Genomic DNA, 141278 nt, shown 5'->3' on the forward strand with positions numbered 1-141278 from the left:
ATCACTGTATTTATTTTTCGACCTTCCTCTGTTGTTTGCAGTGCTGGTATTCAGAGCCCAGGTGAATGCAGCTCTGTGACAAGAAAGACAAGTAGCTACTGGAGAGGGTCCAGCAGAGGCCATAGATATGATGAGGGGTCTGGGGCATCTCTCCTATGAGGAGAGACTGTGGGAGCTGGTCCTGTCTGGGGGAGAATGAGAGAGGATCTCATCTATGCATATAAATATTGCAAAGGCAGGTGCCAAGAGGATGGTGCCAGGCTGTTTTCAGTGGTGCCCAGTGACAGGACAAGGAGCAAGGGCCATGAACTAAACCACAAGAAGTTCCACTTCAACATGAGGAAGAACTTCTGTGCACTGAGGGTGGTAGAGCACTGGAATAGGCTGCCCAGGCAGGCTGTAGAGTGCCCCTCTCTGGAAATATTCAAAACCCACCTGGATGCCTTCCTGTGTCACCTGCTCTAGGTGAACCTGCCTTGGCATTAGATCATCTGCCTAGGCAGACTAGATGATCTCCAGAGGGTCCCTAACAATTCTGTGATTCTGTGACGTCTGTATCTTCTTCCCCCGTCCAAGGGGGCACAGAGACAACTGCCCTCCAAGGCTGCAGGTCCATGGTCCTACCATGGGGACAGTGAGATGCAGGACAAGGGTGACAGCTGGCTTTTGTGATCAGAGGAATGCAAAAATTAGAGCTTAAAAAACATTAGCTATTTCCTTCCTGGATTGTGGCAATAGCAAAGTGAATAAAACCTGAACCTGAGAGCAAGGAAGGCATAGTCCAAGCACTGACCTCTGGACTTTGGGGTACTCCCTGTGCAGAGGGGCCAGGTCCCTTCATGCCTGCCAAGGCATGATTCAGGTCTTGGTAAGAGGCTACTGTGGAGGTTTAAGGCACAAATGTGGTTTGGTTGCTGGTACAATGGCAGGACAACTGCTTTCAGAGGTAGAATTGTGCTCTGAGCTCCATGTGAGAGCCTGATGCCTTGTGGGGCCAAGTCCAGTGACCACAAAAGGCTCAGAAAGGCTGGGCAGATCCTCCAGCACTGGGCCAGTGGAGGAAGGCAGGCATTGCTCAGGGCAAGGGGAATGTGAGGAAGCAGGGACACGGCCAGCAGCAGATGAGGGAGGCTCAGGACAAGCCAAAGTGCTGCAAGCTGGGCACACAGAGCCAGATCCGGCTTCTCCAGTGGAAGGAGGCAGTAGAGAAGATGCTGGGCTGGGTAGCAGATCTGGCTGGACTGTGCTTCTGATCCCTGCTCAGGGGACGCGGGGCTGGTGGTAGTAGGGGGCTGGAGGGGTGCGATGGCTCCTGAGGTGATCTTCACAGTCCCTTGTTAAAATAGACGTATGGCACTTTGTCCCCGTGCTTGGCCACGATGCTGTCACGCAGCTCCTGCTCAAGGTCAGCCAGCGCAAGGGAGCTGTGGGGAGAGGGGGTAGACACTGAGACCTGTGATCCTCCTCCCCAGCCACCAGTCAAGCCACCCTCCCTCCCCATTGCCATTTGAGGCCCTCTGCATTCCCTGAGATCTTGCAGGCTAATGTCAAGATCCACTGCCCATCCCTGGCATCCACCACTCTGAGTGCTGGAGGGCAGAGAGCTGCCCTTGGAGCTGCGTGTCCCGTTGCTTCCAGCACAGAGCTCACAGAGGAGAGCAGGCACATGCTCTCCTGCTGCCCCAGGCACCAGCATGTACAGGAAAGTGATGCCTTGAGGTGTCCATCATGCTTCTCCTGGTATGGGCAGAGGAGACCTAGGGGAGGGGGAAGTCTCACGAAGTTTCATGCAGGAGGGGAAAGCAGTGGGACAGGTACCATCTCTGTGGGAAGAGGGCACAGGCTGCTGGCACCATGAACAGGAGGCTGTAGGACAGAAGAGCCAAGCATTAGTGTTGGGGATTGCAGCCCATTTGCCCCCCAGCCACAGAGATCTCAGCCCAAGAGGTGCTGCTTACACCTCTTGACACCCAAAAACTGGGGAAAGCCCAGGCTGAAAGGCAAGCCTTTGCATTCCCCTGCTGGAAAAGAGGTATTTTTTTCCAGCATCCCTTGGAGCCGTGCTCCAGGCACCCTCAGGTGTTTGAGCAGTGAGATACTTACAAGCCCCCGCAGAGCAGCACCTGCAGAGGCCCGTGGAGAACCCGGATTCGCTGCAAGGGAAGAGCTGGGATTGAGTCCCTGGTCCTCACCACAAGTCCTGCTCAAAGTGTGGGCAGACTTCTGCCCTCAAAGGTGCTGAAGGCCCAACACCTCCAGCGTGCCATCAAACACTGCCCCCCTTTCACAGCCTCTCCATGTCACTCGAGAGACCTTTGGTGTATCGGTGACTTGAGCAGGGGGCAAAGCAAGCCAGGCTCTGGAAACCCCCATTTCATCCTCTCCATCTTGCCAGCTGGGAAGCAGGGCTAGGGCACTGCAAAACCCACTGGAAAACTGTGGCAGGGGATATGTGAGCTCACCTGCATGAAGGTGAATTTCTCCAGCCGCTCCATGATGATGGGCAAAATAACTAGGAACAGAGAAAAAAGGTAAGGCTCCCCCTGCAAGCCAGCCTGCAGGGCTCTCCCAGCAGGACTGTCCACCTGGAGGCCATGGCAGCAGCTAGTTGTGCTGAGGGCCACTGGATGTTTGCTCACAGCAAGGACCTTAACCCACACACATCCATCACCCAGGCTGCATGGTCCATGCTCCTCATGCTCCCAGTCCCTCCTGCTAAGCTTGCAGCATGTCAAGGGTCTCATGAGGTGAGGGGATGCTGGGCTGCAGAACGAGGGACTAGGGCCAGAGAGCATGAGATGTGTCCTTGCAGGGCCAAACTGCCATGAGAGCACCCCATGTCCCCCACAGGCTATGGGTTGGGATGAGGAAGCCTGGGGGTTTGGGGGACTCTGACTGGAATGGCAGGATAAGGAGATCAGCTTCATTTGTGGGATGAGACCAAATGACACCTGGGATGCAGCGCCACCCTCCCTCTTCTTCATGAGGGAAACTGAAGCAGGGGAGGGAAAAGTAGTGGGCCCCAGGGAAGTCTGTAGTCCAGTCCCGCACCCTCCTGCTTTACACTCACTCATGCCTGGTGCTGCCATGGTGATCCTGGAGACCACAACCTGCGCGATGCCCTTCACTGCTGCCCTCTGCAAGCAAAAGCAGCAGGTGAGCCCCTGCAGTGCCATGCCCCAGCCCGGACCTCCCTCTCCAGACTCACCCTGGAGCGACCGAGCTCATTGTTGTCCCCATCTGTCACTGTAATCCCATTGATGATCTCCCTGAAGGGGACAGGCAGCCATGAGTGGAGGCCAGGACGGTCGGGAAAGCGTAAGAACACAGCAGTGGGGTGAGGGAGTGCCAAGGAGGTCCTCTGTGCTGTGCTGGCACAGCAGCACCGGCTGCCCCCGGGGCACGGGGCTCCATCACCCCGGGGTGCTGTGGTCCCAGCCCAGCCGATGCTGCCATCTTCAGGGCACAGCTGTGAGCAGGATCCAGCCGTGCCAGGGAGAGACACTGCCTGGGACTCACAGCCAAGCCACGGGACAGTTCCTCACACAGCCCCCCACCTCCCTTGCTGCAACTCGTGGGGGATGTTAAGCAGCAAACACAGGTCTCCACATGGGCCCCACCTGGAGTGTACCAGCACCAGGATATCATGGACTGGGGCTCTCCCTTCACCACTTGCAGGAGACCTTTGGGTCTGAGGGATCTTCTGGCCCAGATCCCAGAACAGCTATCCTCAGCCCAAAATCCCCCTCCTGCTCCAGGCAGAGGCTGAGCCATCCCACCTGGCACCCTCCACCAGAGACATAGCACTGCAAAAACACAGACTCCAGTTCACCTCCCTCCTATCCTCCCACCCTCTTCAACCCCTGGGGTGGGAATCTAAGGCAGAGTGACCAGGCAGCCCAGCAGCCCAGCTGGCACCAGGTTGCCTTGGGAAGGAGCTGGGTTTCTGGAGTGTCCCATCCACGCGTGACACTTACTGTTGCCGCATCATGGGGATATTGACACAGTTGGCAGCAGCCACAGCTGCGAAGGGCACCCAGCGGGCCAGCAAGGGGGGTGCTCGCTGTGGGAGACAGACTGGCATCAGTGCAGGAGGGCAGGATGTGCCCAGCTACCCCACCTGGCCCCAGCCTGGCATACCTTGGTGTAGAGGTTGAGTCCCACCGCAGTGGCCAGGGCTGCACCGGTGGCCATGACATATGCCACGCCGATTTGCCTGGACAGCGATTTCCAAAGAAAGGAGAGAATAGAAACACCAACTCTGACTCAACTCTGTTCCTTCAGTACCCAAGACAGAGCATAGGTGGTCTTTACAGGGTATCCAAGGGGGTGTCAACATAGAGGGTCCCCATCCTGTGTGTGGAATCACTCACCTCAGCGAGATGGGGGAGGCAGCGTTACGGTTGGTGTAGTTGACGAAGGCATTGAAGGACTGGTTCACCCACTGCCAAAAAACCACAGCAGGCACCGTCCTGCAGAGGGAAAGGACCAGGAGAGCACACAGAGGCTGTCATGGATGCCTGGCCTGTGCCTGTGGCCAGGCTTGGCAGTGAGCCAGCCAAGATGCCCTGAATATATTTGTCATGGTGTCTCCAAAGGGAAACTGAGGAACGCTGGCAAAACCACAAGCCAGTGGCAGATTTGGGAAATAACCCAGGAATCCTGGCTGCCCTAGGGCTTTGGGGATCACAGGAGGGGGTCCAACCCTGCAGGGCACTCAGGCAGGGGTGGGAGATGCAGCTCTTGGCAGGGCGGCAGCCATCCTGCTGGGCTGAGATAAGCATTTGTCAAAGGGAGCAGCAAGGAGGGAACACATGGGGACAGAAGTGGCCCTGGGAGACCAGAGTGCCTGGGCTTCTACTGGTGTCTCAGGAACATGGAAGTGGGGCAGAAAGGGACACAGGGAGACGTGGGTCTGAGCAGGCTTTGGGATGCAGGAAGGTGGAGATGGGCTGAGAAGAGGGTGACCCATTGCCACTGGGAGATCCCCCATCCCAACTGGACCTCATCAGCAACTGTCAAACCAGTCTAGCAAAGAGGGGTGGGATTGGATGGGGATCCAATAGGAAAGGAAGTGTATGATCCACATAGTCTGGAGACAGGATTGCTCACCACCCCCTAGCAGCCATTTCATCAGGTAAATGCAGGGAGCTGTCAGCAGGGGCTGAGGATGCTGAAGCAACCTGGCCTGGGGGCAGATTTGGTTCTCAGTTCTGAGGACTGCTATGGTCCACAGACAAAGCAAGAGCAGCAGCCAAGTAGGACTAGGTTGCATTAATCATTACAGGGGCTCTGGGAAGAGCTGAGCTGAACTGAGTGTTAAGTGAGACCATCCTCAGCAATGCCAGAGGCTGAGGGGATCTGTGATGCTTCCACCACAGGCTGGGTGCTGGGGACAGGGCACAGGGACACGCATGGGGCTTGGCCATGGGACACAGGCAAGCACAGCAGCCATGGGCATGCCTTGGGCAGTACCCAGCCCCAGAGTAGGCAGACTGGATGTGTCCCCAGCCTGGCAAACCCATGAGCTCACCGATAGAACTGAAGCATGCAGCCGGTGATGGCCATGCCCCCTGGCACCTGGAAGGACATCCTCCCGATGAGGTTCATCTTCTCACCGCTGTCAGGGTGGAAGGCTGAGTCGTACAGCTTCTTGGCATAGAGCAGCTGCTCCTGGCTGCTTCCTGGTGGCACCAGCCCGGCCCTGCAAGCCCAAAGCCTATCAGGGAAAGCTGCACAGACCTGCCAGCACCTGGCACTGCCGGAGCGCAGAGCCCCGGGCATCACACATGAAAGGCAGAGGAAACATCTCCCACGAGAGATACATGTTACAGCTTAAGGCTCCTGGGAAAAGCCTGGGAAACTCCCAAAACTGCCTCCAGGGGATGTTACCTCACAGGGTACCTGCTTGAAAATGACTGCCTCCATCCCCCTGCAACACTGCAGAGTGGTCAGGTATGGCCACGGGCACAGGGATGGCACCTGCCCTGGCTGTACCCCTGCCCCTCACCTGCAGCCTTCCACCAGGGCCTTGGCCTTGTCCAGCTCCTCCTCCGGCACCAGCACTGTCCGTGGGTCGGTGATGTTGAGGAAGTGCTTCAGGCGCCCGACAAAAGTGCTCTGGTCCCAGCGCGGGGCATCAATGTTGAAGCCAAGGGGAACAGTGGCCATTTTGCTGTGGGTCTGTGCAGGGGAAGAAGGTGGCTCAGTAGGATCCTGCCTCGCTTGCTCATTGAGTGCAGGCCTGCCACGGCCACAGGAGCGGTCAGCTGGGTGAGGGCCAGGGCAGGTTTATCTTTAACAGGGTAGCTGGACTTTCAGCAGCCCTGAGCCTGGGAGCCTCTTGCACCCCTGCTGCCAGCAGAACACTGCAGCGAGGCTGCTCCTCCACACACCGTCCTGCTTGCATGGGGTCCCCCCACCTGTGCTGCCCCTCAAAGCACCCAGAACCCTCTCCTTGGCGTGGGACATGCTGCACAGCACTGCAGGGCCCAGCTTGCCCCTCCCAGGGCTGCACAGCCCTGCCCTGTGAGCACTCTCACAGGGGAACTACACTGCAGCCCTGTCTGTGCACAGCACCACACCCCCACACCACACTATGTCCCCCCCAGCACCACCCTGCACATCCCTGTATTGCCCTTGAGTGCTCCCACAGGGACCTGCGCTGCATGCCCACCGTGGCACGGAATCAATTAGGCGGGAAAAGAGATCATCGAGTCCAACCTATGGCAGAGCACCACCCTGTCAACTAGACCACGGCACTAAGTGCCATGTGCAGTCTTTCCTTAAACACCTCCAGGGATGGTGACTCCACCACCTCCCTGGGTAGCCCATTTCAACATCTAACAACCCTTTCTGTGAAGAAATTTCTCCTAACCTCTAATCTAAACCTCCTCTGGCACAGCTTAAGGCTATCCTATCTCTAGTTGCCTGGGAGAAGAGGCCGACCGTCACCTGGCTACAACCTCCTTTCGGACAGTAGCTGAGAGCGATAAGGTGCCCCCTAAGCTCCTTTTCTCCAGACTAAACACCTCCAGCTCCCTCAGCCGCTCCTCATAAAACCTGAGCTCCAGACCCTTCACCAGCTTCGTTGCCTTTCTCTGGAAGGCACGGTCCGGCCCGGCACAGCACAGTACGGCTCAGCACACCCCCGACCCGCCACGGCCCGGTCCAGTTCGGTTCAGCTCATCTCTGCACGGCCTCGGATACCACACCCACCGCCCCGCCCAGCTCAGCCCAGCCCAGCCCCGCCCGTCCCGTCATGTCCCGTCCCGTGCCGTGCTGTCCCCACGTGTCCCACCTGCGCTTCCCGGGCCCCGCTCCTGCCCACGTGTCCCGCCCCCGCCCCCGCGCTCCGGCGCGTGGCCCCCCTCAGCCAATCACGGGACCCCGAGCGGCCGCGCCCACCTCCGCCCGGCGGGGCCGCCCTCGTGCGCATGCGCTCGTTGGAGGGCGGGGCCTGAGCGCTGCCCCGCCCCCCGTGGCGCGCACGCCGTGCGCGGGGCGGTGTGACGCAGTTGCCCATGGTAACCGCGGGCCGCGCCGAGCATGGTGAGCGGGGCGGGCCCGGCCGGGCCGGGGGCGCGGGGGGCGGGGGGCTGAGGGACCAGGGGCGCCGCCGCCGGGGACCGTGGGGTAATGAGGGCTGGAGGCACCACCTGGGGTCTGTCAGGCCCGGCCGGGGCCCGGGGCAGGCGCTGGCGGGCCTGGGGCCGCGCAGGGGTTTGCGGAGCCCAGGAGGATGGACCAGGCTCTGCTGGGTGATGCCGGGCAGTAGGGCACAGGGCAGCGGGCACGAGCAGATGCAGAGGAAGTTCCTCCATCTGAACTTCTTTACTGTGCGGGTGACCACGCACTGGAACAGATTGCCCAAAGAAGACGTGGAGTTTCCCTCCCTGGAGAAATTCCAGAACCGTCTGGATGCAATCGTGTGCCACGTGCTCTAGGATGTCCCTGCTTGATTAGGGAGGCCAGACCAGGTGACTCGCTGTGGTCCCTTCCAGCCTGTCCTGTTCTGTGATGCTGTGACACCCACCCAGCAGTCTGGCAGTCCTGGGATCTGAGTGCCCACCTGGGAGGGGGAACAAGGACCTGGTGGGGCAGGGGTGTCCAGTGGGGAGTGGGGGCCCTGGGCTGTGGAGGTTGGGGTCACCCAGGCAAAGGGACGGGAAGAGTGTAAATTTGTGGCCTCCAGCCATGGGAGACCCTGGGTGGGGCCCTGACAGGACACAGAGATTACAGGGGACGTGAAGAAGGGGGTTGAGTCCAGAGAAGGGCAACAAAGCTGGTGAAGGGTCTGAGCAGAAGTCCTATGAGGAGGAGCTGAGGTTTTTTATCATGGAGAAAAGGAGGCTTAGGAGGGACCTTGTCACTTTCTACAACTACCTAAAAGGGGGATGTAGCCAGATGGCAGTCATCCTCTTCTCCCAGACAACTGGTGATAGGATGAGAGGACATAGTCTTAAGTTGTGCCAGCAGAGGATTAGATTGGACATTAGGAGAAAGTTCTTCACAGAAGTGATTAGATGTTGGAATGGGCTGCCCAGGGAGGTAGTGGAGTCACCATCCCTGGCGGTGCTCAACAAAAGACTGTGCGTGGCATTTTGTCCCACGGTCTAGTTGATGTGGTGCTGTTGGGTCATAGGTTGGACTCAGTGATCTCAGAGGTGTTTTCCAGCTTAATTGATTCCATGAGGTGGATCTTGGCAGGGGCTGGGAGACCTGAGGGTGCTGTGGGGGATGGGATCAGCCTGCCTGTAGTTGATTCAGCCAAAGTCTGGAAGGCGTGTTAGAGGATTGGGTGCTTGGGAGGGCAGGGCAGCAGGATGGCAGGCTCTGGGCTGAGAAGGGAAGGAGCAATGGAAGAGCCTGGCAAGGATGGAGGGCAGTGTTCAGGGATTGATTATGAAGAATCTTGAACCAGCTGTGACTGTAAAGGGACACTGGACAGCCCAACCAAGGTGGGAGGAGGCCACCCTGTGACCTGAATCCTGGCTGTAGGAGTTGATTGAGGGAGCTACTGGAGAGCTTGGTGAGGTGTAAGGCCTGGTTGTTGGTAAACAACCTTAAAAGGGGAGTTCAGTCATGGCAGAGAGGCCTGGATGAAGGGGTTGCGTGTTCAGGGGTGGGCAGGACTGAAACAAATTGCTCAGAGGCTGAAAGAAAACTGCCAGTTGGGTGGGATGGATAGTCTGGTGAGTCACTGGGAAAACCCAGTCAGTGTTGGCTGGCTAGGATATTTTGCTGGGATCTTTTGTGCTCTGGGGTTTTCTGCCAAGAGCTGGGGAGATGAGAGGCAATCTGGGTTGAAAAGAAAAAATAGGAATATACTGGGGGGAGGGATGGAAATGGAGTTTTGGTGCTGATGGGGAGAAAGAGAGATCCCAGGGAGAAAAGAAGTGTTGGAGGAGAGAAATTAATTGTTTGAGAGGTAGCAGTGTGGACTGAAGGAAGAAATGAGGGTCTTGGGTGGAGAGCGATGCTGGGAGACAAGTAAGGTGGTGAGGGCACAGTTGAGGTTGTGGGAAGGTTGGATGATGGACCAGGGTGTTGGAAACATGTTGGGTTTAGATGCCAGAGTAGTCAGGGTGGGACAAGTGGGATGCTGGCAAAGGCTAGTGAGAACTGGAAGGAAGGGTTGAGTCTGTGAATGAGGGTGGTGAGAGAGAGGTGATGTGGGTGGGGAGCAGCTGCTGAAGATGCAGCATGAGCAGAGAGCACAGGCAGAAGGAAATAGCAATGAGGAAGGAGCTTCCCCAAAGGCACAGCTTAATTTTGTCCTGGTGCCCTCTGGACACAAGCTGGACTCATGCAAGTGGACAGCATGGGAGGAGGTATAAGCAAGAGCAGCAAAGGCAGCTTCTCATCTTCACTGGGTTAATTCTGGCTGCATCCCCACCTGCTGGGCTACAGAGGGGGAGATTGAGATGAGGCCTGTGGGATCTGCTCTATTTCAGATGAGTTGGTGATAGAGCATGTCACACCAGACACTGAAGCCATCACAGGGTGGACATCTGCTGTAAAGATGAGGGCAGCTGCTTCCAGCAGTGCAGTGCTTTGTAGGACACATTTGGCCTGCAGCTGTCAAATCTGCTCTTCTGCCTTATGATGTCCCGATAAGCTGGTGTAGTCTGAGATCTGGCTGCTCTTATCCAGGCGCTTCGTGTGTGAAGAGGGTGGACTGGGTGTTCTCCAGTGCTCGTGTTATTTGATACAACATTTTACTGCCTCTTTGTCTGGTTTACACTTCTGGGAGTTGTTTTTTAAACTGTAGCCTCTCGGGCAGGGTGGGTGGCACTTTGGGGTGCGTGGTGGACTGGCTGGAGTGGCAGGACACTGCACTGTCTCTCTAGATTCCCAACTTCCGCTAAAACAGAGTTATCCTTCGTGGTAGAAATTCTGAAACAGCAACAAATGTATCCAAAGCAGCTGTGGCAGCCCCCGGGGTGTGGGTCAGCAGTCAGAAATGATCCAGACAGCTTGATGTAACAATTTACTGCTTGTCATCTGAGCTGTGGTAGCTGCCCGTGAGCGTGTTCTGCCATGTCGTGATCGCATTGGGAGGCACTTAAACCCCCTTCAACAACTGCTGGCTCCAGTAATGAGAGGGTTAATGCCGAGGCTTAAATTATTTCAGTGTTCATCCAAGTGAGTAGGTACAGAGGGGAAGTGTCTCCTTCTGCAGAGCATACCAGCATTTCTCACAGCTGTGGGGCAGGGGTGGTGGAAGGTCGTAGGTAGAGCATGGAGGGAAGGATGAGCATAAAACTGCATAGCATGAGAGACATGTAGCGCTGTAGTCCTTGGCACAGTTAAGCAGCATCTGTGGTGGGCACACAGCAAGGGCAAAGGGAGGCTGCTGCATGAAAGGTTATGCTGCTTTCCAAAGTTTAGGAAATGCTGTGTGAAGCAGAGCTTGCGGCCTCCTCATTACTGTAATAACAGTCTTTACCGAGAGAGATGGTACGTTATTGATAGATACTGGGGCCAGAGGATGGACGGTGTTCTTCTAAAACCATTGATTGAGGATGACATCATTATGTCAAAACCAGAATTGTCAAAGTGTGGCCCCATTTTACAGTTGAGGAAACTGAGTGATGGAGTGTCTAGCTGATGCTAGGCAGATCTGGTGGAGAGGATGAAATACCAGCACAGCTAAATGTGTAGTCAGGCATTTTTCTCCTGGTCTTGAGCTTGTGTTTCTAGGAAAACCAGCATTTATCTCTTGCCTGCTGTAGGTGTGCCTCGTACCCAGAAATTCTTTCTATTGTCCCTTGTTCTTTGGCAGTAAGGCTCTATTTAAAAAGGCCCCATTAGAAAAAACATGCTTGCAAGGGTTTTAATAGTGCCTCGCCACTTTAGTTTCCCAGTACAGTTCCATGTCATGTTTTTTGGTTTATTTTACTGATTGCTGAGAGGTTGATAGGAGAAACCACCTGCAGATAGGAGAGTATATCAGCCACTGACCAAGACTTTGAAGTTCTGAAAGCAGACAAAGACTGCTGACATTGTCCAGTGCTGGGCATTGGCTCTCCTCTGTGCAGGGCAAAATGCTTCCCTCAAACTTGCTAAAACCACAGGAGTTTGATTTTAATTATGAAAAGAGGACTCATGCTGGTATTGGTTAATGTATCAAACTGGAAAGTGCTGTGTGACCTCTTTGACAGAAAACTCTGTTAGTAGGTTTGAGCTGAAAAAACTCTGTAGGTGACTCGACTCCATTAAATTTTGGATTTCAATTCAGGAAAGAAAGTCTGCATTGAATGACACCATATGGCGGAGACATGCAGCAAGCAAATGATTTTTTGGGAGTTTTGCCAGAGTAAGAAGTATTGAATAAACTGTGCTCAATAGATTAATTTACTTCGGTTGTATTTTGAAAAAGACTGGGTGATTTTATGACCATTAGTGACATTTGCAGTTCTGCAGCCGAAGATAAAGGTAATCAGACGTCATTCTTCAGGGCACCAGCTAATCAGTGCAGTTGTCAGGAAGGACTCCCCTCCTCCAGCTCTGTGTGTGCAGGATTGCACCCTGGATGACAAATGTAGCCTCAAATATCCACTGCGGAAGGCAGAATATTTGGCTCAACTAAGCCCCTCGTCCTTCCCCATGTCAGCTTCTCCTGTGTGACTTTCTGAAACCATCACGTGCGCCCTCCGTCTTTAACTTACTCTTTAAAAATGGTGAACTGCTACCATATTGTTTAATTAAAAATAAATTGGGGTCCAGAGCTGTGCCAGGTACTGTGCAGGCAGAACATGGAGTTGTTCCCCGTGCCATGGAAATACGGTCTATCTGAGGTGAGAGATAACCAAGTGATATGGGTGAGGAGAGTCCAAGACAGGTTCAGACTTGACATGTTGGCTGTCTAAACCTCATCAAGGATTGTAGGTGTGGCAGAGAAGGAATTAGCAGAAGAATCATGGGGTGGTTTTATGGATATTTTGCGAAGTTTCTCTCATGGTGGTAGGAAAGGCACAAAGGTTTAAGAATACAGCTCAGCAGTGCTGGGGGGCAGCTGTGGGAGACAGGAGCCACTATGGCAAATGTACTTGGCTGGGAAGAGCCTTGAGGATGAGGACAAGTGACTTGTGGTTGAAGCAGTGAGGAAGAGGGTGTCTGTGCAGGGGTGTAGGGATGGGGGAGATGTGGTCACAGTGGCAAGCTGAGCTGCTGAGCTTTATGGCTGTATTGCATCTTGGTGAATTGATTTGATTCTACCTAAATATCCACATCTAGTAGATAAGCAATTGCTGGTGACTAAGGGTGGTTTTATTTTAAATTCATTATCTGTGCTTTGTGGCTAATAAAGTTAAGCAGAATACATTTACGTCTCTTTCCTAATAGGAATCAACTGTGCTCTACAGCAGCTTGTGGGCCATGCTTTTTTATCCATGCTCCATGTATCCAGTCCTCAGTACAAGGGGAAATTGTTCTTTCCATTATGGCTTTATATTGCCAAGCTGATACAATATTTAAACAGATTATCTCAATGCTCTGTTTTCCCAAACCAATTTTTGCTTTGGCCTATAAAGTGAATCTTCCTTTCAGCGGCTTCTGTGGTACAGGATGTAGTTACATGCATCAACTAGTTCAAAAGACCCATATACAGCCTGGATTTAAAGCTGAATAAACCCACAAAACCCTTAGCTAGGACTATAAATGTCACTGTATTTTTATATATGTCTGCTTTTTTTTTTTTTTTTTAAGAGACTAGGATTACTGCGTGCAGCTATAACTGAAAGTCTTTTGATAATTCAGTGAGTATTTTAAACCTAGCAATGATATCTTTTCATAAAACCACACTTCCCTGTTTTCTGAAGGATGCTAATAAGATGGTTAGCTTTTCTTTCATGCTTGATGTGTTTGAGCGCTCCTGCCCATTTAGTTGCTTCTCAGAATTTAATGCCCCACTCTGATTTCACCGTAATTGTCAGAAGTCTCTTTTTCTTATTGTATGTCCCCACTCACTGTCTGGAAAATGCAGTCTCCTCATTGCTGACCCCATCAGTCTGTCTCCTCATGGTGCTTGTAAGGAAAACCCTCTCCACCAAGGACAGAGATGTTTTTAAACAAGCCAATCTGATATAAAACATAGTTTGCTTAACCCGGAGGTGACCAAGAAGCGATTGCTGGCTGACTGTGCCCAGCCTTGAGGTGCTGTGTCTGGCTGCCCTTCTCCAAAGGCTGTGCATGCTGCCATGCTGTGCTGTTCATTATCTGAGCAGCGTCTGCAGTTCCCTTCTCTGTTACAGATGCCGCAGTCTGCTTAGTTTTGTGCAGATGACACACTGCCCTTACACTCCTGTGAGTTGTCTCTGCAGCTCCTCAGCCAGCCAACATCTCAACTGTTCTGCTCGAGACTTGTCCTCCTTCTCACCCTGGACAGCCCAGTGAGTGAGTGCCACTGGCCTGGCTGTCATGCCAACCTCCTGGGCATCCTCCCTCCTCACTGCTGGTCAAGTCCCAGCACCGAGACATTTGTTACCTGCTCTGCTTCAAAAATCTGCTCCTGCTCTGTTGCTTCTGAACATCCTTTTTTCACCAGATTTTCCCATGTCATGGCTTTCTACCTGACACCTCTCATCAGTAACAAGGGGTTGCTTTCTGACTCTCATCAGGTCAAGTTAGTTTCAGCATTGTGTTTGTTAGCAGAGAAGTGCTTGTCCATCAGTGCGTGTGCAGCAAGGGCTTCTTGTCCCACACAGTGGTGGCATGCAACAGGGAACTGGGCTGAGTTATTTTTTCCAGTCTACAAAGCTGTCAGGAAATGCTTTCTGTCTTCCTAGCCAGTGTGCTCATAAGACCAATTACAAAAAAAAAAAAAAAAAAAAAAAAAAGTTAGAAACCCATCTGTGCATGACTTTCCTTAGTTTTAAATCTTCACTAACTACAGGGATAATGCTAGGTTCAAGTTTTAAATACTATTTACAAAATAGTAACAATCATAGTAACCAATACTATTATTTGGCTTTTGATTTAAGTTGTGCATACAGACCATGTAACCTATGCCGGCAGCTACTGAAATAAAGTCCACTTCTCTGTGTTGCCTTGCTTGTCTTCCAGCCTTTTAAATCAGCTTACTTTATACCTTAGAGAATACTTTTATTTCTATATATATCTTCTCTTCTATTGGCTACCCCAGATAATCCTGTGATCAGCCATGCAGCAGTGTCACTTGAGTAGAATATGGAACGATGCTGATCGTTTTCTCATAGGCTGTCATACTAGCCCAGAAATAGCATCTGTCTACAATGGGAGAAGCTCTATTAACATTTACAACTGTTCCTCTTCCCGACCCCTGAGAATTGCTCCGTGGTAGATAAGCAATACTTTGTAATACGTTTCTTTGCGCTCAGTATTTTGGAGTTGAATTCTGAAATGTAAAGGCTCCTAATCCTGATCTGCTCTGGGTTACACTGCTCTGCTCTTAGCAAGTGGTACTGTGAATAGGATTAGCATTTCAACAGCTTCTTTTTTTAACTGTGAGCAATAAACTAAAATAATAGGGCCTGATTCAGAGCTCTCCAAAGTCGGCAGTAGTGCTTTGGCTGGTGTACATTGGCTTTGGGTCAGGCTCATAAGAATGGGAAATTCACTGTTTCCCTGAAAAGGAAGGAGAATGTGTGAATTTTAGAGTTTCTGCTCCTATGGGGTCTGTCCACACCGAGCTGAAATCCATGGATTTACAAGCCAACAAACAGAACTGTAAATTTGACAGCAGGTGAAAAGAAAATGCGTTGCTAGTCATGGGGTTAAAACTTGTGCTTTTTAATGATGTCAAGAGCACTTAGGACATGCATATAAACATGTGAGCATTAAAGGTATTTCTGTTGCCGTTCCTTTTCTCTTCCCTCGCACGTGTGGCAGTGCAGACCGTGGTGGGGCAGAACGTGGGTTGGGCTCTGTGGCCAGGGAGATGAGCTGTTGGGCTGGGAGGGCTCGCAGTGACTGGCTGCACCGAACGCAGCTGCCCTTCAAGTTCATTAGCCACGGGCTCAGGGGCGAGAGCCAGCTGTGAGCATCTGGCCCTCAGGGCCCAGCACGTGCTGTTACAGGCCTCTGTATTTCAACTAAAAGAAGTTTGGGGATTTACTGTGCCTGTACCAAGCAGAGCCCATTCCTGATTAACTGCTCTTGAGCAGGGCCTGGATTCCCAGTTTTTCAACAGCCTATTTATCACCTATGAGATAGGTGACACTTTGAGCCCACTTACTGTGTGGTAAGACTGCAATTTTGCTGTTCTTGCATGAGCTCTGAATTTCTGAACCTCAGCTTTCTGCAGTGCTTTTTAAAAGCACAGCAACAGTAGCAATCCTGAGGCTTCCTTAAGATATCCTTCAAACGCAGTTTTACCAAGTTCCTTCTCTTCTCCCTCTTTCTTACACGTCGCACATGTATTTTGAGCTGTGGCTGGTAATTAAATGGAAAACCGAGAAATTGCTCTGAAATCGAAAATGCTTGGGGTGGATCGAATGTCACATGAATTTGAATCTCTGTGCATTATTGAAAGCTTCAGTATCACGACCTGTAGCGCCGTGTCCTTTCCAAAGTGCTCCCCGCCTTGGAGCAGTGCAGTGAGCAGTCGGAAGCAGCACTTTCCGAATGGCTAAGGTGGGGCTCTCCCAGAGCGGGCAGAAGGGCACTGCTGGAGGCGGGGGATGCATTGCAGCAGTGACAGTTGCACTGCTTCCTGCAGCTCTTTATCTTGAGGACAAGTTTCTGATTGCCACGATCTGGAGGGGATCAGGAGCAACCTTCAAGGCTCAAATAGTCCTTGGCTCCCAGCAGGAATATTTAGAAGGTTTAGTTCCTCATAGCAACAAAGCACTTCGTGACATTTAACTGATTACACCCTTACAGGTCGACAAGAAGCATTGTCTCCATTTTGCAAATTGGAGAACAAAAAAGCTTGAGAGATGGGCCCTGTGGGCTCAGGTTTCTGCTGATATTTGAACTTTCTTCCTGGCTCTGAGTCTTAGTGTGCTTCAACAAGGGAATTGTCAGGGAGATACGTAGCAGGAGCGCTCAGGGCTCCAGAAGGGGCCCTTAGAGGTGTATTCCTCTCCTGGATTTTCTCAGACAAATTAGTTGCAAGAGCACCTGTGTCCCCGGGCGGGATCTCAGTGTGGTGTGTGCTGCTTGGGCTCCGAGGAGCAGTGTCTGACAAGCAGGGGCTGCAGAGCAGCACAGCGCTGTGCCCAAGGACACCCAGGCATTCGTGGTGTGTCAGCCTGCTCCTGTGCCCTTGGCTGCAACTGCCTGTGGGGCTGGGCTGGGCAGCAAGAGGCAGGTGGAAATGGGGTGATTTGCATCTCTTGGTTACATGCCAGGGCCCGGAATATTTTTCCGGCTGTTTTCGAGAGGTGCAGGTCTCTGAGTGGTGGCACTGACAAAAGCTTGGGTGTGCTGCTGTAAGGTACCTGGTTGTAAATGAGCTGACCTGGATATTCTGTTTCCTAATCCTGAGTGATACTGTCAGCTCAGAGAGCTGAGCCTGGCTAATGACTGAAATCCACTGTGCTTTTCTTAGCGAGGATGTGTGGTGATCTGAGATAGTTGTTAAGTGCTACATCCTGAGAATCAGAACTGCACGTGCCCCTTGGGTCCAGCATGTTTTAGACAGATAAACAGGGTTTGAGATGACCGGGGAGTTACTATGAAAAGAATGATGTCAGGTACATAGTAACCTGCGGTTAACTAGGAGGGAGATTAAATTAATGGTCTTTTCCTTCTGATAAAGATAATGAAGAGCTTGCAAGGACTTGGTTTGCAGCTCTTACACATGGTATGTGTAGGCACTGTCTCCCTGGCACAGGGAATGCCAAACAGCTGTGTGACAAGAGCAGTGCAGCCAGCGGGGCACCTCACTGAGTGACATTTGTGCTGTCTGAGACCTCGTTGATACTCTGAGATGAAAGAAAATAGGGGACAAGGGCAGTAAGAAATTAAATGGGAACAGGGACTGCAGGAAGGGATTCAAGGTGTCCTGGGATCTACCACCATACAGAGCCCATTTCAGGGGGGGAGGGCATGACATTGGAGGAGAGAGTCTGGGGGGAAATAAACACTATGATCTCTCTTGTGGATTTAGGGTTTACTGTCAATCCTGCGCAAACTAAAAAGCACCCCAGACCAGGAGGTGAGAATCCTCCTCTTGGGACTGGATAATGCAGGCAAGACCACACTCCTGAAACAGCTGGCATCAGAGGACATCAGCCACATCACACCAACACAGGTGAGGAAGGCCTTTACCTCTCAGGACAGTTCTTGTGGTCTCCCTGCCGCCTTATACAAAGCACTAATGATTCAGCAGAGTCTTTCCGTAAAAAGAGGAACAGCTGGAGCTTGGTGTACCATTAAGTTTGTGTCTTTTCTGCCTAAGAGGAGGCTTCCTGAAGGAGCCATCGAGCATCAGGCCAGATCTGTCAGGTAGTGCAAAAGTGGATGAGTGCTGTGGAGTTCTGCAAAAGGCTTTTGGGTCATGCTAGAGTTGCATGGATGAAACTTCATTCCTGTTGTCCTTGCCAAACGGGGGACATGTACAGTGGATGCTGAAGAACTGGGCCAAGGCCCTGTCTCTTTGCATCTTTCACCCAGCCAGCTCCAAGTGTCCTGCATATACCAGTGCTCCTTCTCTAATGCCTCTCATCCCCTTTTGTTGATCCTCAGGGTTGGGGAGAGGGATGTCTCCCGTCAGAAGCACTGCAGCATCACTCCAGAGGAGGTTGCTAGAGAGCTATGGGAGATGCTTCCCCCCACCCTGTAGCTGCCTCCCAAAGCTCCTAGCCCTGACACCCCAATTCCAAGCCCCAGTCCCCTGGGTGGTGTGGCAGCACGTTGCCAGCCCACGCCACATCCTGTTTTTCTACTTGAATGCACTTTCAGTTGGTGCTCTAATTGATGAAATGGACCCTTCAGACGTGCAGCTGTTGCTCTTTTAAGCCCGGCATTAGCTGTGTCGTGTCGAATTGAGCTGAGACCTCTGGCTTCGTGTTAGCTGCGACTGTCTACTCAGCTTTCACAAGCTCAACCCTGCTTCTCACAGTGCCCTTGTTTTCTCCTTATCTGCAGTTCTCCCACCTCTTCCTGCACCTACACTGCTACGCCCTCCCAGGGCACTAACTGCATCATATGTCTCCCTAGCCATGACAGTGTTAACCCTTGACCCAGGAACGCTGGCAAACTGATGGTTTGGCGGCTGTGTTTGCTTTTGCCAGTGTCTCTCCAACAGCCGATCAGTCTTTGTGGCTGCCCAGCCCATCTTGCTGCACGTTGCAGGCATGGGATATATAAGGTGTTAGTGTCTGCCTATGAACATGCTCCAGCCATTCAGGCTTATGCTCTGTGTGGCTTTGTTTCTGCTCTTTCCAGGGCTTCAACATCAAAAGTGTACAGTCTCAAGGCTTCAAGCTGAACGTATGGGACATAGGCGGACAGAGGAAGATCAGGCCGTACTGGAGGAACTATTTTGAAAACACTGATATCCTTGTGAGTATTGGCTGCAGTTGAATGCTGTGTTCATGCAATGGCTTTCCGAGGTCTCAGCCAGAAATTCAGAAACAAGTAATGTAATGTCCCAATCCTCAGCAACACCATTGCCATTGTAACAGGAGTTATTCTGAGCGAAATGGCAAGATTGGTTGGGTGCAGTAAGAAAAATACAGTAATGTTTGGAGAAATCCTTCGGTTGTATGTTTTTACTTTCACAGGATGGTGCTGTTTATAGCCAGTTCCTTTCCTCTCATCTCAGTCTCCTCCAAATGAAAGAACGTTAATAACTTGTACTTTACTCATCTATAGCTCCTTTCACTGGAGACTCTGAAGGCCTGTCATGGGCATTTGTGACTTAAGCCTCGTGTGTAGAGGTAGATCAGTATGGCGTTCTTGTTCTATAGGTAGGGAAACTGAGGCACAACAATTAAATTCTATGTCTGCATCAGATAGGAAAGCTGCTGACTGAGGGACACAGAGAGACCCCTTGTCTTTTCTTTTGCTCCTTTAATCATGTCTTTTAATGATCTCGACAACTTAGCTGTAATTACCTTACAACTAGCTACAGATGACTACAATTATATTTACAGTGCAGAACCTTTGTGTTTCCATGCCAGACCACATTGCCCTGGGACCCTCCAAGTGGTGTCTTGGGCACTTTCAAAGTTTGCCTCTAGCCTACAGCCACATATTCCAGGATGAAGGCAGGCTGGGGGCTCCAAGCCTCTCCCCACTCCAGGCAATGTTGCCTTTGGGAACAAAGAAAAGGCAAGGACTGCAGGGCTCCCATGGGAAAGCGGGAAACTCTCTCAGAAAGACGCCCTTCCTCCCTCCTGCTGCACACACATGCTCACCGTGTGTCAGGAGCTTCAGTGCACTTCCATGGAAGTATCAGTGCAGCTAGGGATAGGACTCTCTACACCAAGCCTCATGTCCAGGTGCTGAAAGTCCTGGCTGTACCTGGAGGTTTAGAAAACATTGCCCAAATGAAGCTGTTATTTAACTGTGACTAATAAACCCTTGGTAATCTCCTTTACTGATCAGCCTTTTTGAGCCTTAATTTGGAATCTGATGTTCAAGGGCAGCCACCACTGCATAAGCCCAGTTGGTTGTTTTTGCAGAGCATAATGGAGAAATCTTTCTAGGGGAAAGATCTGTGTTTGAGAAATGAGCAGGACACACACTGTGCTCCTCTGTGGCCATCGAGGAGAGAGACATGGCGTGGCTGTGAGGTGATTATGCCCCCTGAGCTCAAGTTCTGCCGCTGTGTGTGTGTGGCGGGGAGGCAGTAGGTGTGCAGATCAAAGTCAGCCCTGCAAAGCAGCAGCTCTGGGATCTCTGCCTGCTGCGGCAGGTGCTCAGGCTGCAGAGACTGCGCAACCAAAAAATAGTATCTGGAAAACTCTGCTGGCAAAGGCAGTGAGCTACACAGGCCTGTGGGCTTCCACTCTTCCCCATGTGTGCTGCATGGGAGGTGCAGAAATAAAGGTGAATTTGAAGATCTCTTCAATCACATTTGAGGATGAAAGTGGCTGTTTTCCCTGCCCCCAACTCCCAACCCAGTTAAAGCAACGTACAGAGAAAACCCTTCTTTTCCTATAAGTAAGAAAATAGGTAGATAAAAGCAGAATCAGTCTGGGGGAAATAATTGTGTGAATTCAGAGAAATAGCTGGTGCACAAATGGACCTAAGCAACCCTGCCTGCACTCCATGCTGACACCCAGTCCCAAACTGGGAGGTGCTGGCATGTTGGGTGTCCGTACACACCAAAACTGGGATCAAGTACATGCTGATGGCTCTCTCTGTCTTCTGCCAGTCCTCACCCCTGTTTCAGCCAGTAATTTTACCGTCTGACAAACCTGGTGCAGGCTGTGCATCTTTAAATTGAGCCAACGTATCCCTCATGTTATTTCTTCATCCAGTCCCATCACGTGCAATTTCTGCCCAACCCACTTACTCCAGGTTGTGTTTCGGCATGTTTCTCAAAGGAGGTATCCAGCTTTAGAGGGATTTCTTTCTCAAAGCTCCATTCTCCAACCTAGTATTCAAACTGGCAAACTAGGCTACCAAGCACCACAGCCAAAATAGGCTCTTGAGTGGCCCTGGCCATAGAAGGACATTGGAGATGAGATACACTACAGTTCCCAGGACCCCCTGCTTCTCTCTTCTCCTAAACTGTATTGCCCAAAACAGAAAGGACCCTCTAAAGAGTATTAAAAAGCAGGAAATGATTACAAATTCAAATCCATGCAGGTGCCTTTGAATGAGAGCTTGGTCTTGCATCACACACCTGTGATATTTGGAAGCTTAACCCAGGCAAATAAGGTGTGGATATCTGGCTGATTGCATATTCAGACAGGCACCTGCAGCTATTTGGCACAGCGCTTGCTGGTTTGGAAGTAGGCACTCGGCACATACTTTACTTTCTCTGTGCTGTGCTTTTGTTGCTTTTGCCCTGAGCACAGTTGTATCCAGTTCTCATCTTGCAAAATAGCTCCATAGCAAGGAACAGAGTGGTGCAGGAGAAACCCTGGATGGTTGGGACTCAGAGCTCTCCCTTCCCGGTTAGAGAAGCACCGCAATATGGGAGGTGCCGCCTTTCAGTTGAGAAGTAGCACTTGACCATTGTGTTCACGTGTCGCTGAACTTCCCCAGAGATGTCCTGAATGAGGAAAAATGCCAGTCCAGTCTCACCCCGGAACACAACTGCAGCCCTGCCGCTTTTTTTGGTTTGTGTTTCCTACCCCAGATGGGATGCACAGGGGTATAATGCTTGGCAGGGGCAGAGAGGATGGGGGTAGCTGATACAGTATTGGTGCACGTGCTCGGGATGACATTGCAGGGAGAGGCTGTGTGTCACGGTGTGCCCACGGGCCGTTCCCCATCACATGGCACCGCGTGCATGCGCTGCTGACGCATCCCCACGCAGCTGCGTCCAGCCTGCCGCACGTCCCCCGGCCTCTGTCACTGCACATCAGCCCCAGGTGATCTGCAGAGGGGTCTGTGAGGTTTGCTGGGTTACCTCCTCAGGCCTGGCGTACAGATTCTCCTGCTGCGTGTTTGGTCCTATTTCAAACAACTTGAGTGCTGCTCATTAAGGGAGTGCCTGTAGTTTAATAGATATTGCTGCTAGAGATCTTCCCTCCCCCTACTATTTGGTCAAAATTATCCTGGAAGCGTGGAGTCTTATGCTGAGACTGCCTGCAAGGATGCCATTTATCTTGATGGCGGGGTGCTGTGCTCATCTATTCCCTGAAAACGAGGCTGACACTTGCTCCCTGTAAGCCACCAAAGAGCATGCGGATGACATGCTAGCAGCTTCAATCACTACTGATGGGGAATGGCAGGGACTGGAAGCAAAATGCTCAGTGTTCGTCACCAGTCCTGTCCCTGTCTGCCGTCCCAGCATCCTTCTCCTTCAGAAACCTTCCTGTACCAAGCAATTAAAAAGGGATACGAGGCTATTCTTGCCCGAGTGTTAGACTGAGGTTTCCTGGTTTTTTTGGATGGTAGCTGAAAATGGAGGCTGGATCCAGCCCTCCTCCCCATCAGCCAGCTCCATGAGGCTGCAGTAGGACCGCCTGATGGAGAGGAACTCACTGTCCCCAGTACATTCATGTGTCCCCTGACTGCTATTGTGTGCATTGGTGGCTTATTGAGGAGGTGATGCTGGAGGGCAGCATGGCACAGTCACACCAGTGCGGTGCTTGTACACCTTGCAGGGGTGAAAGACCGTGTCTAGCTCCCCGGGTTTTGCCCTCTTGCGTTCAGCTTCAGCTTGTAAGCCTGTCATATGAAACAATACCAGAAGTCTCCTATTCTCTTTAGATAACAGAGGCTATGAAGATGGTGAGTGCATCCCCTGTACTCCCCCATCTCCTTTCTGATCCTACCCACGTGGCTGTCCACTCCCCCAGCTTTCAAAGAGGTGGTTCCTCTCCTTTCAGAACATCATGAAGTTTTGTCAACATTTGCTATAAATAAGAGCAAGGATCTTTGTGCCCAAAAGCATATTTATTAGGTTTGGCTCATTTAAGCACGTGCTACTATGGAAGAGTGTCTTTTGGGAAGAGTAACTTTTCCTGTCATTTCTTTTTCAGATCTATGTCATTGACAGTGCAGATAGGAAGAGGTTTGAAGAAACGGGTCAGGTAAGTTACTTATGCCCAGCTTCCTTTGAAGTAAATCGGTGCTCCTGAGTGCCCCTTGCTCACAAAAGTTAGAAAGAGGATTTTGTTGTTTATGAAGGAAATTTGCATTTCAAGGGACTTGCCTTTCAAGATCAATGCAGATTATTTTGGTAGATGTGAAACAAGGAAAATAGGTAGCCTAATTCCGTTTAAATAGAACGGTTTTCATTAAAGTTATACAATAATAGCAAGTGGAGCCTAATACTGAAAGCAAGAACTTCTCTAAGTCCTTTAAACCTTGCCAAACCAAGACCCTGAGGAATCCTATTTTCTTATGTACAAAATTGAAATGGAAATCATATTGACTTGATTGTCTTTTGGATGTAATTGAAAAAAACCTAAGAACTTTCTAACTAGGACTGGCCAGAAAATAAGATTTCCGTTTTGCAAAGTTTGGATGTTTTGTAACATTCCGTATTTTAGCATGGAACAAAAGTAGGACTTTTGAACTTCCTTTTGTAAAATTCAGAAAGTGACAGTGTCCCAAAATAGCTAGCAACAAATTTACCCCCCAGAAATGGGAGATTTAGATTAAAGCCCTCTGTTCTGCCTGATTTGAAGAAGTTACTTGATCTTTTGCCTCTCATGTATCATGGACACACCCCAAGAGCAGAACTGTTGGCTCTTCTAGGGATGGGGGCAATCTTTCCCCTGCTGGAGCTATTTCATTTTATATAAGTAATTAAATATTCATTGGGCAAAAGAGAGGGAGAGGAAGCAGAAGCTTTTAGAGCGCTTGCCCGAGTCAGGCGGAGTCAGCCAGGACCCCTCCTCATATTTCCACAAACACTTTTGGTTTCAATAAATCAGCTGTGTCAGATGAAAGACCTATTTTGTTGAAAAATTCCCAGCCAGCTCTGTTTATAACTCCATTCTCTCATCTTGGTTTCCAAACCAAACACTGCTTTTAGGGGGATGGAGTTGTATTTCCACTGCAGTTTACCATCTCCCTGACTGCATTCATTTAATCCAAAAGTTTCTATCCAGTGGATAAAGGATGTTAGGACAGTATCTGGGAGCATGAGACCTTTCCAGCTAAATAAGGAGCCCATAAAAATCTCATGTACTCATCTGTCTGCAACGCCAGCAGTCCCTACAGGTTCAAGTTCTGCTGAGTTTGTCATACGTTCCCATAGGGAAATGACTTGAGGCTGGGTGCTTGTTTCACGTGAGACAATTATTGACCCACTGCAGATTCAGATATTCAAAAAATCTCTTGGAGTCAGACAGTTTTAAATGAGCAAGACCATTCTTCAAGACGCCACCCAAAATGTGTGCCATGCATATGGAGCCAAAATCCAGCTAGTAAAGCCGATTTAGCTTGTTTTCACCTAGCCAATGCCTTCAAAAGCATCAGCACTTTCTTGTGGGAGGGAGGTTCTATTTCTGTGGGGGAAAAAAGTCCTCTGTTGTTCAAACTGCAGTGTATAAAACTTGAAATAAACCCCTGAAACTCCTTATTAGCAAAGATATCAGGGCTGGTGTCAATGGTTGCTCAGGTACAAATGCCAGTCAGGCAATAACTTAAGACAGATTGCTCATACTGCCAATTTATGTGGTTTTTGCTGTTTCATCAGTTTTGGTCTCCTGGGATCAGGAACTGGTAAAACACAGAGTTGTAGCCTTTAAGGCAACTGCTAATTTCAGACCAAACTGAAGATTTTTCTAACCTGCAATTGGAAGAAATAGCTTTTGAACCTTGGGCAGAGATGATTGTATACATTTTTGGTCTCTTATAATAAGATCTAGATTTCACTGGAACATGCTCTTCTAGCATTTGCCCTAAATATATTTCTAATTAGAGACAACCACTGGTGGTTGAAAGTTTTCTGCCCTTCCCTCTCTCCATCTTCCCCCCACCTCACTCTCTTGTAAATGACACAGGAGCTGGCTGAGCTTTTGGATGAAGAAAAGCTTAGTGGAGTCCCCGTGCTCATATTCGCTAACAAGCAGGATTTGCTGACGGCTGCCCCTGCTTCGGAGATTGCCGAGGGACTGAATCTACACACAATCCGGGACAGAGTCTGGCAGATCCAGTCTTGTTCAGCTCTTTCAGGAGAGGGAGTACAGGTGAGGCTCTAGAGAAGGCTTGCTGTGCCAGCAGGCCATCTGTAAAAGATTGTTGATCTTCAGGGTGGGGCTGGACCAGCTGCCTCACCAAGGAGGGTCAGCACAGCCAAACCCTCGCAGCGAAGAACGCGGGGTGCGTGTGTGTCTGTGCCTGTGCAAAGGAAAGAGAGAGCAGTGGGCCCTCGGGATGTCTCCATCCCTGGGAAAGGGGAGAATGATTGCCTCCCCACCCAGGAACCCTTGGCTGGGCCAGATGAAGACATTGATTTATTTTAAAGAGACTGCTGTCAGGTTAATCATTCTCACAAAACAAATCGTCTTTTACTATTAACCCCTTTGACTGTTACAAGTGTGCACTCCAGAAATCTGATTTACCTTCACTGCTGATGTCATTTGGCATTTTGCTCAACCCAGGCGCCAGAGAGAAAAACTGATCAATTTTTCTGATCCAGAGAAATGCAAGAGTTGCACATGGGGCAAGGGCACTTCTAATGACAACATGTGGGGCAGCAGAAACCCACCGAAGGGTCTGAGCTGTGTCCCTGTTCTGAACTGTAATAGCTGTGTCTTGGGCTCCTGTGCTGTAGCCAGTTCCTGCGGTATAGTAGCTCTTTGTAATGTAAATGGGACCTAGGTTTGTTTATTTCACTCCTAGGCTTTCCTGAATTAATGAAGTATTTGTGGTGCTCTAAATCTGAGTACTCCCTTCACTGATATTTAAAGAAACAGAATGGTGAAGACATTTATCTCCATTGCAGTTTCTGTAAAGCCTTATTTGCAGATGCTACAGAGCTGTTCAGGATAGTCAGATCTCAAGCTGAGTATGAAAAGTGGCAGAAGCAGCCCGCCATACTGAGTGGGTAGTAAAATGGCAGATGAAATTCAGTGTTGACAAGTGCAAAATAATACACATGAGGAACAACAATCCCAACTATACTCATATGACAGTGGGCTCAAAATTAGCTGCCATTACTCAGAGGCAAATCATTGTGAACAGCAGCTCATCAGAGGCCAGAGAGGAAAATCCAAACACTAGACAATTACAAGAAAGCAAACAAGAAACATCTTTTCTAGCAGGTTAAAGCCATAGTGGGCCCATGCCTTGAACATGACATTAATTTCTACCTCTGGCCCATTTAAAAAGATTTTAGTAGTAGTAGAATCATAGAGTCCAACAAAAAAATAGGTGGAAGGATCTTCGGGAGATCTTTATACCAACTTCTTGTTTAAAGCAGGGATAACTGTGAGTCTCAAGGAGATTGCTGAGAGCCTTGTCCAATTGACTTATTTAAATATCTCCAAGCATGGAGATTCCACATCCTCTAGCTCTTCCAGCACTTAACTACCCTAATCTGAAAAAATATTGTCCATATATCTTCTCAGAATTAGGAGAGATTTGAGAATCCTCTATCGAGAATGATCAGTAGCACAGAATGCCATCTGTATACAAGGATAATAAATAAATTAGGACTTGCAGTTTGGAAGAGAGAGGACAGAGAGTGGGAACATCTTCAGGATTTATAAAATAAGGTATAAAAATATCAGATAGACCATATGCTATTTTTCACATTGCTAGAGGGAGGGTGTTCCCAGTGAAGTAATCGGACAGCAGCTTAAAAGAAGTAAAAATAAGTGCTTCTTTGCGAGTTGCATAATTAAATTGTAGATCTCACTGGCACAGGATGTTGTGAAGACCAAAGGTACTAGTCTGTTAGGAAAAATACCAATTGAATTTCTGAACAAGGGATCTGCAGGCAATCACTGACCACTAGGATCTGGAGGCAGCTTTTGACTGAGGAACAGCTTGAGACTTGGACTGGGAGAGAAGAACAGAGCGAAAGAGGTTCTGTTCCTACATGGTCTTTTTCCCTGGCATGTGGAAGGAATGCTGGCTTGGATGAACCATTGGTCTGACCCAGTACAGCAGTTCTTCTAATTTCAAATTCTCAACCTGATATTTAGAGCTAAATGTCGTAGATGGTATCCTCTAAAGGGCCTCTATTTACTTAGCTAAGATACAAATTCAGCTGTGTTGCAGCCAGTCTAGTGAAAAGCTTCAACTCCAATCTTTATTCTGAAAGGGTGGTGGTAGAGGGAAATGCATTCCACACTGGCAGTGTTTATTCCAGTCTGAAGAAATGTGATCAGGAAAGTTGACAGGGTTTCAGGCAAGCATAGGTCACCTTCTTCCCTCCTCCTGGCCCTCCTCTGGTTTATGGGCATCTAGCTGTGAAGGGGCAGTTAAGTGGCAGATGAAATTCAGAGATGTGGGTTGGATGTGGAAGAATTAAACAATAGGAAGTGGCACTTTCTGTTTGTGGGCTTTGAAATAAGCCTCCTTCTTGAGCTGATCTGTGTGCTCTGGAGTGAGCTGCACACTTCTCCATTGACATCACCTTCCTGTGCCTCCTCCCTGAAGTACAGCACATTCCTATGCGTTTAGCAGTGTAAAATACACAGCCCAATACCCTCTACCAGGGAAATGAAATCTGCTTCTGCGTTCACTTCCAGAAAACAGAAGACCGGAGCTAAATAAAAGTATTTGCAGGCCTATATATTGTGTTCATCATGCTTATCTACACAGTTTAGGTGCAGGCCAGATAATGTCCCTCTTAGTTGTAGGTAGTCTCATTTCCCTAAATACTGCAGCTTATTCTATAAGTGATTATTGCAGAAGGGTCAGGGATGTCACAAACTCTCTGTAGCTCATAGAAAAAGAGCCCCTGCATTTCTCTTCAGGCATAACTGCAGGCTTGTCAAATCCAAGCACTCCCTTTCCTTGCAAATTGAACAAAATGGTTTGGGAGATGGCTCTTAAACTAAACCTGGATCAGCCTGGAAAGAAATGGTGTCTTCAGTCCTGGGACCCTTAAGGAGGGGCCAACATGCTGAAAATTTAGGAGAATCAAAGAACTTGTTTAAAGAGTGACATCAAGAATGATGTTATTGAGGATCCTAGTACACAGTATCTCTACCAGTGGCTCAGAACAGGAGCTCTCTATATGTAGTTAAACCTCAGGTCACTGCTTTAAGGACTTCTTTGAGAAATGACAACGAGTGACAGCAAAATAAATGAAGATGTGGAAGCATCAGGTATTCAGAACGAAAGCCAAGGAGCGGGTACTCCAACCATCGCTGCTAATGGAATATATTAGCTAGAGTAGAGTTGGAGACATCACTGAAGAGTGGTGGCATATCTTGTGCTGAGCACATGCAGGAACAGAGTTCACAGGGGAAGACGTTTGTGATAGCTTGAAGGAAGAGCAATGAGCAAAGATAAATAATGCCAATACATGAAGGAGAAATATTTTGAAGGTCATTTAATTAGTTTAGCTGCTTGCACCATGGTGTATAGAACTGGGTAGTTAAGACTGGGGATTTCAAGGTTAATGAGATTAGATTATGGTTAATAGAATGATATAAATTTAGAGAATTTAACTATTATTTTAAATGGGTTATTTAATAAAACTGTTAATTAAGGGGGGAATCCATATAGTCATCTTCTCTTTTAAAATTAACCACTGGGGACTCTGTAAAAGGGGCCCAGCAGTGTCCTGAGCAGGCTCAGAAGAGAGGTGACTGGGTTAACTGGAAACCCCATACAGTGTCTCAGGATGCCAGCTGGCAGCCCCTGTTATGCCAGCTGAAGACTTCATTACCTTCTGACTGTAACCGTGGGCAGCGCTTGTGTTAATCAGACTTCATGGTGCCATTGAGGGAGGAGTGGCATCACTCACACTCAAAGGCTTTTTCAAGCAAACTGTCTGCTTGGGTCTGATCTTATCCTTCGGCTCTAGTTAGGAAAGCAGGAAAGCTTTGTCTCCCTGACACAGCCATCTGGGCTGTGCCTCTGGAGCAGAGTCCTGAACAGCCTACACTGAAGCCCCTTGCACAGGATACAGGAAAAAAGGGAGGTGATTGCTGATGTCAGCAGAGGAACACAGGGGAACTGTTGCCTCATAAGGGCTCTCTGGTGCCACGTAGGCTCTCTTGGGACTGTATTGTGACCAGATCTCCAACTGCAGCCCTTGCTGTGCATTAGCTATATACATCCCACCCTGGCTGGCCGTGGCGGGGTGAAAGCAGGCAGGATTCCTCTGCTTTGTAGCCTGCCCTCTTGACAGAGGTGTTATTTAGGGGCCAGGGTGATGTTAAATATGACTCAAGGCTTTGGACTGATCTGTGCTCTGCAGCTTGTTTCTTGTCTGAAGCAAGAGTCTCCGATCAAGGCAGCAGGAGTTCAGCCTGCCCTGAGGAACTGTCCTCCAGAATGATGCTGCAGCGCATTGTGTCCAGTCTCCCAAACATAATGGCTCTCTGGAGACCATTAAAAACCACTGAAAACTGAGAGTAGCCCCTAAACTTCTCTAATTTATGCCAGAGCCTGTCTGGCCCAAAGGACTGTGGGAAGGGCTGAGCCTCCATCTCCTGCCTGGCTGTTTCAGCCCAGTTGAGAGTGAAGCCCAAGACCCAAGTTATGTCTATGCTGCGATTCAGCACTTTCATAAGGGCTGAACCAGAAAAGGACCCCCTTGGCAATGTGGTATCCTCAAAGCTTAAGTTTTGTCTTAAAGATGTCTTAGCCAGGGCAGGCTGGATGGGATCTTCCACATCTTAACAAGGTTCTGGAGCTACTTGTAAATGTGATTTAAAACCAGTTTTGATGACTGCAGCTCTCCTGGGGCAGGCAGAGCATGTTAAGGAGAAGCAACCCTGTTTCCAGATTACAGGGCAGTGTCTTCTAATTTTTAAGCAGGGTAAGGAAGGAGTCTACAGCACTTCACCAGGGATATAAGGCCTCAGAGGACAAAAAAAAAATAAGGTTTCAGCCAGCAAAAAACAATGGATAACGTACTGGTGGAAGCTCGTAAAAGCCAGCCTGTATGATGACTCGAGGTGCAAAGAAATGACAGATAATGAAGGCACAGCCCTGCCTGTGCAGAGGGAGAAGAAAGTGACGGTTAAAATAACGCATACCAAAAATGCTAGAGATGGAGAATTTTGCACTTGCCTGACCCAATTTATTATGGCAGACAGAGGATTACATGAAAGGATTAAGCTTTGCTGTCCTTAAGGTCACATTAGGGGTCACAAGTTTGTGGCCTTGCCTGATCCCTGGCTTGCAGGGAAGCAGAAATCGGGAGGCTTTTTATGGGGTGGAAAGGACTTGTTCGCTGTGTTTGAAGTCAGATTACTTCACTCCCATAGCCACAAAGCTGATAATGCAGAGAATAAGCAAGCAGTGGGCTAATCTTAAGGAGGACTTTTTATTTCTCCCAGGGAAGGCTGTACCAGTACTTTCCCAAAGGGCGTTGGAGTACAACTCCCTTGGCACAATAGCAGATGGGACTGCAGCAAGGCGGGGTTGGGCTGAGCAGCATTTCTCTGCAAGGAGCGTTATGCTCTTCCCTGGGGTTCTCTCTCTTTGCTTTGGTAAAGTTTACTAGCTGCTTGTTAAGGAGCTAAGAGAGGCAAAGCTGAAAGATCTGAAATATTTTCCTGGCTAAGTTTTCCCAGGGTTGACTTGAGGCTGGAATACTAATATTGTATCCGCCTGGATCCTCAGAGTACCTGCCAATGACTCTGTGTCTCAACAAAGCAGTGCAAGGACATCTATCAAGATCTAAATGTTACTGTAGGGATTGTACTTTCTTCACAGAGCCATCTTTTAAGCATGCAGATATAGGGACAGAGTGTGTAGGGACAAAGGATGACAACAGTTGACTCCTTGTGGACTAGACTCTTTCAAGCTCTGTTTCCTCCTTCCCGTGTGCCTTTCCCAAAGCAGCTCTTTGTGTTTGTAACAGCTTCCCTGGATTTCTCTAGCTTACCAACATTTCATTCTGCTTCAGACCTTCGGTTAGAAAAACTGCAAACATACCTTTTAGTTTCTTTTGCTTTTCATTGCATTTGCTATTCTCCAAAGCATTTGGGGACATTGCAGAACAACCTCCCCCAACAAAGTTGCACCAGAAGCTGTGGATGTAGCTGAGGAAGGCGTCTCACACATACCTCTTGCATACAGCTGAGCATGTTAATTTTCTCTTTATCATCACAGGCAAGCAGAGAGATACTTATGATTAAATGTGATCTTTTTTGTCAATTAACTCACACCAGAAGAATGGTTTTTAAAATCTATTCCTGCTTTAAAAGTTTGGTGACCTACTTACGTATTTCAAGCCTGTTTGGAGTTCACCTTTCCTCTTGCATTTTGCTATGTCATTCTTTTGCCCTCGTTAAATGCTTCATGCAGCCAGGCTCCCAGCCATGGTAAATCCCATCATAAACTCTGCTTTATGACCCTCGCTGCGTTGGTGCTGAAACGGTCTGTCTTTCCCCTTCCCGAGCTCCCCAATGGCAGCAGGCAGAGTTTTAATCACTGTGAATTCAGGTTGTGGTCAGATTAGGTAGAAGATAGGATGCGTGTTTATTGTTTTGCAGTGATGTATTGTTTCTGGGATTACTGTGCTGAATAGCAGAGGGTGTCAGCTGATATTTATTACTTTAAGCTGTCTCAGCTGTTCTGGTTCAGCAAATAAACCTACATTCAAAATGAATGAGGAGCTCTGCCTGCCTTGTATGCCATGATGTGTGCAAATGTGATTATTGCTTCCGAGGCAGTGGAAGCTGAAATCATTGTGGGAGCGTTTTTATTTATTTATTTAGTTTTACTCTTTGCAGGCAATCATGCAGATTTCTAAAGCACACAATCAAGTCAAAGGCTTGACACCTCTCCTCCTAGACCCATTGTTAAGCCCTGGCATTCCTCATGCTGGGAATCTCTCCCTCCCTCTTTCTAAAGTGATAAGCTTTAAACCACACTATTGATTGCTTAAGGCATTACATGTTTTACACCTAGGTTATCAGTGTTATTGAAAGGGGAAGACACAAAGCTACTGGGCCTTAAAATGAATCTACCGCTCATCTTTTCCCATTTGCTCTGAGGATTTCAGACAATTTGTTTTACACTGATCTCTGCTGTGGAGATAAATAAATGAAACTGGAGACCTCAACTCTCCCCAAGGTTAGAGTTAGAAGTGTTATTAGTGTAGGGCCTCATGTGCACCCCAGCACAAGCTGGGCTCACTTATTCTTTATTTAACACAGCAACAAGGGCTGATTTCAAAAGTTGCTGCTCCCCTTTAGATAAGAAGTGTCACATAGCACAGTTATCAAGGTGAATTGGTATTTTCAAGTGAGAACCTCTCTGCTTCTGATTAAGCCCTGAGGACTCCCTCTCTTCTCTCTTAACTCTTTAGCTCCCCTCCAATGTGGTCACCACCTTTGTGACTGACAGACGACACAGAGGCACAGCAGTGGGTTTCGGCTCACCCGAAGGGCCTGCCTTGCTGTGCCTTTGGCCGCCTGTCCTTGGGGAAGTTGAGGTCCTTGGCAGCCTTTTGGCAGTTTGGGGACAAGGGTGCAGGAAGCCAGCAACTGCTACCATGGGGCTAACAGCAACGTTGGCCTGAAGGCTCTGATCTTTCTTAGGGTCTAATTATTGTTTTAATGATCCAGAAATGACCACTGAACATAATACAGTGAGATCCCCTGCTATGAACTCTTAAGGTGACAATTTGTCCAATTTCCAAATGCAAATATGTGCTACTCCCCTCTCATCCACAAAACCCTACCTGCCTCAGCCTCCCCGTCAGCAGAGATGCCTCCTAGGCAGGATAGAGGTAACGGACTTGATGGGATACAAATATGAGGAGACCGTGCATCTTGCGCTCTGTTGTGCGCGTCTCCTAACAGATAAATGACAGGAGCAGATGAGGTGTTGCTGTGGCTTTCAATAGCGTATCCCATTCTGGGACCTCAACAATAAACTCACAAATTGAGTATTCACAGCACAAGTGTTGCAATCCCGCTTGCAGTGGCCAGAAAAGTCACGCACACATTCTACAGACATACCTTAAAGAGCGTATCAGCCTCTTGAAACATCATTGCTTTGCTTCTCACTGAATCCCTGTGGGACCCCTGAGGGCCCATTTTCTGTGGGGGCCCTGAAGAACAAGAAGTAGGGTCCAGATCTGGGTATTGCAGTGACTTTCATGGATCTGGATTTCAAGGCTTTCAGATGAGCAGAGAATTAGAGCTGTATTCTTAACAGGGAGCTGACTGTATAACAAACAGTTCCCTAAAATCCACAGTCTCAAGATTACTTGCCTGAGATTACACAAATCATCTGTAGCCGAATGTGGAACTGAGCCTTCATCTGCCACTGACGTACCTCGACTGCAAAGTGATCCTTCCTCGAAGGACCTACACATAGCGACGTGATGAGAGGATGATACTCTTTATGGTCAGGTGAAAGATTTAATGACCCCTGTGTGACAACATCTACTGAGCAAGGAAGCACTTATTTTTTTTAACCCACAGTGGTTTTGGGCTCAGAGGGGCAGGCAGGGGTTCTATGAGGAGTCAAAATGTGGTGCTTGCAGAGTGGTGGTTGGGTGGGGTTGGGGGATTCCTTTTCCCTTCGCTTGACTAACATTACCTTTCTCTGTCTGAAGGACGGCATGAATTGGGTGTGCAAAAATGTCAGTGCTAAGAAGAAGTAAAGCGATCTGAGCTGCATGGAAATGGAGGAGCGGTGGGAGCAGAATTCTAGCCTGAAAACACTAATTTGCTGCTTTCTGACCAAATGTTTTTCCATCTGTGCACAGCTACAGCTGTTAAAAGAAAAAAAAAAAAAGAGAAAAAAGGGGAACAACATCGGTTTAAACCTACTGCTGGATTTGGAACTTGACCTGCTCTTTAGTATCATTTTTTTATCCCAATAAAGGAATTACATATTTCCTCCCTACGCATAAATAGTATTAAATGTCTGATTAGCAAGCAAGTTTGTAAGCAGAAGCAATACTGTGATTCAGTGTGGAGCAGAGGGAGTGGTGAGTTACTGTAGTTGCTTAGATGCATAGGACCTGCCCTATACGTGTGGCTGCTGAGGACACGCTCGGGTGTCAGTCACAGCTTCCCCTCAGTGACAGATAAAATGCGGTTGTGTTACCAATTGTGGGTAGTTTCTTAAAATAAAGCTGCTAAGAAGTCATTTGTGTAACGAGGGTAGAAGACTTCCACATATTCCTATAGCCATAAAAGAGGAGTTTGATCATAACGAGGCACTGTTGCATTGCGACACCGCCGTAGAAGGGAGAGAAGGTGTATAATTGAAGCTCTTTACAGTTGGAATAATGCAGGATGAGCGTGCCTAGGGCTTTTCTCGCAGCTGAAGGAGAATTTAGCCCAGCGTTTCACCTTGAGCCAGCAAAAACGTGGTTCCTCCGTTCAATAAGTTCCATATGTGAGATTAGTCTTGATGTTGAACAATCCCTGTTGATTTTCCCTTGATGTTAAGGCAACTCTGCAGGAAAATGCAATTAAGTCCATGATTACTTTCTAGAATGAGATATCAGGTCCCAGGTTTCCTTTTTTGAAATGTGCAAAATGTATTCTCCTATTCTGCCACTTCAGCAAGCCTCGCCTAGCCCTGCCAGGGATTGAGGGACTGCCCCACAGCGGGCTGGCTGCCCAGTGCCTGAGGTCCTCCCAGGCCCATCCTGGCTGTGGATTGCCCTGGTGGAGGGTGAGGATCCTGATGAACGGCAGATGGGAAGTGCTCTTTAAAACGAGATTTCATTCTTCCCTGAACTGGCTTTCCTCTAAAAGGATGCAGTTGCTGAAATAGGAAAGAGAATGTGTTTTCCACCTCCTCGCCCCCAGTTCAAATCTAGCCCCAGCTGACAGTGAGCAGGAACGATTAGCACGCCAAAGCAGCCGTGTCCTGCATGAAGCTTGGTGACTCCTGGGCCAGTTTCTAATGCACAGATGGTAAAATAATCCCACTGCCCTGCTTGCCAGCTTTGTTTGCTGCCTGCCTGCGAAAGGGCAGAGAATGACTAGGGACTGCATTACCCCTTCCACCTCCTGGAGACGGACTGTCGGGCAGGATGGGGAAAGCTGCATGTACTAAAGCATGTGGCTTTACCACGCGTCAGCGAGTTGACTCATGGACCCAGGCAGACGGCTGACACCCCTGGAGCTCCCAGCTCTTTTTTCCTCCCTTCCCCTGGATGTCTCCACCTCACGGCACAAACATCTGCACTGTACGTGAAGCAGCCCCTGGCCGCCTACGTGTTACAGCTTGGCAGATTAAAATCATCTGGGGCTCATTCCAGGTCCCCCCATACATCAGGATGTACAGTAGCAATTCAGGGTTGATCCGCGTGTAGTTCAGCTGTCTGCTGTGGCTGGGGGCAGAGGGACAGCTGGGACAGCAACTGCTTTAGCAATCCAACTTTAATCTGCCTGCGTCCGTGAGTCAGCACCCTCCGAGTGCATCTGTCTCCAGCACAGAGGCAGGACATGCCTGCTGGAGTAGCACAGCCTTGCTTTAAAATCCAGACGACTGGGGAGGGGGCGGGGAAGAGCGGGCTCGAGTGAGCTGTTAAGCAATCGCTAATGACACAAAGTGACACAGCTCCGGCTTTGCATGGATTGAGTAAGGAGTCATAAGATGAGATGTTCGTTTAAACACAGCTTGCTCGGTGACTCCCCAGCTGCAATGGCTTATCAGGAATGCTGCAGATTTGGGCATGGCATGTTCCTGGGTCAGCCCAAGGAGGAGAAATTCATCCCAGCATCACCTTGTCCTTGAAATGAATGCATTTGCCTGATGCAAGTGCTGTAAAGAATTTCAGCCCTCTCCTGTAGGCGCGCCTGGTGCTGCTGAGTAGCAGAGCTTTGTGACAGATACTCCTGAGCTTTGGATTTGCCCACATTGCATGCCAGATGCAGAGGGAAATGCTTGGGTACCTGTCCCCTGGTCCAGGCAGGACAGAGCAAAGTCCCCTTAGGGACTCAGGCATTGATCATTCTCCCTTGCAAGGGACTTGAGTCGGTGCTTTCCTGCTCCCTACTTTTTTAGCAGTGGCAAATTTACTCTGTGACAACCCCACCTGTGCCACAGTTGGCTTCCTGGAGCTGAAAAGCATCCAGGAGGGTAATTTGGTTTTTAAGTCTCACATTGGTTAAACTTGAAAATGTGTGTAAAATAAATATGTAGTAATTTTCCTATCGCTTTAGTTGGGAAGGGAAAATTGCCTTATTGAACTCAGGATCCAGAAACATTTGCTGGCTCATTCATTATGTTTGCATGTAGCTGCACGAATTGGTTGCGTGCATCTGTACTGCCAAGAGTGTCACCTGTAATCCAGCAGTTAATTTGGTTTTCCTGAGCAAGGTAGTAAGAGAGGAAGACCATGACAGAGTGATCTGTTCTGGGAGGAAGGAGGTGGAGTGTTAAAATGACCATATCTTAAGTGTATCACCCTGCAGTGACGGCTGTAAATGCTCATTGTATTGTAAACATTTCTCTGTGCAACCTGGTGAAAATGTAAAAGGATTTGAGGCTCTGTTCACTTGCTGCTCCTTATCTGAATGTATTTACATTTGCTATACCCTCTGCAGGGCTCACTGCCCTGGGCAGCACCTGGCTAAACACCGCCTGCACAACTGCCTGGGGCCAGCCAGAAGCGCCTGCCCCTGATCCGTGCAGCCCCTGCCCCTCTCCCAGCCCTTCAGCCCCGCTCTGCTTTACAGCAGTGGCACACGCAAGGCTCTGTCCTTCCAACGCTGCCGGCTTTGCCCTCCCTGAAGTGAGGCTGGGGGAAGCAAACCTCTCATTGGTATGGGTGGAGCTCTGCCACACTTCGCATCAATTCATAGATTTTTAAAGCCGGAAGGGATCGTTATGTTCCTCTCTCCTGACCTCCCGCATAACACAGCCCATTAAACGCCATCCCTCCGGTGGCGACTCACGGTTGAATTAGAGCCCCTCTGGTAGGAAGACACCCGACCTTGATTTAAAGGCTCGAAGTGACAGACAGACCCACCCCAGGCCTCCAGAAGTTTGTCACAGGGGTTAATTCCTCTCCCATGGGGAGTTTGTTGTGCTTCACTTTCACATCATTAAATCTGATTCTACCTTTGTGATAGATGGAAAGATGCCTCTCCTGCTCCTGCCCCGTTGTGTTCCCTGGAGGGGAGAGGTAGTGGAGAAGTGAGATTCTCCAAGGGCACATCAGAAAACATGACTCCAAGCCCTTGCTCTGACCATGAGCACTGGGTGTGGGGATTCGTGTCCTCCCCGGCTGTGGCTGCGTCCCCCACTGCAGCTCTGATGGAGAATGTCTCTCCCTGCCATTGGAGAATGCTTCCCAAAGCCTCTTGCAACCTTCTCCCATTTTTCCTACTACCAATAGTGTTTCTGGTACGTTAATGACTTCTCTCTCTGTCAAAACTATAACTGGTCACCAGACACTTTTTTATGAAGTGTACTGGGATGAGACCAACCCACTCCAACTCACCTCCTGCCCCACAGGTTTCACCCTTCTCTAAAAGCAAAAGGTGGTGGCTGTTGCATTCCTTGGGCCGTCTGGGTCCACACAAGCTCTTTCTTTTATGTTCCCTTTTTGAATTTCACCAAAAAGGGATATTTGCAATATCTGGTCATGTTGTTACTCAGTGTATAATTTAGATGTCTTTGTCAAAAAAAAAAAAAAGAAATAAATTAAAATTTAGTAGAAAGACAACTGGTGTTTGGGGATGATCCTTTGTTCTTTGGCAGGTTCATTTTCTGACAGCTGTCAGCTGAGAATTGCCTCTTCCCAAGGAGCCCCCAGTCAGTCTGCGAAGTTGCTGTTCACTGTTCCCCTGTCTTCCCATCAGAGATGGTTGCTGGTACTAGAAGTGATCAAAACTGTTGGAAGAAGCTTTTTCCTTTGGATTTTCACTTGTCCAAAACTATCAGAAAAAAACAGCAAAAAAGGCAAACTTTGGGAGGATCTTCTTGTTTCAAAAATTATGTTGAAGGTTAAAAAAAAGCATGCCTTGAAACACATTCCCTGCTGACCTGGCAGGAAAAAGGAAGGGGAAAAAGGAAAGCAGCAAACGATTTGGGTTTGGTTCAGCGAAGTGGGGTTGGGAGGGCGTTTGGAGGGAGGGAAGCGAATCTGGGGTTACTTTCCAGCTAATCTGACTCATTACTGTTCCTGCTACACGAGGACAGGCCAAAAAGCGAGAAACTGTTAGAACTCTTTAAAGCATCAGCTCCCTCCCTGCATGGCTGGGATGCCTGGAAGGCTGTCAGAGCAGCTGGAAAAAAAACATTATAGATGGTCACACTTAATTTCTTTTCTCTCTTCTTTTTTTTTTTTTTTTTTTTTTTAAGGCACGCTTTATACTGCGCCCTGTTATTTTTTCAGTAAAGTAGGAAATACTTTTTCATCTTGTTTGCCTAATGGATTGGATGTGAAAAATATTTCTCTGGCAAGTGAACACCCTGAGAGTTGTTTGACTTGTCACAACGTTACGTATCGGCCCCTGCGGCCCCCGGCCCCTGAAGCCGCCGCGCTTCCCCTCTCCTGTTGCTGTTTATGGTGGGACACACCGTAATTTATGGCGAGGCTGCGTGTGACCTTGCATGCGTCTGCTCGAGCGAACCGCAGCTCCCTTCCCCGCACAAGCCCCGCTTTGCATTCACATGATGAATTTAGTGCTCCCGGAAGGACAAGGAACCGAGTGGATTGGGATGTGGGGAGGGGAGGGAAAAAAAAAAAAAAGAAAATAATAATCCAAGGCCTGCAGGAGTAAAAAACACTGAGATTTTTGTTCCTCTTTGAGCAGTATTTCCCTGTTTATGGCCTTGCACCCCCCTGGATGGCTGCCTTTATCAGAGCAGAGAAATGGTCTGTGGCCACAGAGCTGGAGATTTCAGCCTCCACTTTCTCGCCGTGTCGGCATCCCCCAGCCTGGGGGGCTCTGCTGGGAACACATCCATGAGGGGCAGCCGGACCGATGGCCAGGGCCACGCTCCAGCTGACCCGCCCGGGCACCCACCCAGGCCCTGCGCTGGAGCTTCTTTTCCTTTTATTTTGTTTTGTTTAAGTGGAAACAAGCTCCCACCGCAGCCTCGTGATTGGTTCCTGCTGAAATGGCAGCTTCGGGCTCAGTTGGCTGAATTTGGGCTTGTTGGGTTTTTTATTGCAATCTGTTCACTTATTTCCCTTCCCAGCACCGATTGGAAGCAAAACTCCTGTAAAGCTGCGGTCGGGCTGTGCCCGTGCTGGGGGACGCCGTCAAAGGCTTTCTGGGAACAGCGCGGGGTGGGGGGTGCCCGCTCTGCATTTCCTATTTATCTGCTGACCAAGATGAGTGTCTGTATCCTTTTTAATGGGAAAAGGGGAAAAAAAAATCCTCAGAAGAGGAAGGGTTGGAAGGAACCGCTCTGCTTGCAATGTGCTGTGACTGCATGGCTCCAAGCGGCACAGCCCCGAATAAATAACCCTATGAGGAAGGGGACCTGGTAGGTAGGTTAGGCCCCATGTCTGAGCTGCATTAGGAGATGGCAGGAACACCCTGCAAGTAAATCACCTGGATATTTTTAAATAGATATTTTCAAATAGAAGTTGCCCTTGCTGCTTGGCTTTGCAACCTTTATGCTACCAATGGGAGCCAAAGCCTGCAACCTTTAACGCTCCTCTGGCTGGCAGGAGCTTGGGGTGCCAAGGGGGACACTGCTGGGGGGAGTGGGTCCCCCCATGCCGAGAGCATCACCATGGGCTGGGGACACTGTTCTGTCTCCAGCCTGTGACAGCTGGGTCCCAACTGACCAGGCAAAGCCCAAGGACTTTGGGTGGCTGAGCCAGCTGTCCTGCCCCGGCTCCATCAGCCTCCCTGATGTCAGACAGGAGGATTTATATGTATTTTGGGTTCATTTTTATAGCTGGCACCTGTGAGGCCAGCGCCAGGCAGGGATAACCAAAGGGGCCACACTGCGGGAGGCTGGGTAGGTGATGCAGGCACAGAGAGCTGGTCTGGGGAACGGGGAAACAGTCATGGCATCCTCTCTGCACTCGGGGACTGTGCGTGGGTGTGGGACTGGGCAGGGAGCTGGAGCCTGACTTACGGATGCTTTTGGAGCTGGGGTAGGAGCCACAGCTCTCGCAGCCCCAGGGGGGTTGGGGGGACGCTGAATTGGGTGCATTCAGCGCGGCACAGCTGGTGTGGGCTGCAGGGCGGGGGGGCCGCAGTTGCTCCTGACACTTTTGCCTCTGAATGTGATGATAAACTCCCTTTCCCGATTAGCGCTGATCCCTCTGCCTCCAAAACAGTTGGCCCTAATGAACATACGGCCCAACAGCTGTAAGCGGTTATACATATGCATGGATATATATATTTATCCCCCCCCAGCCCATCCATATATACTGGAGATCACAGCTGTTGCTATTCTTCCTTGCAATGCAGATCAGACGCTCTCTCTCTTTGGAGTCTTACTTGACCTATTTTGCAGGCGCAAGATTTTTTGTGATGATGATTTCCCCAGTTGGTGCTTTTGATTCTGCCTGAAACATCTTGATTGAAGGCAAACAATGGCAGCTCCGGCAGCCGGCAGCGCCCCGCACCCACGCGCCGCCCCGGCCCCGCCAGCCGCCACGCGCCGGGGGGGGCAGGGATGGGGTCCGGCCCACAGCGGCTGCCGGCTGGTCCATCCCAACCCATCTCCTCTGATGCCACTTCCCCGTGCCCGCAGGACAGGGACCCTGCCACGTGGCCCGTCACCTAGGCCATCCAGCCTGGACCTTGAGACTTGTGCTGCTGTCCCCGTCCTCTGCTCAGCTGTCCCCTGCTCAGCCCAAGACCAGATGGGGAGATGATGCCAGAACTGGCAGAGATGTGGAAACCCCAGTGGCTGCTGTATCCCGCAATGCAGTGATGCTCTGAGCATCCCATGGGTGATGGAGACCTTTGAAGCCCTTTCTGCAGGGAGCCCCAGGCTCCACTCACTGCTCAACATCACGTTTCAGGGCTGAGAGGAAGCCTCCAGTGTCCCCACAGCCTCCCCAGCCACACATGGTGCCCCAAAGAAGGGCCCCAGAGCCACTGCATCCTGGCAAGGAAAAGCGGCCATCCGGGTGCACACAAAGCCATTTCTTGTTTGGCATTTTCGTTTGAAGTGTGTCCTTCATCTGGGTTTCTACAGCAACTGGGAAGTTCCTATCCTGGCCCAGCTGGAGGCAGTGAAGCAGCTGGGGGAGCGGAGCAGGACGGCAGGAGGCGAGGATGGGGGGCAGGAGGGGAAGAAGCCAAAAATAAGTTTTTTGAGAAGCAGTGCTGCACTTTCTGCTTCCATCCTGGGCCCAGGGCTGCTGCAGCCGGGACAGGACTCCAACCCCATCCCTGTCCCTCTGTCCCCAGAGGCAGCACAGCCAGCTGGGGCCAAATCAGGGGATGTAAAACACCAGCCTTTAGGGTCCCTCCATGTCAGGGGTAGACTGATGTGTCCCACCCTGACCAGCCCTGGTATGGCTGCATCCCCTCTGCCAGCCTGAGTTAAAATGAGTGAATTACCTTAGAAAGCTTAAAGGAAAACAACAAAACCCAATGAGCCACCAGTGATTCATCTTAGGCAGTGAGTCTCTTCATTTATTCATTACGAGATAATACTCAAATCTGGCTAATTAATATTCCTGCATATTTTTCAAGGGCTGATGAGGTATCTTAAACATCTCGATAAGATGGGGTTTCATATTTAGAAGGTTGATGTGCAAACTTAAATTGACACCATCTAAATATACTCTCATGTTTAAGCATGGGGCTTTCACTCCCAGGGTGCCGGGGGCGTTTCCCTGGGCTCACACCCTGGCTGGAAGCAGGACCTGGGGCTCAGCAGGTGGGGAGAGTGTCCTGAAAAGGCTCCCTCGAGGCAGAGTGTGATGTTGTGTGGTCCTTCTTTCCACAAAAATGTGAGATCTCTGTTTGCTTCGGCAATGGGAACAAAGTGCAGCAGGCACTGACCCACTGGTGGTCACGGAGTCAGCAGTGTCCTGGGGTGAAGGGTTGGTGCAAGCACCCACACAGCTGGACATGCTGATGGGTACCAGAGCAGGGCCTGCAGCTTCCTGCCGAAACCCTTTTCCAAGGTTAAAAATAGGACTTGGTTGCAAACTGAAAGCCTGGTTTGCATTCACCCTCATTATGTTGATTGCTTATTTACATGTATGCAAATGGAGGAAGAGGCAGCGGCTCCTCCACCTGGGGACCCCTTGGCATGGCAGAGCCTGAACCCCACTGCGTAAATCCCTGCCGTCCCCTCCCCAGGACTGCCCTGAAAATGAACCATCCGCCCCTCCTGACACGCTGATCGAGGGATGAGCCGCAGCCCCGTGCCCTGAGCGCGGTGGCACGGTGGTTACAGCAGCCATTGCTTCTCCCCTCACCCTGCTCCACCAGATGTGCGTGTCCAGCTCCAGCTGTTCCTCATCAGCCTCCCCCGTGCAGCACCGCCGGCCTCGGGATCCTTTTTCCACCAGGCCCCACGTCCTTCATCAGACACCAATTTGGTCTGCCCCAGCTGCTCATTTTTCTTTCCGCCGTGTGACAGGTTTTCACCTGGCTCCTAATCCGTCTCTTTCCATTCACAACTCGAGCTGTTTATGGATGTGCCTCTGCTCCCCCTGCGTTCCCCCCCACCCTTCCGGACAGAGCCATCCATCAATAAAACCTTGCTGTGCACCCGAGCATCAGCACCTCCCCTCCCGGGACACCATTATCCCAGCAGGGCCATGGACACATGTTCCTCCCACACCCCCACGGAGCCATTGCCTTCCTTCTCATCACCGGCAACACACGGGGTTGGATGGCACGGTGCCGCAGGAAGCCGGGATACCCGGGACACCAGAGGCCTCTTCCTGGCTGGGAGGGGCCAGAGGGGCTGTGGCCCCAAGGTTTGGCAAGTGGCACCCACTGTTTTGGGGCTGCTCTCCTCAGCAAAGGGTGAGAGTGGTCCATCCCTGGGAGCGTCCCAAGCCTTTGGGGGTCATCCTGTGGGGTGAGGGCTGTGCGTGTGACCCCCTGTCTACACACAACAGGTGCTTTAATGCCTGCCCTGGCCGGCAGCTGCTGCTCTCACAGCAGGAGGCAGCTGTGCCAAGGAGGAAGTGGATGAGGCAGAGGAGGACAGCTGGGGAGTCAAACCTGGAGGCACCAAAGCATAGGGGCCACGGCTGGGGAGCACCCTGGGGTGGGGGGTGGCCCTGGCTGTGCATTGGGGACCCCCTTCCATGGGAGGGACGTCACTCATCCCGCCTGTGTCCCCATGACCTCTGTGGCTCTTCCTCACCACCTGGCAGTGGGCACTGGGAACACAGAGGGGAAGCATCATGAGGTCCCTGGACAGAGGCTGGGAGCATCCTGCTCCCTCCTGCTGCCCCAGGGTGCTTTGCTTGCGACTGAGAAGCAAATCCCCAAATATCCCTATGGATTTGGGGGTTCCTGAAGAGCCCAAGCAGGACAGGGTTGGGAAGAACCTTGCAGGACAGTGGGGCTGAGCTGCCACCCTCTGCACCTTGTGTATGAGGCAGCATTAACCCAGAGGGTGTCTGGGAACACACAGGGGCAAGAGGTGCTGGCTCTGCACCCCAACACTGCCTGGGAAGGGGGCCCTGTTGGCCAGGGATTTGCTGCCATCTCTGTCGGGATGGAATGGGGTTAGGGTGTGAGGGTCCCCCTCCCTTGGACCCACTGTTCCCCTCTTTCAGCTCACTGACACTCTCTCCCCTTCCTGTTTCCCACCAAAGCAGCACGGGGGGAATCCAAACCGGAACTAAACCCAGGGGCGTTTTGCAACCAGGAACAAAATAAAGCAAGCCAAGCCTGAAGAGAGTGATGGAAAAACCCTCCTGCCTCTAGGACGCTGCTCTGCTTTACGAAGTCAGACTCATTTTTCCCAGACCATGAGCTCGCCCCTGCACAGCCACAGCCAGGCCAGCCCACAGCTCCACCGCACGTCCCGGGAAAAGGGTTCCTCCTCACCCTTCCCAGCCTTGGCTGAGAACAGAAGGTCCCCAGAGCAGCCCAGGGTGCTGCCAGCACCCACAAGGCCCCATGGGGCAGTGGGGCTTTAGGTGGGAACAAAGCCTCAAGGGCTGGGTGCCGGGGCAGCAGCGTGGCCGGAATGGTGGATACTGGCAGAGTCAGGAAAGCTGCTGTCCCCAACCCCATTCCCATCCCACAATGGGGATTGTTCTGGAGGCTGTGGGCAGGATGTGGCCCGGCCGGCTCCATGCCTGACTCACATCCTCGCCGTCTGGGAGGGAGCTGGTGGAGAGCCACGGTTCCAGCACACTTCCCCATAGGGAGGTGGGATGGGTGCTGGTGGGAACCCCCTCCAAGGCTGTGACCTGCTCCCCAGCAATCCCTGAGCTGCTCCCTCCCAAACAGCCCCTCTGGAAAACCCCCCACCATCATCCAGGCCTCTGTGGGACCGGGGAGTGGTTCCTTCCAAAAGCAGGTGGGAGTCTCCCGTAGGAGCTAGCGTTCCTAGGGGAAGAGCTGCAGCAGAGCGAGGCATTTGCACTAAGTGATCACATTTATTTGAATATTTTGTGTGTGTGTGTGTCTGTGTGTGTATCTAAAATTGGTTACAGAATAAATACCTGTGCCTTATAGCAGGAAGTCCACTTTTTTTTTTATACAAAGTGCTTGTTACAGGAAGTTGCATCAGCGATACACAGGACGGGGGTGCGTTTCGGCAACGCTTCCCCTCCTGAAAACTAGAACAGATTTTTTTTTTTAATTTATTTATTCGTGTTTTTTTTTTTAAAGTTTCTTTTCCCTTTTTTTTTTTTTGTGCATTAAATTTCCTGCCATTGTGTATTTACAAATCTCTGAAAGAAGGAAAAAAAATGCCAATATGCATGATAAGTGGCCTCATAACACAAAAAAACCCAGCCTTTAAAAAAAAAAGGTAACAAACCCAAAATCTACAAGTATCGTTTCATACTGAATCAATGATAGACTTTTTTTCTTTCTTTTCTTTTTAAAAAGGGAAAGAAGGGGGTTGGGAAAAGGGAAAAACTGAATCAAACCAGAAAAAACGAACTTGAAGAAATGGAAAGAGAGAAGGTGCCATTGTCCCTTCTAAAGTTTTCCAAAGGCAGAGAGGAGTGAGGAAGAGCGCGACGCACAGACCCAGACGTCCGACTGAAATCCCCATCAATTTCTTCTCAGTAATTTCTCCCTCGTGTTTTCCCAGCGAGGGGAAAGAAGGACTTTCCAAAATTAAATTAAAAAAAGAATTAAAATGAAAAGACCTTATTATTTAATTTTATAAGGATTAAAAAAAAAAAAAAAAAAAAAGAAAATAGAGATATGATAGAACAACAACCCTCCCCAAAATCCTGGAGGGGCGTGAGGCAGGGAAAATATTGGGTTTGATTTAAAAGGGGTTAAAAAAAAAAAAAAAAGCCAAACCAAACCAGACTTTTCTGTCTGAACACGTCATCAAGCGGGACTCTCCAGAGTGTGACGGTTAACTGGTGACGTAGTGTTTCGCCGATGGCTGGCCGTAGACCCTATAGAAATCCTGCCGCCCGTGCTGCTGGGATGCGTCAATCCATTCCCTCACGGCAAGTCCCGGGAGCGACTGGGGGACGGCGGGGGCGGGCGGCAGTGGGTGGGAGTACTCCTGCGACGACACTGTCCAGGGGAAGTGCCCCGACCGCGGGTAGGGCTGGTGCCCACTGTGGTTGGACACGGAGGAACAGTAACAGTTATCCACGGAGCAGACAAGGATTTTGCGCCCGCCGTACTGGGAGAGCACGGACTGCTGAGATGACGTGGTGTTGGGGTAGTGAGATGGGTTGAAGACGGAGCCCGAGTGCACCGGCTGCGGGCCGCTAGGAAGTCCAACTATGTGCTGTGTGGAGCTACAAGGCACCATGGCTTGTGCGGACTGCCCCTCGCCAGCTGAAGCGCCCTGGCTCATGTACTGGCTCGCCACAGTCCCGGACGATGGCTCGAGGAAGCTGCCCTCGGGGAAGGCGGTGGAGTGCTTGCGCTTCTCCGCGCCGGAGTTGCTGACGGTGCAGGGGTACATGGGGATACTCTGCAGGAAGGGGACGGGGGTGCTCAGAGGACCTGCGGAGGGGAACAGGAGAGGGGAACTGCATCAAGCACGGCATGAAACAGCTACAGGGAGCTCTGGACATTTATCCAAACCTGCAGTGAAGCCCCAAGGCCTGCGCTCCAGCCCCACATGAGCAGAGGGTCCCCCAGCCCACCCCACCAGTGGCAAAGCAGGCACACAACCACACACAGGGGGATTTGCAGGTTCCGTGCTGGACCCTCGCCAGCAGGCTCGGAGCAGCCTCAGGCACTGCTCTGCAAACAGCTTGTCACCACAGTCCCTAACGGGACCAGGGTGGGACAACCTGGAGGACAAACCCAAATTCCCCAAGGAAAGAGGACTGGGAAGCCTCTGCAGGGCGTGATCTGCTCCCAGGCATGGGCTGAGGGCTGTGGGACCACGCTGGGCCCTGGCTGTCCCTGCCCACATCCTGACCCCTATTTTTCCACTGACTTTTCCTGCTGATGGCCAGCCCCTCAGGAAGCCCTGTATTTCAGAGTTTCACGTAACTCTAAAACACAGCCATTTCACAAGCCAAGGGAAATGCCCTGGGGAGAGTCAGGAGCTCACTTCGTGACTCCCTATGCCTCTGCTGACTGCAGAGAGGCTCCCATAAGGGGTCCCTGCACCCTGACAGCTCTCCCCACCCTTTGTACTGCGATCTGCAGGACACCCAGCTATGGATACGTGAAGCAGTGAGGTTCCATGCCCACGCACCCCACAGCCCTCAGGTTTCACCCACCTTCCAGCAGCTTCCTCAGCTGCTTCTCCTTCTTGGCGATCTCGTTCAGGAAGAGCTTGGAGTTGAGGTGGCCGATTTTGGGTGGGGGCAGGCTGCCACCTGTACAGTTCTGGGTCCTGTTGGGGACAACGGACAGAGAGGAGAGGCATGAAGGACAAGGCAGACTTAGGAGAGGGTCAGAAGCTCCTTCCCCCACACCCTCCCAGGGCCAGACCCCCTCCCTAAGCTGGAGGGCAGAAGGGTGCTGTCTCTAGCGGGCAGGACCTTCCCCGTCCAGCTTTGCTGTGAACTTTCCAGGGCAGGGCACATCTGCAGCCCACGTCCCCCCTGCATGGCCATCCCAGCTCACCTATGCTCTGCTGGTGCTGGCTTTGAACCCCCTGCCCTGTCTCTGCCCCAGTGGAGCTGGACTGAACCCTGCACCCCAATCTGGCTGGGGTGCTGGGTCCCAGCTCTGCTCTTCCACAAGCACACTGCTGTATTTCTCCTAGCCCAAGGGAAGGACCTGATTTAATGGCTGCATGAGGGGATGTTTTCATTTTCCCAGACACAGAGGGAAGCTGAGGCACAGCACATGTCCCTCCCAGACCCTGAAGCATCATTGCCCTGGTTCTCCTCTGGACATTGTGCTGTTGTGCCCCTGTGAACATGAATGTGCCCTTCCCCCACAAACACGCCTGTGCTTACCTGTCCATTAAGATTTTCACAGACTTGGTGTTCTAGGAGTAGAAGAAGAAGTTCTGGTCAGTAAAGCCAGTACCTGCCACAGCAGTCACATCCCCTTTCAGTGTCAGCTTCTGTGGCCCCCCCAGGAAGGCACAGGTTGCCCAGGGGTGCTGAGCCCCCTCCCCCCCAGCACGGGCTGCCCCAGCCCCATCTCCAGGCTGCAGCACCTCCTCATTTGAGGCTGGCACTAAGCCTGCCTCACTGCTCCTTGCTCTCTCCCACTGCCGAGCCCTCCGGAGGCGTCAGCCAGCCCTGCCAATGTCCCCAGCCTGCTCCCTGCCATGCCCCACACCTCCCCGATGCTCCCCCCACTCCCCAGAGCCCCCGTCCCACCCCCAGCACGGGCAGCTTGTCTTACCTTCATGAAGTTGATGTCCTCAGTTTTGTCGAACATGACCTGAACAGAGCTGAGGAGCTTCTTGGCCTCCTGCATGCGCTCGTTGAGGTGCAGGACTTGGGCTGCATTCTCATTGCAGAACTTGGCCTGGGCCTTGTCCAGGATCTCCATGGTCTTCCGCAAGTCCTCGTCCAATATCTGGTGCATCTTCTCGTACTGCAGGCGAACCTCATCCTTCAGCTGGCTCACCTTCTCCTGGGGAGAGGAGTAGGGTCAGGCCCTCTGAGCCCTCCAACCTCTCCCATGATGTTGCAGGACACCTGGGTCATTCCTCCAGCAGGGAAAGGTGCAACCTGAAAGCTGCACCCCAGCTCTGCTCTCCTGCATCACCCACACAGATCCAACCCTGCCATCAGCTGCCACACGGGACTTCTATGTGCCAGACCAAATAGGGACACTGCAGAGGTTTGGCTGACCCAGGAAATCCCTGGACCTGCTTTCTGGGGTCTATCTGTGAATCGCCTCCAGAGTGCTAATGTCAAGCAAAGACCTGCTGGACCACTGATCCAGGTGTGCTCCCCTGAAAAATCCCACCTATTTCCATCTTCATTCCCAGTCCCACCCTGGGCGGGAGACTTCATCCTCCAGAGACCTTCCCTTCATGTTCTAGGAGGCTGAGGGGCTTTAAGGACCATGAGCTGGTCTTGTTTTCCCTGTGTCCCAGCAACACTTGCTTGCATCTCTTCCATCTCCTGGGTATTTCAGTGGTTTATTCAGGGATCTCCCACTCCAGACCCTCCCTTTCCACTTGGGATGAAGCAGGCAGGCTGGGGAACTCTGCGCTGAGCTGAAGGCAGGGTGGGCCATCTGATACTCAAGGACACCCTTGTTCCTCACCTCCCAGCTCACCCCAGCACCCATGAGGCTGTAGGGCAGCTCCAAACACACTTGGTCCCCCAAAAGGATGACTGACTGCCAAGACTGGAATTGAGGCAGCAGGTCTCTCCAGCTATTCCTCCCCTGCATGTCTGCCTTCCTCCCTGCCCACCTGGCCCCTACGTCCCAGGAGCTTGTCCCCATGGTGCCATGGGGTGACAGTCCCCAGGACTGGCCACAGCAGGGTACCAGTTACCTCGACCAGCCGCTTGTCCGATTCCAGCTTGTAGAGCTGCTCTTCAATGTCCTGCTCCCGCTCCTCCAGGCGGTCCTGCTGTTTCATCAGCATCTTCTGCAGAGGTGGGAGAGAGCAGCCTTGTCAGAGCCCAGCGGCCACACACAGCTGGTGAGCATCGGTGCTGCCCACACCAGCTTTGTCCATGTGGTTTGGGAGGGACAGTGCTTTTTCCCAGCAGGATGCCACTGCTGAGCTGAAAGCCCATGCATAGCTGGTGGAGCTGGAAACCACGCAGAGGGGCTGTGTGTGCTGGGTAGCTTTATCTGCTGGGGACCTTGGTCTGGGTTCCCTGGATGGGGGCAGCCCCACAGGTAACTTTCTGCAGCCCAGTTGGTGGGGCTGGGTCAGAGCCAAGCCCTGGGGACCCTGGCGGGGACATGGAGAGGTTCATCTTCCACTAAGGCAGCACCGTTTCCAGACCCATCACCCACCGCCAGCAGGCTCCTGTTAGACATCACCACGTCCCTCACGCCCCTGTATACCACGCCAAATCCTTTCTCCCTTCCTCGCCTCCGTGACAAGCCCCAGAGCCAGCGTCAGTGTAATCGGGAGGGACAGAGTGAGGAGGAGCGGGGCCTCCCCCCGCCACACTGCCAGCCCCCGGCCCCACTCCTCAGGGCTGGGCCTGGGCCATCAGCCGAATAATTGGGACAAGACCTTATCTCCAGCTACCAGTGTGAGCGCCTCGCTCCTGCGCGCTTCCTCAGCCAGTATGAAACGCACCACCCATGACAGAAGGACTCCATCCCTGTGAGCAGGAGCAGGGCTTCCCAAAACACTCTCAAAATCAACTCCAAATGTTCCTCCTCCACGGTTATTGGGGGGGAAAAGCCAGGACACCAATGGTTGAGGAGAAGGGCTTTGCCCAGCACAGAGACACGGCATTAGAAACTCAATGATGGGGGTGAGATGGGAAGAAACCGGCAGTGAGAATGAATTTCGAGGGGATTATTGCTATTATAAACTGCCACTCGGGAATTTATAATCAAGTAATTAATTCCTGGACGAGGCGGGAGGGGGAGGGTGGCAGAGGCGCTGCCGGGATTAATTGCATTGCAGGGAAAGGCTGTCACCTCCGACTCAATTCAGGAGCAGGAATGCGAAGCCTCCTCCCTCCTGTTGTTTTTCTTAAGGTCTCGGGCACCTCCAGCCTCACTGACGCTGGGCTCCTACCACTAATAATAACGAGGAGCTAAAAAAACCCGGTTTCCCACTCGCAGGAGCACTCTGCATGCATGCCCGGGGCCCACACGTGTGCACCCACCCAGGCACATGCAGGCAGACCCACAGACAGCACTTCCAGTTGAAACAGGGGTTGAGGGGCAGCCACAGTGATTCAGACACCCCCAGCTATGGGGGGACATTTGCTGGCACGTGTGTACAGAAACACAGGGACCTGCAGCATCCAAGGGCATGTTGCTGCTGCTCCTGATTTTAAGACCCAGTGAAGAAGTGGGAGCACCCACACGAAGACAGATTTGACGCATATATTAAAAATCTCCTTTTTTCATTGTAAAAGGGTTGTTATTTGTGCTGCTGTAGCATCCTTGGGAGGAGTCTGCGGCCCACTCCCAAGTTAAACACGATGGGAAATGAGCTCTGGAGAGCGAGTGAAACACCACTTGCTTGGAAAGAGCTAAGGGTGCAAGAAGGAACCACGTCCCAGGTCCTGTGCCAGTAGCCAGCCCTGGATGTGGGGCCACTGGGGCATTTTCTGGGGGCTCAGACAGGGTTTTGGGTTCAGTATCAGGCAGAGTGATGGCGTGGGTGGGCAGTTGTCCCATACAGCCAGGCTGAGAAGTGGAGGGCAGCAGGCCCACTCCAGGAAAGAGCTGCTTTCCCACATCCCTGCTTGCAGGCGGCCAATTGAGCATGGGAGCTGAGGCAGGTCATGCTGAGCTGCTCGCTCTCCATGCGGGAGAGCCAAAGGACATTGTGAGCTTTGCACCAAGCCCTTCCCTGTGCCTCCCTCCCTGCTGCAGAGATTCACCATTTCCATCACAAGGAGCCTGATCCATCCCACACCAGTCCACCAGGAAGACAGCTGAGTCCAGCAGGGTCCTCAGGAGCTTCCCAATCCTCTGCCTGACTTCCCTGTCTGACAGTTGGGACAGGGACACGGAAAAACAGAGAACAGGATCCAAGGCTTATAGCTTGCTGGGCACAGAGGCCAAATCCCCGCCCCACTCCGACGTACGCATCAGGTATCTGACATTGAGGTAGCCCCTGCCTTTCCCCTCAGTGCTGTTGGGATGCTTTCAAGGGGAAAAGCAGGCTTTCCCATCACTTCCAAATGCCAAGCAGTCAGAAGCCACCTGCCAACCCTACTGGTGTGAGGGACCCCCAAGAGAGGAACCAAAAAGCCCCGGACATGCACGTAGCATCGCCCTGCAGCTGCCATGGCAAAGCTGCCAACCTTTGTGTTTTGTAACAAAACTTAGACTGCTCCGCTCCTGGAATCATATAATTATGTGAATTCATAAATATACACACAAATATATACATAAATAAATTTTTATACATGTAAGTTAATTTTATAGCCCCTCACAGATGGAAAAAGTGACCAAAAATTCAAATCAAAGCCAGAGAAATCAGAGAGAATAGAGGACATGCAGTGTTTTCTTTAAATCTCACATTCGAGCCACTCTCTTGACTTTAGGGCGATTTAAAAACTGTACATGCCTGAGACTGCACTGGGATGGGAGGGCTTTTCACCCATGGCAACAAAACCTTAACAAGGCACATGGGTATGAACTACCCCTTCCAGCAGCGAGGGGTAAAATCTCATTGTCTATGCAGCGCAGGCCAAATTCCTTAGGTATTTTGAAAAGGAAAATATATCCCTTCCCCTTCCATCCCCTCCCAAATCTGGTATTTCTGAAGTCATGAACTCCTCCTTCTCCTCCTCCTCTTCCAGGATCAGAATTTCTCGGGGTAATTTCTCATATTTCATGCATGACCTTGATGCCAGGAGAACTGCAGTTCCCTCCATACAGGCGCCCTTCCCTGGCTCTGAGCAACTCTGATCCCAGTTTGTCTTTTCTGAGACAAGTCGCCAGTTTCTGAAACAGACGTTAAAAATGTTCTGTATTCCAACACCAGCTGAGAGTGAACTCATCTCATGAATTAATGAATTAATCAGTTGCTGGGGTAAGCGGCTGGTCCACCATGACCCCACTGGCCCCAGTGAGACAGGGCTCATTGATGGACACTAGCTTATTCTGAGATGAACGTAATCTGTCCTCTCTCTATGGAAAAAAATAAAGTATAGTGAAGGTACAAACGTGCTGAGCTCATACAAGGAGTCAGGAGACACACTGTGGACATTAACCTCATGTGGGAGCAGAACCACCGGAGGTGCAAGGAGAAATGAGCAGAGGCTAAACTTGGCTTGCCCATCAGGAGCCTCACCACCAGCAGAGCAGGGATTCCTGGGGAGGCATCACAGCAAGTTAGGTGGGCTTGGGGTACCAAGGTCATGCACTGGGAGGGAAATGCTACCTGGAAGGGCATCTCTGTAGGAAGCAAAGCAAGTGCTGCAACGTCTCACTGCAGGGAGGATGCACACAGCTGGTCCCTGTGGGATCGTGTTGGGGAAAGGCTGACCACTGGTATCCGCCCAGGGCTTGCTGGGAGAAAACCACCACCAGGGAAAACACCACCCTTGCACTGTGCACCTTATTGCACCTCCCAGTCAGTCCCCCTGAATCTGCACTGGCCCCAACTCTCAGCAGCCGCTCCAGAGTGGGATACATCCACCCCCCAGGCAGGGGATGGGGAGATGCCTGCTGGGGGACAGGCAGTGAAGAACTTCTGCAACATTAAATGCCTGATGCCACAAGGCAGGAACACAGTAATAAAGAGTTTAACAGCTCTGATGATACAGGGTATCTAGGCTCCTTATCTGAGAGCCACTGCACCGCTTCAGCACCCCAGTCACCAGACGTGTTACATACACAGGTCCAGCCCAGCCAGTTGGGAAACCCCCCATCGAAAAGGGGAGTACTGGGGTGTGGGAAGGAGCTCACACCCACCCAAGACCTCCCAGGCAGGGAGAAATCTGTGGGCAAGATGTCTCCCTGGCTTGTTTTAGGCTTGTCTCGTCACTGTCCTCTCCCAAAGGGCAGAGCTAGGCCTGTGGTCACTGCTGAGCCCACAACAGCAGACTGTGCCCCTGCCCTGCCTGAGGCCCAGCACTCCCCTCATCCCTGCTTCACAGCCCCCAGCAGCCCATGGCCCTGGGGCAGCAAAATCCCATGACACGCCCCAAGGTTTCACCTTCTGCGAGGTTAGTCAAGGCCCTTGCGAGCCTCCTAAGGGGAGCTGGCAGGGGAGAGCCTGTGGCACCACTTCCCTGGGGTGCTCGAGTGCTCACCAGCCCGTGCCTGACTCCCAGCAGGATCAGGAAAGAGCCTGGCAGCTTCACCTGATATGAAGCAGTGCCCCATGACCTGCTGAGCTGCTGTGGTTTAGACAAAAGCTGAAGCAGTGAAAAGCCTTACTGTGTTTGTAGGGTAAATAAAGCTCACGCAGCTTCTCTGATGTCTAATAAGTGCTGTGCATCCTTCAGGGCCATTCACCTTGCAAGAGCAACCAAGTCCCCACGCAGTGACCTGCGGGATGCTTGCAGGATGCTAATTCCCAATCAACTGTGCTGAAACTGTCTGTGGGTTTGGAGGGTACTACAGCAGGGCAGGGGGACAAACCACAGGAGTGCACAGCCCTTGTTACTGTAGGAAACTGGGGGGAGGAGAGAGCCAGACTGGCCCACAGAGCGCCTTTAACCACAGCTGGACGGCTGGCCCAGGACGGGCGTGCTCACTTCCCTGCCTCTCTCCTTCCTCCTCCTCTGTGCCGAGGCCTTCCCCTCACCGCCAAATCCCAGCCACAGAGTGAATAAGGACATTGTTTGCAGTCACCGGAAAGCCAGAACGGAGGGAGCAGCTTGGAGCACAAGGGGGAGAAAGGGTAAGGAGGAGGAGGAAGGTGGAACCGGAGCAAGGAAGCCGCAAAGGGCAGATGCCTGTTGCGGGAATGGCTCCAGACACCTGCAGCTCAGCCCAGGGACCGGGATCAAGGGCTCCCATTGAGACACACGTCCCGGCACGTTGCTGGAGACGGGCCTGAAGTCACAGTGACTGAATTTTAATGCACCAAAAGCCCTGGACCAAGGAGGCGAACGCAACCTTTCGCCTCCCCGCGCCTCCCACACACAGACTTCCCTCTCCTCAGCCCCACTCTGCTGTCAGCTGGACAGTTTTCTGAGAAAAACCCATGCAATGAGCTATTTTCATCCCTCCTGAAAGCATCCCCCCACCTGCTAGCACACCAGCACCTTGACACTGTGAACATCTGGGGCACAGAACTCTAGTGTGCCCCAAAACCAGGATCTCAGACCACAAGGTCACACACCGCCACAGCCCACGGGACCAGTCCCAGCAGCCCAAACCCCCGGAGCATCCCTCCCACCCTGTCGCAGTCTCCTGCTGACCAGACCCAGGCAAAATCAGTTCTTTCAAACTCTTCACAGCCCCCACGGCACTTGCAGGAGGCTGATCCCCTTACAGGGACAGGAAGGAAATGCTTTCATATTGGGGTTTCATCTTGCACACATTTACAGTAAGCACCAGGCAGCAGGGGAGGTCTCCAGCCAGAGCAGGAGGCCTTGCCTTCCCTGGACAACCCAGAGCACACACATTGCTCCAGGCTTTGGCTTTTCTCGTGGTGCTCCCTGTGCAGAGATCAGGCTGGTTTATCGTCGGCAGGGGAAGGAAGAAGGGAGGGGAACAGCTTCCAAGATATTAATAGCTGCCCTTGCTAGGAAGGGATGGGAGAAACAGCCACGCAGTGCACAGGCATCAGGGACCCCCTGAGCACCAGGAGAGCTGGGGGTGGAGAAGGGCTAGAGGCCAAATATTCAGTGCCAGCTTGGAGGAACAGGATGCAGGGTGCCTCTTGCAAGAGCAGCTCTCCATCCTGTTTTCATGCTGGAGTGAACATAGATGCCTTCAGCCTGTCCCCATCACCCTGTGAGGTGCTGCCTGGTCACCAAGCCTCCCCCAGGACACCGGGGAGGAGAAACCATCAGGCAAAGAGCCATGTCCCACCTCCAAGTGCCCACCCCAGCACAGGACATCCCTGCAGCATCTGGATGCTCCCGTGAAGCCACCACCCATGGCTGCTTGGCAGGATTCAGGCTGGCCCTGGTTCCTAGGGCAGCCCGGGATGGTGGGCACGGCAGACCACACTTCTCTGCACGTCCCTGTACCAGAGCAGATCCTGGACTGCCATGGGGCTGTGCCAGTGCCTGCAGCCCGGAACAGTTTTTCCCCTTGTTTACATACAGCAGAAAGGAAGAACTCGTTATTAAGGAGAAAATAAAAAGAATTGTGTTGCATGGGGCCAGCAGCAGGATTTCTGGAGGCCAGGAAACGGGGACCTATTCTCAGTCAGAAAGTGACCTTCAGAAAGACCTTGAGGATGTTAATTTGCCTTCCTGGGCCTCTGTGTGCCCCCCTGCTCCTCCCTGCCACAGGGGTTCCTTGAGGTTGTGCCTCTCACACAAATAGGGGAACAAGGCTGGGGCTCTACCCAGTTTTTGGACCCCAACTTCAAGCCATGGACTGGTTGCCACTGCTGTCAGTGTCCTCTGAGTAGGGACAAGGATCTGCTTCAAGGAGAAAAGGGAGATAAGGGAGATTAAGGAGCAGAAAAACAAGGCCAGTGGCTGGAGATGTATCACCTCTCTTCCAGCAGCCCTGCAAGTCCTGGAGACAGAAGCCTTCCTGATATAGGGTGTCCAGTATGGGTGATGTGTCCCCCAAAACAGAGGCTCCCTGAAGATACTTTTGCAGCATGTTGGAGGGCAGGAGTGAGGCCATGCTGATCATGGACCAGCGATGGACAAGCTGTCTGCATGCAAGAGGCAGTGAAAGAGGGGCAAACCACCTCTGCCAGACCTGGGGCTCAAGACTCACAGACAACGTGAGCAGGACAGGAAGAAAAGACCTAGAAATGCACTGGGAAGATAAATACCAGGACAAGACGCTGGTTTGCATGCTGAGCATGCAGCCAGGCCAGTCACAGCTGATGCTGCTGGCTCAAAGGACAAAGACGAGCCTTGGTGACAGAATCACAGAGTCATTAAGGTTGGAAAAGACTTCCAAGGTCATCAAGTCCAACCTTGGACCAAACATTACAATGTTAATTAAACCACAACACTTTAAGTGCCACATCCAGGTGTTTCTTGAACACTTCCAGAGATGGTGACTCCACCACCTTCCTGGGTAGCCCATTCCAATGCTTGACAACCCTTTCACTGAAGAAATTCTTCCTGATGTCCAACCTGAACCTCCCTTGGTGCAGCTTAAGGCTATATCCTCTTGTTCTGTCACTGCCTTGCTACAACCTCCTTTCAGGTATTTGTAGGGAGCAATAAGGTCTCCCCTAAGCCTCCTTTTCTCCAGGCTAAACAGCCCCAACTCCCTCAGCTGCTCCTCATAAGACTTACTCTCCAGACCCTTCAATAGCTCCACTGCCCTTCTCTGGACTTGCTCCAGCACCTCAGTGTCCTTCCTGATTTGAATGGCCCAGAGCTGGACACAGCACTCAAGGTGTGGCCTCACCAGTGCTGGGTAAAGAGGGACAATCACTTTCCTAGTCCTGCTGGCCACATTATTGCTGATACAAGCTCAGATGCCATTGGCCTCCTTGCCCACCTGGGCACACACTGGCTCGTGTTCAGCTGCTGTCGACCAGCAACCCCCAAGTCCTTTTCTGCTGGGCCATTTCCCACCCATTTTTCCCCCAGCCTGTAGTGCTGCAGGGGGTCGGTGTGACCCAAGTGCAGGACCTGGCACTTCACTTTATGGAACCCCATACAATTGGCCTCAGCCCATCAATCCAGCCTGTCCCCATCCCTCTGCAGAGTCTTCCTATTCTCCAGCAGATCAACATTCCCACCCAAGTTAGTGTTGTGTGTGAACTTACTGAGGGTGCACTCAATCCCCCCCATCCAGATCATCAGTAAAGATATTAAACAGGACTCTCCCCAAAACTGAGACTTGGGGAACCCCGCTAATGACCAGGCCTTTGGTCAGCCTCCTGCCCCGCATTTTCCAGGAGAGATGGCATCCAACCAGGGAAAATACTCCCACTGTCCCAATAGCACAGGGACAGCAGATGCTTTTGGGTGGTGCAGGAGCAAGATGGAGAGAGCTAGTGGGGCTGTGGCTGCAGGCGCGACCAGGCCCTCAGGGCAGCAAGGAACTCAAGAAATATCTTTTCTTTCTGCTGCAAAGGGAGGGAGAGCAGATCCCCACCCAGGCCTGGGTGCGGACACTGGCCAGCAGCCCACCCCAGCCAGCTTTTGGCGGGGAGGACAGTCCAGGCCACCTTTGTCTGGGAGCAAGGAAAGCCAGGAAGAGGCACAGGGTTCAGCTCTGTGTTTATGAAGGACAAGGTCCACATCTTCTTTGCCATCAGGGGTGTGAGGGAGGAGCTCTTTTCCTCACCCCTTTCAGTTTTAGGGGGAAAATGTCCTGGTTTGGGGCTGCTGATAAATCAGTGCCAAAATTCACCCTGCTGCTGAGCCATGGCCAGCACAAGGCTCCGGCTGCAGGCCCTGGCACAAGCCTGCCCTGCCCAGCACCAAATGCCCTTTGAGTAACCGGCTCTGGAGCACCTGCATCAGGGCACTGCTGGGAAAGCACAGGGGTTTGTGACATCCAGGAAGTTTCAGACATCCAAACCCGAGCGCCTTGAGCAACCTTTTCCAGCCACTTGGGATCTCAGACTGACACCTGGAGCACTTCTGGTCCCTATGACCAGTGTCACCTTATGCTTCCTCCCCACCATGCCAGAAAACAAAATCTGGTCTCTGAAGCTACACCAACTGGGATTCACCACATTTCACAATTTTTCAGAACCTAAAAGATTGTGTAAAAAAGTCCTGCCCTTTCCACCTTCAGCACACTCTGTGCTTGTGGTTCCTCAAATGCTTCAATCAATTTATATGGACGTTATGGGGGCCCTAACCTCCTTTTCTCCCTCTACTGTCTGTTTTCATACAGCTGCCCCTTCCTAACCACGGATCCAGATGAAAAATTACTCCAGTAAAAAAAAAAAAAGCAGTCTCTTTTCGGTGTGATCATCTCCCCCAACTGACTCTCAGAAGCACTCTGCCAGCTCCAGTGGTGGCAGTGAGTTGCTCCTCCCATAACCCCCACAAAAAAATCAACAGGCTTTGGCAGCACCCCCAATCTGGCCTCAATCTGCTGCTGTCCCAGTCTCGTCCAGCTCTGTTAAATTCCAAGATCTTCCCGACATGCTGAAATCTCAGGGTCCCAGCCAGTTGTCCCCAGACTGTGGCTGGGGGAATGGCTTGCCTTCCAAAGCAGCCATTCTGCAACGACCCACTCCCATCACTTGGCAGCAAACCTACCCCCATCTGCAGCCCCTGCAAAATTGAGAAACCCTCACTCTCTCTTCCAAATAAACATCTTGGATTCAAGATCCAGCTGGCCTGTGTGATCTCAGAGTCTTCTCCCTGCAGGGGTGAAACACAGCCAGCCTCTTCCACCCTTCCTCCTATTGCAGGCTGAGCAGCCTCTCCCTTGCCCAAAGACCTCTGCTCTGTACCCACCACAGCTGAGCCCTGCCATGGGGAGACCTGAACTCTGAACAACAGCCCCTTAGGCTTCCTACTCCCCTGATTTCTAGTTTCTGCTCTGGAGGGAGCCTGGCCTGAGGATATGAAAGCACAAACAGGTTTTTTGGGGGAACTCAGATACCACCGAGGAGCAGAGCAGCAGCAGCAGCAATACCCACGTGCACCCACGTCCCAGCCATGAGACCATGGGCATGTGTCCCATCATCATCTCATTTGGGGACCTAGAGATGAGGGGTCCGGCTGCACAGGCAGCTGCCAGACTCAGGCAGCACTAGAAAGAAAACCTTCCTTTGATTTAAAGGCCATGATTTCATTTTTTTTTTTTCTCCCAACTGATCTAGTTAAACTTCCAACTGCTCAAGGCTATTTTAATTTGTACTGGTAAGTTAAATCAACACAAACAAGGGCAGAACAGGTTTATATGCACCTCTATTACTGGCTTGCACCAACTAGAGTGCAGCTACATTTCTCCAGGCACCTTTTTTTTTTCTCTAATAAAGATAAGGGGGGACGTTTTTTGTGCACCTTCAACTGACAAATGGAGCCTTAAAGTGAGTTGGGAGTCAAAGCCTTGAGGAAAGTCAAGGTGACTTATGCGCCAATAGGCTGGATTCAAAGAGCTTTGCAAAAATGCAGATCAACTAACAAGATTTATAAAACCTGTTAGGGGCTTAGAGGTCGCTTAATTCTCAGAGGCGCCAAGGAAAGTGCCTGACTCACAGAAGGATGGATGGGGTTTACAGAGGTGGCTATCTCAACCTTTCAGTTGCTTCAAGAAAAGGGGACTCAATTTCTCTTGGAAACGGGGTTTTGACATGCCGAAGTGTTTACTCTGAGCCTTGGCTCCTCCATCACCTACTTTAAAGAAAAAGAAACCAAGTCCTGTTGCTGCAGACAACTGTTACAAACATCTACTGAAAGCAACAGCAGAATCTGCTGCTTCAGCTCACCAGCGCCAGACACCACCCAGAGGAGTATGAGACTCAACCGCATTCGGCACACAAGTTAGAAAAAATAGAAGGGGGGAAAAGACTTTGCACTTCTACAGCTCCCCTGTGCCTGGTGTTTGCAGGCTGGAAGCAGCCTGTCAGCACCTGTGGGCAGCCAAGGCAACGTACACCAAGTCCATCCACCTCACTGACCACGACCACGACCTGCTGGACGCCGAGGACCCTCTGCTGCCTCCCCGCTGCGTTTTCTCTCTCCCCCATTTTTTTTGTGAGGCGGCTGTTGAGAACCTGAAAGCCCGGATTATAATCTTTATGAATCCCATAGTTAGATCGTGCTGAACAGCAGCCCAGCAATACCAGATGTTCAAACAAAGCTGCCAACCGACAGCTGTCTGCAGCTTGCAGCGTGTTTTTACTTTAAAATGCAAAATGATACCAATCTATATTAAAAGAGAGACGTTCTGAGCCTTGCGATAGCAGCTGAAGCCGCGGATATTGCTCTTTCACGCAGGGTGTGGCGGCAGAAGGAAATATCTCAAAAACTACTGCTTAAGCCACCCTCCCAGCCCCCCCCAAATCCTGGCCCCTTTCCTAATGGGAAGGAGACTCACGTTACTGCCTGAGTGCTGTGAATGTACCAGTGCGTGTCCAAACAAGCCAGCAAAAAGAAAAATGCAGCATGAACAAACACCATCTAATGAAGGATGCCAGAACGAATCTGGGCGCTGCCCGCACCTGGCTCTCAGTGTGTGGAGGACAAAATGACACATGGGGGGACAGAGGGAACCGGGGTGGAGGGTGCAGCCCCTCCTGCACCAGTGAATAAAGTGGGAAAGCAGAGGTCCCTTCTGGCAGCAAAGTATGACCAGTAGAAGCTAGGGATGGAGGGGCATCTTCCACTGCTTTAGTCCATCTACCCAGCATCCCACCTTGGGCTGTCCCACAATCCTCTAAGCTTGTGTAGCACTGACCCCAGTGCGGAAACTCTTCCTCTGAGACTTGACGCGCAGCAGGTTTTGAACTTGAGGTTTTGAACTTGCACTGCTTTGTACCTTTATCTGTTAGGTTGGCTGGGACCAGGCACAAAACCCTACACCCTGCAACCTTTTCCACATGTCAGCTGCTGGGGAAGGTCAGAACTGGAGCTCAACCTCACTCTCCATTATTCTTCCCTCTGGAAATGCAAGCCACCCACAACCACTGCATTTTGGGGATGACAAGTCCCAAGCATGCTAGGCATGGCAGAGTACTCCTGGCTTTCAGGAATTGTTTGAAGAGGGCTCTGACTTACTCAAACGTGACGTCCCAAATTCCCCACCAGCCGCGATCACAGGAAATCTTTGGGACCAGTCCCAAGGCTGCCTCATTGTGCTCCGAGCAGCAACAGCATGAATGAATCATGCTCCTCAACGTGACACCCAGCTCCCAGCAACACACTCGGGACCAAAATATTTACATTGCAAATGAGTAAGAATAGGACCAGATCCCCCTCCCTAGCACGGTGACATAAAAAGGCCAAACTGGTCTTGCATCAAGCAAGTGGGTGGCAGGAGGATAGGTAAGCAGGAGGCAGAGATCAGCCCTGTGCCTTGCAGCCAGGCTTAGCCCAGCGATGCTGAACCAGAACCCTTCCCCTTGACAGCAAAATTCCCGCAGCGGTGAGCACTGAGCACTGAGACTAAAATCCCCGTCGTACCACGCTCCCGTTGGAGCTCAGCAGCCGGGTGACACGTGAGGGAGCATGCTGGGACCTGTAGTTTCCAGCCAGCCAGCTGCAAAATGCCATCCTCCAGTAAACACATCTCGAATTAAAGCGATGCGAGGCCCCCAAGCTCCTGGCAAGGCGCCAGCCGCGGCTTCTTGTTGGCAGGCGCTTGGCCAATTCCCATGTGTTGTATTAGCCCTTTCCAAGGAGCAGCCAAAAGCCCACACCCCGCAAACCCCCTTGCAGCCGAGCTGCAACCTGCCCTTGCTGAAGAGACAAGTCTGCATGGACAGAGCCCTGGTGCATCCCTGGGCCACAGGAAACGTCAGCCCAGCTCCTGCCTTGGTGTTGGGCCCCTCCACTTCTGCTCCATGGCACCGCAGCACTGACCCTGGAGCAGGACCCTGCAGCCAGAACTGGCCAAGCTTCAGCTATGTAAGGTCCAACATTGCATCCCTCGAGGGGTCCAACAAAGATGCTACAAAAGGAATCAGTCATATGCAGCAAGAAGCAACACACTGGAGTGGTGCTTTCAGACAGAGCAGCACAAGCAAGGCAAAACTCCACCAAATCACCACACCGACAAGGCTGGGGACAACCCCCTCTCCACAGCACCCTGGACTGGCATGCAGCCTCTCCTAGAGTGCTGCTGCCCCACACTCCAGCACAGCCAGACTGTACGTCAATCCCTGGGGAATGTGGCACCCTTCTCCTTGCCTGCTCACCCTCCCTGCTCCGGAGGAAACTGTGCGCCCGGCTGATGTCAGGAGGCATCACTTCACACAAAGGCCAGGCTTCCTGGCAGGGAAGGGGTGGGGGAGTGGGGAGGAAGGGGAAGAGGAGCCTGGGGCAAAGGCAAGCAGCATTTCCAGCTCCTTGTGTGTGCACGAGAGGCAGCATCAGGAGACAGCATGGCCCCTTCTACTTTTAATCACCCTTGCACTCGGGAAAGAGTGGCAACATTCTATTTCCCAGTGCCCTTCACAGGAGCTACAGCATGGCCCTGCCCTGACAAGCTGTGACTACCCTGTGCACCCCTTTAAGGATGCAGAGAAAAAAGGGACTCAAGTCTACTTTAATTTGCTTCTGCAAATAAACCATTTACATCTTCTTGTCCTCAGCCAGGCTTCTGCTGTACAGGGGAAGCTTCCTGCTCAGCACCCAACCAGGAGAAAAACCACTTCTATGACCAGATCTAACACCAGCACCCCCAAAATGAGCATGACTGCACACCCCACCTGTCTTCTGCTGCAAAATGCCATCCTCCAGTAAACACATCTCGAAAATGCTACCCATGAACAGGTAAAAATAACATATTGAGGACAAAGTCAAGAATGAACTGCAGTCCTCATCTCCCAAACTCCTCTCCCCAGTGTGCTCTCTAAAGCCAAGCATCTTTGCAACATACAGAATTTCATGGTACCCACAGCATCAACATGACCCTCTGCTTCAGCCTCTCCTCTCCTCCCTCCTCCACCTCCCAGGGTCCCAGCTCATCCCCAGGCAGCAAAAGGGGCTGGTGGTAAGCACCAGGCTGCACTGCTTTTGTCTCCACCTCAGCCACACTGACAAGGGCAAGAGCACTCTGGACTAGCTTCATGGGGACCAGTGAAGGGGGCTTGGCTGTAGGGGACCTGCAGAATCTGGTCAATACTGACTGAAGAGGGCACTGAAGTCACTGATATTGCAGGAGGCAGCCAGGGAAGGTGGGTTTGGGATACGGGCACCGCCAGGGAATAACTGTAAAGGAGCAAACCCTGCCACTCTCCTTCAACGTGCTGACTTCTGCTCCTAGGAGGAAGCCTGTCATTGGTTTTTAATCTCGCCTGATTACGGGACAGCCTTTGACATTATTGATCTCAGGCCCCTGAAGTATCATTTATCTTCCAGGTTTGACTTGGTGATCGGAGCTCGACAGCTCAGACTCCAGTCAGCTCTATCCTCCCAGGGAGCCAGGGGAACTGCTCTGCTCAGCTCCGGTCCTGCTGATGCAGGTGAGCCATATTCGAGGCTCAGTTTCCATTCTCAAATGAGGTGGCTTTCACTAGATGCCCTCTCCCTACCTGGCATTTCATCTTCTGACTCAAAAATCCATTTCCTCAGGTCTCTGGCAGACCAGCAGTGCTTTCTCAAGCTTGGCAGTCCAAGGTGCCTCCAGTGTGCCCTGCTTCCCCCTTTCAGTTTCATTATCCTCTTTCAAAGAGGATGCAGGGAAAGCACAAATGTTATGGGATGTGCTGAGAACTGCACAGAGACTGGGGGAGCAGCGCCAGCATGCAGGGTACAACCAGAGAAGCCATTTCTAGCTGTGACTGCACTGCCATTTTCTAGAGCAGAAGGACCAACAACAGCAGCTCCTCCTTCCCTGGAGACACTGCACCCAGAGGAACTCAGCAGCCAGTGCAGTTCTGTGGTGGCTTCCCCTTACCTGCTGGCCAGCAGAGCTGCCTTAGGGCCAGCTCATGATTTCTGCTTGACCTTGAACACGTTAATGCCTGCTCCCTCCACCAGGCACAAGAGATGGGCCCACAGGTTCCCTCTCCCATGGTTACCTCCATCTTCCACCCAAGCTGACAGACACTCCCAGCCTCCACTGTTTGGGAAGAACAAAGTTTTCTTCAAATGTCTTCGTCAACAGTTACTGGCTGCAGTGTGTGAGTGAAGATTGTCCTTTCAGATGACTCCTGTCTCTCTCTCTCTCTCTCCTGCAAAGTTAGGCCTTATGTTTTGGGAAGGAGGAACATTTCCTGAGGAAAGCTCCAGCAGGCAGTTTTTAACGCATAGAGGAAGGTTTAGCTTTTGCTCGTTGCCTTGTTATTGTTTATCAGATTGCTGAAAAGCACTTTGTTAGATGGAGATTAGTACCCTGTGTGTTCATAGACCATAGCAGGAGCCAGCCCTGGGAGGAAGCGCCTGCAAGGGTGCAGCTAGCAGATTCTGCAAGGTACCACCATCAGCAGAGAAAGCTCAAGTCTCCAGGACTGCTTTCCCACACTTCCATGGACTTCCTGACTCCCTAGCAGGTCCCCCCACCTCTACTTACCTCTAGTTCAAGGTAATACCCTGACTTTTTGACCCAGATTTTAGATTGTTGCAGAGATTAAAATGGCCTTTTCCTCCAGTGTTGTAAGTAGAATGCTACAGATTCCTTAACTGTAAAACAGTCCCTGGTTTTACCTGCTGGGCTCACACCCTCTGGAGATGCATTTGGCAAGGGGTGGTCTTCACGTGGGGTGCTATTTCCAGTTCCCTGCCTGGATGTCCTGTTGTGCAGGATGCCAGAAGGCAGAGGCAGGAAAACAACTCCAAAATGTGCTCCCATTCCCTTGTAGAGACAAGGTCCTGGGCCCACCCCCTACAACCAAACCACCTCTGACTGAAACAGGGCTCACAGGCCTCAGCCTCTCAGCCACAACAGTGCAGCTGTGGCAGGAGAGCTGCAGTAATTCCCTCCCGGATCTGGCCACCCCCATCACTAAGGGGCTAGCACAATACCAGAGGGAAGGGGGAGCGCAGCACCCCCCCCGCACTGTCCCCAAAGGGTCTGCAAGGGGGACAGAGACCTCGCAGCGCATTTATTCCGCTCCATCCATTTGAGAGGCACGCTTCAAGGGGCTTTTTGCCGTCAGAGGCGGGTGCACCAGGACAGGAAAAGAACAAAGGGAGGCACCGGCACCCCCAGCCCTTTGTCTGAGCGCAGAGGAGTTCACCTGCAGGGAAAACCTGCTCCCACCGCAGAGGCAGCAGCTCCACATACATTCGGATGGGGAGAGGGATGCAGCCCCACCACCCCCACCGCTAGAAGGAGGATAATGAGCAGAAGGATGCAATCACATTACCCTCTCTCTCCCCTTGCCACACGCACAAGCCCGTTACAGCTCACACCAACCCCCCCGACTTTCCAACAGCCGCAACCAGCAATAAAAACCATTGCCACAAAAATATCAACCCACCCCCCAGTGTGATCGATCTGTGTCTGCGTGTGGCCGAGCACCAAACCCTGGAGCTTGGCTCCACCGACCAGGATTGACTGGGAGGGAAGGGGGTGGGAGACTAGTTTCCAGGGGATGGGGTTTTAAAGCCACACAATAACTGGCTCAAATGAGGGTTTAGATTAAGCTGTCGTATGGCAAGGGAAAACACTGCCTCCATTAGGACATGGGGGATTTTCCTTCCCTTTCTCCAATGCTACAGCTCTAGGATGAAGCTTCCAGGTCACTCAGGCAAAGAGAGGAGAACTGGGTGATGCCGAGCAAAAGGGGGATCCTGAAGACGGAGAGATGGGTGGAGGGAGGAAAGGGCAGATCAGCCCTCCCCAAACCCCAGATCATACAGTCGGCTGGTCTGACAATGTTTACTCATATTTCAGAGAGACACAGCCATCCGGAACGTCACTCCCTGCCAACTGCCTCATCTGGAGCCATCCGCAGCTCGGCTCTTCCCAGCCTGCTCCAGAGACAGCCCTCCCCCAAAGCATCCACACAGCAAGGAACTGAAAAAAGGACAGGTAGGGGGAAGAGAAGAAATAGATAAATTAAATAGATTTGTGTTGATTTTTTTTTTTAACAGTTCTGGTACATTACCCCAGCAAATAGATGACTTCAAGTGCGCGTTACATTGACAGCACTGCTGCAGAGTGGCAGGGCGCTGCTCTGAGCCGGGAACTTCTGCTCATGTTACCATCACAAGAAAATCACAAGACAGAAGAGGGACAACCACGATGCCCTGGTGCAAACAGGCTGAAGCTGTCCTTATCAGAAAGGATTTGGGACTGGGAGCCTCTTCCCTGAGTTCATCTGGGGGACACATGTAAAAACTTTTGCGTGCATCTACAGTCTCATGCCTGTAAATAACTGTCCCTCCCTCTGTATTTGGAACCAGGCATCTTTTCCTCCCATTCCCAAGAATGCTGGCTGTAGCTCTCCTGGGAAAAGAAGGAGTGGATGCCTCTGTCAGTCCTTCTTCCACGGAGGAAAGAGAACATCCCTGGTCCTGGACATTTCACATGTCCCCACTGGTCCTCCAGCATCTGCTCCACCTTCTCTACCAGCACACAGAGGTTCATTGCAGAAAATTGGCTACCATTGCAAGCAAGCTCAGCAGCTCCAACTCCTGTGCCATTCCCCTTATTCCAACCAAACCAGCACCTCCTCAGCCTACAGGCTATTGATAAATGCAGAAAGTTGACAAAGTCACCAGAACCTAGCCCAGATCCATAGCATTTAACTTTTTTAAAGGCAAAAAAGCCAGGCCAGACCAGATTCTGCCCTGGAGCCTGCGTGGCAAAGCAGAATCCAGCTCCAAGTGTTTATTTATAAATCCGTACATACATGTACATTTGAATTCTGACAGAATTAATTCTGGCATCCAGCTAATTCAAAGCATTCCTCCCCCATCACACTACTGTTGCAGGCCAGCCCTGCACAGAAGCTGATTATAAAATGCTGCACTAGCCAGGCATTTCTGCAAAGGCTTGTGCTATTGAGCATTCAGTCTTTCCTTGCTTGGCTATTTCATTGTTTCGGTGTCGATCCCTCCTCTCTTGCCCTGTGTTTCCTGGTTACTTTTGTCCCTGCTCTGGAAGCACTGCTGCTCTCAGCCCCATTTCAGTGTCAGATTGAAAAAAAATACCAAAACAATTACATAAAATTAAATAGAAGAAAAGAAAAAATTATCACCATGTACCAAGATTTCCAGTAAACAGATAGGTAACGAGGAAAAAATAGGCCAATATGCTGCAAGGCAAGCTGCAGACAGATTTGGGGATAGAAAAACCGCTGCCTGCCTCCCAAGTACAGCTAAGAAATCCCTGTGTGGTCACACGCTGTCCTCTGGAGCAGAGAGGAGAGAGGTCAGGGCAGCCAGCACTGTAAGAGCCTCTTTATTCTTGGGCAGTTGCATGAATCTGATCGCTTGTGCCCTTTGTGAGACATGGAAATCTGCCTTCTCCTTCCACCCCCTTCACCAGCCCCTCTTCTGCTCCCCCACTCAGATGGGGACAGAGGCAACTCTTTGGCTCCAAAGACCAGAGAGCAGAGAGGCCATGGACACTGCTCGGGCAGGACTGGGCCAGGCCGAGCATTCAGGAGACCCTGAGGACAGTGTTTTTTTGGAGCAAGGGGAGGGGACAAGAAGAAAAGGATGGTCTTGGGACTGGCACATTCCTTGAAGGGCTCACCCAGGCTCCCACATGCAAGGCACAAGGCTGAGAGGTGGAGAGAAGCCCAGGGTGTCACACTGCAGGTCGTGTCTCTCCTATTTCTCCCTCTCCACCACATTCATGGGGTTGAAAGATCATGAGAGTGGCATGCTGCATATCTCCATGCCAGCAGCTACATGATGTTCACATAAATATCACAGGTTGGATTTACATTAAATAAGGGTCTATTATGCCCTCTTCACCAGCAAAAGCTGGGTTTGCATCTCCTGGTTCAGAAATCAGACCACAACAGTCCAGTTTCGGGGACTTATCTGAAGTCACCACCTAGGGATGTCTTCCAGGTGGAAAGCTCTAGGTCCAGGCTGTCTGGCAAGGGATGGCAAGCCTGTGCCAGATATGCAAAGTACAGACAACTCCTGTATACCACAGGGGGGTAAGCCTGGGCTACATTTTCTTCCTATTCCTTGCAAAGCAACTCAAGGTCCTCAGATGAACCTCTTTCCCTAACCTCCTTCCACCTCCCATTTCAACAGCACCCATCCACACTGCATTATCCCCTATGGGAAGAGGAGTATTCTCCACTGCAGCCCCTGTCCTACTCCTTTATCAAAGCTGTCCCCTCCATGCAAACCTCCTCCCTCCCACCCAAACCCACCAGGCTGCCTTCTGGCATCCTCCATCTCTGCTGTCACTTCTTGGATTTACTCTGCACAGAAGACATGCAGCTGCAGGTCTGGAGCAACCGCTGGCAACCTGATGGGCTAAGGGTAGGGAAAATGCTCAAGCTTAGCAGGAAAGCAGCGGAGAAAAGCCCTTAATCCAAACCCCAGGGAGGCAGGAGACTGCTCCAGTTCAGCCAAAGATCTGGGACCGCCAAGATACCCACTGCTGCTTGGCCAGCAAACCCAGAGGGGTTTGCAGCAGGGTGGCTCAGCCCTCCCCAAGATCTCTCTAGGGCAGCACAGGCTGGTATGGGTTCAAAATATCAGCTGAAATATGCTGCCCCTGACAACACAGCACAGCAAAGCCTGAGAGATCAATGGTGGTGAGTGGCACAGAGCTAGGAAGCCAGACTAGGTGGGTGCTGGGATTTGTGCCACTGCCCAAGGCCCAAGAAGTCAATGCTCATCATGGCAGCTTGACCAACTGACAGCATCCCAGGGCACAATGATCAGTCACATTTAGGAGCATAGTGCCAGACTCCTGAGGCCCCTGAGCAGGAATCAGGGAGTGGGCAAAGTCAGGGGGAGGGAGAGACCTGGGTTAGGCTGACCTAACCCCTGGGTTGGGCTGGCGGTTCAGCTCTGGAAGTTCAGATGGGGCGCAAGAAGAACCTGCCCAACTCCAGCTTTATAGGATCCACTGCAAAAATTGTCTGGGGACCAGGTATGCTCAAAGAGTGCCACAGCGAACACCCGCCAGGCACCAGCCCACACCATCTACAGTCACAAGAGCTAAATTAACACTCAAGCACTCGGGCACTTGCGCTCACAATGCCTCCAAGTGAGCTGCGTGCCGCGCTCCTCATAAACAAGTCATCTGGAAAATAAGTAAGCCTGTAAAAATCCAGTCCATCACAAGTTACCAAACCTGTTTCAGAGTAAAACAACCTACAGCAGCTCATGCCAGAAGCCTGGCAGTGGAGCTGATCCCAGCCAGCGGGGCTCCCTAGGTCCCAGCCAAACGTCCTGGGCACAGATGGCAGCATGGGGATGCAGTGGGAACTCACTGGTGGCCAATGCTGGCAAAGAACCTGAGTTTCTGGTACTGACTTGGGATTCATCTCTTCCTGTACTCCTACCAAGTTACTCACCTCTCCTCTTTCTCACAATTTAGAAAGCATGTGAGCTGGCCTTAGGTGGGGTGCTGCCAAGAAAGCAAGCCCAAATCCACAGAGCTGTAGATGGATTCAGCTGTCAGGGACCAGTCCCTGTCCCCCTGGGTTTGCTGAACAGGCACAGGGAAGGAAGCATTTTTAAGGGTGCAGCTAGGAGGGTCCAACATGACCACTGCTGGGTGCTGCTCCTACACACCTGCAGGAGGATCCCCAATGTCTTCCTGCAGATTTCAGCACCACAGCACATCTCCTCCCTCTTAATATTCAAACCTCAAAATGTGAAGGGATTTCTCCCAATTTCCAAAAAATGTACTGCAAGCTAGGTCATGGGGAAATCTATCTCCTTCCCCTGAAACAAAACAGAAGCAGAATCAGAGCCTCTCTACCCAAGCCCCTTTCCACTCGTGGCACCTCCAGCTAAGGACAGGAAGCTGGGACAACCCCAAGCAAGCAAAGACGCACTTGGCCTCAATCAACACTGCGCCACACAAAGGCAGGCAAACATGGTAATACCCTGCAAGTGAGCCCCTTTCTCTGCCTGCTGACCCATGCTCCAGTCCTGGAAACGTATTTTTCGCCTTTCTGGGCGGTGGGGGTGGGGGGTGGTGGTGGAAAACAACACATCAACCTCAAGCTGGAGCAACTTTCTTTTTCAACCCTAGAAGCAGGTTCCCCCATGCAGGCAGGAGGCACGTGGCTGGTGCAGCAAAGGCAAAGATGGAAGAAAAAATGTTTCGTTTTGAGACCTTGACACAGACAAAATGACAAGAAGTACAAAAAAAGAAAAAAAAAGAGAGTGCGTTGTTGGCTTTTCCCCCCTCTCCTCTTTAAGCACTACAAAAACAGGAAACAAAGGAGAAAACATCTCACGGGGGGAAGGGGAGGTAAGCGCTTTATACGCCCACGAAAGAAAGATTAACCACATATTTTATTTACTGTTTGTATTACGGTTGCACCGTGGAGTTCAACTAATTCTGAGCCAGGGCTCTGCGGGTTTGTGCAGCGCCTAACGCTGAGCGGGGTCCTTCCCCCAAACCCATCAAGCGCGTGCCTCTGCTTCAGGCGAACCCTGCACAGACACCCTCCTTCCTCCCGCAGACACCTCCTGCCTCCAGCCTCTTTCCCCCAGCATGAGCGCTCCTGCCCTAACTGCCAGCTCACAGCTGATAAAGCGTTGGCGCTGTCCCCAAGGAGTTTTGAGCCCCTTTTCCCCTTCAAACCAGCCTGCAACTGGGGGTAAGGTGCCCTTTGAGACATCTGGCAGCACAGCCAGAGGAATAAATGCTAAAAAACGGGAGTTTATGGGGAGAACGTTTGCAGGCTCCAGTCCCTCCTCCAGGCTATGGAGGCCACCACCACACCAGGTCGATGTTGCAACCCCCACACTGCCAAGTCCCCTGCACCAAGGACAGGGCTCCGAGCCTCCCAACTTTGACTCATTTCTCAATTAACGGCTTTCCGAACGCAAGCCGCACATGGAACAAACCTCTCACAACGGGGCCTCCCCCGGACCTCCCAAGCCTGGAGTTACTCATCTGCCCCCCAGCCCCAGCCCTTCTTTCCCGGGATGCTCCAAGTGTGGCTCACCGCCGCCGCAGGGTGAGCAAGCAGCCAGGAATCCCGGGCCTGGCTCCCGCAGGCGGGAAACCGTCACCAGCTGAGCTCACGCACCCAAATTCGGGAGCCGACGATGCCACCTTCCTTGCTGGCTGGCGAGGGGCGGTTTTCAGCCAGAGACCCGGCCAAGGCCACGGAGCAAGGCTGGCAACCTGCTGGGTGATTTTCCCAGGGGATCATCCCTACTCTAGCGGCTTCATGGAAGAACTGCTTCAACTACAGGGGGGAACCCTTTGGACACAGGGTCCCCCGGCTTCGTGCTGTCCTTCACTGCCCCAGACTCCAAGCACCCAACTGAGCCACGCGCCTAGCGGGAACAGACAAGCTTATCATCACAGAGAAAGGAAATTAAGATAACGTGGCGATGGAGGTACCGAGGGATTTGGCCAAGGTCACAAAATAATTCTGCGGCTCTACAATACAGCTGCCCGACACTTTCGGTGTCTGGCCACATATCCTAAAATTTCAAGCCAGAGCCAAAATCCAGTCTAGCTGGTGGCAGCTTTCTGCCAGGTCATTAGCAGTGTGCATCTGCAAGAAGCGGCGAATATCCAGCCATAACAACGGCAGCAGCAAAAAAAAAAAAAAAAAAAAAAAAAAAAAAAAAGCCACGCTGCGAGATCGGGAACAGATGAGATGGAAGTGTCCTGGAAAAGGACCTGGAAAAATAGTTTTGGTCCCTGGCTAAAGCTCCTGGGAGATGCACATGCGAACCCCATCCCAGCACCGCACAGCCCTCCCGAGGTGGCTCCCCACCCTGGCAGAGGGAAACCAAAATGAATCCCTATAAATAGAAGCAGAAAAGCGCTTCTCCAAAAGCCTGACTGGGTCTTTCCCCTTCCAGTGTGTGTGGCGGAGCTGCTGGCACCTCCGTGGAGGTCTCTGGTTTTCCCCCAAAAAACCTGGAGAGGAAAATAACCTTCCTGTGAGCTCAGGCTGGCTCCTCTGTACTGAACTGCCCCCCCTCGCCCCACTCCCAGGCCTGGCCATCCAATTGGAAAGTAATTATACTGCAATTTTTATTTATGACTTCTTTTTTTTTTTTTTTATTGCTAAATGGTGACTCATTTTGGCAACATTAAAATACACAGGAAATCATCCCCATTTTACAGTAATCACCATTCAATTCATTGTTAAATATTTATTTGGCAGACAAGCGCCGGGCCTCTTTCGAAGGGTCGGCGGGGAAGAGGAGGGGCAGCCCTGGACAGGGGGAAGGTGGTAGTGGGGTCATGGCAGGGCTGCCCGCAGGGCTGGTAAATGCCCGCCAGGAACTGGAGGGTGGGGAGCCAGGGGTGAAAGCTCCTGCCAGATGGCCTCGCCACAAGCAAAATACAGACTCGCTTTCCCTCGAATCCAGCACTACAGCCCATGCTGCTCAAGAGAGGAGGTGTAGCCCTGTGCCTCCTAATAAAAACCCCATTATTTGTCCAAACCCCAAGCCTGAATCTCTGTCAGTGAGACGTCATGGGTCTCTGACACGAAGCTCTTCCATTGCCGGGGGGAAGGGGATGGCAGCCACCGGCCCCAGTGGGAGGCGGTGGGAAGAGCAAGCAGTTTGACATTCACAGGCCTTACAATGGACGGGGTCCGCTCCTGCGGCCGCTTTGTCCTCCCAGGAAGCCCAATTTCGAGACGACTTGACCTCAGATGCAGGCAGCTCCTCCGCCTTCTTCCGAACGGCTGCACAGCCCAACAGGAACCTGGGAGATGACCCCTCCAGACCCCCCTGACCCAGGACCTCGACCCCTTCACTGCATAGCCCAGACCCAAGCAGTTGTGGGTCCTAAGGCTCAACAACCACAAAGGCCTCCTGGCACAGATCCCCTTCCCTGGGGAGCCCTCCTGGCACCCGTGGGCTCTGTCACTGCTTGACTGGGGAGGCCACCTAACATGTCTGCCGTGGGGGGACCGGGCGGAGGAGGAGCAACGCCAGGGTGGATTTTGTGTAGGTCCTACACGAACACAGGGGAACAGACCCGGCAGGGCAGAGGGTGGCCGGATGCCCCCGGGCTCGGCAAACCCGGGCGTCCAGGACGGTCCGACTCACCCGGATCTCATTGCGGCGGATCTCCACGTCGCACACCGAGTGTCCCTGGTGGGCCCCGCTGTAGTAGCAGCAGAACTGGCAGACGGCCACCTGCTCGGCCTCGCAGTGGTACAGCCGGTAGGCGTTGTGCTGGGGGCAGCTCCAGGCCCGCACGTCCTCCGCCTCCACCAGGAGATGCCCCCGGGCCGTGGAGGGCTGCTGCAGGTGGGTCTGGACATGGGACTGGCAGCAAGGAGCCTCGCACCTCAAACAGATCTTCTGTGCAGGCAGCGGCGGGCCCCGGCGGCAGAAGACGCAGTGCAGGACTGAGGGGGGCTTCTCGAGATTGAGGGAGTTGAACTTCTCAACGATGTTGGTGAGCTTCAGGTTCTTCTCCAGGTTGGGCTTTTGGTTGTAGGCCTGGTTGCACTCCGGGCACCGCACCAAGCCCGACTCCTTGGCCCACGCCTCCCCGATGCAGCCGCGGCAGAAGTTGTGCTTGCAGGGCAGCTGGACCGGCTCCACAAAGACGTGTAGGCAAATGGGGCAGATGAGCTCCTCTTCGAAGCAGTTCTTCCAATTCTCGGCCATCTCTGCCGGCAGCTCTGGCGACACTTCCCCCGAGCCGCTTCGGTCGCTCAGTGCGGTCTAGGGGCGGACGCCGGGGTCTGTCCTCCCTGCAAGGGGAAGGCTGAGGGTGAACGGACAGGCTCCCCCCTCCCCGCACCACGCGCCATAAATAATAAACCGCAGCAGATTTTAAAATCGGGGATAAAATAAACCACAGAGCAGCACTCTAGGAATATCCGGCAAGAAAATGCGACGTCCCCGTCGCTTTGTTAAAAAAACAACACAAACGGTTAAAAAAAAAAAGCCCCAACATGATCTTGTCGGACTTACAGCCCAAAGTCCTAACCACCCCTAAAAGCCATTTGCTCCTTTTTACCCCAGAAGGTGAATCGAAACTTACCAGAGGTTGAAAAAAATCCATACAAAATCCAGCAGCAGAGTCCAAGTTCCATATAAAGCTCCTAAATTTAGCGCTCCGGATCAGATTTTTCTTTTCTTAGGTTTGCAACTGACATTCAATATTTTAAGGGGACTTTTGTCCCCCACCAAACCTGGCCAACAGCTGAGGGCACCGACTCGCTCAGGCTTTTTTTCCTCCCCTGGATTTCTCCTCCCTCTTCCCCTGATGGGAGTTGGGAATCAGAGTCTTTTAAAGGAAACAGATCAAAGGGTTAAGATCCAAAATGGGAAAAGGAGGAAGATTAAAAAAATAATAATAATAATAGCGACGATGACGATGGCGGAAAAACGAATTCTCTCGGCGGCCCCCGAGATTTGCTTCTAAATCAGAGGAGCAGCAGGAAAAAAAAGGAAGGGGTGAAAAAAAAAAGACAAGACAGGGAAAAAAAAAAAAAAAGGAGAAGAAAAAAAGCCCTCTCGCCTGCTTGGAGATTGCGAGGTCTTGAATGGGAGAGCTCGGTCATTCAGAGCAAACCCCAGCCAAGCACAGCCCGCCCAGCTCCTCCGACGCTCCCGCAGAGGGATGGGAGAGGGGACGGGCTTTGCCACGGGGGGATCGGAGCCCCGCGGACCCCAAATCAACCTGCTTCCACTTCCCACCGGGGCTGGGGGAAAAAACGGCGCCGGGGGGGGGTCCGACCTAGCCCGCTCTCATGGCCGGCCGGGGGGTCGCAAGCCCCCGACGGTAACAATGCGCTGGGACGGTGCCGGAGCCGCCCGCGGAGCGGTGCCTTCCCCGGCGCGGCCCCGCCGGGAAGGGGCGAGGCGGCGGCGGGCAGCCGGGAGGAGCGGCCGGAGCGAGCGGTTCCGGGAGAGCCGAGTCAGCTCTCAGCCATCTTGAGCTGCCCGGCTGGAGAGCGGAGACCGGGGGCGCGTTAAAAATAAAATAAAAAGAAATTAAAAAAAATAATAGGATTTAGAAAAAAATTATAAATAAAGTCACCGGAACAACCCCGCTCCCGGGAACCGCCTCCCCCGCCCGCCCTCCCGCCCGGCGAGGCTCTGCGGAGGGGCTGCGGGGCCAGGCGAGTCCGAGCCGAGCCGTCCTGTCCCGTCCCGGCGGGGCCGATCAGCACAGCCCCCCGCGCCCGCCCCCGCCGCCTCCAGCCATCTTGGGGTCGCCCTGGGCGCCGGAGCCCCACGCCCCGGCTTCCTCCCGCCGCCCCCGGGGAGGCGGCCGCGGCCGGGGGAGGGGGGGGAGAGACGAGGAGCGAGGCGGGCGGGGGCGCGGATCCCCGCAGCGGGGAGGGGAAGCGGGGGCGGCGCCTGCGAGGCTGCCGGGCTCAGCCCCGGCGCGGGGGGCCGGGGCGGTGGCGGGGGGCGGGCGGGGCGGCCATGGGGGCGGCGGCCGCGGGGGATCGATCAACCGGGGGAAGGAGGGCACAGACGGGCGCGCCACGCCCCGGCGCGCCGAGGGGCCGCCCCGCTCGGGAGGCGGCCGGTGTGGGCGGGCGGAGCGGAGGCGCCGGTGCCGGTGCCGGTGGGTCCCGCCGGGCGCTGCCGCTGCCGCCGCCTCGGAGCTGCCGCTGCGCTGCGGCGGGTGCGGCCCCGCCCCGGCCGCGGGACCGCCCCGCGCGTCACCGGGCACCGCCCCCGCACCGCCCCGGGGCCGCACCGCCCTAAAGGGGACACGGCCGGCGGTGGGGCCCGGCGAGGTGTCGGCTGCTGTGTACCCCTCGGCCACATGGGAGCCCGGGTTGGGATGTCCCTTCTGGCCATCGGCATCCCTACGCGACCAGGGCTGCTCCAGGTGCCAGTCCGTAAAAAGGCCGGTTGCCCTGGAACCAGCGCACATCTGGGTCACAGCTGGCGCTGGGTACCATTCCTCATCGCAGTCTCCAACTTCCTCACGATGGGAAGTGGAGGGCCAGGCACCGATCTCTTCTCTCTGGCGACCTGTGACAGGACCCGAGGGAATGGCCTGAAGCTGTGTCAGGGGAGGTTTTGGTCACTATCGGGAAAAGGCTTTTTGCTCGGAGGGTGGTTGAACACTGAGAAGTGATCACAGCAGCAAGCCCGACAGGGTTCCAGAAGCGTTTGGACAGTGCTCTCGGGCACATGGTGAGACTCTTGGGAATGGTCCTGTGCAGGGCCAGGAGCTGGACTCGATGATCCTTGTGGCTCCCTTCCAACGTATTTTGTGATTCTGTGATAAGTGCCCTCAAGAGCTTCCTGTGCCCTCTTGGCTGGCCCCTATATTGGTTGTTACTTTGCACAGAGCCATTTCAGGTGTGTTTCCTCCCTGTGCAGAGTAATCACCGTTTGTCCCCTGGGGTCTTTGCCAAACTGGCAGCCCCAGCACCTCCCACCAGAGCTCAGGGCACAGAGGTGTCTCTGTCAACAGCTCTCCCACCAAATGTTTCTGCAGCTGTCTTGTGGGACACTGTATATCTAACCCCTGCCATATGTGCCAGGCCACTGGGAATAAAGTGCATTGCTGGTGTAAATCCATTTCCCACTGGCAAGAGAACCACAAATGGCTTTAAACAGAGTATTTACACCCAAAAATGCCCAGGGTCCACAGTCAAGGTTTATGGTGGAGTGACAAGGGGGCAAAGGCTCAGTCAGTGACTTCAGGATCTGGCCCTAACCTGACCCCTGGGTGATGCTGGCTGATGGCAATTTGCCTCTGGGAGACATTTTCTAGGAATTCCCCAAATGTGGCCTCAAAGTATTGGTGTAACTATATATACCTACTATAACACCCTATACCCCCCGTGCCTTGGACCACCAGGAGCAGCTTGCTAGATGGATGAGCACTATTCCCAGTGTGGGGGTCATCCAGGTCTTTGCACTCTGTCTTTTACAGGAATCCCCTGTGCACGGGCTCCTGCCAAGAGACACTTTGATAAGGAGACAGTGATTGTTATCTCTCAGGGACTAGGGCTCACCCCATATCACCCCTCGGCCACTCCCCTCCATGCCCGCACACCCATCCCACAGCTCCTGGGGCTCAAGCACCAATTCCTGAAAAGGGAGCGGTTTGACATGTAATTCCTCTGCCAGGCCTCAAAGCCTGTGGGCTGTACATCTCCTCCGGGGTTTTACAGGCTGTCCGGCAGTCAGGACTGCCAGGAGCTGGGCAGGGCGGCATGAGATATGTCAGAACCGCAGACGACTGGTTAAGCCGGTGAGGAGGCAAATATCTCCTCAAAAAGTCAGCACAAAACTATTCATGACTCTCACTTCTTTATAAACACAGACAGTACCAGACAGCCCCCGGTGACAGCCACCATTCCCATCTTGGCCAGAGTTTGGCTCTTCTGCAGAGAACACTCAGGCACCCTGTGCTCCCACTGTGGGTGAGCTGGGAAAGCCAGCTGGTATTTACCAATATTTAAAAGAGGAAGGTGGAAGGGATGGGGCTGAGTCAAGCCGAAAGATGCACTCTACTCTCAGCTGGTAATCCCTCTGTCTTGGGAATGGCACTGGCCCTGCTGTTGTCACACCCACATCTGGATGATGCCATCTCCCCGCCCAGCCTGGAGAAGCTCCCTTGGCAAGGGAAGCCCCAAAGCCAGGCTGGGCATTGCCGCCCTTCCACAACCAGCAGGAGCTGCCTGGAGGGGAGCTGTAGATAGGCACCCCCTGCCTACACAGATTCCAAACCCCTTCCTGACAATGTTGGGTGACTGATGGACACCAGCAGGAGCAAGCTGCAGAAAGCCTGCCTGTGCTTTATAGTCTCTCCTCCACCAGCATCCAGCCTCATGTGGGTGTCCCAGCCCACACCAAGGAGCCACAGAGGTGGTTTGTAGCTGAGTCCTGGTGTGCATCCCTCAACTCTGCCAAGCCTCGGTTTTTCCAGGCGCTGCCAGGCCATCATTCCCCTTCGCCAGCAGTCTCACTTTGGCAGCCTTTAGCCCTGCCCTGGAGAGACCAGTTTGGTATTTAGGGCTTTGGACCCTCCTGAGCTGATGGGAGAGGGAGGATGTTTGCAGAGATTTACAGAACAGTTTGACTCCATCCCTGCCTGCCACCACCCCATCCCAGGAACACTCCTGAAGCCTCTGACACACAGCCCCAGGCCTTCCCCAGAAGCCCTCCAAAAGTAATACAAAGTGCTGTGCTTCTCGGGTCATTTATAACTCAATTAACTAGTCAGAGAACAGCCATTACTGCCCTTTTGTCCCTCTTCCATGTCAACCTGGTGAGGTGGCTTTGTGTAATGGAGAAAGCTCCCTCCACCCTCCTCCATGTGATTAACACGCTGAAGGCTTTTACTGAAGACTGGGTTTAAGGATGTAAGGAATGTGCAGGGTGGCAATAGCCTGTTTTGCAGCACTAAATCTGTCTGCTTGTGGCCATCCCCCATTCCTGGTTGGGGTGGAGGAGGAGGGAAACAGCCCCATGGAGGAGGCACAAGACAGAGGGTCCCATGGCTGGTCACCTCCTGACCCAGCCCAGGGCACACCACCAACATGCACCACTTGTGCTCACCCATCCCATGGTGTCACATGTGTCCCTCCCACGCTGTCACCTGCCTGCTCTAGCCTGGTACCCACTGGAAGATATATGTGAGGTGCATCTGCAGGGGAAACGTCCTGTCCTCTAACATTTACAAAAAGGGACCAGAAGCTGGGATTCAGCCTGGTCCCCATAGCACACACAGCAGGTTCCCAGCCCCCCAGGTACTGGGATCCAATGGCACCCATATCTGATACTAGCAGCTGGGAACAGGGCTGGAATGGTGTGCTAGATGCAGGGATTGTGATGCTCTTGTTGGCCCTACAGGAGAGCTTTATCCTTATGCAGTGGGTGCTCAACTGAGGCTCCCCTTGGGCAAAAATACCGGGCTCTCTCCCTTCCTCCCCAAGCCTAAAGCATGGGCCAAAGTGGATATTGAGGGCTGGCCAAGGGGAACTGCATGGGGTAGCAATGGAGTGGAGCTCCTCTTTGGCAAATCTCGGGTGGAATAACCTAATCAGAGGCTGAATGGCCAAGTCGAGGTGTGCACAGCCAGCCATCGGGCAGGGGTGGTGCTTCAGGGCTCACTGCCTTGGCTGGTGCTGGTGGGTGCTGGTGAGTGCAGAGTGGGTCTGGCAGCTGCGGGGCTGGAGCGCGGGGAGCCGGACGAGGGCCGGTGTGGTTCCTTGCCTGGTGGGGTTTCTTTCTATGCAAATGCCTGGGAGCAGCTGCCCTGCCGGCGTGACTCATTTCCTGCTCTTGTGTCACATTCTGGTCAGGCCAGTTTGGCAAAGGTTTTCTTCTCTCCCTCTCTGGCTTCTCCTTCTCTCCCCCACCGCCGAGGGCTGGGATGTGCATTTGCTCAGTCCCTGGCAGGAGGAGGCAGGATTTTCAGGAAACTGCGTCAAAGCCACAAACCCTCCATATATATTAAAAAAAAAACCCCAAACAACCAAACAAAAAAATCCAGCACAATTTTTTTTCTTTTTTTTTTTTTTTCTTTTTTCTGAGCACGATGGAGACTGGTGTCCAGACGGGCTCCTCCGTTCTTCCTCCCGCTGGGGCGGTTCCTTCCCCTGCCACCCGGGGGGTGGGACCTGGCAAAAAAGCTGTAAAAGTTTGCCCGGGGGGACAAAGGGAAAAAATGCAGTTCGGTCTCATTTTACCTTCTGCTGCCAGTTGGAGAGGTGCTGCCTGAGCCCGGCTGCCAGTGGGCAGCCTTTAACAGAGGACGGGTGGTGAGAGCATCCAAGGCAGCCACCATCCCTGGAGTTTGCCTAGTATTTCTTATTCCTCAGCAGAGCTATGGGGCAGCCTCACCACTGTCGTCTAAAAAATATACTGGCCAGGGTTAAAAGGCAATCATTTTAGGGGGGTCAGGAAGGGACAGTATCAAATTCTGGCAGACCCCACCCAGCTCGGTGGGTGTCCCACCACAGGTCGTCGGGGCAAGGCAAGGCGATGCTGGGAGTGAATCCCTCCAGCTGCTCCTACAGTCCATATAGGCTGGTGCTACCCCAAGCCCAGGCTGTGCACAGGTAGAAAAGTCACTCTTTGAGGCATTTCCAACCTAATGTGTGTTGTGGTGAGGCCAAGATTTACAGCCTCCCAGGTGGCCATGCAAGCCCTCCTGCCCCAGGGCTCTTGCTCTGCTGTGTCACTGTACCCTGGGTTTGGGGACACACACATGCACCCCTCACCATCCCCACAGCCAGGGCAGAAAACAGCAGCACTTTGCCACAAGTCTGTGGCTACCAGTGGCCCCGATTCTGTCTCTGCACCAGCCCTTTCCCCATTGCATCAAGCTCTGGCACAGCATCCCACACCATAGCAGGGCATCTCCCTGAGGGAAAAATGGAACTCCTTACTGCTGCCAGCCCAGCAACGAGCTTGTGGATGTGAAAATGCCACCCCCAAATCTGATCATGGGAGACAGAGTGGGAGCAGGATATGACCCACCATTCCCATCTGCAGTTCGGCTCAGCCACCCTCCCACAAGAAGGCTCCTGTGGTCCCTGCCCAGACCAAGGTGTAACCTTCGCAATCTCCACTGTAGAGCAATTTCTCAGCCTTCCTCTTCCTTTCCTGCATGCTCCCTGCAATTAAATTTGACTGCAACCAAATGACTCAGTGCCACACACATGCTAACCGCCCCCCCCCAGCAGGCAGCTGCTGGGCTTTCCTTTGAAGGGCAGAACATTCAGTGCTGCTGTGCCCCGTGCAACCCTCAATTCAGAAGCCCCAAAGCCCAGTGGCACCACTGAGTTCCAGTTTGGTTCAGCCAGGGGAAACTGAGGCAAGAGAGGGCAGGGGATCACTCCAGAGTTGCAGTCCATGTACTCATCACTGCTGAGGCTCAGCTTCCTCTCCAAAAGCTTAAAGGTCTGTTTGCCCACAGTAAAGGGAAGAGCAGGAGGGTACTGGTATAAATTAGGTCAGGAAGCATTGCTAATAAACTGTCACTCTTGGTTGTGTAATGGGAGCAATTATGGGTTTAGGTCTCGTTAAGACACCAGGAAGGAAAACATGACCTGTCCGGGGGTAGGAGTGTGATGGCAAACAAAAAAGGAGGGTCCTGTTGACTGAAGGATGAAGCCGCTTTTGTGTCAGAGGCATTTCTGTCCTATCCTGGTGTGTTGGCAGCCTGGGGCTTGGATTGACTCCCATGCAGGGGGATGCAAGGAGTGGGTTCCCAGTTCTCTCTATACTCTGCTCCTTTCTCCAGGTACCCCAGCGCTCCAGGGTCTCCAAGTAGATGGTTTTAACCCCTCTGAAATCTCCTTGTCCCTAATCCACTCTGCTTAGCTCAGCACTTGGTACCTCCTGTCCCCCTACAGACCCTCCTTGGGTGAGAGGTTTGTAGGTGGCAGGACCTGTGCTTGGCTGTGCCAGGAAAGCCTGGGAGAAGTGCCTGATCTCCTTCCACCTGTGCAGCCACCGATGGCCTTCCTCTTCCTGGGGAGCTGCCAGGCTTCCTTTTTTGCCCACCACCTTTGTGCCGCCCACCGCACTGCTGGCAATAAACACCTTTCTGTCCCTCCCTGCTACCAGTCTCTGGAGGGATGCTTGGGTGCTGCTGGAGGTCACCCAGAGCTCGCCAGAATAGATCTAGAGCTCCCCATTGACAAAACCCCAGGGCACTGCCAAACCTGGGGTGGGTGGGGGCACCCACATCCCCTCCATGGGTGCTGGGAAAGCGGGAGGCTCCTGGAGTGAATCCAGCTCATGCATACCACTAAGGAGGGGCTGGGACACCTGGCAGCCAGGGTTAGCCTTTAACCACCCAAAACATGGCACAGAGGGAGAGGAAATTCTTGAGGCATCTATTAACATAAAAGGAGTCAGACTTTACGTTTGGTCCCACTTATGGCTTATAAATGATTACTGCACCTTTTAATAAATGGTTAATCAAGTGTTAGAGTCCAAACAAGTTGATGGGTTGCTTATTACCACGGTTTATAACCTTTTATGAATGCCTTCTGTCGATGTACTTATAAACATCCATACCACGTACTTCTCGTGTCTTGACATGTTGGTCACATCTGTTTGAAGTTTGTTAACTCTTGAGCTGCTTGCTAATGGCGGGATGGGGGGATCCTGCTATTTTTCTGTATCAGGGAGCACACCTGCATGGGAGGCACCAGTTGAGGGATGGTGTGGGCATCCCCCTTCATCTGAAAGGGGGTTGAGGCAACCAGGATGCAGCCGCATCAGAAATAAGTCAACAGCAGGGTGTTGCTCACAAGGGTGCTTTTTTTTTCTTTTTTTTTTTTTTTTTTTTTTTCCACCAGGACAAACAGCCAAGGGAAGTTGGTGGCAGATTCTTCCTCTCTTGAAGTCATCGAGCCGAGACAGGATGTCATCCTGGACCACCCGCTTGAATCAAAATCACAAGTTACTGGGCTCAGTGTGAGGGGAATTGGGGGAAATTCTCTGGTTTGCAAACACAGGAGGTAAAACATGAAGATTTAAGGGGCTCTTCTGAACAAGAAACCCACAGAAACATCCCTGGCCATTGCTGTTCCTGTGCAGCTGAAGCCCCCCTCCCATCATGTTGCAAATAATGAAATGAAACTTTCAACAAGCTGAATAATCAGAAAACAATTTTCCAATAAAATCATTCCCCGAAATCTCCTTTTAAGGCAAGGACTGGGATTCCCACTGCCGAGCGTGTTCCTGACGCCTCGCATTATTGTTCGGCTGGCTGTGCCGGGGCTGGGCAGGCTGCCACGCCACCCTGTGCCCCAGGGATGCTCCCTGTCACACAGCCCAGCCGCCCCTCCGCTCCTGAGCCCCTGTTGCCTTTATTTTCCCCGCTTTGCTCCAAGCTTCAGATAATTTTCCCATTCAAAAAGCAAGCAGGAAATATGAGGTGCCACGGTGCTGTGCTTGCTCCAGTGTTTTTAAGAGCCAGAGAAGGGATTTGTGCTTTAAGCAGACAAGGATGATCCCAGCCTGGGAGGGAAGCTGGGTCTCCCAGGTCGCCTCGGCCTTGGAACTCCTGGAGGTTTTTTGATACCTAACCATGCTTTTTCCTTTGCTTCCTGCTGTCCAGACCTTCCGGAGCAGGTACTCCATCTCCTGCAGCAGGAGCATCTCCAGCATGGGGGGCAGCCTTGCTTTCTGCCCTCCAGAGTGTTATATAAGGTTTGTGTCCCAGAGTGTGGAAAGTTTGAGGAAATGTGAACGATGGGAAAGGACATTAAAAGTACTCTTCCTCTTGGAAAAACAAATCTGAACCTGAAGTACTATTTTTTGGAAAGCCACTGTGTCAATGGCTGCTGCTTGAAATTTACCCACACAGTGCATCCCTGTAGCAGGTGAGCAGTGGGGGACCAAGGGGGACAGAGCCTGCACTGAGGACACTCTGGCTGAGCCCTGGCGGCCTGTCTAAACACTGCTTCAGTAATGTGAGTGATGAGGTGTCAGGGAAGGTAAAACCATTTTTTTCTTTGGTACAAACTCTGCCTGACAGCAGGAGCAGTTACTCCGAAAGCTATTTGGAGAAGCTGGAGCTTTTGGACACACCACGGGCACCTAGGCAGGGAGTTGGGGCATGCAGGGGGCTTCCCTACAGTCTTCTCCCACTTCTGCCAGGTCCTGTTTTCCTGCACCGGAGGAAAAGGCGAGGTTGTGAGTAGCAATGGGGCAAGGATGCTTGCTGGCTGCCTGGTGTCACCGAAGCTCAGCTGTGGAGCTGGGGGTGCTTGTCCTGTGCCAGAGGGAGGCAGCAGGATCCAGCCCATTCTGGCTGCTTTGGGTCCCTCTCAGGAGCATGGGGTGTTGATGTGTCAGGTGCTGCACACAGGGTTATGCTGGGAGCCTTTCTTCTGCACTGAGGTGCTGCCACAGGTGGCTGTGCCAGCTGGGCAAGAGGGCAAGCAGGAAAGTGGGGAGGAAGAAAAATCCAAAGGGACTTCGTGTGCTGATCCTCTGCAAATCAACATTTCTGGGTGCTGCATGACACATACTTGTGGTCCTGGGGGCTAAAGCATGGAAAACCCCTCCTTCCCATGTCTGCACCCTCCTGCCACAGGCTGGAGAACATGCTGTGGGACAGGGGCATGCTGTGGCAGTGATGCTTTGGGAGAGGGTTTGTGGGTCAGAACCATCCCTGGGTGCCCAAGTCCGGCACAACCAGTGGTCATGTTGGCTCTGTCCTGGGTGGGCAGGGAGCACCACAGGAGTGGGAGCCCCTCGTCTTGGGGGACGCTCCTTTGTTCCACCCATGGGGCCCCATCTCTCACCCCACTCCATCTCCTCTCCTGCCTCACAGGTGCACCCACTTCCCCATTGAGGTTCCCAGGCACCACCATTCACTCTTCAGATGGGAAATGAGCCCCAGCCCTCCCTCTGCACTCCAGAAAAAAAGCACCAAGAGAGGAGAGAAATAAACAAACAAATCCCTTCCCTCTCCTGGCTTGGCATCTGCTCACAGCCCTTCCATTATTAATTAGAGAAGCTGCCGGCATTATTAGCAACAAACCACTCCTAATGAAGTTCAGAGCCGCAGATCCAGGAGGGGCTCCCAGACACTGCTTTTCAGAAACCTTAATTAAATTCACTGCCCGAAGGTGCTTTTGGCTGGGGTGGAGGCAGAGCAGTGAGGCTGCCGGAGCTGGGCATGGCCCTGCCGGTGGTGGGGTTCCAGGGTAAGGGTGTCAGCGAGAGAGGGGCAGCCTATGGTGCTGCAGCTCCAGGGGCACCCTATCCCCTCTGGATTTGGGGCTGAATAGAGAAATCAGCTGGGATGCAGTGCTGCAAAAGGGGTGCTGCCTGGCCACCACGGGAATGGGAAAAGTGGATCATTTAATTAATTGATTAAATCAACCGAGTGGCTGGTGATGAGGGTTCCCAGCACTACGTGAGCAGTGGGGTCCCTTGCTGGTCTCAGCTCTGCTGTCCTTGCTGGAATGACCTAAAGGGGTGACCCTGTGCTTGCATATGCTTCAAAAACTGGGAAGGCAACAGGCACAGGGGGTCTTGGGCCAAGAGAACAGCTGTAGGTGGCCTCTCACCCCCCAAACCCCTGCCTGGGTAAATAACCTTGCTGGAGAACTCAATTGACCAGCAAGGTGTCCTCAGGTGACACGAGGAAACCCGACCAAGCTGCGGTGATTTCTCCTTCAGCGTGTCCAGCATGGTCTGCTCTGCACCAGCAGGGCTTGGAGATCCCACTGCTTTGCTTTGAGGCTGGGGTAATTTGTGTCTGGATGTGGCTGTAGGAGAGGTTCTTAGAGAAAGAATGGTTTTCACCCTAAAATTCAAAAGAAAGAAAGTCCTTGCAGAAACCTGTTCCACCGATTGCTCCCCTTGTGATGCAGGGTGGGCTGAGATAACACTCACAAAGAGCAATGGCAAAACCTGCCCAAAGTTGGATTTTGGCTCCCTGCACATCTTTTCCTTCCCCTGCCACCCTCCTTCTGCACAGTGATCTCCCTCCCCCCCCCCAAGATATTCCACGCATTCTCTCTGACCTTAAAGGCATTTATTACTGAGGAGTGTAAAAATATTACTGCAAAATCGTTCTGCGTTACTGGGAAATCGTTGCAACATTAACTCAGTAATATTTTTTCATAAGTGTTTGCTGTGTCTCTTCTCTGACATATCCAGTCTCTGCGCGCACATCCACACCCCCACAAATCCCGCTGAAGCCAGGAGGTGCTTGGCAGAGCACAGGATCACGGACCTGACCCGGCACTCACCCCAGCTCCCTCCTTCCCGTGTCAGTGGACGAGGTTGCCATCCCTCAGCCAACTGGCTGCATCCTTGGACCCACGTGCAAGCACTCCGGATCCCAGCCTGTCCAAATGGCACGGAAAACCCCAGCTGTCAGGGCACTCAGGCTGCCTTGGCTCAAGGGGTTTTGCCAGAGGATGCTCAAGGAAGATCCTGAACCTGGTAGTGCCTGGGACTGGCTCTTTTGCTGAGTATTTTTGGAAGAAGAAAGTTCCCTTTCCCTCCCACACTTGCACTCAAGAGGTCTGGGCAACAGACCTCACTCCCCTGGGGCCAGGGGGGAGAAGGTGCCAATGAGGAGGAGAAGGGGCTGCTGAAGCAGCCACAGGGCCGAGCAGGAGACAGTCGGTCCCGCTGAGTTGCCCACAGAGAAGGACACTGACAATTCTGCAAATACGTTTAATGCACTTAGAATACACAGGAGGAAAAAAACGTTTAGTGATTCACAAAAATATTACAAAAAGTCATGTGCAGGCGAAACACACCCAGCACTGCAATAACAATGTAAGAATTTACATTAGAAACTAATATAAAATATTTAAAAACCTCTGCTAGTTTAGCTTTCCATTTGTTTTTTGTCTTTTATTACAAAAAAGGAGGAGAGAGGGAAGAAAGGCCATCTACAAGGTAGTGATACAGAGGCTGCAGAAACGCGGGCTCCTTCCAGCCCCATCAGGAGCGTCCTGGGGCTCCTCGATCCACACGACCCTGCGCCCGCAGACCACACACACACACAGATACACACACACACACAGACACACACACAGACACACACACTGCTGAAGAACAGAAAGGTTCACCTCTGGGCTCAAGGGCAGCCCCAGCAGTCAGGGTTCACTGTAGTCCTGGTCACCCATGTGTGCCCTGCCCGGGGAACCTTGCCTTTGCTCTAGGATTTCCAGAAACCAACTAGCACACACAACAAGTAGTGTCCCCAGCGAGCGGCAAAACTTCTATAACTTTAATAAAAGGGAGAAGTTGGTATGTCCAGCCTAGGCTGGATGAAAGAAGGGTTTTGAATGACCAAACTTGGGTTTGGAGCACGACCGTGGTCAAACTCAGAGTATGAGGACTATAGGGCTGGATGTGTGCAAGGAATACCCCAGCATGGGGGCCAGGGCATCGCTATAAGCCCCTAGTGGGATGCTGCCTGCTTCCACAGGGTTGCAAATTCCCACTTTGGAGAGAGCCAAAAGCCCAGGGCCTGTGATCAGTCCCTACTGGAATGACATGGCCACTCACACCCACCTCCCCTTCCTCTGCCCCCACGGGTTTTGCATCCCGCTTGCTGCCACGGGAGGAACGGTGCAGGAGCCTTGTCACCAGCACCACAGAGTCCTTCCGCTCCCATCCTGCTCTCAGCATTGTCAACACACGCTGTGTTTATGTAGGACCTACCACACACGGTGACAGCTTGGTCCCTCCCACCCTCACCACTCCTGCAGCAGAGGGTTTCCGGAGCCGCACTTTCGCTGCAGTTGGGCCCCAGGGAAAGGAACAAAGGAGCCATTTTCATCTCCAGCCTCGCTGGGAGTAGAGGGAGAGGGCGAGAGAAAAAGACCAGTGTTTGCAAAACACAACAATCAGCAGGAAATTTTCTTCTGGCTTTTAGAGGTTGGGTTTTTTTCTCTCTCTCTTCCTCTTTTTAAAGAGGGCAGACACAGCATCAGGACAGTTTAAAAACAACCAGGCACTGGCCAGTTACATCTGCCACGTGCAGCCCCTTCTGGGCTGATGTTCCTCTCCTGCTGTTGGGGCCCTACAAGCCAAATGGTGAATGGTCTTTCAGTGAGGGAAAGAGAAGGGGTACCCCCTTCACAGCAGACTAGAAATGATGTTTCTGAACTGATCTGTCACTTAGGATGATTTTATGGTCTGTCAGTGATTTTAGGGGAAACAGAACCATGGTAGAAACGAAGAGGTAGTGAAGCACAATACACTCCAGGTTCTCTGCCCGAGAGAGACAAGTCAATGCGTTACCAGGTTTAAAACACATTTGCAACCTCAGGCCTAGTCTCCATTTGAAATTTTGGACTCATGTCAAACACAAGGGTTGGGTTTTTTTTTAAAGAAAAGACAACAAGCAGACTCTGCACAACAGAAAAAATGGTTTAAGAATAGGAGGTTGAAAGAGAGCTCATTAGGTCCCAGAGAGCAGCTTTAAAATCTTGGGAAGTGAACCTCAGAGGCAAATGTGGATTTTGAGATTGTTTTGGATACAGTCTGGCTGCTGTGCAGGCTGGCATTTATCGATAGGGACAGATGCACAGAAAGGAATTTCTGGTTGCCTGACAATTCGAGCTGCCCTTGCAGCCTCAGTCACAAGAAAAATTAAGGCACAATGTATCCTCTCAATTCAATGGAGGGCAGTTATGTAGAGGACCAAGTCCCTGGGAGTTAGAAGGGCTCTCCTGGTGCTGGAGCCTCTCCTAACCTGGCTGTGATGGTGCAGGGGCTGAAGCCCAAGACTTCATCCAGAGGAGCCACAAGGTGCAAGGCTGTGCCCTGCACTAAGGGAAAATTGGACACATGGGTCTAAGGGTTTCTTCTGGCCTAAAGCTTTTCTCCTCACTTGACATGATGCTGCCCTGCCCTGGCCAGATACAAGCTCGAAAAGCAGGATTCTGGATGCCCAACTAGGAGGAGGGAATAGTCATCAGGACAGATTACCAGCCGAGCAGCCACAATCCCATGCCAACCTGTCAGCTAACCCAGCATCCTGTGAAACATGCAGTCAGCCAAACATTTTCCAGTGAACATTTTCCAACACAGCCGTTCACAGAGACGTGAACCCAGTGGGATGTGCTTGGCTGGATGCTTGCTCCTGTGCAGGATCTCTGTGGGTCCTGGCACGTAAATGAGGACTGGTTTGCAGGGACCCCGTGCTGTGCCGAGGGACTCAGGATTCATGAAGTTTGCAGCTTCCCTCGCAGCTCCCCTTGCAGCGCCCGAAATGCGTAAGCGCTGCACTGCCCTGGAACAGGCCTGAGCTGTGGGTATAGGAGGGGGGCTGCTCACCTGCTGCCCCACACGCACCTCTCACCAGCGATCTGCCCTCACAAGCCAAGCATCGCTTTCAACTGGGTTGTTAAAAAAATATTTCCACTGGTCACAGATGAAAATCAACACAACCCTCACTTCTTCCAAGACCAATTGATGACATGATGGTGTAATTCCAAAAGCCATCCAAGAGCAACTGAATATTTGAAGTGAAGAGCTTCAGAATATTTCAAATCACTGTTGGCAAATCCACGTACAGTAGAACTAGTATATTACCATCCTCAAAGACATTAGACACAGCAGGCACCACCTGTCTAAGCCACTGAAAGTATGGTCACAGCAGCTACAAGACTGACTGCTCCACTCAGATCACATCCTACATACTTTAATACTGAAATGATACATTCCTTGTCTTGCTTTTAATCAGAAACTGACAGGGAGAGTAGTTCTGGCTTTTAGAACTTCTCCTGTTTCAGAATTGTTGTCACATGTTGGATTTTCAAGGCTCTTCATCTTTTGAAATATCCTGATTGACCTGCATGGATTTCTCCAGGAGGGAGAAAACCTGTACGCACTGCTTTAATTTCCATCCAGGTCACTGTCTTTAGCTAACACAAGCCTCAAAGGTTTCTGGTTTCATACAGACCTTCTACACAATCTAGAAAAAAATTAGCACCAGTGGACCTACCATCTCAGCAGGTTTGGGCAAAAAAAATACTGTGGCATTTATTAACACTGATGCATTCCCCTGTTTCAAACTATTTGCTCCCTAAAATCCAAAGGTTTCTTTTCCATTTCCTTCACACAGAGGCATATCCTCTTGATGATCCCCAAGATGAAAATATCTAGACTTGACATCTCATTTAGTTGCCAGTAAGTCTGCACATGAAGTTGCAAACTTCATGTGAATCAGGGAGGGGAGGTCCTGTGGGTGCCCAGTTCTTCATGATACTGAGTAATGTGCAACTTTCTTATTCTTAGATAACTTGCTGAGAGGCAACGACACAACCTGGGAGCTTAAGAGCTGACTTTCACCAGGGTCTCTCTCACAGTGGGTCTACCAATTAGACACACATTTCTATTTTAACAGTTATTTGTCTAATATTTTCCCCCTTAACTAAATAGGAAGATTTCACTTCCTTCCCTTCAAGCCTTCCCCTCAATTGTTATCTGGCTACCAGCAAAGATCTGTGAGAAAGTGTCTCAGAAATAGAGATTTCTGGCATGCCACCTGTTCATAACTCAAATACACAGAACTATATATAAATACATGTCATGAAACAAAAATACACACACACAAGGATCCTGTGTGGATTATAAAAATGCATTCAGCCTGCTCCCTCTGAAGTTAATGAAAACCCAACCCAGAGTGTCTGATGAGAGCAAATATGGTGAGGAAAACATATGCACGAGAAAGGCAGAACTGAAGCACAAGGCAGCTTGGAGGAGGTGCTTTCCCTGCGTACAGCACCACATCCCTGTTGTGAAGGCTCAAAGAGTTCATAGGGCAGGAGGTCCCAAGCTTTCCAGATGTGTGTCAGAGCTCAGAGAAGGTCTGATGGACTTCTCTCTGCTCCGTGCTGATCTCTGCAGGAACGGCAACAATTGACCTTCCAAATGTCCCTTCTCCACTAAGATGTGGATTTAAAGTTCCTTTTAATGAGAGCCAGCATCTGGAAACAAGGAAGAGCAGCCAGCATGGTGGCAACAGGCCAGCTCTGCTGCAGGCACCCCCAGCAAGCTCGTACAGGAGCATCCATGGGCTACTGTTGGCGGATGGCTTTGGGACAAAATTGTTGTTGCTGCCCTTGCCTTTTCCCCCACAGCCACAATCATCTGTTTGTTCATTATCTTGCGGTGGGACACTTGGGCATGTCGTTTTTGAAGCCGGACTGGTACATTTTCATGCTGCTTTCTCACCCACACTGTCCCTTGCATATACATCTACAGTACAGAAGGGATGCTTAGTGCTAACCAGGACAATGAAAACTGGCCAAGAGATCCCACGGATGAATGCAGCCTGCCTCAGCACAGAACTCACTCTGGCTGGCACATGCAGATATCTGAAAGTTTGCTCTCGCACAGCAGGATTTTAAGATGATCCTCTGAGTTCAGACAAAATGACAAACTCATTTACATGTAAATTGCTTCGTAGCTTTGCAGAAAGGAAGGTTCTGCAGAGCAGTGTTGGACTCTGCATTTGGCCTGCCTTAAATTATAATATAAAAACAATTATAATAGTACAAATACTACTTGGTACACAAAGCACGCCCTCCCCTGCAAACCCTGGCATGCTTCGGTAGGTCCTACAGCCCTCTAGTCAATAATCACCCTCTCTGCACAGAGAGACATTGAGTGACTCGCCTGAGGCCACAGAGGAATTCTGTAGCAAGTCCAAGGAAAGCTTTGTGGCTCCTAGCTCTGCTTCTTGACCAACATTAACCAGCCTCAAATATATGCAAAAAACATCAAAGCTGACTGTGCTGGGAAGAAATTAAATCAGAAAACAAACAAAAAACCAACCCTGGGGTACTGTGAGGCCTCCTGGACTTTGCTGTTTGATCAGGGGAGTTAAGTGTTAAAAGCTTTTGTTATACTTGTATTATGATCACACAGCAATTGCGCATAAACCGCTTGAGTTATCTTGTAGGCAGAAAGGGGTGGAAGGAAAGCTGCACCTCCCCTGACAAGGAGTGAAGAGTTGTCACCAAAAGACAATGGGCAGAGGAAGGCTGGGGAATATGCATCAGAAACAACCTGCAGCAGCAGCAGGGGGTAAAGCCTGCGGTGGTTTGCTGCAGCGTATCCACAGGGCCAGCAGCTCTATGCAGAGACAGAAGCTGGCACTGCAGAGACCGGCTCCTCTGCACACCACATTTTGCTCCAAGGAGGAAGCCACAGGGATCTAGAGAGAAGGTCTCTTCAAATCGATTTTGATGCTTTACAGTTCAAACCTACATGAAAGGAGGAAGGTCAGCAACAAGAGCCAGCACAGCGAGGCTAGAGGGGAAAACGGAGCTGCATAGGGCACAACCCTGCTGAACGGGAGAATAGTTGGCTTCACTGAGGATGAGTCTCCTCTCTGCTATGCCAGGGCAGTGGAGATCTCCATTTGATAGGCTTTCAAGCGGCCCCCTGGATCCTGTAGAGCTGATTAAGTTGTCCCTGTGAACAAATGATCCTTTCTAGCTTCTCAAATTCTGTACAATAGCAAGGAAAAAATACTTGACAGTATCTCTTTAAAGATAAACACACTGTAAACAGGAGATCTCCCCCGCCCCGGTAGCTTTCTTCCTCCTGCTTGTGCAAAACCAGAGGTTGCGACCTTCCCTGGGGTTCAGGCACAAGGACAGGATGCGCGAGAATAAAGTTGCCTCTGTTTGCAGTGATACCATAGCTAATAGCACCAAGACCAACACTTAAAACATGCCTAATTTGAGGGCAGGGAGGATCTGGGTTTGTTTTTCTTGACTGAACTAGAAAGTTCATCTTTAAATCTGTTCAGCTTCAAGCATGTGAGCTTTTGGCCTCCTTTAAACAGGGGAAATACCATTCCGTTTCTGAAAAGAAAAAAAAAAATAGCACATGGAAGAACAGTTCTGCAGTCAGTAAAAGTTTGGCTAACAAAAGGACTCCAGAGTCACGTAAAGAACATTTAATCCATGGATTATAGGCTCGCACCTGGCAGAAATGTATGTGTAAATACAGGCGTGCAGAGCGTCTACACCCTGGGCTAAGGCAGAGGGGAGTTCTGCAGCTAGGAGAGAAAAAGGATTCTTACTACTAATTTTCATAGTTAAATATTTCTCACTCGCACTCACACATACGCAGGCTGCTCCCAGAGAGTTCAGCCTTGGGAAGGATAAAGGAAAGGGCTCAGTTCAGTTTGGGCTGGTGCTGAGTAGCTCCTCTTCTGTTTGCAGTGGTTGTGCAGCAAACTCTTTTTATTTGCAGGCAGAGTTTTTACTGCATTAATTATCCTGTGAGTCACTGGGTAATGAACAGTAACTTGGCTCTCCCAGTTGTTAGAAGAGTGTAATTCAGCTCTAATGCAGCGGGTTGTCGAACACGGCATCTGGCAAGATGGAAACTTTCAGTTTCTTTTCAGGCCAGCTGTACTCCTTTGGAAGTTTAAACTGCAAGTGAGTAAAGAGAACCAGTTAATGCATATTGCTGCAACCTGCATAAAAAAACCCATACTTGTTGAAAAGGCAGGCAGCCCCATGTTATTATTGTTTTTTAAAACAAGAGGCCACTAAGAAAACATTTCCCCATCAGTATGTTTTGGACAGCAGTGGACATTAGATAATGTGGCCTGCGCCTCAGCTGCCAAAGTAAAGTTCTGAATTTTCAGCCCAAGTGCTGTTTACTTCATCAGATGAATTCTGGAGGGTTTCTGCTCCCAGCCCCCACCCATTTCCCCTTCCCAACTTCTCTAAAGATTTGCAGCCAGAAGTGTCTTCCCTCTTACCTAACCACGTTCCTTTCCTTTCACCTACCCCAGCCCCCAGAGCCCACATTTCCTTTAAAAGTAGACTTAGGGCAGATTTCAAACCCCTGCTCATTCCAGGTGGAATGTAGGTGAGCCAGCGCAGCTCTGCTGGGGGACAGGCTTGCAAACGGCACCGCCTCCAGGAGGACAAACTTTGCTGCCCTGGCTGTGGAGAGCCAGAGTGCCTGCACAGCATTTACAAAGGCTCCACAGAGCTGTACAACGCCTCGTGCTCTCACAGGCACTCAGCTGCTCAGGCTGTTTTGCAAACACTGGTTGAAGCACACAGAACGGAGATTTTTTGCCCCGGTCTGGTTTACACAGCACTGGCTCTGGCCAATGTTTCCCAAACAAGACAAATGCACTGGTCCCACTGTCCCACTGATGCCATTCCAGGGCAGCCGACCTTAGGCTAGGAAGTCACTCCAAAATCTCTGATCCCAAACACAACCATGCAGGGAGAGAGCTCCAAGGAACCTTACCACTAACCCTTCTCACAACCACATGTGACCAGTGCCCATGCATTCACACAGGTCTCTCAAACACAGCTCCGTGGGGGGTGTGGGATGTGAGGGGTGGAATCTCTTAGGCTACAAATCTGCCCCATCCACAGGTGAATGGCAACCAGTTCTGCATAGGCATTTCACACCATCCCAGGCTGAGGATTCAAAACATGCAGGGGATAGCTCTGGAAGACAGTTTGCAGGATCATTTTGTTTTCAAAACTTTACTGCACTCAGTGATGCACTGCCTTGCACTACAAGATTCTCTGACACCCTGACGAGACTCCCAGTGAGGAATCACACCAGTGGCAATCTGACCTGGAGATGGCTAATTCAGAATGGTTACAGACACAGATACTCTCCTAGGAGAGTCCTCAGACCAGGGCCAGCAACACCATAAGGTTCCCAGGGGCTACATGAATTATAAAGTCGGTACAAGGAGAGAGCAATCTGCAAATCATCCATCTTTATCCAATTACCTGTCTTTCTTTCCAGAAGCACCCTGTTTCTGAAGGACCTTAACACAGGCTCAGTGGCAGATTCCTGCTAAAGGAGATGCCCTCCAGCTGCTGCTCCACAGCAAGGGCAGCTCTGTCATGAATTTGCTCCTGACCTTGCTCCATTTGCAGCTGCCCATGAGGGTAACCTGTGGTTGGTATCCATTGACCTTAGTATGCTGGCCTGGTGGTTCAGGGTCTGACTCATGATTTAGGGGCATGGCAGAAGGATTTTTCAGGATAGGGGCTACCATCAACTCCCACTCTTTATCCTCTAGGAAACAAACAGCCCAAATCCCATTTATGGTTGTTTTTTATAAAGTCAAGTCCTGTGTACAGCTTGCACCATTTAATCTAGTGGCCCTGCACTGCCCAGGAAATTCTTCTGAGTTCACTGTCTAGGGCATGTGAAAAACATGCTAAAGATACTCAGACAGATTATTTCACTTAATTTCACTTAACACAGGTGGCTCTTTATGCAGCAAAGGAAAGACCCTCCTCGCAGCACTTCGTTCTACCACATGAACATCATCAGCAACAGTCAGCGCTGCAGGAATGCCTTCAGTTGGCCCAGCCTGGGATCCTGCAAGTTACAAATCCTTGGAGGAATCTGGATGCTGAAAGATCACATTTCATCTCAAGTATTTTCCTTTTTATAAACAGCAGTGCTTCCAAAGCAATCCTCTTGGAGAAGCCATCCTTTGCATTTGTTTGTTTTTCACTTTTTAATTTAGCAAAGTCACAGTAACTCGGAACCGAACACTCGGTCGTGGTGCCAGGAGCTGCCATGCTCATTGCCTCTCAGCGGACAGCGAAGGAACAGGAGCCATCCAAAGCCTGAGCTAAAGGGCCTTCAAACCAAAGTGCTCCTGGGCTTCCATGTCACTTGCAAAAAGGAGCTTTGGATTAGGTTTAACTGGATAAAAGCTGGCCTGAAAGTCACTGCACAGCCTGCAGCGTGCTCTCCCCACTCACACAGTGAAGAACACCCTGGCATTAAGTCAACTCTGGATTAAACAATTAGAGCCCTGAGATTTTCCTGGGGGGAGGGGAGCAGGGCAATGGATGGGAGGGCTGCTCTACAAGCCAAGGAAAGTTTCTTTAGAGTCTGCAGGGAGCTGTAAAAAATGGGATTAAAAATATTACATGTCATTTCTGCCACTGCTCTTTGAAGTCAAGTAGAATATTTATATGGCATGCATGGGAGACGGGGTGTTAAATGTTCCCCAGGAAGAGATCACATGGCAGGGGGAAGTTTAGTACCATACAGCAAAGCTTTATAAAGCTCCCCTGGCTGCTGCTGTAACGTTTCCAGGCTGGTGATGGTCCTCTGCACACCGTGCAGGGGCAGCAGGTGAAGGCCAAGTAGCAGATGTGAGAAAGCCCCCGCCTGTTTCCAAAACCAAAAAAAGAAGCTCATACAACAGATTGTTCATCAGTAAATGTGCTGCCACCACTTTCAGCTCTTCTGAAAGTGGGGAAGGTGATGTACATGGAGCTGCTTGCAAGGACGCTATCTATGTGTGGCGTGGAGGAAACCCCCCATAGACGTGGACTGCGCTGGTTTGATTTGGGGTGCTCAGATACCATGTTGGGAAGCATGCTGGTGGAAAGGAAAGTGCAGAGTCTCCCTTAATACTTATCCCTGTCCTGTATTTCTTGCAATCCTTTCTCTCAGTGCCTCAGTTCACAGCAGATGTGAAGGTTTAGCAAGGCCTCCAGTCTATGGGGCAGGCCTGCGGCCTGCCAGCTGAGGGGAAGATCAAAGGCAAACTGCAGGATGGTTTGAGCTCTATGGGACAGTACATGGAAGATATGGGAACGATGCAGCCTTACTTCCTCTGGAGAATTCAGATCTTCTAAATCTTCCAGCATTCTCTCTACGAACTCTTCGGTCAATAGGATCTGCAACGGAAATACAGTAGTTTATGCCTTCACAATCTTAGTTTTAGCTAATTGCCAGGAAACAGCATGGCTTCTGCAGAGAGCAGACTATACCAACTCACTCCTTCCCCTATGTCCTTCTTTCCCACAACACAAAGGTTTGAGGGCAAGGAGCTCCTAACTTTGCCTTCCACCCCAACCACTGAAAAAAATGTTGAAATTATACAGCAATCTTTTTTGACCCTCAATTATCTTCCTCAGTCTAAAATTAGAGGCTCGGCTTTAGACAGACAGAGTGGGGAAGGAGGAAAAAGGGTCAAGATAACAACTCTTGGAGAGACAGTGGGAGACAGCCACTTTTATCTGATCCACTGAAGTTAAGCTCACAGTTTAATCAGGAAACAGCAGCACAGGAAGAGACTGGGACCGGCACAGAATTGGTGCTCCAGGCACGGGGAAGGCTTTGACCCCAGTGGAGCACACTGTTCAGATGAACCAGATGCTGGGTATAGGAGGTGCTCCCAGAGGTACCCATGCTAGGCATCTCCATGTTGGGATGGTACATGCCCATCCTGCATGCCTGTGCTGGGAAAACTTTTGGCTCATCTCAAAGCTGGCTGGCAAGCATGAAGCAGCCCAAGAAAACAGCTGCTGTCAAGTCAAAAGTCCCAGATGAGGGCCAGGACTCCAGCTTCATGGAGTCCCCCAAGTCACAGAAACCACAGACACCATGGGAGAAACCAGCCCCAGGAATTCAAGTGGAGGAACTCCCACCCTCTTTTAAAAACCACGTGATAGCCAGAAGCAAACACATCCTGCCCTCTTCACAACAGCCGCAAAGGCCAGAGCTCCAGGCAGGACAGCTGGTTTGGCACAGGAGCAGAGCCGGCAGTACAGGACCAGGCAAACATCCCCACGCAGTGAGGGGGCCTTGGAGCAGCATTCCTGGGAGTTAGGTTGCAGCAGCATCCAGTGGATTATTATTCCCACTTTAGCCTACAGGTTTCTTTCTTTTCCCCTGCTCCTCCTTTCCTTCCTTTGGTCCACCCTTTCCTCCATCTCTGGCATTACTTTCCATCCTGAAACAACCACCATTCCCATGCCCCCTTTCGCACCCCTCCTTTTCCCAGGCTGTCCCACTGCCATGCAGGAAGCCACCTCCCATGCTCACCGGCAGCTTGGTGCCAGAACATCAGTGGAGAGCAAGTCACTGCCAGGGTGCCACGGGCAAGTGGAAGCCTCTGGGCTCCATTTTGGCAATGTATAGGCAGGACTATTGGACAGAAAGAGAAAGGGAAGATTCTGGTCTCCCTTTCTTCCTTTGTTTGGCAAGAGAAGAGATCCAAAACCACCAAATCCAGTTCTGAGAGCTACCAGGTGTCTGCAGTCCTCTCCCCTCAACCATGGCACCCTGCTGTCATTGCCCACAGATTTTCCAGGGGACAAGGGAATCACAAGCTCCCTTCTCCACTACATTCCTCTCTTCACTTAACTTTAACATGCAGGAGGCTCTAGGCCAGTGTTTATAACCAAGCTGCTCAGCATGGACGCAGGCACCTTCCCCAGGCCTTTTTAATCACACCTTGAACCTGAAAAAACCCTGCTTCAGCTAGGAGCCAGTAGCCTGCTGCTTTGGACAGGACTCTGCAACCTGGCACCAATCTGCAGACTGGCAAGCTGAGGAACATTGCACTGAAACATGCAGTACCACCACAAACTGCTGCAGTCTCCTTGCAGGGGCCTGTAACTATCCTGCCTGTTGAAATGGAGACACTCGTTTGCTGACTGTTTGCAGGAGGAGGGAGACGTCTGTCTGTGTCGGAGGCGGGAGAGCAACCTGATCGCTCAGCTCAGGAGGAAGAGCTGGGTGGAGAGCCGGGGCTCTGTGCGGAGCAGATCACTTTCTGCGGAGGTGCAGTCTGCAGTGGGGTGAGGGAATGAAAACAATTTGGCAGACATCAAAATCTACAGAACAGCCGGAAAAAGGAGGAGGAATTGGTATTCGCAGCAGTCAGGCCAGGAGGAAATGAATATTCACCCATCCACGGATGAGCAAAAATGCCAGAGGTTGGGATGGGTGAGAGAGCAGGAATGAGGAGCTGCAGCTTTGGCAGGGAGACTAGAAGAAAAGCGCAGCAGGAAGACCCCTGGGTGCTCCCAAGGCACCAGAGGCAGGAGAGAAATGGGAATCACGTGCAAGGCAGCCAGCTGCTCTGAGGCTGGAGGAAAACAAGACAGGGTATGCAGGGGTAAACAGCAAAGGGTGGAGAGAGGGAAGGAGGGGACAGATCAGGTCCTGGCTAAGCCACAGACTCCCAGAGTATGTACAAACCTACACGGAGCACTGTGGCTAGCACTGAAACTTGGGTGCAATGCCTTGAGATGGCTAAGCCTACCTGCAGCTCACTGCCTGCTCTCTGAATGATGGTAATCCAGCTGAAAAAAAACCCAAATTCCACTAATATACTGAGCTGAACTGGCTCCCTGACAAGTGGGGTGGGACAGGAGTCCACAGCTCAGCTGCCTGGTGGACTGCAACTGGGGGCTCAAAGCAATGGCAGCCTGCTCTACACAGCACACCGAGGAAAGATCGCAGCGCCGCTCTGTCAGCCCTGCATGGACAGCTAACTTCGGTGGAGGGCAGGAGTCATGGGCTGCAATGACAAACTGCTGCAGTGACATTCACACACCCACAGTGTGTCTCTCAGAACCCATCCTTAACAGTCCAAGTCATAAAAAACCCCATCCCAAACCCTGCTACCCCATGCCGCTGGGAGACCTGCCTTCCTTCCTGGAGAAGCAGGGAGGCTCTGAAGTGCTGGTGTAACCCAATGTACAAGCAGCCATGTCCCTCAATACAGGAAACTGTCACTCTTGAGCTCTCCTGAGGATGCAGGGGGAAGGCATGTGCCAGCAGCACACCAACTGCTGAAGAGGGCTTGTAAGTGAGAAGTACTGTCATCCTGGATTCACGTCTAGACAAGATTTCTCCTGTTAGAAGTAGCCCTATCAAAATGGCCCAAGAGCACTAAGGCCTGTGCTCATAGATCAGGCTACCAACCCCACCTGCAATCAGCAAAACCACCTTCATGCTGGTGACTGAGTCTTACGGAGAAGGATGAGAATAAATCCAATCCCATCTCAACATTCCACACTCACAATATTTCACATTTCCAGTTCTTGTAGCTTGCCTGCTCCTGCACAGTATGGTACCCTATCACATTAACACACACACACACGCACGCACACACACACATTATATGTGCATGATATTAAAGGTGACATTCCCAGCAAATAAACATGACAGACTGCCATTGCTCTAGGCACCTAATTTAATTTCCTCTGGGATTTAAACCTTAGAAGCTCAAATTAAACAAATAGGCCCCATTCACTTTATACTTCAGACCCGAATCTACAGTTTTCCTCTGATGCTGTTAACTGATCTTATCAACAGGACACTCCACAGAGATCCCAATGATGAAGCAGCTTATTCCCTTCCCAAAGGAAAACAGAGCCTCACTGTTGTGCTGCAGCCATGGGAAAAGCCAGCACAATCTGGAGGGCAAACGAAGCCATCCCATGCGCACTGAACAAGCCTTTTCTCCCATGAAATCTCTCGGCTGGTGCTGAGGAAGCAAAGGAGCGGTGCCGTGCGGTGGCGGGTGTCCCGGGTGCTGCAGCAGCCCAGTGCTCACAGTGCTGTGTTTTCTCAGCCCTGTGCAAACACTCAGCCAGCCCAGCCTGCCAAAGCTGGTTACAGGGTGCAGCTCAGCACTGGCAATGGCTGTTTGCAGTATGAACAGTGAACGGCCTCGCCAGCCAGCTGTGGGTATCGGAAACATCTCCTTGGGTGCTGAACAGTCCTGCTCGCACCAGGATCTCCCTGACCTGACCTAGAGAGGCCTGGACATGTGCTATCCCACTGCCAGCAGATCTAGGTTCCATTTGCTGTGTGTTTTGCGGCACCTAGTCATGCTACAGATGCTTGGAAGATGATCACTAGACAAAAGAGTTTTCTATCACAGGTACCTACCGCACGGCTGAGGTCCGGAGTTTGGGTTCTCACCACTTCACTAACAGCTGCATGTGTCCAGACATGTTACAAAATACCAGGCTAGGCTGTCTCATTCAGGTGGATGTGTTCAGGGAACACATGCTGTCTCCCTCTCGTGGCAAGTCTCACCTGAGCTTGCAGAAATCTGCTTCTTACCTCCAGGGCTTACCTATGAGTCCTGAAGGAGTTTGTGTGGAAGCTTTCAGTGTGAAAGCTTTCATACCTGCAGCAGGCTGAGAAACCTGTACCATGACTTGTTACAGGTACATGGCTGCAAGTGTATGAAAAGAGGTGAAATCTAAAAATGTACACAAGGTCATGGGGCTCCAGATGAGTTCAGCTGACTTTGAAAGCAACTGGTGCTTAGTAAAACATTAAAGACTTTATAGTCAACTTACGGGTACCACCCCACAGTTAATACCCCATCTCTCACTACAGGGTTGGACATTCCCATGAGGGGTTGAAATTGTCTGCTCAGAAAATGCTGCTAAGACCAGAGGTCACACCAATGTTGAATGCCTGGTACAGCTGGCAAGACTTCAGTGAAGGGAGACCCCCAGAAGCTGAGCTAGGAATTGAGCTGCAGCTCTGTCCAACTTCAGGAAACACACTTTGTCCAGGGCAAGACACAAGCAACTGGCCCAGGTACAGTGAAGCAGAGGTGCCTTTACTGATAATACTCACTTTTCTTGCCTACCTAGGAAAAAACCAAACAATCCCACACTTTGCCCTAGTGCTTTGTTTGCATTAAACACTTGCTCTTCTAGCAGGTTTGTCAAAGAAAGAAACCCACGTTTTATTAGTTCTGGACTTAGTACAGAGCTGGCTTGTACGGCCTAGCCAGAGAAGGTGGGGACACATTGCAATAAATCCCTATGTAAACCATACCAAGCCTTCTAAGAAACTGTTCACCCATCAGGTGCTATGCCTGGAACGGGTGGAGCAGTTGTATCCTGAGCCACATATCACCTGTTACATCTGCAAATATCCAGCAACTTTTAGGAGTCCTTTGCCTTGAAAATGTTTCAGCTTAATTTTTGTCAGCAGCACACCAAAAGGTGAAGTAGAAGCGTGTCAGCATTTCACACTGAAATTCCCACCAATAAAATGCCCTGATGAATCACACGCTGTGCCACAGGCACCCCTAGCCCGTCTCTCTGCTCTCCCCTTGACCTGGCCTTCTTTGCAGTGCTTTGCTCAGAATGCAAGTGGTTCAGGGCAGAGGCCTTGTCACATCATTGTTCTACGTCACCATCAGCCCTGACGCTGTCTGAAGAGGCCACCTTGCTGCCTGAATCCACCACAGCTCTCATTACAACCTCAAAGGCACTAGTATTGCAACAAACACCTTTGATGGGAAATTCCACTGTTGCTCTTCCAGGAAATTCATAACCCTCCTTGTAAAGGAGAAACATCCACTCACAGATGCCTCAGGGACCCTATTGCTTCACTCTGCTGTGTTACAACCCCAGAAGAGGAAGTATACGATGACACTGAAAGATTTTGACCTTGTGGAATCTCTCTATGACATTCTCAATTACAGGGACCTGAGATCCTTAAACCTACACTGATGAGATCCGTATTGCAGACCAGGCTGCTTTGATTCAACACATAAAATTTGGCTCAGTTAAGGAGAGGGCTGACAAGGGAGCCAAGACAACAGGCAATAACAATTCTTTCAGAGAGAAAAAGCAAAGGAAGAACAGGCATTTCAAGGAATGCTCCAAGTGGGTGGAAGAAAACCTACAAAAAGTAGCCAAAAATGTAGTATGAGTGGCAAGGGAGGGGCATTAGGTGGCTGGATAGACAGTGAGCTTAAGAAGGATGAAAGAACTTGACTCATCCAAAACTAGCCTGGACAAAGTACTAGAGAACATGTTGCAGGAGAGTTGATACCGGGAGGATCGTGATGTCCTAACGGGACATTTCTACCCTAGAGTGAATTTCTCTCAGTGTCTCATTCAGCAGTGAGGGAGAAGAGCACAAAGGGATAATGCAGCGAGGTTTTAAGGAGTGTTTGGGGAACATGATAAACCTCCTGGAAAAGTATTACCTTAGATTTCCAAGACCTGCTCAAGGATGTGGGGGAAGCTACCCAAAAGATTCTGAAAAAGTTTTCTTAAGTGGACACCTAAAACTTCTTTGGAGGAGAGCAGGCTGCAGTTGTACATCTCTTAAACCATCTTCTGGGTGTTATCTTTGAGCTCACCATGCTAGGCATAACACCACTATTCAAATTTATGGAGACCAAAAATCAAGCCTATCTCTTCAAGAGAGGACTCAACCCATAGCTGCCACTCACTAGTGAGCATCTCAAGCATCAGAGTAGCTCTTCCAAACGTTGCTCTGAACCTCTGCTGCCATTATGCCAATGTGCATAAATGATTTAACATGTGGTCTAGCAGAGAGAAGAACCAGATGTGCTCATTTCCAGGGGAATGTCCTGACTCTACCGGAGCAGTCATTCTCTTGTGTACTCTGTCTCTTGACTAATTCAGTGTTTTATATGATGTGGAACAACTCCAATTGGACAAGCTGAGGAAGAACCAAAATACCCTATAGTTATGGCTCCCATAAAGCAAAGAAGTAGAAATAGGGGTTCAAATTAAAGGAAAGAAATAAAATCTGAGTTTTTCATATCTTACGCAAGTATTATATCCCTCAAGTATTGATTAGAGAAGGCAAAACTTCTAACAACTCCAGCCCTGTTCTGCAAAACTAGATTTTTCCCCTCTGTTTTTATTGAGGAAAACTTTCTTATTTCTGGTTTCATTCAACATAAAAGGATTTTATTTCAGCTTTTGGTCTCTTTAAGGCTTTTGTTTCAGCAAGAAAAACTGAAAATATTTCAAGATTGGCCTCAGTCTGATCTTCTTTCCCAGATTTTTCCCTTAGGTTGCCAAACCAAAAGAATGGATTGTCCCCCATGACCCTGCTCACAGTAATCCCCCCTCTGCTGTGACTGCCAGCATAGATAGCGCATGTTGATAGCTCCTGCATGCTGGATGCTTCCCACGGCTTCCATGTACCTATCTGCCTACAGGCACATTTAACATTTTCTATGAGAGGTTTGACCTTGCTGTCCTAAGCCTCAACTTATTTTTCCATGCTGGATGCCTTGTTTTTGATTCTTTTTTCTAAAGGTTTTTAGGGAAAAAAAGGAATCAAGAGAGCTATTTTGGAAAAACTGTATTTTGACAGGATTAGCAAATGCGTATGATCGTTTTGTTGCAAAGCACAAGAACTACTTACAAGGAAGGTGGTGAAGATTAGCAAACAAGTGTTCCACAGGACAAGTCTTTTTCCTGATCATGAAAATGCTTTGCTAAGTCAGAAGCCTCTGAAAGTACTGTTTGTCCACAAGCCTTTCCAAGAAATGCAGAAAAATGTACTACAGAGCCCTTCTTCATTGAGTACAGCCCAGCCCAAGGCAGCTCTGTCCCAAACACGGGGCAGAGGTGGTTAAGGAGTGATTTTCACTTTGATCATTCCTCTGAGCAGCAAGGGATTGCTATGTCACCAGGCACACCAGGACTAAAGGCAGGGAAACTCTCCAGTACTCTCAGTGTTTCTGCTGGAAGTCAGGCCATGTGGAGGAGGAGAAGGAATTTGCCAACTTGAATGAAGGGGAAGAAAGCAGAGACGGGCCAGGATGAGGGAAGACGGAGACACAGAAAAACAGGATGAAGGGCAGATTAGAGGTCAAAATGGAGGCAACGCATAAGGCAAGGAGACTGGAGAACCCTGTTTCCACAGCTTCAGCATCCACGTGCTGTCTGACAGACATGGTGAACCTACTGGCACAGGAAACGAGCAAAGAGCTTTCCCCAGCAGTGGCTGGTGCCAGAGGGTAATACCCCACTACTGCTGTGAGCTCCTTGGCTCACGCAGAGACACAGACTTTGTGCTGAGAACCAGGGGGTGCCCAGTGACAGTGAACCACAGCCTCCATCTACCTGACAGGATTTGCCCTGAAATCAAGTAAATTACCTGGAAAAAACCCCTCTGCACTCAGAAACCAGTGACATTGGGTGTATAAAACTTTGGAAACTGCTGCTCAGAGTTTGTGCCATGCTAATTTGGCCTCAGCATACATCCACCTCATGAAATAAATCTGCAATCACAGGATCACCTGCAGTTTTTCTCCCACAAGACCTCTGCCCTCCTCAGTCCTCAGGATGGTTCTGCTCACTAATGCAGTATTAGTCATCATTGCTTTTCATTATCATTCAACTTGCTTCTCCATTCTCTCCTACTCTCTTCCCCTTTATTTAATATGCTCCATCCAACTACTGTCAGCATGGATAACACTGGAAGTACCTCATCTCACTGTCTTTACCACTCTCATAGTCTCTGATATGCTTGGCCTCACATTTCTGTGAGGAAGTGCTGCTCTCCATACAGCAAACGGGGGATGGAGGCTAAAAGAAGGTAAGAGACTTAAAGTCACGGAGAAAATCTGTAAGAGCAGGAAGCTGAATGTGGGTCTTTGACATGGCTCCCAGGCCGACTCCTTACCCCAGAGAGATCCTTTGTACTTATTCTTGATCCTGACCTGCATGAACAAATTTTAATCTCTTCCTGAAATTGTTTCTGGTGTTCATCTGTAGAGCTGGAATGCCTGGCAAGCACTGAATTCATTACATCCTTCACAGGATGACTGGAAAGAGGTCTCCCTGAACAGACATAGGAAAATCAGTGAAGAGAAAAATGAATCTGAAGGTCTACTTCTCATGGGTGCCCATCTCAAGACTTGCAAGTCTCTGTTTTTCAGCCCACTCAGTCCTGTGGGTCACAAGGATATCCGCAAGGGAATTCCTCCTGGCCTCCTCCTGTCACTGGGAACACAGATCAGACCTCAGGTCTTGGGCTGGGCATAAAGAAAATGAGCAACACAAACTCCCTTGCCAGGTGAGAAGTTTTTAGTTTAAGACATCTTGAAAGAAAAGAGTAGTAGAAGCAGGAGCAGGATCCAATTCTCCAGGGCAATATTTAACAGCCTTTGCTGTAAGACTATTGTGATTTTTCAGCAATTAGCTGCCTCATTCACTACACACCTTCCAATTTTGGCAAACAAATGAAGTGGAAGTCCTATAAGCAACAGCCTACTTTACTCCACATTCCTGATTCATCCCCCTAACACACTGCATCTATGTGCGCTGAATGAGGCAGGCACGCTTTGTTAAAAATAGCTGTAATCCTTCAATTAGATATTGTATTGAAGTACACGTGTAACAGGGGCAAGGCTAAAGTGCAGAGATATTTCTTAAATTCTGTGTGCTAGATTTTACAGTTAACGAGGACTCTTTAACTATAGGTTTGTTTTTATTGCACTGTATTGGCTCGTATGTCAGAGTCTGCAGCAATATCTGATGCGTAACATGTACGCTGCACATGATCAAAGACTTCAGTGTCATCTTCTTCCCTAGAACAATGAGTGCCTAAAGCAGCAGGAGCAGAAATTATCTAAAGGTAGTGTTAAACAAACCTCCTTCTCCCCTCTGGGGAGAGTAAGCAGTCCAGGTGAGCAAGGAAGGAGGAGAGAACAGCATGCTTTGTGCTAGACAGGCAGAGAGCTCCACATAAAAGCAGATGAGCTTTGCAGAAGCATGTCCTGACTCCCATCACTGGAGACTTAATGATGGTAATTCCCAAAGGATGATGCATGCTGACAGGCTTTGACACAAACTACCCCAGGATAATATTAATATGTATTAAAGGCTCAGGCAACTTTATTGGGACGGGCTTGATCAGTAACACATTTCAACACAGCGTCTCTATCATCTGTTGGAACAAAAGTGAGGGAGGGAGGGAGGGAGAATACACGCACAACCTCACCTTGCTTTGGGAATGTTTCAGAGACAAACAAGGTCGATCTGTGATGAATTGCATGCTTGGCACAGCTCAGACGTTGGACCAAGAACCTTGGACGCTCCACCACAAATACAAATGTCACTGTGGGGCAGTTTATGTCAGAGTCTGTCTGCATGATACGCATCCTTAACCCTTCAGCATGGGGCCAGACATCTCCTGCACAGTCTTTCCCTGTGCATCTGGAACATCTACCTCTTGGAAAGGAGAGGAGAGGTGCTTAGGAGGCAGTGTGGGGGCTTTACTGTCACACCACTGGGGGAAGGGGGAGTGGAAGAAAGACCGCGGAAGCCTTTGATCATGTGTAATGTTAATGCAAGTGTTACACATCAGAGACTTTGCCACAGTAACTAGCATATAAACAGGAGTCTAGTGTTAACAAGGAGGACTTCTTGAATATGTTTGTACATTTCTGAGTTAAAGCAATTTCCCTATTCAACAATACATGACACAGTGGAAGATGAAGTTCAGAAATAAACCAGCCTGACATGCTTAGACCTTTAATAGAATTTAGCTTCTTAGAACTAATTAAATGTTACTTAAGTGAAAAAAAAAATTCCAAGTACTTGGGAAAGGTGCCAATTTGACAGTTCTGGAGAATGAAATAATCTAATCATCCCCAGAGCATGGGCAGCAGCAGGACAGGCTTCCCCCACTAACATGCCTTAAACGTGACCTGGAAAGACTGTTGATAGAAATGGGCCGTACAATCTCTGTGGTCGAATGACTCCTTGCTTTTTCTGCTGAGACTGCTAAAGCAGTTCCCGCTGAGTACCGGTTGTGGTGGTGATATGGACACCTGTCTGGTAGGAATGGTGCTGGGACCTGCCAAACTCCTGTCATCTGCTAACCCTCCACTGGAGCCCAGCAACTCTCAGCTCATTGCTCAGCCTGGGCAGCGGGGGCTGAGCAGCAGCTCTCCGGGTGCAGCAGCTCTCTGGCCTGTCCCACCTTGGACACACTCCACTCCAGCCCACTAGATGTAAACAGGAGGTACTGTGTTTAGTCTGCAGGTTTGGGCTTTCACTGCACCAAAGCTCAGGTTCAAGAGAAGTCAGCCTCTGGTTGCTGCCGAGTCGAGGTCAGGATTTTTCAGGCTTTTATTTCTCCCTTAGGATAGGGAGAAAGTCCCCAGGAGAAAAAGGCTGCCACGCCTCCTCTTCTCCACAGTTTCTCCATTTACTTGTCTTTGCAACAAGCCCCTGCATTGCAGTGATCTGCTTTCAGCCACCAACTCTCCTTGGAGCTCCTCACTTGCCTGGGGTCCCAAGCAAGGGAGGAGGAAAATCCTCTCTGGGCCTTGCTGGGAAAGCTTAGCAGGGCTTGCCAATTCAGCCAGCCCAGGCTGCAACAGACTAAACCAAACACAGCTTGCCTCCTTGGAAATTTCATGTACCACAACTTCTTTTACTTCTGAAGCAAAGCCACACGAACCTCCCCCTCCCCTGCTCCCAACACCACAAGGGACTGCTGAGCATGGATCAAGCCTCCCATTGCGTTCTAAGCCAAAAACCTCAGACACTCCCACACGTATCTCACAACCGGGTGCTACTCCTGTTGTCCCAGGCTGCTTTTAGCCTCCCTTCCTCCCCCAGCCAGCCTGTCCTCCTTCGTACTCAACAGGATGGGGCAGGGGCCAACAGCAGAGCTGGTCCTGCCAGAGAAGAAGATCTAATACATCGGCCTCGTGTAGGAGACAAGCGAGGAAACTTGTTTCTCCCTACCATCTGAGCCAGTAATTCTTCACCTTTCCATCCTACCTTCACAAAAAATCTGACACCCTTTTCAGCACCAAAGTAACACTCGTGAAAACAACCAGGTTCATAAGGGTTAACATGTCTGAATGGTGACAGAATTATTGCCATTCTTCATTGTTTACAGGTTACCTGACTACTCTACACATCAATACATTTTGAGATGTGATGTAAATGCAAACAAACACTCATGTTTGGAGTTAACACAGTCACAAGATCCTGTGTATCATGTGTTGGCAAGCACAGGAACCAACAGCAAATGACCCACCCTTAAACCTGACCCTTTGCTGTTAATCATTATAGGAGCACTGCACTTTCCAGTCAGTACAATCAAAGCACACAGGCTCTTTGAAAATCCCTACGCACGAGATGCTTCTGGCCAAGATCAGCTCCTTTACAAGTGATACAGCTTTCAAGGTATGATGTCCTCCAGACATATGAACATGGGTTGTGAAAAGCCTTAAAAACAAGTCACTGGAAGGCAAACTGCAACACTGCAATGGTAAAACAAACCCCTGCCTTGAAAACAGAAGGGGAGGTAGGAATGCCACAGTAACAGAGAAGGCAGAGACGTACTGCACACACAGTTCCTCAGAGATGGGTTTTTCTGCATTAACACATTCCTCCAAGCTTTTTTATTTTTGCAATATGTTTATAACCATGAAGAAATTCAAGGGTAGAATAGTGCTATGCTGTCATATAATTAGTGCATCACTGCTCCATAGGGCTGACCCTCAACACCAAGCAGATGGGGATTTTCCATGGAAAATCTGAGATACTGAAAACATCTGGGTGCAGAAAATGTGTGGGTGCTTCAAGCCATCATGAACTTTTGTCAAAGAATCAACAGGAAAGAGCTAAAACTGAAAGAAGCAGCGCTCTCTGTGCTTCTCTCCCATTTGGGATGATGTTTAACTGAGATTTTGGCTCCGTAGGATCACAGTCCCACAGCTTTCTAATTCTTCCGCCCTGGCTCCATTCTTGCTTAGGTCATTCCACTCTGCCTCCCCAAATTCCTTTCTGGAAGAAATCAAGAATAAATACAGCCCGTAAAGTGTTCACCAACTCCAGGAAATGGACACTAATGTATTCATAGATGATTTCTGAACTTTCCAGCCACTGCTTATCAATTTGAGTTCCATTAATACAAATAATAACATTTCACCATTATTTTTTGAGTCTGCAATTACTGAAATTATTATGCAAGAGCTATGAGAGACGTTGCAGCAAAAAATACACGTTTGTTACACTTGTAAGTCACATAACCCCTCAGCAGGATCATTTTTAGGACACAGTAAAGGAGGAAGGGGGAGAAACAGGAAGGAGGCTTTCTCACTTGTAACCAAGGTCCATGTGCGGCATAGGGGTGCTCCTCTGTAGCAAAGGCTCCTTCTACTCCTGTTGATACAAACGTGATTGCTGTATCTCCTGTAATACTTTTATATGTAAAGTGCCGTCCATGTAAGAGCCTCCCCCTGGGGAATTAAACATATGTGCATGAATTGAGAGGGTGTGCACAGCATTCAACACAGCGATGAAGATACATCACTATATAGTTTCTGCCAGCAGCAGAAACCATTTTGAAAGCAGTAACTGTTAATTTTTCAGGAGTATATGAATGATTTGCTCCAAAAAGCAGGTCACAAGCCTCCTTCTGAGGCAGGGAACTACCCCTCATCTCCCTCCTTAATCTCAGGGCCTTGTTACAGACCTAGAATACATCTAAATCCCGCTGCATGCCTATCCCCATGATGAGATGCTTAGGTATCTAAGGGCAGGAGACTGCCAGTAAGATGAAAACTGCAGAAGAGAATCCAGACTCCACATCACGTGGGAATGTGAAGATGCATTTCTAAGAAGGCTCATCGCTGGAGGCGAACTTAGCTACTATGACAATACCTAGCAATCAATTGCCCTGGTGCTCGACAAATGTTACCTGTATTACTTAAGCAAGTGCCTAGAAAATACACATACATGGCTAGCTTCAGTATCACTTTCCTTTTTTTCATTCGATGCAAGGGAAAATCATGGCTCTGGTATTTAAGCCGAGAGCATGTGTGACATGCATGCATGGCTGCTAACGTGCAAGAGGGAAAACTTCAGGTAATACATTTAGTGCCTAACAGAGTCACAGTTGATGAGTTAGCGCTGGTCAACTGAGCTGTGGTAACTGATCAGGATAGGCTGTTTACACATTTATGATGTAAAATAAAATATGTTTGTATTAACTATCCCATTGGTTTCTCAAGAAGCACGGGCAAGTGTGCACCTGCTGCTGATAACTCTGATACTACCAACGTGTAACTCATTAAGCTGAAGTAACTTAATCACCTACAATCATTTGTCTCTACCCCACAGTTCATGTTAAGGACTACAACACTTGCACAGGTATTTTCTGACTGAAATTGTGGAAAACCAGAAGGCAGTCATATGTGCAGCCTGAACCTTTGAAAGACAATGTGTAGAGTATACATGCAACGTTTTGCTACTTCACTACTGTGACATAATTTGTCAAAAAAACACATTTGTAAGGATAAACTGACTGCAAACAGGCTTTGCACAACCACTTATCTGAGTTCATAAATCAGAATTAACAAGTTAAGGGATTTTTTTGACAGAGTATGTTAAGACATCCCTTCTTTATCACAGAGTTGCTAGCATTAGACTAATAAAAAAAAACACTAACCCTGTCCTGCTTCAGCACTCAAAATACACTGGAGGACATAAAAAGAATGAGAAACAATCTTGCCATGATGAACACACATGCAAAGAATCATCTGTTTCCAATGTGCTTTGGCAAAATATGTCAGCTCTGGCCTTTACAGACCCACTGCATGCATGTCTGTATGGTGAAACAATGCCACAAGGCAAAAGCAGCATGCTAGCACAAGCTGAGGGGGAGGACGGCTTCACTCACCTTAGGCAGAGGGGAATGAGCGCTCCGGACTCCTGGTTAAATTTCAGGTGTACGCTCTCCAGCTGTCTCGTGCGGATTAGCTCATGAGGGATGATGGCTGCTGAGCTCTCACTTTCTAAACTGTCCTTACGGCTTCTAAGAGAAGAGACAAAATGCACATGTATTCAGGATGCCAGTGCTGTGTGCTATTTCTGCTGTGTTTCAGAGTGACTACAAATATTGAAGGAAACAGAAACTTATGAGGACACATCTGAGTTTTCATCACCCCTACAGAGACAGCCTCCCTCAGACTACCAGTACCAGCATGCAGCTCTTCACCTTGATTTGACAATCTAGGATCTGAATTGATGCATACACGCGGTGAATCCCTTTCCAGTACAAAAGAAATATTTTTTCTGGAAAGAACTGGAGCAAAACTACACTCTCTAAACCCCCAAACACTATAAAATAGTTTGGAAGGATTAACAGGTGTGCCCTCCCTCCTGTTTTTGCTTTATCTTCAGGATTTTTCAGGCAATGGGTCTGCAGGAAAGAGTTGTCCAATCCTTTGTGCCAAGGCTCAAATATCTTTGAGTTCTGTGGCATCCCTACAATTGCCTTCAAATGATTCCTTTGCACAGTTCAATCCAAAGTTTTGAGAATCCCCTGCTTTCACCAGCATCAAGTGCAACAGCCAAAAGACAGACTCTACATGGGACCAGTAGGAGATCCAGATTGTTTTCCCTTGTAAGTGGGGCTGCTTAAAGACAATGGCAGCTTTGCTTTCTTATTCATCCATTTCTGCAAGACCAGCATATTATGAAGCTACGACTAAAGGTTATGTTGTTATATGATTAGGAACTTTGCCAGACAAAATCCTCTAGATAATAAAATGTTCTGTATCAAAATACTGGACCATAAACACTTTATATGTTCAAAGAGCATCAGTGTGATCCCTTACTTGGCAGTACAGAACAAAGAATGAAGGACAGGGTGGGTTACAATTTTTAGGGATGACATGGACGGATGTGAAGTGTTTGATATGTGATTTATACTTTTGTCACCTGGCATTCCATGTGAACTTAGAGATAAGACTTTTTAAAGATAGTTTCTATAGTACAGAATCACCAGAGGAGAGGGACAGGAAAAGTAGGAGGGAATTGAGATGTCACACTGTAATGTGTCTCCATTGTGCCAGACATATCAAAAGCCAAATACGGCTATCAAGCTGTGGCCCCGTTTGGGAACACTTTAGTGTGGATCCTTCCTCCATCCAAGTTAAACCATTTTTAATGTACATCTGGAAATGATTGTAAAGAAACAGCTTGACCCTCGTGAGCTGACCTAGATGATACCTTTACTTGATTTTACCTTTGTGTGTTGTCCCAAAATTACTCCCATCAACCACACACATAGTAGTGTAGTTCAGTGTGAATTCAAGTGCAGATCAGCCTGGTGCTTCCGCCAGGTCACCTAGTCCCAGGTGAGCCCTTCACCAAGCGGCTGAGCCGCCCACTCTGAAACAAGCTAAAATCTGATATCTCACAGTGAGAGCCTGCAAATACTCTGCATTGCCAGGTCAGAGACATGCAGGAGAAAGATATCAGAGTTCAGCTCCCTGCAAGATAAAAACTATAAAACATGTTCCATGTTCTGCTTTAGCAACACAAAAGAGCAATAATGGATCCAGCAGGGACATAGTAGGTCAGGACAGAGCTTATTCACAGGGTGGGCTGATGGGCTGACAATCAGCAGAGTATCAGTTTAGTGGGTTAACCCTGAAGCAAAGACACAACATGCTTTGTAGTCTATAGGTGGCACTTAAAGTTGTGTTTAATCTACTTCAGCAAACATTTTACAGCTCTTTGTAGGTGGGGTCTTCAAAGAGTGGAGTGGGCCAGCATTTTGCAGGCTGATTACCTGAGAAGTGCAGTTACAGTTGATTAATGATCAGTTGACCTTAAGCTAAGCTTTGTCTCAACTTCCTTATCAGATCTTATATACACAGCGAGCTGTGGGAAAGTCAGCCTGTGGTCTACAGCTTCCAATCATTCATTTATCAGCCCCTACCAAAAGGGTCAGCCATTAGCAACGCATGATTTTCAGGCAAGCCATAAGCTTGCACTTCTAAATGCAGTTCCAGAGCTTAGGCACCCTGGAGCGGATCAGGAGTTTTACAGCAATGTTATTGCTACAGACAAGAGACTGTGCCCTGCTCACCTGGACTGCCAAAGCATTCCGGGTGCGTCCCACGACACAGCTGTAGGTTCATGCTTCTGCAGGACAGACAGCCGCAGGACAGCTCCCCATACTCCTGGGCTGCAACCCCCCACCCCGAGCTGAAGGTGGGTTTTTAGGTTTTCACCATGTACAGCTGCTACAATGGGGCTGCAGTCCGGAGGGGAAACAGCCTCTGGTTGTTAATGCAATAATAGGAATGACGACAATATTCTGGAGGCAAGGGGCAAAGCTTTCTAAGTCTTATTAAAAACAGCAAATGCTGTTTGTCATTACACGCTCAAGAGAAGATGTTGACTAATGTATAACTATCAAACGGAACTGTCATGACTTTAGGGCTGTCAATAATTATGACTTCACATTAATAAGTAACCAGCCCTTCTGTCAAAAAGGTGAAGCAAAATGCTAGTTAATACTTTGAATGACACGAAAGTTTTAATCCTTTTCACGAAAATTTTCCAAAATAGTCTTTGTTTCTTTTCACTTCAGCGGAGCTCACACAATTTCAGATATTTAAAGTTAAGGGCCCTTCCAAAGGATGAGAGCCCAGATGAAGGGTCGCAGGACCTCTAGGTTGTTATTAATAAAAAGCTCATGTCGTAACACACATTGCCATCTACAGCTTGTAGTTTTCAGACTTAGAAAAAAAACCATAGAAAACGTTTGCTTTTTAACACTAACATGCCTGGCTTTACGACTGTCAGTAACCCGTAAGTCATTGCTTCCTCCACCCCATCACCAAATAAATCAGCAGCAAAAGTCAGTGAAGTTTTACTTGTTATGACTAAGATCTAGCTGACTATCACGTAAATGTTGCAAACTTTGTCTATTCCAGATTTAATACTTCATCCAACCCACACAAAAAAAATCATGTTTCTCAGTGTCCAGAAAAAACAAGTCTGCAAAAGCCAGGGCTGCTGCATTAGGAAAGGCAGCAGATTTAAATGGAAGCAGCATGCCGGAAATGCCCCAGTTTAAGGACTACACATCTCATGTTTTGTGAAACTGGAGGGGAGTTGGAGGAGATTAAAGCACATTTCCCTCTGATTGGGGGCTTGTGGGAGGTGTAAACGTGGGCAGTTGTCAGATTAATTCTTTAGATGATTACATTCTTTTTGTTTCTTTAAAGCTGTTTGTAGTTGGGTTTGATGTCTCCTGTTCTGGGCAAGTGTATTGCTGCAGTTACCAAGGTGACTTTAGCTGACTTTCAACTATTTTTTCCAGCTTTGGTTTCTACCAGTAGTCTGCTTCTGGGTGGAGGAGAGCAGGAGGAAATTATGTTTGTTGTTTTTTTGTTAAATCTCATGAATGCTGATTAACATGAACTTAACCAAAGCCATATTTGATTTTATTTTCCTATTTTTGAGAAAGAGAGGGTGGTCAAACCATTGCAAAGGTGTTCAATGTGCCCTGCAGCTTCCCAGACCTCTGTAAACAAGGAAAGGGCCTGAGGAGACTCCATGTCCCAGCGTGCTGTGCCCCTTCTCAATGTGAGAGGCCACACGCTGGAACCTGTAGCCTCCTGGGGGCCCTCTCTTTGTATTAAAGATGAGGGTGGCTGCAACCTGCTTCATTTTATGCCAATTAACAGCAGCCCGTGGGGATCCTGGAAAATCGCCAATGCAATCACTGGATTGCACAAAGTTTGGATGTCCCCTCCTTCTAAGTCATGTTTATAGCAACCCCTTCTCAAGCAACCACCGGCAGTTATTTTATGGGATTCAGGAATAACCAGGTTGATGGGGTTAAGAAAGGTTTATTTATTCTTGCACTTGCATTTCACTTTATGATCAGAGTGCTTGATCTCATGGAGCATAATTTTGCTGCATTTCCAAGCTACTCTTTTAAGTACCAAAATCACCAGGGATATGCTGTTGGAAGCTGGCCATAGCAGGGGCTCTTTGTAGGATTGGGTGCCCACTGCATCACTGAAGTTAGTTTCTGTCACTGCTCTTTGCTTCCTCCATATAAAACCCAGCACTGTGAGTTAGCAAATGCAAACCATCAGTGCAAGCTTACACAGCTGGGAGAGAAAGGTCGGACCACTTTTCCTTTCTTCCCCGCCCTTCTTCCCTTTCCAACCCTGGCTATTTCAAACCTCCTCAGTCCCTCACTAAGATATGGTCAAAGATCACTTAAGTGCCAGCAATCTTCCAGCATCTTTCCCACAGTTTCCCCTGAAGGGCAAACCAGCAGCTGTGGGAAAGAGCCCTGAGCATCTTGGCACACAGCGCTACAGCACGTCACAAAAGCACAGAGGCAAGTGCAGAACTGGGAGGACACGGTTACACAGCTCCTGCAGTGGTCACACTGGGACAAGGCTCAGTGCTCAGACCTGGGTGTTCCTCAGCCTGGTTAAACAGGACGGTGACGATGTTCTGTGTGCGTTTCCTGGCATGGAAGGGCTGCAAGGACAATGTCAGCAGCAGCAATCCTCTTGCCACTCACATATCCCTTTGGAAAGCTGCATAATAATTACTGTCGAAGCTTGCAGAGGCCAGACTGTTCTAAGACAAGCAGCTGAACTGGGATTGAGAGATTTAGGCTGTTCCACAGGCACCCTGCAGACTCATGAGCGAAGTCAAACAACTCTTTTATGCTTCACGTTCCCCGTCTGTAAAACGGAGACATTTTTCCACATACGGGTGTTGCAAGGATTAAGTCAATGTTTGCAAAGCACTTTTGGGTTCTTAGATGGGGAAAGCTATGCAAGAGTGCAAATTATTAGCATGGTGACTGCTCTGCACTTCTACTGACACTGGTTTTCCAGACATTTACGTTTTTAGTTTGCAAGCTTGTCACCCAGCACTCAGCCTCATGCTGAGAGACACTCCCTAAAGTATATTGCCTCCCCCCATTCAGCATTCCTGACTCAAGCAGGACACCACTGAATGGCATTGCAATGAGAGAGCATGCCTAAATAAGCAGGACTGGATTGGAAACTTACTGCTTAGTGGTTGCAGAATCAGAAAGCCTAGCCAGAACCAGACAGTTTCAGAGAATGCCGAAATGCTCCCCTTTATGTAAAGTTTGCCTCCAAGAACTGAAAACAGGAAACAAGCTACACAGACAACAGCTTCCCTCTGCCCAAGTGAAGCAGATTCAAAACCCAATGTAACTGGGAGAAGCAAAGAGCAGACTCGCCTCGAAGCAAAACCTACATCTCGGTATTACTGTCAGAGCTTCCTCAGAAATACTGCTCAGATGGAGCTCGTTAATGTGCATTAACCCAGTGCTACTTCCTGACAGGAGGAATCCACACGCCCTATTTACCAAGTCAGAGGAACCACAAGGGCAGCGGACTCCAGTCCTGGAAGTGGTGCTCCATATTACTCATGTACTCCAAACCAGGCACATTGTGTGACAGTCTGGGGTTATCCTGGGAGGAATTCTGGACTGACACAACTCCTCCCTCTTCCCACAAGCACCTGAGATGCTGAGGGTGCAGTGCTCCAGCAGATCACTGGCAGGACAGTCCTGCCATCCCTACCTGCCAGAGGGTTGTTCCCCATTCTGATTGCCAGGAGCCTGCCTTCATTTCCCTGCACAGCTGGAAACTGTTCAGGCCTGGATGGTCCATGAGCTACCATATGTTCAGGTTTCCCTAGACTCAACCTGTCTTTCTCCTGGAAGTTGAATGTCGATGGGATTTGAGGTCTTTGTGGGTCCCTGGACAAATGACCACAGTGCATAGGGGGACCAGCACAAGCACAGTTACCTGGAAATCCCAGACAGAAATATGAGTTAGGCATGTTGAACCATACCATTTGATCCTTCTTAAGAAGGGAGAGAGTGATAAACAGCAGAGACATGCTGGAAAAGCCTTGTCAAAGTAATACAGCCTTGGGAGACCTTTTTCTATCATTCATCTTCAGACACTGGGGATGTGCGTGGGCAATACCTGAATCCTGGCACAATGAAATGCAAAAATTACAGATAATTTTAGCTTCAACACGTGCAGTAATGCAGTGTGCTAGTTCCAGGTTTCTACTCCATGTCTCAGCTCACTGTAGAACAGTCTGAGTCAGCCAAGAGGCAGAAAAACATCAATTTCAGCAATGCTGCATGATCAAGGGGGCCCTTGAGGGGTGGAAAAGGTCAAGAATTCCCCTATCCCAACCCTGCTTCTCACTGCAACTGTGGCATATTATCTCCTCTGTCCTCATCTGTAGAATGGAGACACTACTCACCTACCTCACGGGAGAGCATGGAGCTAATTACCAGGGACAAAGACTTGGCCCCAGAAATTATTACATCAAAATATTAAATAGTGAACGAAGCAAGACTCCACAAGTGTCACTGAACTTTGACATCTGGAACTTCCAGCCCACTGAAGTCTTAACAGCAGCAGTGTTTAGTCTGACATTTAAGCATCCCCTATGGGTAACAGCTCTCCATATCCAACAAGAGTGAATCTGCACGGCTCAGGAGACTTGCCTTTCTGTCTGTCTGAGCAGCACCTACTAAGCTGATGGGTCCCAGGAAATAAATAATGTGCCACTGAAAAGCACATTTGTATTCATACACTCCTTATTTTTCCAAGAGCTAATTGACAGTACTTGGTTACCTATGGTTGAAATGATTAGTCATGTTTGCAAAGATTAATTTACATGTTCTTTTGTTTAATACATATGAACTGATTTAATGACTGCTTATGAACTGAGCTAACAGTCATTTTGAGAAACAGATGTCCGGTGCAGTTTTAAGCTTTAAGAGTGCTTTTATTCATATCCTTAGGAGAAAAAGGGCTACACAGTCTACAGTAATAACACTAATGAATCAAAATACTACAGCTGCCCAACAGGGTTTTGACAGAAAACAGCCTTTTCTCAAAGGAACTCTTTTTTTAGGGCTCTGGGACAGTGAACAACTGGTAATATGCATGCTTAACATGTAAGTATGTGCTTTGCTGGAGCCAAAACACTGAATCAAGCCCTATCTGCAACCAAACAATGTGAGGCTTTTGCATAAGTGCTGAAAACTGTAGCTACACAAAGACTGAGAAATCTGTATGGAATCTGGATCCTCTATGTTTTATATAAATAAATATTTGAAAGTTTGAGTGTTCCTGATACTATTTAGTGACACTGAATGCAGAACAGGTTGTCTGCTTTAAGCCCTGATAGATTATTGTGTGTGGGTGGTAGGGTTAGGATAAAAGAAAGGGAAGAAAGCTACTAGGAAAGCAGTTGGTGGTTACAAACCCACGATAAATAAACAGCAAATTCCTCTTCTGCACAAAACCATTAGAGTCTGTGTCAGACTTTAACATCCTAATGTCAGCTGGGTGCAAATTTGACAGCCTGGGGTTCTGCAGTGCTCCCTATGGAAAGTAGATTTAAAACAATTTGCCATGCCCCAACAGAGCATTTTTGTCGAGTTCCTAAAGAGCTTCTAATGCACCAGTTATTCACAGGACCCTTGCAAAGAACCACGGGTTTGATATTTTATGGTCTGGTGTGTACAGTGTAGGATATGATTACACACAAGCCTGCTTCCCATCAGCTAGCACCTCGTAATCGTTAACATATTTATCCTTGTGGTGCCTCAAGAAGATGACATTGTTATTAGTCTCATTTTATAGTTTCAGAAACTGAAGCTCAATAGCTAAATGACCTGCCTTTGATTACACAAGATTTACACTGAAGGACAGAACTGAGTCCCAGCCCTACCAGGCCCAAGCAATCCAAGCAAGGATCACACCAGAAGGACTAGATCTATGTGCAGAATTGTCCTTCATCTCAGGTGCTCGTAAGTCCTACGAAATGGCTGTATCTGCACTGGGGTTTGTGCCTTTCGTGTCTCAGCCTTTATCCCTGCAGGTACCTACGGGGAACATGGATACATATATTCATTACTGATGCAAGAGCTGAGCTCCTAAGTTACATTCCCTTGCAGCAGCTGGAGATGAGAGTCTCCATATCATACTCTTGTACTTAATAGCACATTGAGCAATCTTGCACAAACACATAAGACATGCTGAGACAGTGTATTAAGAAAGGCTGAGACATAATAAGATCCTCCTCTTCTACTTCATCTATACCACACTGTTCTGGAAAATATGTTGACTGATCAGTTTTAGCCGCAGTAAGGGTAATCATCAGTTTTGATTTAAGTACCAGTTAGTTAGAGGTTGTGAGTAAACCCTGCTTTCCAGCACAAACCAGCCCTTTCAATATGGCCAATGCATTTAACAAGTCCCATTGTATCTGCTACATGAATTTGAGAAGAGAAGCCACTGCAAAAGTAAAAAAGACCTTTCTCAGACCACTGTCAAAGCAGTCAGTAAGATGGAGGAAGGAAGTATTAGGACACACTGCTGTTTTAACTTGAGATCTCCCCTATCCCTCCAATAGTATGACCAGAGTAACACAGCTGATAGCTCTCTTTCCTTAACTGAAGTGCTGCTATGGAGAAACAGGGTAGCTATCAGTTCCCCCAGTGGTAACCATAGACATCAGTGAAATGTATTGATCTTCTAGGAGGCAAACACTGGGAACCAGCCATTCCTACTGCTCAGGCTTCAGGCAGGGTGGGTGTGCAGCTGCTGCAGGTCAAGAGAGATTTGCAACAAAGAGCACTGTCACAGATACGAGGCTCTGAATTTGACCTCCCTTCCTCTCTGTCTCAGAACAGTTAAAAACCCAGGTAAATATTTGTGTTCTTCATCTTAGACCTCTGCTAACCTTTCACCACTCTGTCTCAAGCCTATCTCTGTTTATCTTACCCTCAATAACGTAAAGCTGCCTTATCTAAGCAACAACAGCCTCCCAGCATTAAGGCTTACCCATCAGCTGCCTCCTCAACCTGATGTGTACCTCAAATGCTTCTGGTCATCCCCAAACACTGTGGACTCAGAGGTCACACTGGGCATGCAGACACATGCAGGATCCCGGCATCTGTGAGAAATCCTGCCCAGTACTTCTGAGCCTTCCAAATCTGGGTGTGATTTGTGCAAATCAGATGGTATAATTTTATATTTTTTTCAGTGAGGCCAACAGGACCAACCAATGGTCCAATGTGACCAACCTTCAAGCAGGGAAATACTACTCAAAATCTGAGTCAGATCAGAATCTGGCTCCATTTAATTACTATATAGTAAAAGTAAGATTATTCCTAAAGCAATAATAAAGTCACTTGAGATGTTTTTTATATAAGCACCAATATCTCATATTAGTTGTTAGTACACAGCATCAGCAATTGATATAATACTTCCCCCAAAGGATTAGGCAACTCAGAAAAATTCATATATAAGGCAAATCAGAAGTCACCCACAAAATGGAACAAGAAAGGACAACTACAAGAAATATTTTTCTCATGAAATGTTTGAATCAAGAATGAAACAGGAATTGAAACAGAGCAGGATGCTGTCCCTGCCTGGCACTACAGGAAGGTGCTGATTTCATAATGATTTTACTCTCGGAACAAGAAAGCACAAATGTTCATCAGAGACTAAGATAAGACCAAAGGAAATGGTGAGATGAAGGAGAGCAGCAAAGATGTATGTGTTTCTGTATCATTTAGGTGAAAGCATTAAAATTGATGGGAAAACACTTAACTAGCAACTGAAGCCTAAGAGGGGAAGGGGAGAAACCCAGAAAGACGGAAGTGCAGAAACTACAGATGGCTTGAAACCACAAGTAATTTCCTACAGATTCACTATATTCAAAAGTTACAAATGAGAGATCTACAGGTCCACCTAGTCCCACTTAAATCACCTGTTAGACTACAGACTATTAGAGACTAGGGTGGTACTGGCATGTAATTACTGACAGAACCCACCTGTTTCAGCAAGGCAAGATCAAAGTCACTTTAAAAAAAAAAAAAAAAAGAAAGAAAATCAACACTTTAACCAAAAGGTTTGTAAGTTTGGGCTTGAAAACTATATACTCAGGCAAAAATATCAGCAGTCATCTATGCCATCTAGCTCTGGATACTGTAGTCCTTTTCAGCACGGTCCACTTTATAGGGATCAGTCCAGTCTGATTTCAAACACAGTGCACTGTGAACAGCAGGTTCTACAGAACGCAATCAGAGCAACTCTGCATTAGCAAGGTTTGTCCAAAACTCCTCTCAAAAGCTGCACTTCTGAGTTCTAGCCCATTAAGACAACCTGACCAACTCTTTTCCCTCAGTCTTTGCACTTTGCAAGCATTCACTGCTAGCTTCTCTCTCCCCTTGCCAAGTCTTTTCCCACCCAGCTTTAACTTTGTTTTCCATGCTGAGCTCTTTAGCTTCCCTCTGCCACCATCTGAGTGTGCAGGGTAAAACTCACGGTGCTCGGTCGTGGTTCAACCCGTTCTGTCTTTGTGCATTGATTGGAGGTAGGACAGGTTTGCTGTTAATCTCGAGCCCTCTCCGCAAAGTCTCCCTGATTTGCTCTGTATCTGCAAAGAGAAATTTTTTTAACATGGTTTAGAGTCTCCAGGAACAGCACAGACACAAGGAGATATCAGGTGTGTTTCATCTAAACTCTCCCTTCGGAAAGAAATGAAGAGATGCTAAGGGTTAATCCTTAACTGCTCTTCCTGCACTTCCTTAGGAGTTATTTCACTTTATCAAGTTAGCTTGAATTCTCTTGGTTTGGGCAGTGATGTTATGTCAGGCAAGGAGAGCAAGGTGTTCGCTGTTTCTGTAGCTCTCACAGAACCTCTTCATACTTTCAAGCCTTTGTACTGGAAATCGTTTTTCCCATGAGGCCCGACAGGAATTTGTTCCTTTACCAAACTAGTGTATGAAAGTTTGAAAGTTTTTCGCAATTGGTTTTGCAAGTTTGTTAATTTACAATGAGATTCACAAAAGAGGGGAGTTTTATGCAGAGCAACCTTTAGCCTCAAGCTCACGTTTGCAAATAACATGCAAATTATGCAGTTCAGATACAGTCTTTTTACTTCTGCATTTTTCTAAAATGTCTACTGGACAAATACTTTCAATAGCAGCCTTCCTGCCTTTCCTAAAAGTTTCCTCATATTTTTTTGAGAAATGTGAGAATTGGTTAGACAAAAAAATATCCAAATTATTTCAAAATCTTTTGAAGGATATGCAAATTTCACCCTGTATATTTTCACCCTGTCTTTGGCTTTTCCTTTGCAAAGCTGAGGGATTTTAGATTTTATATTTTAGATCCAGTGTAGTTCAAAATATTTGCACAGGAGCCAGAAGAAACTCTATATGCATTTAAATAATTTCTACTGTGAACTAAAGAACAAGTAAGATACCATTCCTGTGGAAAACATCGTTAATTCCAGGAAATCTCAAGCCCTCAAATTTTATGTTGCTTCACTCATCTGAAAGGTAACATGCATAATTTCAGGCTCTGACATCTGTACCCGAAGAGGTACAGATCTCACTGCAAAGGGGAACTCCACTGTGTTTTATTTCTTCTTTCCAGAGTTCCGTATTTGTGAGAATGCCTTGAGTTCAGCTGCAGCAATGTGCAGAATCAGTCCAACTTGCCACCCAAGAAGTGTCAATTTTAATAAGGAACAAAGCCTGGGAAAATACAATTGCTTCACCTTGCAGGTGTTCACAGTCCTGGTTTCACCAAGTGCTCTGTTTAACTTTGCACATTCAGATTACAATTCGCTTAAAAACTGAAAAAAACATTTAGACAAAACAACGCCAGGATCTCTTTTCCTCTCTCCTGCCTTCCTCAAAAAGGCCACACCAAAATTCATTTCGCTCCCCTGAGACACACTGAGCCTCCCAATTACTTTGGTGTTTGTTATGAACTCGAAGATGCTGCATGACTCAGTGCACTGCCCAGACCCACAAGAAAACAAGGCAAGAGGTCATGACAGTGACTTGGCCCAGGACCTCTTACCTTTCCCAGAGAGCCGCCGCGGCTGCGTCCCAATGCAAATGCTCCTGCTGTCTTCGTCATCCTCCGGTGGCCGGCTGAGGTCATCCCAGGCACATTTGGCACTCACTCCACTCAGGTTTGAGCCATCTGTCTCAATCCCTTTGTCGACTCTCTCCTGCTTGAAAAGATCCAAAACACCAAGACTTTTTTGGGCGTGGCTTGAACTTGAGCAGGAACCCACCATGACACAGCCTTCATCAGCTCCTGCAGATCCCTCTTTGTGGAGTTTCCACTCTGTGGCCCCTGTGCTTTGCTGTGTCAGCAAACAGTGACTGCACACGGAGCCAAATGTGAGAGCTGGTCAGAACTGAACAAACCTTTTCCACAGCAGCTTGATCTGAACTTCCACCCCTTAGCCACTGCTTCACTACATGGCCCTGGCACGCACAAAGGAGGAAAAGAGAAAAGTGGAAACCAATGAATGGCCTGGGGTATGCAGGGCTGCCTCTTTCAGTGTTAGCACTGATTTACACCAACTCAAAATATTTAAGACACTACATTACACACTGCTGTATGAAGCACAGCTTGGCAGTCGATCTATTATATGTCAATGACAACAAACCCCTGAATAACTAAAACTCTTTTCAACCTTACCAAGGAGTCCTACAATGTAAACAGCTCACAGAGAGACTAATCATTCACAAGGGTTCTTCATTTGCAAACTGCCCAGACAGCCCCTGCTTTCCAATGTGCTGGAGTGTTCCACAAAGGACAAACGTGCAGGTTTGGATGTGCAAGGAGACACAGGTTTGTTCCCAATGTCAAAGCTTTTGCATAGCTTTCTCTATTGGCAAATAAACAAACTCCCTCCCTCACAAACTGGACTTTCCAAGCACATAACTAGCGTTTGGGTGTCGGAAGGTGTCACACACCAACCACAGGCAGTTGGATGCTCGCAGACACCAGGCATTTTCTCAAGGACATGTGCATCTGTTGACAGAAAGACTGCCCTAAGCTATAGCCAAAACTTTCACAGGACACCACCTGCTTGGACATTGGCATCAGTCTGATTTTCCACCTGTGACCCACAAGGGGGTAATGTTGAGCTGAACAAACTCGGGGCTGAGCTTCACCGAGGACAGGCTCTTACCACTGTCACCCCTTCCCTGGCTCCGAACCAACCCGGCTTGTTTCCCCCTTTTCTGAAGAGATATCCCTTCTGGCACTGCTCGGTGGCACCAGCAAGATCTCCATCTCTCTGCACACATCTTCGTCACCTCAGAACAGGCAATAAGCCCCAAGAAACACAGAAGATTTGAGAAGAGAGCAGAGCTGTGTTACACACAATGCTCCATGTTACTACCCTCCAGTTTGACCTTGCTGCTGGAGATGAGACACTGTGTGAGCATCCAGTGCTTTGCAAAATCTGTTCCCTAAGAAAGTTTCCAGACTAAACCCACATATGTCCCTCGCCTTGCCCAACTGTGCATGCTGTGTCCTAGGAAGAGCATTGCCTGTTCTTGTGATCATTCAAGAGAGGATTTGAGCAGCTCAAAGATAAGCACAGACACTCAGGGTGTGGTTGCACAGCGGTTTAAGTTGATGTAATTTGCAGTGACTGCAGTCCCACCCTTCTCCATGTGCTCCTACCCCTTTCCTTGAGCCAACTCTTTATGTTTTTTCATCTGGATCACCTCCCAAAACCCACTCTTTGGCCCACAAGTAGATGCAGGAGCCTGTGGCTGGGGGCAGGACCAGAGCAGTCTTGAGTTAGACTTAAGCATTCAAAAGACTGCCTTCCTTCCGTCTCTCCCCCAGAAAGACTGTTCCTTGTCAGGATCTTCCTCCGGCGTCAGGGGAAACTGACTTCTTGAATACGTAATAGGAAAATCTGAGAAATAATAAATCTGCTGGGATTTTCTTTTGTTATATCCTAAATATGAAATTAGTTGTGTCACCCAGAAATAGAAGTTGTGGAAAAAGAAACAAAAATACATCCGTCCCTACATATGCAAACAATGCTTTAAGTGAGATTTAGCACGTGGCTCCTTCGGGAGCCCTCCGCGGTGCTCTGCGAGGACCCAGATCAGCTGGCATGGGTGGGTGTAACTTGTCAGCGCTGTTATTTTTCATCCCAGTCATAGGGGAAGCATGGGAGAGCCACCAAACTTGCCCTTGAGCAGGGAGCAGAAGAGCCCAGAGGGCCCCGAGGCTCTGGTGGGACCTGCTCCTCCATCCCTGCAGCCAGGGCCCCGCTCAGAGCCACAGCCGCACCCTGCGGACAGTGCGCACAGCCCCGGGGAGAGGGAAAGGGACTCTCATCTGCAGCTCAGCTGGCTTGCAGAGCACTTCCTCAGGGGAAGAAGTGCTGCTCTGTTGGCATCCCTTGGAGATCAAGGGGAGCTGATGGAAACGAGCTGGCTTAAGGCAGCCTAATTTGCATGCCTGTTTTATAACGTTTGGAAGTATTGATGGGGAAGGGGGAAAAGTCCAAAATACCCTCAATCAGTTCAGATTCAGCTGTGGCAATTCAGTTTTACCCCATCTTTAGCCAGCAAAGATTTGCTTGGAGTGAGGGGACTGTTATTCCCTTGAAAGGGCAGCCTGAGCAGGAGGTTGGAGGAGCCCAGGGCAAAGGAGGTTCAGCTCTTTTCCTTCCTCAAAGGATGTTTCTGTCCTATTTTCCTCTCAGCATGTGGGAGGGATGCTCTGAGGCTCTTATAAGTCATTGATCCCTTTTTAAATGAGCCAGAGCACTGCAGTGTGACCCGCAGAGCAGCAACCACAACTCAGGAAATTCAAATCAGCTTTATTCTCTTCTGAGATATCTGTTAAACAGAAGCAAAGCACTGAGAATCAGTGCAGAGCTGGGGACCGACAGGGGATTGTTTGACAGTGCTGCCAGGGAAATCTGAATGGCCTACAGGGAAGCCTTGGCTGAACAGAAAACAGCCAGCGTTGCCACAGTGTTAATTGCCGACATCCTGGGATGACATCTTAGTTGGGATCCATTCTCAGCAACGCCGAACAGAAAGTACAGCTGCTGCTGCCAGGCCTGGGTTTAGGCCTCAACCAATTCCCACAAGAGACAATGCAGCCTCCAAACAAGCTCTGCCTGCTTCCCAGGCAGACAACATGCTTACTGGCTCCAGGAAAGTTGTCCATTTTCTCTGCCTGCTCCCTCCCTTCCCTCCACCTCTCTTCCACTGCTGCCTTTCTGGTCTCACACACCCCGTACCACCACCAAGAAAATAACACTTTCTTTCCCCGCTAATTAGAGCAGGAGGCACATGACGTGGCTGAACTCAGCCTGGCACAGCCTTGCTCCCTGCACTCCGCAAAGGCTCTTTGCAGGACTCAGCAGCGGGTTTTGCCCTGTGAATTCCCAGGGGCTGCGACAGCAGAGCAGGAAGGAGGTGTGCACACACACACCTGCACATATGGACTTCTGCAAGGGCAAGCGAGAACAGAAACAGGAATGTCTTCAATGTGAAGAAGTCCGGAAGGACCACAGACATAGCAGCTTTCAGCAGCAGGACGCACTGGTGAGGCAGAGGTACTCTTCATTTGCCTTAACTTGCCTTGGCTGACTCAGATTCCAGTAAGCTGAGCTATTTTTCATTTACAGTAAATTGAAGAAAACCCTGTTATCATTAGGAATCACCAGTGTGCAGAGAACAGAAACACCTCCAGGAGAGGAGAGGGCAAAGCTCTGAACAGCCTGAAAACTTTATGGGACTTGCAGTTGTATTAGCTCCCATATTGTGGAACATTTGCTGAACATTTTTTTTTGTGTGTGTGTTTCTCAGACTGGGGTTATTTTAGATGAACAAGTCCTTGAAAACAGTAAAAGTAGAATTTGGTTTTGTTCTTAAGGTTTCAAAATAAAAGATGTTGTGAGGCAACTGAGGGTAATCAGATGCAGACATGCAGACCATGAGCAAACGCAATAGCTTGTACAAAACGTGCACATATGCACGTGCCCTACCAGGCTAAGCCATAAGTTCTCTGTTAAAGGCAAATACTCAGTGATTCATTGAAACATGGCCAGCACCACACTGGATTTGCCTGGGACCCATGTACTCCAGTACCATAACTATGCCCAAGGGATGCAGAATTGTCCCCCAAATGCACAGATCAGCAGAAGTCCATAGGACAGTAACCTCTCCACAGAGGTCCTATTCTGATCTTTAAACGCCAGAAATTAACTTGAACTCTGAAGAAGAAGGTTCAGTATATCTTCCTGCATGGATTATTAATAACTTCATGTGATACTTTTGGTTTTCCATTATTTCTCAGACCACACTAACTATTTGGCCTCAAGTGACATCCTACAGGAATGAGCAACACTGTCGCATTTGCTGTGAAAAAATAGGACTTAGGTGGGTTTGAGTTTTCTGCATATCTCCTTATGCTTGCACATAAAAGAAAGGAGGAATTTCCTGATGTACCATTTTTAAATATTTTACTGTTGTGTTATCTTCTTCTATTTTCCTCCTTTCTAAAACATCCAGTCCAAATCTTACCAATTTGTTTCACATAGGAGATTCTGTTTTCCTGGTCTTCCTTCTCTAACTTTTTTCCTAGACCTGCCATCCACCTGGGGCTGGACATGCGTCCTCTTGAACCACCTCTGGGAGGGAAAAGAATTTCTAGGACTTTTACAGGATTATTGCAAGCATTGAGAAGATCAAAGCACCTTTATGGAAGATAATAGAACATACATCATTAAACCAATTTTCTCTGGCTACTACAAAACACATGACATTTTACAAACTAAAGACATACTTGCAGATGTGGGTCAATCTCGAATATTGTCTCCCCTCTTCTCATATCTGTTATCAACCAGGGGCCTCCAGCTCTACAAAGAAAGACAGACAGATAATGAACCAAACAAGTTCTTTAGCTCCTTAGAGTCCTTAGAACTCCCCAACAGGGTCCTCAGAGTGGAGCTGTACTGGGAGGAAAATAAAAAGTTTAAAACAAACCTAGAAGCCCCTCTATGCTGTGTATACCTCCCATAGCATGCATTTGCCCTTTACATTTCCCATAAAATACTTCATAAAATTACTTAATAAAAGCCCTCAATGACCTAGTGGTTAATCTGCTTAGTATCAGGCACCACCAAAACTTGCAAAGCAGTCAGGACTGACACAGGTTACAATGTTCTGCGCAGGCCAACTTAGTCATACAAGACTGAGCTGGGTTTTAATCTTTGCAGGTAACTGAATTGGGACTGAGAAGTCCAGAGTAGCCTGGGTCTAAGACAGATAGGCAAGGCATGAGGTCAAGATTTATACGTCTATTATGTATCTAAAGGTAGAGCAGGGTCTCAGTGGGACTGCACTTTTTGCTGAGATCGTCAATCAAGTTCAGTACCTTAAAGAGCTTATTGCTCTGATAAATACCCTCGCAACAGGCATTTTGCTCAGTTGGTACTTAATGGTCAAGTACTCAGATGGTTCAGGAAAATCTTTGTTTTCATTAGCAATAGAAGTTGGAAGGGTCAAGATGTTTGCCAACAAAGGTGACAGAAAACAGGTTACTGTGAAGATGAACTACCAGGAGACTTTGCTTTGGGTCACAGTGCAGCCAGACTGCAGAAGTCAGCCCTAAATGGTGCTTTTTTCATTTGAAGTAAAACCTTAAGTCTTTTGGAACTGCCATAAAAAAATTCCTTTTTTTCATGAGACACTTCGTTATTGCAGTCAAAAGCCCCCTCCTCTGGCCCAGTCCGTATTAATCTCCTAAAGCACTTAGAGTGGGAGTAAGAAAAGTTAATGTTTTATAGTTTTTCAGATGCATCGATAGCCACTCTTTTTTCACATCGCTTTGGAAGCTGCGAATTATTAACTGCAGAGGTGAGATCTGCTTCAGTTCCTCACTGGGATGCATGAAACATTTACTCTGACTCCACATCAATGGCTTAGTAGTTTGCATCTTTGTCTTCAAATCATGAACATTTGGGTCTCATTTTATCCTTGGAAAGGTGCTTATACCACAGCACAAAAGCCAAAACCCTACATGAGAACAGACTGAGGAGAGGGGTGCTATATCTGCACTGACTTAGAGGAGCCAAGGGAGCTGCAGGAAGCGTTTATTGTCTTGGGGACCCAGAAACAAAGCTTGCAGCTGGACAAATACACTCTACTCTAGGGCATTTGCATGAATTATCTGCACTTGTGTCTAAAAAGGGAAAAGTTCAAGTTTAAGAAGTCCAGCTCTTCCAAATAATCAATCAATTCAAGGCTCCTGTGACACTAGAGAGTGTACTATTGTGGCCAAAAACACACATACAGAAGTATTTTGTTTAAAAAAAAGTCTTTTGAGCTACAATCACATGGCAATAAATTCCACTACATTTAAAAATATTTAAACAAAACACCTGCAAGCCAAAAACGCTTAGCTGCAACCTGACAGCAAATAAAGCATCAACATATCATTTACCATTTAAAACCCATCTCCTCCTTAACCTAACAGCATCTTTGTTATTTCTCCCACGGCGAAACAATGAACTTCACTTGCATGAATGCTCCTCCTGTTGCAAACTGGCCCACCAAGAGTGGGACCAGCTTGAGAGTGACTTTCTCACTTTCAGACAGTACCCAAGCTTTGTAAGCCAGACCCTCTCCTTCCTTTCTTTTGAACTACACAGAAAGGTCACCAGTAACAGTTATCCCAGCTCTCTCAGGAAGAACCAATGAGAAAACCCTGCAGGCATAAGAGGGAGGAAATTAAGCTTTCAAGACCTCATTCTGTTTCACCCTGAACATGTGGACTTCCACATGCATTAATTTGCCATCTAAGTGTCTGTGCGTGAGAACAGATTTGCAATGAATTCCCATCTCTTGCTACAGCACAGATTAAATAAGTTTCATCAACAAGTTAAAGATTCTTAATAAAAATAAACAATTGAATTGGTCTCTATGGAAATGCTCCTCTATATGGGCTATATGACCACTTACACTGGGACAGTCCGAAGCAGTTCCAAGATCCCTTGACCGTTCCACTGCTGAGCCGCATGCAGTTCCTCCGTGCAGACCCCAACAATCTGGAATAAATACAAACAGAGATACTAAACTGGATGGGAACCGTGCAAGAACTGTAGAGAAAATATACCACATGGTACTGGATCAAATAGTACAGAGAAGCACCATTTCTTTAATTTAGCTGGATGAGCTAGGACAAACGGAGCCTGAGACAACAGTGGGATTCTGCAATTCCTTATGCTCTCTCTACACTTACCACATGAAGCACCCCAGTCACGTAACGTTTAATTTTTCACAGGGTATGTGAACTTAACTATGAGGAGGGTCTGGTGACAAATCAGGGTTTATACACTAGCCTGCTCTGACTTTTCAATCTAGTCCACACAAGTATAGGGCTGAGCAAGACAGGTTAGGGTCTGAGCACATGTAAGCACTGCTCTGTCAGCCAACTGCTAGGAGCAAATGCATGAACAGTCGCAACCAGGCAAGGGACTTGCTGCCATATGGGATTGCTTTGGTGCTCATAAAATCCTTGACCAACTCAGTTTGCTGACTGGTTACATCTTACCCAGCACCATAAAGTAAAGCTGCTTACACACCACATAATCCACTTGTCACTGCAGGCAACTGCAGACTTCTGCCTTCCTGTGTAAGGCAGGATGTGTTTGCTTTTCAGGATAGGAGCTGCCACACTGAGCCATACCAGATGTCTCTCACAGCAGCTGAGATCAGCCGCTTCAAATGAAGGGGTGAAACACCCTTCAGCTGATAGGGGAAGGCAATTTCTTCGTGCTGTATCAACCTCTGGCTTGTGCCTTTGAGCACAATGATTCACTTGGAGATGAAAAATTATTTTAGCCACAGCCTTCTATTTTCTCCCTCAATATTCTAAGCCTTTTCCAACAAGACTGAATTTTTTGTCAAAATCTGTTCAACTGATGTTTTATCAGAAAATAGGAAAACTAACAACTGGAGAGCAGAAAGCAGAAGTGCACAACATGCCTCTGCTGCAAGCACGTATCTGCACTGATAGAGATCTGTGTGGAAAACCATCAACGTCAGCACGTACTCAGCTCTGCACACCCTGCCTCCCCTGCCCCTTGCAGAGCTCACTTTCTCAGGATTCAGCCTTTGGAGATGCATTTCATCCCCACCCATCTCCCAGGCTTTCTTCATCAACAGCCTGAATCACCCTTGCTTCAGGACACCCCTCCCTGGGCCTTCACTCAATAATTACACACAAACAACACGATTCTAAACAGGAAATTATTTTGTGTTCATTCTTTGCTTTTTGCAATCATTTATCCTCATGGGTCAAAATAAATCCATAACAACAAGCATCAAACAAAGGGGAAAACCAGGTCAACTGTATGTGTTGTGGAAGATTAGAGTCCAAGGGCCTCAGGATGCAGCAAGTTGAATGTCCTTTGATCCAGGACAGCTGGGCGCTAAAGAAGAGATAAGGACTAATGCAGCACTAACTGGAGAGTCAGCCAGGCATTGCCCTGCTTACCTTGGCACTCTGCCTCTCCTTCCAGGTCCCACAACTCACCTTTCATTAATTAATCCCACACCCATCTCTTTCTTGTTGATAAAACACAGACTTTTGGGCACCTCAGAAAACTGAGGAAATTCTCTGCCCTTGCACAGCAGCTGCCTTGTGGTAACAGAGCTTCGCCTTACATATGGCAAGTACAACCAAAGACAAATGGGAGCAACTTGAAGCTTAAATTGTAAAATACAGACACTTGCATTTTCCCACAGGATGGAAGCTTTTCCACCAAGCAGGGAGAAATCAGCAGTTGGCATAAACTCTTCCACTAAGGTTATTAACTCCATATGCAATTTAAAAATATCCAAAGCAGTCTCTATCTAAGAGAGATCACTGAGAAGAAGGACTTTGGGAAAGCAAGCAAACCTGTTTGGCCACAGAAACTCCCCATACTAACAGCAGGGTTAACTCATGAGGGATTTACTTAAATGTTTTGTTTGTAAAGCAAACCTGAACATTTTTTAAACAGTAGATCAATGCAGAAAAACTCAGCCTCTAAAGAATCCTTGTGTCAATGCTGCCATTAAGTACTGCTAAAGCAGCTCCAAGCTATTCCTTTTCTTGAACTCAAACCAATGGATCAGTTACCGATACTACTGTAGAATTAATTTGATTATCTTTGTATTAGCTTTTAAAAGTGTTTTCTTAACATTTTTTCCTACGCTAACGTTTGAAATTTCAGAGCAGTAATGTAATATTCATTTCCAGGTGGGGTGTAAATCTTCTCCCTGTCTCAAGACCTCTGTCTTGAGAAGTGCATGTGCCATTGCTCAGTCCTGGTAAAATGCTTACAGAGTATCTCCAGAGTAACGGCTCAAAGATGAGATCCACAGCAATCAAATAAGGAAGAAAGCTGGAAGATAGGATAATAAACATCTAACTTATCACAGCTCAATGCAATGTTAGCTGCATTCCATGCCCAGGAGGTGGCAGTCAGAGGCAGAGTCATACCTGTAGGAAAGTAACGACGCCAAAAGGAGTTTGCACCGGCTGCATCTGAGGGTCTTCTGTCAGTAACATATGCTGGATTCTAGATTCACTGTTGTCCAGAGGGTTATGCCATGATACATGGTCTCCACTGCAGAAGGTGTTTTCTGCAAGGAAGAGAAACAAGAAATATTTAGTCTGTGAAGTCTGTTAGAATATTCCTTCTGTTGGCATCTGCTCCCGGCCACTGCTGTTTTTTCCCCAACACTGCCCAGGCTGGGCCCAGGACAGTCACTGGTGGCTGTTCACAGGGACTGCCTCCAGCCAGCTCATTGAGTCTCTGAGTCACCTGGAGCAGCAACGGAGTCCCACTGGGCCATCTGAATTCAAGCACTGTGAGTTGACCACCCCTGAGTCCTGTGGCAAAAAATGGTGTCCTACCTTGATATTAAGCCCAACACAGGAATACTAAAAAATAAAATTAGCCTGTCTCTCAATTACTATTAGTCCCCTTTTGTGAGAGGACACAGAGAGTCAGCAGGCCATACTGGGTGCCCACAGGACAGTGATTCATACTTTATTTGCAGCTCTAATTTGCCACTGAGAAAATATTCTGAAATGTGAATTAACACAAATACTACTCTATCTAATAAAAATCCACATTCTGCTGCCCAACTTGTGATGGTCTAAGTCAAAATCACTCTACCTCCCAATTGTCTGGTGGCTTTGGTGCAGAAGAATTAATATACTCCTTCTTTTCCAAACAATGAGAAAACCAGGGGGTTATAAATTTCACTTCATTTCTGCATCAAAATAAAGACCCAGAAATTATCCTTCCTTATTCATGACTGTAAGCATTCCTTTCTTTTGCTCCTCTCCTACTCAGAAAGACAAAACCTGAGATAATCCCATGTTCCACAGCTAGTGCATGCCAGAAGGCACACCAGAAGCCATCTGTGTAATGCTGCCTCATCACAGGAAAGGTTAATGCTTGCTTTCTGAGTGAACTAGAAGTAAAACAACCAGCCACAACCATGTTCACCCCAATTAAAGCACGCTCCATTTGCACACAGTTTCCAGAGCATGTGTGCAGTAATGCTGCCTTGTTCTTGGGTCTTGTGCTTGTCCCACTTCAAATAGAGCTTTTATAGCACATACAAATAAACAGCCTGGAATACATATTCTGCTTCTGCAGTGCTCCAGGGATGAACAGAGTGCTGCCTATCTGCCTCCAAAGTCAGTGGCAGGCACAGTGCCCCTCTCCCTCTTCCCAAAGTCATCAGTGAAGGCAGTCCAGGCTTCTATCCTCACTGTGGTGTCTCTCAAGGCCACACTTACAGGACAGTGGGTAAGGAGGCCTTGCCCACCAGAGGAGGACTAGGATTTCCACTGCAGACTGGAAAATGTTAGCGGTTACTTGAGTTGCTGTCTGTCAAGACTGGAGCATCTTACATGCTACTGACCAGGATCCAATTCAAAGAAATGCTCTCTGCCTTGCAGCTACGAGCAGATGTGGTCCTGGATCTCCACCTAACCTTCCCACACCACATGCCAATAGGTCACCTCTTAAATATCAGCATTTGCCAGTAATTGTAGCTTTATTCCCAGTCACATTAAACAACACACACTGAGGAACTCGGTGCTTGCACACCCACTCGCTGTGCATCAGCACTGCCACGACTGTGTGCACACACTCGTGCAAGGGCAGCAAGGGCAGGATGCTTTGAGGGAGCCCTCAGCAGAAGACAGGCAAACTAATGAGAGTTCTCTCAGAGTCGCTGTGGTTAAAAATGCTCACAGTTGTCTTCCTGACGAGCCAACTCATGCTCGCCCACTCCTGGGTGCAATGCAGCGCATCCTCGGCAAATCGGAGTGTCTCCACTGGGTGTCCCCATTGGTGTGGGTTTGAATATTTATTATATATGTATTTTCAGATGAATTTCTTGGACAGCTCATTTGATTAAGAATTAAAATAAACTCTAAATACCATAAGGAACTTGGCCTGAAAAACGAGGCATGTAACAGAAGTGTTGTGATAAGTAAGGGAATGTTTTCCTTAGTTGAAATTAGGAAAGAAAGAAAACATAGCGAATGGAAGCTCCTTGAAAGAAAGAGTTTATCGATATGTACACTAAATTACATGCTCTCAGCTCTGCGACTGAAAGGACTGGTTCAGATATTACTTTACTTTTAGAGTTGAGGAAATATAAACAGACAAATGAAAATATGATTTATTTTTTTTAGTATCAAAAACAGATTAAAAAAACAGTACTTAGAATGTTGGATCTTGCAATATTTTCCAAGTTATATGGAAATGTGACTGATTAATTTTTTTTTAAATGATAAAAGCCTCTCAGTCACAGTTTTCAGGAATGAAACAAAGCCACAAAGAGCTTATTCTTGGGCCCTGTCTTTATACCACAACATTTTGCCCATCAAATGCTCACACAATTCTATGCTGATCGATCGCTGTGTTTCACTGTTGGTGCTGCTTCTCCTGGGAAAGCCCAGCCCGTTTAGAGCAGGTTTTCAAATGCAAATGTCTCTGCTGGAAACCCACCTGTTTATGCCCATGTGAACGCTGAACACTTACAAAATCTCCCTCTCCTTTGCATGCACACGAACACCACAAAATTCACACTGACTACTCAATTAAATCATACACACAAAAAATCCCGCAAATAACATGAAGCCAAATTGAAACCTGTGAGAGTGCAAGAAATTCGGAATTACAGCCTGGAATTCATCTTTCCACTTGCGGCATTGTCACCCACGTGGAATATAAGATCAGCTCTTATACAGAGACCGTTGCAGCACTGAGAACAGCCTGAGGACTTGTAGCCACAGAAACTAAGAAGTTACAGAAGCAAGGGACTAGATAATCACTTTCTTTTGCCTCATGCTGGTAACAGGGACAAACATCCTCCCATCCCGCCTTTCACATTCACGTTTTCAAAACAAAACAATAAAAATATTTTTAAGTACTTAAGTTTTAAACTATGTTTTAGCTAGAAAATCTTGACGTTTTGACAGATGATTCCTCCAAGGTAAATTTATAACTAAATCTGCGTCTTTCACAAATGTTGAATTAGAACTTATAACATCCAGAAAAATCCTCAAAGTCATCACAGCACAGGTGGGTGTGAAAAAGTCTCCTGTGGGATTTGCACCTTTCTATCATTTGCAGTGCTGTCAATAGCACACTGTACAACCTGCCTTTCATCTACAACATGTACCATGTGCTAGCATTTGTGTCATGGACACAGGTGTTTTCATAACACCAAGAGGTGGGTAGGCACAGAATACGTGCACTCATCTCAGGTACGTGAGGCGCACAAACACCTTGCAAGGAGCACCACACTTCACTCAGCTCCCTTTGTTACCAAAAATGCATCCCCACATCTTCCATACCAAGCAGACTGACTGGAGAAACAGCCTGCCATCTCCAAACTGATTTCCGAGATCTGCTTGGCACTGCTATGAACCCACCACCTGTGGCACAGCTTCTTACTGAAGCACAACAGATGTTAAGAAAGTCCTTTTGCACTGTATTTATTAATGAGACAAAATGCATTTGCATCTAGCATCCAGGAAAAGCTGAGATGGCCTTCAGTGTTTGCTGTGAAGAATGATGGGCTTCTACTGAACAAGCACCTTCTCTGCTGTTCCAAAAAGGAAATCGTTTGGGAGTAGCAAATGCTCAAACTGGCGTCATTTGCTGCTGCAGACTTCTGCTTCTTTGAACTTCTGTGTTATCTGACTCAAAGCAAAGTCAAAAAGAGATGTGACAGATCCAAGGAAATAAAAATCAAACAAGAAGGAGTTTGATGTATTCTTGCAATAAATAGCAAGCTTAAATCAGCTGTTGAGTTCCCACACTCAAGAGTAAGGTTGGAGAAGACTTCTATGAGCTGGAGAACTAGGGACACCCTCCTCTGCAGATGGACCTGTCATTGTTTAAGGAGGAAGGAGCTCTGACTAAAGTTTTTACTGCATCTGTGACATGCACAAGAGGACCCTATCTAGGTTCACTTGTGTCTAAGGTCCAGTGCGACACATCTCCACTCTTCTCCACTGTAGGGCCAACAGTGTTTTTACTCATCTGCTCATTTTTACAATCCTTTAAACACCAAGTCTCTCCAAAAGCTCTACCACTCTGTTACATCTGACACTGGCCAACAGGTTCAAACACCATTAGGGTGGCACAGTCAATCTTGGAGGTATGAGAACACCATGACTGCATGAGCCTCGTCTTAGATGAATACAGCAAAAACAACAGTCGTCAGAAAAAGTACCAGGACATGACCAGAGACTCATTAAATCCGTAGGACAGGTGGCAAGGCACAGAAATGACCTAGCTATCAACAGGAGAAATTAAATAGCAGGGAACTGAAAGAAAATACGTTAAAAATTTAAATCCAAATTATTTTAGTGTATGGGTAAATAGGCAAATCCTCAGGAGCAAACTAAGGCTCTGATTTACTGCATACAAGCTGACTGCTGCTGAATACTTCTGTCTCATGGTAAACCTGAGGTGGTTACATGTTCCCTCCATGGAAGGAAGAGCAAGCTACCTTAGCTGCCCCAGGATAAATTCATTCCCTTCAGCAGTTACCATGGGAGCATGGGATGTGTTGTAAATACACAGGCCTGCTCACAGTATCCTCTGGGACACTCTCACCCTTCCTGCTTGGAAGGGGCACTAACTAGTCTTAAACCTAACGGAGCAAGGTGACCCATCCTGACAGTTTTGAAACTGGTTCTTTTTCTGCAAGTTTGTGTTTTAACAAAAACCACTGATTTTTCTTTCTTTTTGAGGAGGAATACTGATTCCATGAAATCCAACTGCTTCATAGGGAAATTTGATTTCATAAGAACTCAACAAGAAATTCAGTAAAATATTTCATTTAAAACTTACTATTTTATTTCATAATTCACAATAGCAAATCTGAAGCCTCTCTCTAGCTCTACAAAAATGAGAAGTCTCTAAATTTGCCATAGACCAGCTTTTGTACTACTCTATTATGCTAAAGCAGCATCTATAAGACAGCTATACCAGACCACTCCGTTCAGCTACCCATATTTTGAAGTCTTTAAAACGTCATTATTAATTTTCTTTTACAGCCCACATAAAGCAGGTGAGGTTCCTTCATGCAGCAACAGTCATAATTCAGCTGCACAATCCCTCCTAACTTTACTACCCAACTGCTTTATAATGAGAACTGGGGAAATAACTCAGAAGGAACCATTGCACTATAGACTAGTAAATTTTCTTTGTCTAACTTTGCTTGTGTATTTTCTCAGAGTGCATTCCCCCTCCCTCCTTCCTTTAATTTGACTAAATATAGCTGATGCCTAAAGAAATAAACCCAAGTCCTATTCTTGGCCTGAAGACATTTTATAAACAGTGTGAGGTATGCAATCTATGCTCAAGAGGTGTTACTTAGCTCTAGAGACAAACACTGACTACTTCTCACTGTATTTTCAATTTCTTTTTTAAACCTGCCAGTTGGGCATATATGGCATCCTGTTAGGAGTCCTTACTCCCCTAAATGCCACAGGGAACAAGCTGAAAAGGATGGCAAACAGAGTGGAGCACTGGGAGCTAAAAGAGCTGCATCCAAAAGGTGGTCCTAGGCTGAAACTGGGTCAGGGAAGATCTCCAGTGAGCTGGTTACCCTGCAGGCAGAGCAAATGGCAAATGGGCATCTGGGAGTCAAGTATCTTCTCCTGCACTGGAAACCTAAGAAGAGAAACAAAGAGCTGATGCTGTTCTGCCAGCACAGCGACAGCAAGGGCCTTTCTCCTGTCCATGCATGGTCTGGCATAAAGTCCCCAGACTGTCTGGCTCTGGGGCAGTTTGGACCGCACCACCCTGGTTCATTTCAAGGCCAGAAACTTGCCCCTTCTGACACGGTCACACCATGTAATTCTTTAGATAAATATTCAAATTAGGAGCATAGATTTGTAGCCTGACTGTTCCTCTGTATCTCTTCTAAGACACCTCCTCCTTCCAAATGCCAGCTAAAATTGGCAAGAGAGGGGTTAAACTGCCCTGACTAATCAGCCAGATAAAACCGACTGGCCGTTGTGTTACAGGTTAGGAGGTGATACTGCACAGAGTGGGAGAAGCCCTAAGTACATTAACTACTCACTGTCCTTGGTTTTAGGAAAAGAGCTGCTCTACTGCACTCATATCCTTCAAAAGCAAGTTTCTGTGTTCCTCCTATTTCTAGGGAAAGCCAGGCTGTTATTACAAGGTACCCATAACAATCAGGGCTATGTGCAAGATTACACTGAAAGAAACAATCCTGTTTGTCCCCCTGAGACAGGAGGGCTACCTGGATCACCTCCTTGATGCTGCTTAGCGGTGCTAGCACAACACTGGACAATTCTCTGCTACCTTGGCCTAAAAATTAAAACCCCAATAAATTTGCATGTGGTACTGGGTGTGCTGGCACAAAAACAAGATGATCACATCCCTCACACGAGCCAGACCTACATTATCTGCATCACTCAGCAGCTTGAAAACTTGCTGCTGTAAGGGGTACAAGTATGCATTTTGTATTCGACTGAGAGATCTCAGCTTAACTGCAGGCAGCGAGTCACAGATGTCAGCCTGCATAACTCAGAGAAATTCTGTATTTGAGGGCAAAGGAGGATTTTAACTCCATGACTTATGGGTGCAGGAATGTTAAAAAGGCCCCCAGTGACTTCCTGACCAGCATGACAGTGATGCAGCCAGACATTTAAATTGAACGCAGCTTATCCAATACTTACAGAAACAACGTAATTTATTGCATTGCCATTACCCCTGCACGGTCTGGGTAATTTATTATATAAATGTATTTTCTCCAACACATTTTTAATCTTCAGTCTGGCTTTGTTAAAATAAGTAATCTGGCAATCTGTCACAAGTAAGATTTGATACTGTTTTTCAGTACCATTTTGCAGACTGAACAGCTAGAATTAATTGTGAGAAACTAGGGGCAAACATAAGAGCCGATGCTGAAATGTATTAACAATATTTTTACCAGAGCTACTTAATATATTTCTGACTAGCTCAATAATGGACATAAACATGCATGCAAAGATGTTAGCTATAATAAGTAGATACAAAAGCTAAAGATGAAAGTTGTGTCTAAAAATCTCAAAGTAATACTGCTATTGCAACTCATTAAATAGATGCAAATTTTTAAAAAACAGAATATAAAAGGAAAGGACGTTAAATTAAGATAATTAATGCTAAATTCAGTCTGTCTGCTTAGTTTCCTAACCTAGTAATTGGGATATAATCTGTGGGGCCCACTGGCAGTTAGTTTATGATTTTGTTTTCAAGTCAAGATGAAGGTGTTTTAAGAATATGCAAGGAATTAGCAGAATCAAAGCCATGATGTATTTACATTTAAAAACCACTTTTTCTCCCTGTTTTTCTTTTTCAGTTCAGTTTTGCTGCCCCATATCTCCTGCCTGGGAAACAGGAACTGCCCCAGCCCTGGCACTCCATAGAGGTGCAAATTCACACACTGCTGCTGCCTGATGCAGACATGCAGCATAGACAAGATGCCTTAGGAAGAATTAAATCCCCGGAGTACAATTAAACAATAGCTCCACTGCAGGGATTCAATTTGGGCTTTTAGAAACAAGAGGCCTAGGCAAAAGGTTCTTTTTAAAAAAAAAAATAGTGGGGTAAAAAATAGATTATCAGTACTGTAAGGACTGCTTGACCTCTGAGATTTGAAGACAGTTTCAGAATGCAGAGAAGTGTGATACAATTTTTTTTTTTAATTGCTTAGCAGGTTGAAAATATAAAATTGGTTACTGCACAGCTCCAGGGTGTTAAATCTGGAAAATTATCAGGCCTACTAAAAAGCCCCATCAATTATGCAAACTCATAAAAACTTATTTGATCACTTAATTCTCCTGGACTGAAAACCCAATGAGCCTTCCACACCTACCCAGCATGACAAGGTGATTCCTCACTTCTGTGTGTCCTGCTTGGAGCCATCACCTTACTACTGGCAGTGGGATGGTGGAAAATGTGTCTCACTGTACTGTAGCTTCCACTGACAGAGTTGCAAATAATACTTGTCTTGTCACAAAGTGGACCCCAGACACCCAGATGCCTCATGTGACATTGCAGAGTGTAATATTTTAGCAAAAAAAACCCCAAATCCCCAAATTTCTGTACAATAAGCAAATTGGTTCTGAGCCTCCTCTAAGTCTTTTGTTTTTCAAGACATTTCTTTCCATCCCTTACACATCTGCATATGTAGCTTGCTCCTTCTCCCTGCCCATTGCTATGTGTGTACATAATTTCCATGACTGAAGACTCTGGGAATTTCTCACACAGCCTCCCAGAGAGTGACTCCCATGCCCAGGGCATGCTCCCACCCTCTGCGAGCAGTGGGCCCCCTGTCCTCTCCCTGACTCTGTACAGCCTGCTCCATCAGCCACTTCCTCCCACACTTCCACTTCTCCTCTCCACAGCTTCATTCAGCTCCTCCACTCTGTTCCTCACAGCCTTCTCCGGTCCTCGCAGTCAGCAGAGGCAGGACCTGGCATCCCCCTCAGTATAAGCACTGCCCAGGGCAGGATGCAAATCCCACCTTGCTTTTGCAACAGCAGAGTTGTCACCTATCTAACAGATTTATGTGCATGGCTCCCTCTCACAGGGAGGGAAAGCTGGAGGAAGGCAGGAAAGGCGGCATGAAAGGACTTACCTGGTGTTGCTGAGTATGGCAGAGAAAGAAGAAGAACACAGATGTGAGTTGCTACTTTTGAGCCCCATTTAAGTTTCCTTCACCTCCTCTAGTCTTCTCCTTACCTTCTCCACTCCCCTCCCCCACAACCCTAAGGGAGCAGGAGTGATGCATTTGCCAAATTCTGACCTCCATGCCAAAAGAAAGACCCTTCCACTTCTGTCCAGCTGTGCTGCCACCAGCTTTCTGCATCCTTCACCTGAACAAG

General features: G+C 49.4%; 4 protein-coding genes across 14 annotated transcripts in view; 1 reads left to right on the plus strand and 3 right to left on the minus strand.

The window, feature by feature from the left end:
• Positions 1–414: 414 nt before the first annotated feature.
• On the minus strand, positions 415–7324 carry SFXN2 (sideroflexin 2). Of its 8 annotated transcripts, XM_027907562.1 has the most exons (12): positions 7076–7208; positions 6011–6183; positions 5534–5704; positions 4374–4472; positions 4141–4216; positions 3978–4063; positions 3209–3269; positions 3065–3137; positions 2463–2512; positions 2104–2153; positions 1819–1866; positions 415–1424 (listed from the first exon to the last, which is right to left on the minus strand). In XM_027907562.1, exons 2-12 carry the CDS (start codon positions 6169–6171, stop codon positions 1325–1327), a joined length of 975 nt encoding a protein of 324 aa, XP_027763363.1. In that variant the 5' UTR covers positions 6172–6183; positions 7076–7208; the 3' UTR covers positions 415–1324. The 8 variants fall into 8 exon arrangements, with proteins under 8 accessions (XP_027763363.1, XP_027763380.1, XP_027763344.1 ...); XM_027907579.1 differs by lacking the exon at positions 1819–1866 and having other exon boundaries at positions 3071–3137; XM_027907571.1 differs by lacking the exon at positions 7076–7208 and having other exon boundaries at positions 1235–1424; positions 3071–3137; positions 6011–6171.
• A 120-nt stretch (positions 7325–7444) lies between these two features.
• On the plus strand, positions 7445–37849 carry ARL3 (ADP ribosylation factor like GTPase 3). The gene is made up of 6 exons (XM_027907588.1): positions 7445–7551; positions 17597–17740; positions 18877–18993; positions 23097–23147; positions 25071–25256; positions 33773–37849. Exons 1-6 carry the CDS (start codon positions 7549–7551, stop codon positions 33818–33820), a joined length of 549 nt encoding a protein of 182 aa, XP_027763389.1. The 5' UTR covers positions 7445–7548; the 3' UTR covers positions 33821–37849.
• Positions 37850–44669: 6820 nt separating this feature from the next.
• On the minus strand, positions 44670–75380 carry TRIM8 (tripartite motif containing 8). Its single transcript, XM_027907600.1, has 7 exons — positions 74145–75380; positions 73196–73851; positions 49165–49260; positions 48054–48287; positions 47657–47688; positions 46970–47085; positions 44670–46238 (listed from the first exon to the last, which is right to left on the minus strand). Exons 2-7 carry the CDS (start codon positions 73763–73765, stop codon positions 45631–45633), a joined length of 1656 nt encoding a protein of 551 aa, XP_027763401.1. The 5' UTR covers positions 73766–73851; positions 74145–75380; the 3' UTR covers positions 44670–45630.
• Positions 75381–86234: 10854 nt separating this feature from the next.
• Positions 86235–141278, minus strand: part of SUFU (SUFU negative regulator of hedgehog signaling) — a 98064-nt gene continuing 43020 nt past the window's right edge. Inside the window, exons 4-12 of one of the 4 annotated variants that reach the window (XM_027907622.1) lie at positions 132333–132475; positions 129806–129891; positions 127629–127701; positions 122862–123015; positions 121314–121425; positions 110822–110956; positions 109241–109379; positions 96178–96246; positions 86235–92985 (exon numbers count right to left, since the gene is read on the minus strand). In XM_027907622.1, coding sequence (XP_027763423.1) covers positions 92896–92985; positions 96178–96246; positions 109241–109379; positions 110822–110956; positions 121314–121425; positions 122862–123015; positions 127629–127701; positions 129806–129891; positions 132333–132475 — 1001 coding nt within the window. In that variant the 3' untranslated portion in view covers positions 86235–92895. Of the gene's footprint in view, positions 92986–96177; positions 96247–108073; positions 108925–109240; positions 109380–110821; positions 110957–121313; positions 121426–122861; positions 123019–127628; positions 127702–129805; positions 129892–132332; positions 132476–141278 lie in introns of those variants that run through there. The other 3 variants (XM_027907613.1, XM_027907630.1, XM_027907638.1) reach the window with 3 other exon arrangements.

Source organism: Empidonax traillii, unplaced genomic scaffold (genome assembly GCF_003031625.1).
Source record: "Empidonax traillii isolate 1590-97213 ecotype Southwest subspecies unplaced genomic scaffold, ASM303162v1 scaffold27:size3997909, whole genome shotgun sequence".
Classification (NCBI taxonomy): Eukaryota; Metazoa; Chordata; class Aves; order Passeriformes; family Tyrannidae; genus Empidonax; species Empidonax traillii.

Bases quoted from the DNA above. Each gene is read 5' to 3' on its own strand.
- ARL3 (XM_027907588.1), top strand. The intron at 17,741-18,876 runs GTGAGGAAGGCC...TGCTCTTTCCAG, and splicing joins GCCACATCACACCAACACAG to GGCTTCAACATCAAAAGTGT. The intron at 25,257-33,772 runs GTGAGGCTCTAG...CTCTGTCTGAAG, and splicing joins TTTCAGGAGAGGGAGTACAG to GACGGCATGAATTGGGTGTG.
- TRIM8 (XM_027907600.1), bottom strand. From the start codon at position 73,765: ATGGCCGAGAATTGGAAGAACTGCTTCGAAGAGGAGCTCATCTGCCCC. The intron at 47,086-47,656 runs GTAAGCACAGGC...TGTCCCCAACAG, and splicing joins GTGAAAATCTTAATGGACAG to GACCCAGAACTGTACAGGTG. The intron at 46,239-46,969 runs GTGGGTGAAACC...TCCCCTCCGCAG, and splicing joins GCTGAGGAAGCTGCTGGAAG to GTCCTCTGAGCACCCCCGTC.
- SFXN2 (XM_027907525.1), bottom strand. From the start codon at position 6,171: ATGGCCACTGTTCCCCTTGGCTTCAACATTGATGCCCCGCGCTGGGAC. The intron at 4,473-5,533 runs GTGAGCTCATGG...TTCCCTCTGCAG, and splicing joins TGCATGCTTCAGTTCTATCG to GACGGTGCCTGCTGTGGTTT. The intron at 3,270-3,977 runs GTAAGTGTCACG...TGTCCCCTTCAG, and splicing joins ATCCCCATGATGCGGCAACA to GGAGATCATCAATGGGATTA.